Source organism: Trachurus japonicus, chromosome 1, assembly GCF_045865225.1.
Source record: "Trachurus japonicus isolate A0001 chromosome 1, Traja_1.0".
In the NCBI taxonomy this organism is placed as follows: Eukaryota; Metazoa; Chordata; class Actinopteri; order Carangiformes; family Carangidae; genus Trachurus; species Trachurus japonicus.
In genome coordinates this window covers 37,055,069-37,175,996 of record NC_140907.1, presented here as the reverse complement: position 1 = coordinate 37,175,996, position 120,928 = coordinate 37,055,069, and the positions used below count along the sequence as shown (strand labels likewise).

Sequence of the window (120,928 nt, the reverse complement as noted above, 5' to 3'; positions counted from 1 at the left end):
TTCAAAATAAAGGTAATGTTTGTGTTAAACTCGTTCAAAATAAAGGTAGATGTTTGTGTTAAAGCTCCTTCAAAATAAAGGTAAATGTTTGCATTAAAGCTCCTTCAGAATAAAGGTAGATGTTTGTGTTAAACTCCTTCAAAATAAAGGTAGATGTTTATATTAAAGCTTTTTCAAAATAAAGGGAGATGTTTGTATTAAAGCACCTTCAAAATAAAGGTAGATGTTTGTATTAAAGCTCCTTCAAAATAAAGGTAGATGTGTGTGTTAAACTACTTCAAAATAAAGGTAGATGTGTGTGTGTTAAACTCCTTCAAAATAAAGGTAGATGTTTATATTAAAGCTTTTTCAAAATAAAGGGAGATGTTTGTATTAAAGCACCTTCAAAATAAAGGTAGATGTTTGTATTAAAGCTCCTTCAAAATAAAGGTAGATGTGTGTGTTAAACTACTTCAAAATAAAGGTAGATGTGTGTGTGTTAAACTCCTTCAAAATAAAGGTAGATGTTTGTATTAAAGCTTTTTCAAAATAAAGGTAGATTTTTGTATTAAAGCTCCTTCAAAATAAAGGTAAATGTTTGCATTAAAGCTCCTTCAAAATAAAGGTTGATGTTTGTGCTAAAGCTCCTTCAGAATAAAGGTAGATGTTTGCATTAAAGCTCTTTCAAAATAAAGGTAGATGTTTGTATTAAAGGTTTTTCAAAATAAAGGTATAGTAGATGTTTGTGTTTAACTCCTTCAGAATAAAGGTAGATGTTTGTGTTAAAGCTCCTTCAGAATAAAGGTAAATGTTTGTATTAAAGCTCCTTCAAAATAAAGGGAGATGTTTGTATTAAATCACCTTCAAAATAAAGGTAGATGTTTTGTATTAAAGCTTTTTCAAAATAAAGGTAGATGTTTGTGTTAAACTCCTTCAAAATAAAGGTAGATGTTTGCATTAAAGCTCCTTCAGAATAAAGGTAGATGTTTGTGTTTAACTCCTTCAGAATAAAGGTAGATGTTTGTGTTAAAGCTCCTTCAGAATAAAGGTAGATGTTTGTGTTAAAGCTCCTTCAGAATAAAGGTAAATGTTTGTATTAAAGCTCCTTCAAAATAAAGGGAGATGTTTGTATTAAATCACCTTCAAAATAAAGGTAGATGTTTTGTATTAAAGCTTTTTCAAAATAAAGGTAGATGTTTGTGTTAAACTCCTTCAAAATAAAGGTAGATGTTTGCATTAAAGCTCCTTCAGAATAAAGGTAGATGTTTGTGTTTAACTCCTTCAGAATAAAGGTAGATGTTTGTGTTAAAGCTCCTTCAGAATAAAGGTAGATGTTTGTGTTAAAGCTCCTTCAGAATAAAGGTAGATGTTTGTATTAAATCTCCTTCAAAATAAAGGGAGGTGTTTGTATTAAAGCTTTTTCAAAATAAAGGTAGATTTTTGTGTTAAACTCCTTCAAAATAAAGGTAGATGTTTGTGCTAAAGCTCCTTCAAAATAAAGGTAAATGTTTGCATTAAAGCTCCTTCAAAATAAAGGTAGATATTTGTATTAAAGCTCCTTCAAAATAAAGGTAGATGTTTGTGTTAAACTTCTTCAGAATAAAGGTAGATGTTTGTATTAAAGCTCCTTCAGAATAAAGGTAGATGAGGTAAATAACGACCCGGGCAACAACAACAGTTATCAAAGATCTCCTTCATTGTTTTAATAGAGACACTGTGCCACAAAAATGTTACGTCCGCAGCCACAGATCACGTGATCATCATCGTCATCATCATCATCATCATCATCGTCATCATCATCATCATCATCATCGCCGGGGTCGTTCGTTCGTCCGTTCTACACAATCTGCAGGTCACTTCTTCTGACACGTTATGTATAAATATATACAGTTCATAATGATTCTGGAGCCGAGGGGGGCGGGGCTTTCTCCTGAAGGGGGCGGGGCTTTCTCCTGAAGGGGGGCGGGGCTTCGGTCGGGGGGGGGGGGGGGGTAGTTGTGCTGTTGACGAATTATTTAGCAGAGGAACTCACACGTCTCCGATGCAGCACATGCTTCATCGTACGACACCGTCACCGAACGTTAACGCAGCGTGAGGAGAGAACGCCGAGATCTCCTGCCACAAAGGCACTGGGCACATGGTTGCTAGGGGCAACGGCGGCGACGACGGCAACAGCAACGCTGCTTCTAAAGCATGTGCTTCAACATCTGGAGGCCCGAGACCGAGGATGACGAAGCCGCCACTTCCGCCACTTCCTGTTTTACACACTGTGGCAGCGGCCAATCAGCAGCAGCGGCGGCGTCGATCCAGTGTGAGTCTGTCTGTCTGAGTGAAGAAGAGGAGGAGGAAGAGGAGGAGGGGGAGGGGGAAGAGGGGGGGGGCTATTGCTGATTTATAGAGAGAGAGCCGAAGCGGAAGCAGGAAGTAACGTAACGGTCGCCATTATGGGACCTAAACTCGAAAAAAAGTCTCGGTAACTCTTTACTTGAATAGGTATTCATCAGATTGACTTAACACTGTCATAACCATCGATGAATACTTATGACAGCTGTCGTTAAGTGTCATTCGGTAAGTTATGTCAATTTTGATGCAAAGTTGACATTGTTTGAGATGTTTTTGTTCTGACAACTTGACATAAAGACAATTTAAACTGTCATAGCAGACCTAATTGCCAAACTTAATAATAAGACATAATTTTTAAAGTTTGGCCATTAGGTCTGCTATGACAGTTTAAATTGTCTTTATGTCAAGTTGTCAGAACAAAAAACATCTCAAATAATATCAACTTTGCATCAAAAGTGACATAACTTACCGAATGACACTTAACGACAGCTGTCAGAAGTATTCACTGATGGTTATGACAGCTGTTATGTCAATCTGATGAATACCTATTCAAGTAAAGTGTTACCCAGACTTTTTTCAGAGTTGAGGTCCCATGGCGACCATTACTTCCTGCTTCCGCTTCGGCTCTCTATAAAGTGGGGGGTGAGGAGGGGAGGGGGCCTGGTGTAGTAGCTGCACACACACACACAATTACACACTGATCCACTCTAAGCCCCGCCCCCTCCCCTCTGTGGAGCGTGATGTCATCAGACTGGTCGTGGGGGTGGAGTCAGGTCTTCGTGGTCGTCGTGGTGATAGTGTGGGGGGGTCGTGGTGGTGGTGGGGGAAGGGGGGTGGTCTCAGCAGCAGCCTCCAGACGAGGTGTTGACCGGTTTGCTCTGGATCTTGACGTTGGACTTCTCGGCGGCGCCGGCCGTGGCGCCGGGGCCCATCCGCTTCTTGATCTCGGCCGCCATGGTCATGAAGGCCTGCTCCACGTTGGTGGCGCTCTTGGCGCTCGTCTCCAGGAACGGGATGCCCAGGTTGTCGGCAAACTCCTGGAGGAGGAGGAGGAGGAGGAGAGGAGATCAGATTCTAGTTCTAATTACGAATATTATGTTAAAGGGATAGTTCAACATTTTGTCAAATCAGCCCATTGCCATAATCCCTATAGACCGAATCGCCTTGTTGTACAACTACTTCCGGGTAGAAAACCAGCACGTAATTTGAATGAGATCAGTAGTAACGAACGAGAGTTTAGCTATATATCATATTTTTCACGCCCTATCACCGTTTAGACAAATCTGAAATGATTGAAGAAACATTACTATTTCTGTGTGTGTGTTTTGTGTTGCTATGTGTTGTATTTATTCAGTTTGGGGGAATCACAGTGTCTAGAAAGCATCAGTGGCTGCAGCTGACAGGGACAGCTAACGGTAGCTAAGCTCAACAACAGCTAAGGTAACACCAGGACGTCAGCTGTTAAAACCCTCCCGTTGTGGGACACGACATGAAACTACTCCAGTTAGCTCAGTCATGTTGGAACTCAGATATCCGCTGGAGAAAATATTTTTTCATGGACCGTTTATTGAGTCACTGAGTTATTAAAGTTAAACAGGTAGCTAACCGTTAGCCCGGCTAATCTATGATAACCATGACTAATTACAAAAATGTGCACACAGAAATAGTAATGTTTGTCCAATCATTGGTTTTATAGACTTTACAAACATCAGATTAGTCTAAACGGCGATATAGTGACATGAAAAATAGCGAAACTCTCGTCTGTCACTATTGTTCGAATGCTGGTTTTCTACCCGGAAGTAGTTGTAAACAACAAGGAGATTCGTTCTATAGTCATAGCAGTAGGTTCGTTACCTTTAATTGTCGGTGCAAGCTATTTTTAGAACGGCGGAGCAGAGCCGTGAGCTGCTCAGAGCTACGCTACGGAGGCTCATGGGATTTCTTGGTTTCCCTCATCAAACTCATCAAATACACAATCCAACAACTCCACAACGCTCTGGTGGACAAGTTGTGACCTGCACATTCACCACGCTATGAGATAATAACACAACGTTACCAGACAGAGTTGTTTTAGAGGGAAATACAGAGACTGTTGATGAAAAACTGTCCCTGAAGGCAACGCGCATCAGCGGTTTTGCATGAATTTACCTTTGTATATTTGAAGCTGCAGCTCTACATGTTTACTTCCCTGAACGTCACAACGCACAACGTTAGTTTGCATCGTTGTGGAAGGAACACACAAACTAATTTTGAAAACAATTTGAATTCTGTTGGAATAGAGAACAGGTCGGTACCGGTGTCTCATCGGTCTGGCTCATTGTATCTGTGTTTTTTGCTCCTTTGGATGCATTTTAATCTGAGAAAATTAACCAGATTGATCCTGACGCATTGTCTCGAACAATAATCAACTAGTTTTTTTATTTTGTGTATTAAATTCTCATCTGTTATCACCTGTTCAGGTTTAGTTAAAGGGCAACTTCGTTTTTTTTTCAACCTGGGCCCTGTTTTCATATGTTTTCCTGTATATGTGAGTGATGGATAATACTTTTATTGAGGTGGCTGCAGTATTGAGCTGCGGCCTAGCTAACACTCTTCAACCGGGCAAGTGGCTCCCGTCAAAGTTCGCCCTATAAACCTGCATTTTTTTCCACACTGACAGGCTCAGATAGTTACAATGAGTGTCCGACAACATACTAGAAAGGAGAAATGAACGTAATAGTCTCTACCTTTAGCTGGAGGTCGCTGTTTGCTGTGATCTGTGTCTAAAACTCACAACGCCAGAAATCTCGTTCTGAAATCTCGCGATAACTCGCAGCAAAACACTCATTGTAACTATCTGAGCCTGTCAGTTTGAAAAAAATGCAGGTTTATAGGGCGAACTTTGACAGGAGCCACTTGCCCCGTTGAAGAGCGTTAGCTGGGCTGCAGGCTGCCTGCCGGGCTCAATACTGCAGCCACCTCAATAAAAGTATTATCCATCACTCACATCTACAGAAAAACATATGAAAACAGGGCCCAGGTTGAAAAAAAAACGAAGTTGCCCTTTTAACCAGAGTTCAGGTTTTAACTCAGAGTTGATTGAACCTGGATTAACTTTAGAGGTTGACCTCAGAGTGACCTCAGAGTGACCTCGGTGTGACCTCTGACCTTGGCTGTGGTGTAGTCGACCACCTTCTTCGTCGTCAGGTCGCACTTGTTGCCGACGAGCAGCTTGTTGACGTTCTCGCTGGCGTAGCGGTCGATCTCCTGCAGCCACTGTTTGACGTTATTGAAGGACTCCTACACACACACACACACACACACACACACACACACACACACAGACACACACACACACAGAGACACACACACCTTGTCAAACGTCACACTCCATACACCGAGTCGGCAACCAAGGAAACGTCACTTTGGGTCAGAGCTGTAGGGGAAAACAAACCGATTCCCCCATAGACATACGTGTGAAAACGCAGCATTTTAAACCTTTGTCTAACGCTTGTCCGCTCGCTGTCATGTCTTAGTTTGAATCACTTGTATCTGCTGACAAAGAGCTAGATATTAAAAAACTCATCACGATCCGGGTCGATTGTTGTCCGTACATTTTAAAATATTGGCTCTTTCACAGTCAGTCACATCCGTCTGTCTAAAGCGGCGTTCACACCGAACGCGATAGACGCGAATGGAGCGGCAACTCTACATTGAAAATCAATGTAAATGGCGCGATGACACGCGATTCAGGCGGAGGCGGCGCGAATGGAGCGTCTGGAGCGATGAGACGCGGCGCGAATGAAGCGGCGCGTTTGAAGCGTCTAGAGCGGCGCGAATAAAGTTGAAAATATTGAACTTTTCAGGCGGCATCGCGCCGTGACATCCAATCAGCGACGAGTTCAAGCCGACGACGTCACTTCTCTGTACGGTTGTTTACACTCAGAACAACATGAAGGAGAAGCTGATTGTATTTGAGCTGTGTGTGGGCACCGCTGCCTCTTCTACACAGAGTGAACAAAAAAAAAAAAAACACACGCACACACAGTGAACCCAGACACGACGGTGGGTGGTTTTCTGGTGTTTCTGAGACTTGTACAGCAGTAGTACAGTGCAGCAACGGTGGTGATATCAGCCACGATCGACGTGGAAAGAGAGCAGGTTGAGATCACCGGTTTTCAAATGAACGGGCGGAGCGTCTAGCGCGAATGACGCGATGGACGCGAATGATCCACAATGACCAAGCGGTGCGAATGAAGCGTCTGGCGCGATTATATTCGCGTCTATCGCGTTCGGTGTGAACGCCGCTTATGGAGGAAGTGTTTGTCTTCCCCCACGGCTCTGACGTTTAGGTGGGCTGAAAAACCACAACCTGAACTTTTATATCTTACCCAACCGTGTAACGGCTCTGACCGGAAGTGACGTTTCCTTGGTTGCCGACTCGGTGTAGGTTATAGGTATGTGACTGACTGTGAAAGACCAGATCGTGATGAGTTTTTTAATATCTAGCTCTTTGTCAGCAGATACAAGTGATTCAAACTAAGACATGACAGCGGACAAGCGTTAGACAAAGGTTTAAAATGCCGCGTTTTCACACGTATGTCTATGGGGGAATCGGTTTGTTTTCCCCCACAGCTCTGACCCGAAGTGACGTTTCCTTGGTTGCCAACTCGGTGTATGACTCGGTCGTAGCCCCGCCCACTGACCGTCTGTCTGGCCAGGTGATGATGATGTCACGGTGGAGGACTCACCTGGTCTGTGACGTCGTAGACGACGATGATGCCGTGAGCTCCTCTGTAGTAACTGGACGTGATGGTGCGGAACCGCTCCTGACCGGCCGTGTCCCACTGGGGGGGGGGGGCACAGCGTGTTATACACACACACAGTACATACACACTACTGGTACACACTACACACTAGCCATGTTTCCATCCAAAGTGATTTGAATTACTGTGGGAAATGTGCGTTAAAAGAAATCTGAATCCTGTGTGTGTCCATTAAAGGGATAGTTCACCCAAAATTGAAATTTCACTCATTATCTACTCACCCTCATGTGGACTAAGGGCTGGGAGAAGTTTCATGTTTTCATGTCCATATGACGGTTGCAAATGGATACCAACTGTCTTCGTAACAAAAAGACACACCAAAAAACATCCAAATACCTCCATGCTGCTCGTATGTAATGTCCGTCTTGTATTGAAGCCCTGAAATGCGAAATTGTCCCGAAAAAAAAAAAGTCTATATTTCAAGCTTGTTTTGTAGCGGAAGCTTCTCGAAGCTCCTCCGCTACAAACAAGCTTAAATATAGACTTTAAAAAAAAAATTCGGGACAATTTCGCATTTTGGGGCTTCAATACAAGACGGACATTACAGACGAGCAGCATGGAGGTATTTGGATGTTTTTTGGTGTGTCTTTTTGTTACGAAGACAGTTGGTATCCATTTGCAACCGTTATATGGACATGCACTGCTACGCCGAGACCCCCTGTAACTCAGAGAAACCACGGAGGACTCTGAAACTTCTCCCAGCCCTTAGTCCACATGAGGGGGAGTAGATAATGAGTGAAATTTCAATTTTGGGTGAACTATCCCTTTAAAAGTACGGACTTATTACCGTCACAACGCGACCTGTCCGTGTGCCCGTGTGTGTGTGTGAGTGCGTGTGTGTGCGGCCGCCACAGAGTCGTTTATTAATAGGAAACGCTGGATGCGCTGGTTGATAAGTTTGGTTTTTACTGCAGGAGGAACTATGAAGAACTCAGCTGTGATTGAAAAGAAAATCCCCTAAACCGAGTCAAGAGTTGTAACTGTAGTGGAAAGGGGCAAAGTAATGATAACTGGGAGTGGAAACCCTGTTTTACATTGTTTTAACTAGGGATGCAAACAATTAATCGACTATCGATTAATTGTCGATAAGAATTTAATCGATTAAATTAAATTACTTGCAATTAATCGTTCCTTTTCAATGGGAGTTTTACTGTGAAATGTAAACAAGCAAAGCCGACATAATGTAGCGGATCTCTGTGTAAACTTGTGCAGCGCACTGCAGGACACAAGGGAGAGAGGGAGAGGAGGTGAAAAGAGACAACACTGTTACCTGTTGTAGCTATACGGGACTCAGGCTGTACCATCGCTAACACACAGACGACCAGTGAGTAACGAGTCAAAAAGCCGCCGACGCGGAGCTGCCTGAGGAGTTGTAATGCAGCCTGAACGCAGCTCAAACCGACCCAGTGCCTCAGCACGGCGACCAAGCTTTGATAAACACACCGGATCCGCGCTGGTTTACAGTATCCTGCCATAGTTTAGCCGGTCGCTACCGGAGCTTAATTTTTTTTTTTTTAAAAAGAAAAGAAAAAAAAGCGCTCGTTGCGGTGCCGCGGAGAACAGCGCGTGTGTCCACGCTGTGTTGGTTTATGTAACTTAAGGGGACAAATGAACCACATGTTTATTGTCATGCATTGCTGATGGGCATTGTTTCTCAATAAATTAGAAAACCCTTTCCTATCATTCCCCTTTTCCGTGCATGGTTGAAGGAGACTGGCTCGCATCCACGTTCCCACTCCCTCCTGCGCCGAAATGTCACCTTAAGTCACATAAACCAGTACGGGTGTGTGGACACAACCACCTATATTGTTGTCAGCACCTCATCACCGCTGGTGTTTAAAGGCTCCGTTCTTTCTGCAGTCAGGTTAATGCGCACATCCACCGTGTTGGTAAACGTTGGTAAACAAATAATCCCTCTATATCAACGGAGGCAACCGTGCTTGATCAGCTTGGGTTGGAGGTGGTGTGAGTGCGGGCCAGCGGGGGAGAGGGGGGCATTCGGGCTTCAGCGCGGTACGGAACAACTGGCCCTAGTGTGAGTGCGTCCTTATTTGTGGCCGCTGCAGCGCCACACGGGCTTTGCCTTTCAGCAATCAAGCGCTGTTTTTGTCAATGTTAATAACAATAACAGCAACAGCTGTCGGCAGCTGAGATCGCTGTGCCGTCACCATAGAAATGCAAGACGCATTACGGCTCATTCGCAAAATACCTTTCAATGGAAACACTCGCAAATGGCAATTGCACTTTTTCGAAGTTTCAGAAATATCGCTTTTATTTTGCGAAAATCTGTAATGGAAACGCAGCTCTCTCACCTCATCTCATCTCATTATGATACTGTAGGACTTCAACCTCAGAGCTCTCTGTCCCAAATAACGTGCTACTTAAACATTTTCATTGTGCTGTGCTCTTAAAATAAATTAACAAATACTAGTGTAAAGTCCATAAGGAATGTTGATCTTAAATTTTCCCCTTAAATTTAGGTTCTCAGGAAAATCGCCGCTTATCAATTAATCGATCATCGATCGATAAGGTCTATCAACTATCGATTAATGAATTACTCGATAATTTGCATCCCTAGTTTTAACATATAAAAGAAAATACAATTAATAGCGGAAACCCTGATGTTGACTGCAAACACGGGAGCAGTTGGGGTGAAAGTGGCTACGTCACACTTAATTCCAACATAACTGTTTCCATCCCGTTGAATCAACCAAAACCCGGCTCTAGTGAGCGTATTTTAGTTTGTGTGAATCAGGGGGTTTTAGTTCGAATTATGGCGTTTCCATCATAATTTTCTGATCTGAATAGAGAGCCTAAGCGGAAGCAGGAAGTAACGGCGCCATGGGACCTCAACTCTGAAAAACTCGCCATTCAAATGAATGAGACTGAACATTTTATTTCGTGATCCGATTGAATTGCGCCATGAGAAAAAAATATGACCTCTACCTGTTTAAAACATCACGTTTCATGCCGAGAAATCAGCCGTTTATCATAAAACGGCAACAGAAGAATGTATTTTGTGTAAAGACCGCTCTACGGACTACAGATCTGTGTCCCACAAAAAATACGTCACCAACTGACACGGGAAAGAAAGGGCGGCATTTGGTGACGTCACCTACGCGACTTGTAGTCTTTCTGCTTACAGATTCTTCTGAATTGTATTCTACAATAGCTTTACAACAAACGGCTGATTTCTCGGGATGAAACGTGATGTTTTAAACAGGTAGAGGACATATTTTTTTCTCATGGCACAATTCAAACGGATCACGAAATAAAATTTTCAGTCCCGTTCATTTGAATGGCGAGTTTTTCAGAGTTGAGGTCCCATGGTGACCGTTACTTCCTGCTTCCGCTTAGGCTCTCTATACGCTGATGGAAACACGGCTACTGACACGGACAGAGACTTACGATCTGCAGCTTGATGGTTTTCCCGTCCAGCTCGATGGTCCTGATCTTGAAGTCCACTCCGATGGTGCTGATGTAGCTCTCTGTGTACGTGTCGTCCTGCAACAGAACACACAGCGGGTGAGGGAGGGTGAGGGGGGGCGGGTGGGTGGGTGGGCGGGGCAACAGAAGCAGGTGGGGGCACACGGCTCAGGGTGGCGGGGGAGGAACAGATACTCACTGCGAACCGCAGCAGCAGGCAGGACTTTCCGACCCCAGAGTCACCGATCAGGAGCAGCTTGAATAAGTAGTCACTGTGGAGGAGGAGGGAGAGCTGTGACATCACTGTGACGTCACTGTGACATCACTGTGACATCATCACGCAGCATCACACGCCCACAAATAATCAATCAGTAATAATCAATTCAGCTCTAGACACAGGGGTGAGACAACACAGGGTGAGACGTTAGGGGGTGAAACGACACAAGGGTGAGACGTTAAGGATGAGACGTCAGGGGTGAGACGACACAAGAGTGAGACGACACAGGGTGAGACGTTAGGGGTGAGACGATAGAGGTGAGACGACAAGGGTGAGACGTTAGGGGTGAGACGTTAGGGGTGAGACGTTAGGGGTGAGACAATAGAGGTGAGACGATAGAGGTGAGACGTTAGGGGTGAGACAATAGAGGTGAGACGTTAGGGGTGAGACGATAGAGGTGAGACGACAAGGGTGAGACGTTAGGGGTGAGACGTTAGGGGTGAGACAATAGAGGTGAGACGTTAGGGGTGAGACGTTAGGGGTGAGACAATAGAGGTGAGACGTTAGGGGTGAGACGTTAGGGGTGAGACGTTAGGGGTGAGACAATAGAGGTGAGACGTTAGGGGTGAGACGTCAGGGGTGAGACGACAGGGGTGAGACGATAGAGTTGAGACGTTAGGGGGTGAGATGACACGAGGGTGAGACAACATAGGGGTGAGACGTCAGGGGTGAGACGTTAAGGATGAGACGTTAGGGGTGAGCTGTTAGGGGGTGAGACGACACGGGTGAGACGACACGGGGGTGAGACGTTAGGAGTGAGACGTTAGGAGTGAGACGACAAGGGTGAGACATTAGGGGTGAGACGATAGAGGTGAGACGACACAAGGGTGAGACGTTAGGGGTGAGACGATAGAGGTGAGACGTTAGGGGTGAGACGATAGAGGTGAGACGTTAGGGGTGAGACGACACAAGGGTGAGACGATAGAGGTGAGACAATAGAGGTGAGACGAAACCGGGGTGAGACGACAGGGGTGAGAAGTTAAGGGTGAGACATTAGGGGTGAGACAACACGTGTGAGACGTCAGGGGTGAGACGACACGAGGGTGAGACGTTAGGGGTAAGCTGTTAGGGGGTGAGACGACACAGGGGTGAGACGTTAGGAGTGAGACGACAAGGGTGAGACATTAGGGGTGAGATGATAGAGGTGAGACGACACAAGGGTGAGACAATAGAGGTGAGACGTTAGGGGTGAGACGATAGAGGTGAGACGTTAGGGGTGAGACGTCAGGGGTGAGACGACAGGGGTGAGACGATAGAGTTGAGACGTTAGGGGGTGAGATGACACGAGGGTGAGACAACATAGGGGTGAGACGTTAAGGATGAGACGTTAGGGGTGAGCTGTTAGGGGGTGAGACGACACAGGGGTGAGACGTTAGGAGTGAGACGACAAGGGTGAGACATTAGGGGTGAGACGATAGAGGTGAGACGACACAAGGGTGAGACGTTAGGGGTGAGACGTTAGGGGTGAGACGTTAGGGGGTGAGACGTTAGGGGGTGAGACGTTAGGGGTGAGACGACACTGATCATGTTCCTTATCAAACTCTTATTTCTGGCTCCAGTTGTTTGTGTCTGTTTGGTGTTTGTTTTCCGGGGGGGCGGGGCTACGTGGAGGTGATTAAGGGCGGGGTCGGTCGGTTTGTTTTCCCTCCTGACTGACTGATCGGTTAACCGGGACAATCTGGTCGGTGGCCCGGTCGGTCGGTCCCGCCGGTACCGAGCTCCTTTCACTTCACCACAGTCCCTGTTTGTCCCGGTCCCCGAGAGGCCGTGTCCCGCCGGCTGCACCGCTCCGAGCCGGCCGTTACTCTGGAGGTAGCCTGTTAGCTCAGAGTTAGCCTCCTAGAGCTAACGAGGCTACCTGTTAGCTCAGAGTTAGCCTCCTCCTAGAGCTAACGAGGCTAGCTCCGGTGGAGTCGGCGTCAGGGAGCGGACACAACACACACCCCGGCCGGATCAAACACACACAAACGACACTCGGCTGCTTCACTCGGTGACTTCCCGGTCAGAAAACACCGACACACTCTGAGTCTGGAGACAAAGCAGCGGACGTGCAGCTCGTACCGGTCGGTCCGTTAGCCTAGCCTAGCCTAGCTTAGCCTAGCCTAGCTTTAGCTCAGCTGACAGCTCAGCCGGGACCTGTCACAACCAACCGACACGAAAAGTCGCACTTACTATTCGGGATTCATCGTTGTCTCCGGTGCTGACAGGCGTCGTAGCGGAGGAGCAGGAGGAGCGGGAGGAGCAGGAGGAGCAGGAGGACCGGGCTGGAGCTGAATCCGCCTCGTAACTGGACCGAAAACACCGTTGTTGTTTTTTTTCTCTTTTTTGCTGAGAACTGGTTAAACTGGTTGTCGCAGCCACAACAGCATAATCGAATCAAATATGGCTGTCAGCGCTACCTACCCGGAAATACCAGAGCACACAGGAATCATGGGTAGTGTAGTCCTGTTGTGTTGTAGCAATGGGCGTTCACGCAGCATCATAGTGTTTTTGAATGGATGTACTGTATGTGATGTTGTAGAGGTCAGTGTGCATGATGCATTCTGGTTTCACTCCGTCTTACTTTGTTTTGTTTTTCAGGTTCTGATAAGAGAGGGTCACAGATCGGTGGTCTTGGAACACAACTTGAGAATTTCTTTTCTTTGGGTATTTTCACCTTTATTAAACGGGACAGCGAAGAGAAACAGGAAATCAAGGAGAGAGACTGGGGGTCACCTCGGTCGGGAGTTGAACCAGTGATCGACAACTTCAGGGTAGACTCTGTCCAGAGGTGGGTAGAGTAGCCAAAAATTGTACTCAAGTAAGAGTATAGTTACTTTAGAGTAATGTTACTCAAGTGAAAGTAAAAAGTATACCATTCAAACATTTACTTGAGTAAGAGAAGAAAGTAGGGTGGAGCGAGTATAGTTGAGACATGTGTACAGTTGAAACACCCTTAATATCTTGCCTGCGCTGCAAGGCTGAGCCACCATTTTTACTCAGTAAATGCATATTAGCATCTTCTTTGGTTGTGGGAAGTTTGAAGAGTTTTAGCATCTCCAGTCCAAAGATATCAGCAAAAGTCTTTTTACTAGGGTAAGAATTTCACTTTACCATGTCCCTTCCACAACGAATAGCTTATTATCCTTTTGTGACCATCAAACATAACTTACATCATTGCAAACATTATTTTGTGCCCTAAAAACTCACATATTTCATGCTATCCTAGCATGTTAGGTCACTGCACAATCTAGAGAAATACACAAAGTGGTCAGCGGGTACAGTTGAGACACAATGTCTCAACTGTACCCTGATAGAGTTCTATTACATCACATCACTGTTAAGTTGTGCAGTATAGGCTAGAGATAACAAGTTATAAGTCATAATAAAACCAAAAACACAAAGAAAATGCAGAAAAAAAACTAATATTTGTGATACCTGAACAGTGTTATATTAATATATACTATTAATATTATAATGTTATTTTATATAATAATTTTATATTAATAATACAATAACATTCCATTGTTTTTTGTTTGTAATTTTTTTTTAAAGTTTATTGCATTTACAATTTATGTTCAGTCATCAGCAATGGGTTTCAATGGTGTCTCAACTGTACCATGGTACCGTCTCAACTGTACACGTATGGGGTATGGTTGAGACGGGACCATGGTAAAAATGCACCTAATTTTTTGCAATATCTATTCAAAAATGGAAAATCAAGTGTCTCAAACGTACTTGGTCTACCCTACTTGGTGAAAAAGCTACTCAAGTACTGAGTAACTGCTGAGTTCGTTTAATGATCAGCGCGTAAATGTAGGCCTAAATACACAAAAATATAATAGCAATGAAAAAATTCAGATATTGCCAAAGAACAACATTTAACAACTAAGACAATAGCCTAAATTACGTTTTTTTTTTACAAAATAACATAAATTAAGACAAATTCAGCCACTATAATTTACATAGGCCTATCTATGAAAGATCTATGAACTGCCCATAAGCTCTTTGTGTGTGTGTGTGTGTTAAGTTTCGCGTCGGACAGTTCACGTCTCCACGTCGCCCATTAATCCCTGATCAGCGTTCACCTCGTCGGGCATTATCCGCGACATACCAGGTATGGTGTTTGGTCAGAGTGGTGACATCATCGTTAGACTGTGGGAGAGCCAAAAAAATCAAAAATCAACACTCTTTAATTTGCAACCAAACCCACAAATGACACTCCACACTCATGATTTTGGAAACAGTTTGTAGACACACTTGTCCTCCGTCTCAAAATGCCATCAAAAAAGCAGAGACTTAGAGAATACATTTAAATATTTTTTAAATGCAGCCAGGGAGCTCTCTGCTCCCATTTACCCTGGCCTAGTTCATTTTTTCAGAGCCCAGCAGATGGAGCTCCAGCTCACTGTAAATGGCATTATACTGTGTTTAAATTCACCAAAAATAGTCACACCTCTTGCACAGAAGTCCCCAATTTCTACTTATTGTTTATTTTTCTACTATTCTGCTAAACTTTCAGCTATCATTGAATAATCTCACATTTTATGAAAGTCTCAACCTCCCATTACCTCAAGTATTGCTATAGTTAAGGTGGCCGCTTGCCAACCCCAAGGTCACTGGTTTGAAACCTGTCTGAGCAACCTTATTAGCGTATCAACCTCTTCCAACTTTAACTACTACCACTTGGTCTGGCTTATTTTCAGATGTTGCATGAGCAACCTTGATAATGCATATTTGCCCCCCACCTTTTCTCTTTACCTCTTTCTATCTTGGTTTGTGTTAACATGTTTCTTGTTTATACCACTGCACTAGGATTGATTTGCACTGGAACTTTGAAAACGAAGAAAGCAGCAGAGACAAAGCACAGGTCTTGAATGATTTGCATTCATCATTTCTTGTCCTGCGCTGCCCACTAATGGATATCGCAGGCAGAATTCACCTCCCCTCCCCCACCTTCAATTGGCTACAGGTGGTCACAACTCGTTAGGAGACTCATTGATTGGTCCAGAGCCTCAGCCAGCCAGGTTTCAAAGAAGTCAATGGGTTGTCTTCCCTCGATCCCCTCTTTTAATCCAAATATCCGGATGTTATCACGGCGGCTGCGACTCTCAAGGTCATCAGTGTTTAAGACCAAAGCGGAGATTGTTTTTTCTGCCGTGGCGAGGCGAACTTTCAGTTTGGTTACATCATCCTCGGTTGCGGAGATACGCGTTTCAATTGCCTCAACACGTTTATCCACCCCTCCCAGTCGTTTATCAATATTCCCCAGCCTTGCGGAGACAGCATCCAGTGTTTCAAATATTTGGGCAAGTTTTACCTCCAATAGAGCGCCCACTTGGTTTGCTATATCATTGCTTACTAAGCACATTCTCTAGTCAGCAGAGTCGGGGTGGTTGTGAGGTTGGCGTATCCTTCTGTGGCGGCCATAGTTGCTTGACGGCGGAGGCCGCTTCTTGTTAATCGTGGTTCGACCGAAGTATTTGGAGTCTGTGAAACTTTCCTCTTTGGCATAGGGCTACTTAATTTAAGCATTTAATGTGGCCAAATTAGGCCAAGATGCCCTAGAAAGTTACATAAATCACAGATTGTAGCGTGGGGGAGCGGGAGCCAGGTGCGTGTCCTGCTCTCAGCTACGCATGCGCATCAGTAAGATCCGCATGCGCATCAGTAAGATTCTTCAGTCTACTGTGTGCAGTTTACAGGTAGTCCTGTCTGAAGTACAGTAAAGATTCATCAGGTAGGTTCATGCTCAATAGTTAACAACCAACTACCACAGACATGACTGTAAAGAAGACTGTCTGAGCCAATCCAGCCTATGGAGGAATCCCATTTCATTAGCTTCGACCCACAATCTCACTCCTGAAGGCACTATCCAAAGTTCATGACCAATGGTGAAGTTTGGAACATAGATGGACTGGTAAATCAAGAGTTTTGACTTCTTGCTCAACTCCTCTTCACCACACTTGTGAACAAGACCCTGGGATGCTTTAACTCTGTCACTTGGGGCAGCAACTTTCGCTGACCTGGAGGGAGCTGTCCACCACCTTTTGTGTATGATACATTGGCCTCAGACTTGGAGGGTTTGACTGGCAAACTGTTCTGGTGAGTGCTTGAGGTAACTCTGAGGCTTTCAGAACGGAAACACTCCTCACCTTTGTCTTAAGATCCAACCACAAACAGGATCAGGGACAAAGAACAACCTTACTGGCAGTGTGTCTGACTTTGTGCCAAGAATATGGACACAGCTGTCTCTTTGGTTGTAGAGGAACCGAGTGGTCCCTAACAATATGTTCCTAGGAGGGCACGATCATAAGCCTTCAAGTCCACACAGCACATGTAGACTGGCTGTTCAAACTCCCACGTCCCCCTCTGTACTCCTGGTAGGGTAAAGAGGATTGAACCTGCATCGCTCTTCTGCATCTGAGGCTCAATGATTGGTCGGAGCTTTCTTTCCAACTACCTGCGGTCAACTGTTCAATGTTATGAAACCAAAACTAGGGGCAAAAATGACTACAAATTGCCAGAATACTTATTAGTGGATATTTAATCTATATTAGTTTAAAATGAATTGTCAAAGTGAACACAACTCAAGAGACATGCTTTTTCTTTTATTTCCTTTTACACATGTAACACATAGGGCTCATTTCTATCATATATGTGCAGCTACAAAATCTGAAAATTTCTTTCTACAGCAATCCAACAGCCAAAATCATTGTATTTGCAGTTCATATAATTGCATCTCCAACACCTGTAATGGGTTGTTCTTCCTCCTCCATTCATTGATTCATCATTTTATTGTAACTCACGTTATGACACATTAGTGGATCCCATAGATGGGGTTGAGATTACATAGCAATAGCAGTGGATACAAAATCAACTAAATCAGTCAATAAAGAACCAATACAAACTAATAGTATATGTCATTAGCACTTAATAACTGCTCTCATGCACTGTAATACTCTGCATAGTGGTAGTTGCAGTCGATTGGTGTGATGATCAGAGGGGCAGAGTTTTTACCTCCATGATGAAGACAGGGACTGAGGAGTGGGTGTAGTTTGTCAAGGAAGCGGCAGCCAGTGAAGGAGTAGATGAGAGCTGCAGCATCTACGTCATAAAAGGAGACCAGACCCCCCTCATAATCCACAAACACCCCCACCTTCTCAAGACCAGACCTCAGATTGAGACGGACAGAAGGGACATCAGCAGCTATGTAGACATTTCCATTTCTCAAACATATCGTCCAGAGACCATTATGAGGGCACGGTGTGATGTTTCCCTTCTTGCTGATCATCTTTCTCGCCACTCCCACATCCCACTCAGTTTTTCCTTTAACCTGAACCTCAAAGTAAAATCTGCCTGAAAAGAAACTCTGTTTCCCCAAGACACAGGGACATTTAGAAAACCTCTCTGGGTTGTCTGGGAGTTTCTTTTTCGTATCACCACAGTGAACTTGTTTTCCATCAACAGACAGGATGAGTTGAGGATGTGCTGTATCAGGATCCAGAGTCACATCCACTGCAAACTGCTGGATCATCTTCATCTTGATCTCCTTCATCTGTCCACGGAGCGTCTCCTCCATCTGAGACACAGCTCTCACCACAGTCCCCTCATATGATGGTGGACGGACTCTGACCTGTGTCCGGTCCTTGGTGGGTGGAGCAGCTTTCAGGGATGGGAAGCTTTGGAGGAGGTGGAGGTGGTCTTCAGAGAGTGAGAGCTGCTTCATCTCAGTGCTTCTCTTCTCCAGCTCAGAGATTTCATGTTCCAGCTCTGTGATGAAGTCTTTAGCCTGTTTCTCTAAGCTTTTCTGTTTCTCTTCGATCTCCTTGATGAGCTGCTTCAGGCCTCTGTCAACAGACTCCTTCAGAGCAGTGAAGACCTCAACACCTTCTGCTTTCTCTCTGTCTGCAGCAGCTTTACTGATCTTCACTGACTGTTTGATCTCCTCAATCTTCAGTCGTCTCTTCTGGATCATCTGCTGAGTTTCAGCCTCTGTCTTCTGCAGCTCTGCCTTCTTTCCCTCATAATCTTCTCTCAGAGGAACACACTCATGAGTCTTGTGGTCTAAAACAGAGCAGAGCATGCAGACACATGTCTGGTCGGTCTGACAGAACAGCTCCAGAGGTTTATCATGCTTACGACAGATCTTGTCCTCCAGGTTCTTCACAGGCTCCGTCAGCCAATGTCTTTTCAGACGTGACACTGTCAGATGAGGCTCCAGGTGAGTCTCACAGTAGGAGGCCAGACACACCAGGCAGGACTTCAGGGCCTTCAGTTTGGTTCCAGTGCAGACGTCACAGGGAACTTCTCCTGGTTTGGAAACTTGTTGCTCTGAGCTGCTGCTGCTGGTTTTCTGTTGAGCTTCACGTCTGAACTGAGCAACAACCTCAGAGATGAATGTGTTGATCTTCATCTGAGGTCTTGTGTCGAAAACCTTGTTACACATTGGACACTGACACCTGTCACTAACGTCCCAGTGCTGAGTGATGCAGCTCTGACAGAAGTTGTGTCCACATGGTGTAGAGACTGGATCAGTGAAGACATCCAGACAGATGGAGCACAGGAACTGATCTTCAGACCTCAGGTTGCTGGCAGCAGACATGTCTACACACTGCGGACAAAGGGAGAACAAACCATAACTCTTATTTCTTATTTATTCAAATGTTGAAACTTCGGACACAACTGTTATGGTCTACGATCTGAAAGAGGATGAGAAAAATTTGAAAAAAGCACCCCCCCACACACATCCCTCCCCTCTGAGCTCGTATGGCCCTCCCCTCGGAGCCTCCTCGCGACACGCCCCCCAGAGCAGAGCAGAGCGGAGCAACAAGTCTGCTGCCAGCAGAAACCAAACACAGCTTTGAATGTGGAGTAAAATGTCGTATTCACAGTCACAACTTCCAAAATAAAACCAAAGATTACCTGTTCAACATAAACTCCTGTATCAGCACCGCCACTGCAGCCTGACCGGGGTCGCTCTGCACCGCGGCGCCGCAGAGCTACAGGCCCCGCTTCCTGCTCCTCTCTCCCAGACACAGCACCCTGTCCTGGGTCGCTCGGCACGACGAGTCTCCCTGTAGCTCGGCTGTGCTCGGCACTGCTAATGGCAGCGGCGCCGGTCCCGATGCCGCCGCTGTGCACCAGCTGCCGGTAATGAGGCGGTGCCAGTTGCCGTCATCGCCGTACTCGGCAACGGGACCGCGCAGACCGCCGGTACGGGCACCGCCACCATTAGCAGCACCGAGCACAGCCGAGCTACAGGGAGACTCGTCGTGCCGAGCGACCCAGGACAGGGTGCTGTGTTTGGGGGAGAGGAGCAGGAAGACCGGGGCCTGTAGCTCCACAGGGCCGCGGTGCAGAGAGACCCCGCTCAGACTGCAGCTGCGGCTGGAAGGCAAGGCAATTTTATTTGTATAGCCCGTTTTTACAAACAGTTTGTCTCAAGGGGCTTTACATGGCATCATAACAACATCCTCTGTCCTTAGACCCTCACATCCTCTGAGGAAAAACTCCATAGAAAACGCTTTTAACAGGGAAAAGAAGCGGCTGTGTGTCAGGGAGAGGATCAGGGAGACTCGATGCGGCACCGATACTAGTAATAAGGGCAGCAACACATTCTGTGCTTCTATACTGTGCCTCTCTGAATCCTAGTGGGGCTTTCAGCGGCAGACCGGCCGGGGGTTGGGGGCCAGCAGGAGCTGAATTCATGGGTTTATGTGTCTGAGCAGCTCAGAGCGGTTACAAACTACTTGTAGTTTCTAAGCGGAAGGGGGTGGAGACGAGGCGGGTCAAGGCGGGACGACAAGGAGCAGGGGAGACGAGGGGATTGGATGGAGGGTACGAGCCAATGCGAGCTTACCGTGATGGTTGGATAGCATTGGTCAATTTCTATGCAGGCCCACGGCTGATAGACTGAATGGATTTTTTTGGTTCTTTTGCTTGCTACTCATATTGTGTAGATCGGACTACAGGACCATAATCGCCGCATAAACGATGTTAATAATAATTACCAATCCTCTAAATCGTAGACCATAGCTTTAAAGGTGTACAGAAAAGAATATTGAATTTGAGCCCACTCTAGATCATAAAATTAATGTGATAACTCATCTTTCAGACGATGTAGGTCAAACTTTGTGCAAAATTCTATTTTTGAGTAAATCCGGGATGAAAGTGTGTTTTTTTTTTTTCGCATTGGATAATGCAGGCACACGGATTATACGTCAGCCTGTACACGATTCACCAGCCACTGATATTGGATCCGTAATCCGTCATTCAAACGTCTGAGACACGCACACACACACGGAGCTCGGTCTCGCCCCAAGCTTTGAATATCCTGCCCGCTCGGTAACGACCAATCAAATTCGTTTTCCTTACTCGGGTAAACTTGTGTTGCAGCTCGTGACAACTCGGCACGACAAACAGGACAAACGGCCGTTTCTGTACACCTTTAAGAGTCAACTACACTGTGATTTTTAAAAGTAGAAGATACTGAACCAGAGCAGTGAACTACGTGAGTCTAAATGTGCTTTCAGTCTGGACCTCCCTAAAACTTTGTTTTGACAAGCTCTATTTTCTTTTTAACCACATTTAAATGACAGCACAAATTTAGACATCAACAGTGTCACAGTTGCTGATGTTATTTGTTCATCATATTGGCCCAAATGTAAGGCCTGCATGTGTTGTGACAGATTAATAACAGCAGGTGGCGTCTGTGAATCAAGTCTTGTCTGCTTACTGGAGGATGGTGCTCCAGAGTGACTTCAGTGATCATGTTGACTAGACATGAGTCAGTATGAGATTCTGATGGTGTGATAACTCTGAGTGCACAGCTCTGTACTGATACAAAGAATAGTCTCTAATAATATTATAATGTTTACCCTGTCATTTAACACTTTGTTCCAAATTATTATGCATATGCTGTTTTTGTTCTTTTTCCCCCCCTTAAATGTCATTATAACTGACAGTCAATAGGTTTTTTGGTTCTTCAACAATAACAACATTTTTTATCTGGATTTTGTTAAACAAAACTACCAATGATGACGACAGACAACAGATTTTTTTTTTTTAAGTTTGGGACTCCAGAGGCACTGCCAGCTTTAAAGGGGACCTATTATGCTCCTTTTTGCACCAACTAAAATAGTTCCTGGGTGTCTTAAAGACATGTCTGTGACGTGCTTTGGTCAAAATACCCCAAAGATCAAACATCACAGCATTCTCAAAAACAGGGCTCTGCAAAACGGTCTGTTTCAGTGGCCCCTCCCTTTAAATGCAAATGAACCACTCCCTCAGCATTGCGTTACCATGACGATGTCTACTACTAGTACCTATACTGATTTGGCCAAAATGTAGTATGCAAACAAAAGCTAAATCTGCAGTAGGCAAAGTGCCAGATCTCCAGTATGTATCTGACCAGTCTACATTGTGTAATGAAATGTGCCCATGACCTAGTCTCACCCTAACCAAAGATGGTATAGAGTAGTCTTTGCCGTGTAGGCTACTGTAACCATGTAACATGTAATATAAAAATGCAAAAAATAATTATATAAAATAAATTAAAAATATATGCAGACTGGTCAGTTCATTGTAAAACAGTTATTTATTGATGTAAATGAGGTGATTTGTGCACATAGACTACAGAGCTCCGCAGCACTGCTCCTCTCCTCCTCCTTCTCACAGCTTCACTTTTCATTCAAACTGATTCAACTGCCACAAGATTTCATCAATGAGACCAACATTCTGCTAAATAGACTAACCACACGGCGGTAAACGTCTAAAAAACCTGCGGGCATGTTTATTAGCGATGGTTTTCTCTACCGCGATGAGCACGGGCGTCTGCCCGGCCGAGGAGGCCTGCAGACGGGCTCTGCCTGTGTGAGGAGCCGCTGCAGCTCCGGAGCTCCGGTGCTCCGTCGGTCCAGCGTTACGTCGGTCCGGCGAACAACGTCGCCCCGGCGGTACGTCGCTGCTCACACAGGTACAGCTTCACTTACATGAAACGTCGGCGTAAACTTCTAAATAAAACTTAGTAAAGTGACGCTACAGTGCTACAACATGCAGGGAAGAAGCAGGAAGTGCTCTCCTCCGCTCTCCGCTGTGACACCAGGCACAACAGAGCAGCATGGGAGGAGGCGGGGCTGGCTGGAGCAGAGACCTCGGCATGACCATGTAGGGGAGTCCGGCACGCCATGACGTAGACGCGAGCTCATGTCAAAAAAAACTCAGCGCAACCGAGTGTAACAGGTGTGCAGAGAAATCCCAATTATCTAGCAGGGTTTACCTCCAAATGCATTAACCTCAGGATATGACACTTCCACGGCCTCTAGAACCATTATCCAACATTTTAAACACATATAAAAGTCTGAAAAGCTGGAAAAGCATAATAGGTCCCCTTTAAATACCTGTTTGTTGCGCATCAGTGGCTTTTTTTTAACTGTTCTCTTAATGCTGAAACTTTCCTTGATATGTCTTTATTCTGAACAAACCTGTCTGCACTCTGAATCACACACAAATCTTTTTACAATACGACAATCTCTCTTAACTCTTCATGAAATATACAGTAGGTTTGTTTTCTTATTTTTGCAAGACTTTACACTATTTATTGCTTTTCATGTGGAGGAAGATTTTTCTTTTTGCCTATATTGCAAAAAACCTGTGACCGGTTAACCAAACCTGTTAATAATGTGGAACAACCATAGTTTTTTTTTATTAGGTTCACAGGGCAAACTAATGCCCCTACACAGTTATAGCTCTACTCTGCTCGACTAAGTTTAGGCCCTTTTCCATTACATCTGAGTTACACCATCTTTCCTCTTGAACGTGGCCGGGGTCGTCAGCATGCCTGCTATAGTTGCAGTCATGTAACTAACGTGAAACAATAACAACAGTTACAATACAGATCAGTGTTCGCTGTTGCCGGTGAGTTTTTAAAATTAGTGCGTTTGATTCTCGTGTTGGACGTCGCACTCATGACTCTTCCAGTGACGACGCTCTGGCCAATCATTGGAAGGCCATTGGTTGACGTCACGTTTTCATATCGCCTCAGCTAAGGCATAACCAAAAAAATACTGGGTACCGAGTGGAAAAGCAAAATGACTGTAGAGCCGCGGCAAGTCGAGCCAAGTCGCGCTTGTGGAAGAGGGCTGTAACTGCCGTAACTGCTTAACCTGCCTGTGAGAGTGATGTCAGTGATCTAAACAGACAGAAAAAACAGCACAATGAAACATTTTAATGAAAAACAAATGTTTGTTGTTTGTTTCACTAAAATCCTATTTGCATAACAATTTGGAACGCAGTGTAATGTTGATGTACAAAGGAGAGACAATAAGTGTGTATATTCCTGTGTTTACACACATGTGGAGAGGTGTCATAGACATATCAGGACATATAGCTACAAAGACAGGTTTGTTAGCTCCTGACACTGTCACCAAGACAAAGACAAATATCTCCTTGTTTTTCCTGCAGGTTAAACCGGTTGTTGAAAAATTTGGGGATGTTTACCTGCCAAGGTTTTACATGCACTTATTAACATTACTCACAGTAACTATGAACGCAGTTTACATTCACTTAATTTGTGTGTGTGTCTGCGCTCTACACACACACACTGATCAGGAGTTAGGGGCAATGTTTGTTTTTTGTTTTTTTGTCTGAGAGATCCTCTCCACTCAAAATCAAACACACAACAGCAAAAACACAAAATGAATGTCTCACATTAAAAGTCAGTGTTTTTCTGACAGGCTCTGGAGGAGCTGCTGCGGGTAATTTAATGTTTGGCCCGTTGGCACTGAAGGAAAACTCTGGTCTATAATGATGGATGACCTTCAGTGTCTAAAGTATTCCCTTACAACTGACTCCTGTTTTGATGGGGGAAAGTTCTTGGGGATCAATTCCTTCACATCATAAACACAGGTCACTGTACTCTGGGTCATTAAAATAACTTGTCTTTGACAAGAGACAATTTTAACCCGAGGGGAAAACAGCTCATACCATGGGAACAGGATGATGAAATCTATTGGTGGTTTGAAATGTTGACCTTTTCAAACCATGGTATACCTTCAACCTGACTAATGCTGACAAACCTACAGTGCCTTCAGTATGTTTACATGACAGCTGAAAAAAATTAATTGTTGCCTTAATGCGACTAACTGGACAACTCAGCATGTAAACGTGTTAGTCCGACTAATACCGGAATTCTCCAAATCCCACTAGTACAACCAGATAATGTGATTGGAAATCGATTTTCTTCTGCAGCCGATGTCAATCTGGCCCTTTGCGTTGTGTTTCTCAATACGGACTGCCCCAGGTGGGGTTTGAACTCTGGTCTCCTACACGGCAGGCGACGATGCAAACCGTTTTGCCAAGAACTCAATGAGCGCTTGGCAGTTTAACTGGACAATGCATTAATGCATGCTTCACAACAGTAAAAAATTGAAAAAAGGCAGTATCAGCGCCGATTGAATGCATTTCACAGAGTGTGACCAGCGGAAAGATGTGTTTCATATTTAAAAAAAATTTTAAAAAAGGAAGCCCGTGGACCAACCCGAGTCATTTGTAGCCTATATATTCTCAGCCCGAACCAGCGCTTCTGGTCAGAAACTGAAGTTTAGAACTCCAAGTTATTTATTTACATTTTTTTACTCTGTGAGCATAGCTCGAGACTGATAAGTGAAGAACAAGTGTAACAATCATCGCATTCATTTTTTAACTTATTACAGCTAGCCTAATTATTCAGTCGGTGCTAAATTAAAGGAAACACTGCATAAAGACGAAACAGAACTCTTCAAAGTTTCATGCACCTTCTAGTTATTATCAGCTCTACTCACCAGTGTCAGAGATTACGTTTGTTCTGCAGGAAGAAACAGACTTGTCTCAACTTTGCACCGGTTGATCTGACAAACCTTGACTTTGGTTTGAGGTGTTTATATGCACGCTATGTTCTCTATTGTGACGTTATTACCAGTCACTGAGTCCTGGCAGGTCGACTTTCCTGTCAGGCTGCATGCTGATCGCATTTCGTTTGCAATGAGTGACTCTCCGACCTTGAACTGTCAATCTGTGCATCTCGATGTGATTGGACATACAATCAGCGGCCACTTTATTTGGTGCACATGTCCACCAGCCCGTTAATGCATATATTTATTTACATTGCAGTAACTAAATGCATTTAGGTTAAGTGAACATGGTCAACACAAGACAAACTGAGCATTGGAATGTGGAAGAGAGGTGATGTAAGTGACTTTGAATGTGGCGTGGTTGTTGATGCCGAACTGCTGCTCTGCCCAGATTCCATGCACAACCATGTAACAGAGAATGATCTGGAAAAGAATGAATATCCAGTGAGAAAAGTTGGTGCTACTGGTCAAAGGTGGAAGGCCAGACTGGTTTAAGCTGATAGAAAGGCAACAGTAATTCCGGTTGTGGCCCTTTAGCACCATCTGATCTTCATTTGAAGGCCACAGCTGACCTGAGTGTCGTAGCTGACCCTCTTCACATCCTTTATGAGCATGTTGGACCATCTTCTAAAGGCTGCTCCATGTCACAAAGCTCTGATCATCCCAAACTGGTTTCTTGAACATGAGGATAACTTCTCTGGACTCAAACAGCCTCCACAGTCACCAGGTTTCAGTCCAGTAGACCTTTGACCTTTGGGATCTGGTGGAACAGGAGATTCTTATCATGGATGTGCAGCTGAGTGGTGGGAGATTGGCGTTACTAAAGGAGCTACTTTTTTCAGTAACAAGTAATCAAAAGACTTGCTCCATTACTCAGCTACTTGACTCACTGGCACAGCTTTCACCAAAGCAGGCTCTCTCTCAGTGATGAGCAGAGGTGGGTAGTAACGCGCTACATTTACTCCGTTACATTTACTTGAGTAACTTTTTGGATAAATTGTACTTCTAAGAGTAGTTTCAATGGAGCATACTTGTTAGTTTTACTTCAGTGTATTTCTTCAGAAGAAGCGGTACTTTTACTCCGTTACATTGAGCTTCATTCCGGTCGCTACTCGCTACTTTTTCTTATAGATCTAATGTGAAAATTGTTTTGTTTTAATGAGATACTTCCGAGGCTCTGTCACATGACTGCGTTTCACCAATCAGATGTAGCCACTCGCGACGTTTGCCTCCGTTTAACCAATCAGACAGAGCCAGGGAGTCACATGACTGCACACAAAATCTCCGCGGTAAACAGGACGGCCACTCCACCTCAAATTTGAGAAACTGCGGCTAGTAAATGATTAGGATGACGTCAGCCCTGGTATGTCGTCGTGGATAATAGTGGATAATGTCCGTGAAGGTTCTCAGTCATCCAGGTCGTCTTATTCTTCTTCCTCCCTAGGAAGTTTAAACCCCATACACACCTGGAGACATGTGACTCCTAGTCACATGACCGCCCCTCCAGTTTCTGGGGTGTGGTCATGTGACTTTGGTTCAATCATAGGACCCCCCCCCCCCACACACACACACACACACAGTCACAGATAGACACACAGACACACCCACCCACACAAAGAGCTTATGGACAGTTCATAGATCTTTCATAGATAGGCCTATGTATTGTGGCTGAATTTGTCTTCATTTATGTTACTTTGTAAAAAAAAAAGTCATTTAGGCTATTGTCTTAGTTGTTAAATGTTGTTCTTTGGCAGTATTTGGATTTTTTCATTGCTATTATATTTTTGTGTATTTGATTAGGCCTACATTTACGCGCTGATCATTAAAAGAACAAATCAGAGGTTACTCAGCAGTTACTCAGTACTTGAGTAGCTTTTTCACCAAGTACTTTCTACTCTTACTCAAGTAAATGTTTGAATGGCTACTTTTTACTTTTACTTGAGTAACATTATTCTAAAGTAACTATACTCTCACTTGAGTACAATTTTTGGCTACTCTACCCACCTCTGTGTGTGTGTGTGTGTGTGTGTGTGTTACGTTTCGCGTCGGACAGTTCACGTCTCCACGTCGCCCATTAATCCCTGATCAGCGTTCACCTCGTCGGGCATTATCCGCGACATACCAGGTATGGTGTTTGGTCAGAGTGGTGACATCATCCTTAGAGTGTGGGAGAGCCAAAAAAAAAAAAGCGACTGGAACGCTTCCACTCAATTTGCAACCAAACCCACGAATGACACTCTACACTCATGATTTTGAAAACAGTTTGTAGACACACTTGTCCTCCGTCTCAAAATGCCTTTAAAAAAGCAGAGACTTAGAGAATAATTTTAAATATTTTTTAAATGCAGCCAGGGAGCTCTCTGCTCCCATTTACCCTGGCCTAGTTCATTTTTTTCAGAGCCCAGCAGATGGAGCTCCAGTTTGTAGCTCGCTGTAAATGGCATTATACTGTGTTTAAATTCACCAAAAATAGTCACACCCTTTGCACAGAAGTCCACAATTTCTACTTATTGTTTATTTTTCTACTATTCTGCTATACTTTCAGCTATCATTGAATAATCTCACATTTTATGAAAGTCTCAACCTCCCATTACCTCAAGTATTGCTATAGTCCAATGGTAAGGTGGTCGCTTGGTCTGGCTTATTTTCAGATCTTGCATGAGCAACCTTGATAATGCATATTTGCCCCCCACCTTTTCTCTTTACCTCTTTCTATCTTGGTTTGTGTTAACATGTTTCTTGTTTATACCACTGCACTAGGATTGATTTGCACTGGAACTGTGAAAACTAAGAAAGCAGCAGAGACAAAGCACAGGTCTTGAATGATTCATCATTTCTTGTCCTGGGCTGCCCACTAATGGATATCGCAGGCAGAATTCACCTCCCCTCCCCCGCCTTCAATTGGCTACAGGTGGTCACAACTCGTTAGGAGACTCATTGATTGGTCCAGAGCCTCAGCCAGCCAGGTTTCAAAGAAGTCAATGGGTTGTCTTCCCTCGATCCCCTCTTTTAATCCAAATATCCGGATGTTATCACGGCGGCTGCGACTCTCAAGGTCATCAGTGTTTAAGACCAAAGCGGAGATTGTTTTTTCTGCCGTGGCGAGGCGAACTTTCAGTTTGGTTACATCATCCTCGGTTGCGGAGATACGCGTTTCAATTGCCTCAACACGTTTATCCACCCCTCCCAGTCGTTTATCAATATTCCCCAGCCTTGTGGAGACAGCATCCAGTGTTTCAAATATTTGGGCAAGTTTTACCTCCAATAGAGCGCCCACTTGGTTTGCTACATCATTGCTTACTAAGCACATTCTCTAGTCAGCAGAGTCGGGGTGGTTGTGAGGTTGGCGTCTCCTTCTGTGGCGGCCATAGTTGCTTGACGGCAGAGGCCGCTTCTTGTTAATCGTGGTTCGACCGAAGTATTTGGAGTCTGTGAAACTTTCCTCTTTGGCATAGGGCTACTTAATTTAAGCATTTAATGTGGCCAAATTAGGCCAAGATGCCCTAGAAAGTTACATAAATCACAGATTGTAGCGTGGGGGAGCGGGAGCCAGGTGCGTGTCCTGCTCTCAGCTACGCATGCGCATCAGTAAGATCCGCATGCGCATCAGTAAGATTCTTCAGTCTACTGTGTGCAGTTTACAGGTAGTCCTGTCTGAAGTACAGTAAAGATTCATCAGGTAGGTTCATGCTCAATAGTTAACAACCAACTACCACAGAGATGACTGTAAAGAAGACTGTCTGAGCCAATCCAGCCTATGGAGGAAGCCCATTTCATTAGCTTCGACCCACAATCTCACTCCTGAAGGCACTACCCAAAGTTCATGACCAATGGTGAGGTTTGGAACATAGATGGACTGGTAAATCAAGAGTTTTGACTTCTTGCTCAACTCCTCTTCACCACACTTGTGAACAAGACCCTGGGATGCTTTAACTCTGTCACTTGGGGCAGCAACTTTCGCTGACCTGGAGGGAGCTGTCCACCACCTTTTGTGTATGATACATTGGCCTCAGACTAGGAGGGTTTGACTGGCAAACTGTTCTGGTGAGTGCTTGAGGTAACTCTGAGGCTTTCAGAACGGAAACACTCCTCACCTTTGTCTTAAGATCCAACCACAAACAGGATCAGGGACAAAGAACAACCTTACTGGCAATGTGTCTGACTTTGTGCCAAGAATATGGACACAGCTGTCTCTTTGGTTGTAGAGGAGCCGAGTGGTCCCTAACAATATGTTCCTAGGAGGGCACGATCATAAGCCTTCAAGTCCACACAGCACATATAGACTGGCTGTTCAAACTCCCACGTCCCCCTCTGTACTCCTGGTAGGGTAAAGAGAATTGAACCTACATCGCTCTTCTGCATCTGAGGCTCAATGATCGGTCGGAGCTTTCTTTCCAACTACCTGCTGTCAACTGTCCAATGTTATGAAACCAAAACTAGGGGCAAAAATGACTACAAATTGCCAGAATACTTACTAGTGGATATTTAATCTATATTAGTTTAAAATGAATAGTCAAAGTGAACACAACTCAAGAGACATGCTTTTTCTTTTATTTCCTTTTACACATGTAACACATAGGGCTCATTTCTATCATATATGTGCAGCTACAAAATCTGAAAATTTCTTTCTACAGCAATCCAACAGCCAAAATCATTGTATTTGCAGTTTATATAATTGCATCTTCAACACCTGTAATGGGTTGTTCTTCCTCCTCCATTCATTGATTCATCATTTTATTGTAACTCACGTTATGACACATTAGTGGATCCCATAGATGGGGTTGAGATTACATAGCAATAGCAGTGGATACAAAATCAACTAAATCAGTCAATAAAGAACCAATAAAAACTAATAGTATATGTCATTAGCACTTAATAACTGCTCTCATGCACTGTAATACTCTGCATAGTGGTAGTTGCAGTCGATTGGTGTGATGATCAGAGGGGCAGAGTTTTTACCTCCATGATGAAGACAGGGACTGAGGAGTGGGTGTAGTTTGTCAAGGAAGCGGCAGCCAGTGAAGGAGTAGATGAGAGCTGCAGCATCTACGTCATAAAAGGAGACCAGACCCCCCTCATAATCCACAAACACCCCCACCTTCTCAAGACCAGACCTCAGATTGAGACGGACTGAAGGGACATCAGCAGCTATGTAGAGATTTCCATTTCTCAAACATATCGTCCAGAGACCATTATGAGGGCACGGTGTGATGTTTCCCTTCTTGCTGATCATCTTTCTCACCACTCCCACATCCCACTCAGTTTTTCCTTTAACCTGAACCTCAAAGTAAAATCTGCCTGAAAAGAAACTCTGTTTCCCCAAGACACAGGGACATTTAGAAAACCTCTCTGGGTTGTCTGGGAGTTTCTTTTTCGTATCACCACAGTGAACTTGTTTTCCATCAACAGACAGGATGAGTTGAGAATTTGCTGTATCAGGATCCAGAGTCACATCTACTGCAAACTGCTGTATCATCTTCATCTTGATCTCCTTCATCTGTCCACGGAGCGTCTCCTCCAGCTGAGACACAGCTCTCCCCACAGTCCCCTCATATGATGGTGGACAGACTCTGACCTGTGTCCAGTCCTTGGTGGGTAGAGCAGCTTTCAGGGATGGGAAGCTTTGGAGGAGCTGGAGGTGGTCTTCAGAGAGTGAGAGCTGCTTCATCTCAGTCCTTCTCTTCTCCAGCTCAGAGATTTCATGTTCCAGCTCTCTGATGAAGTCTTTAGCCTGTTTCTCTAAGCTTTTCTGTTTCTCTTCAATCTCCTTGATGAGCTGCTTCAGGCCTCTGTCAACAGACTCCTTCAGAGCAGTGAAGACCTCAACACCTTCTGCTTTCTCTCTGTCTGCAGCAGCTTTACTGATCTTCACTGACTGTTTGATCTCCTCAATCTTCAGTCGTCTCTTCTGCATCATCTGCTGAGTTTCAGCCTCTGTCTTCTGCAGCTCTGCCTTCTTTCCTTCATATTCTTCTCTCAGAGGAACAACCTCATGAGTCTTGTGGTCTAAAACAGAGCAGAGCATGCAGACACATGTCTGGTCGGTCTGACAGAACAGCTCCAGAGGTTTATCATGCTTACGACAGATCTTGTCCTCCAGGTTCTCCACAGGCTCCGTCAGCCAATGTCTTTTCAGACCTGACACTGTCAGATGAGGCTCCAGGTGAGTCTCACAGTAGGAGGCCAGACACACCAGGCAGGACTTCAGGGCCTTCAGTTTGGTTCCAGTGCAGACGTCACAGGGAACTTCTCCTGGTTTGGAAACTTGTTGCTCTGAGCTGCTGCTGCTGGTTTTCTGTTGAGCTTCACATCTGAACTGAGCAACAACCTCAGAGAACAGAGTGTTGATCTTCAACTGAGGTTTTGTGTCGAAAACCTTGTTACACATTGGACACTGACATGGTACATTAATGTCCCAGTGCTGAGTGATGCAGCTCTGACAGAAGTTGTGTCCACATGGTGTAGTGACTGGATCAGTGAAGACATCCAGACAGATGGAGCACAGGAACTGATCTTCAGACCTCAGGTTGCTGGCAGCAGACATGTCTACACACTGCGGACAAAGGGAGAACAAACCATAACTCTTATTTCTTATTTATTCAAATGTTGAAACTTCGGACACAACTGTCAACACAAGCGAACAGAATAAGTTGCCTGTAGAAAACAATCACATACTTAAAGCTATGGTCTACGATCTGAAAGAGGATGAGAAAAATTTGAAAAAAGCACCCCCCACACACACACACACCCCTCTCCTCCGAGCTCGTATGGCCCTCCCCTCGGAGCCTCCTCGCGACACGCCCCCCAGAGCAGAGCAGAGCGAAGCAACAAGTCTGCTGCCAGCAGAAACCAAACACAGCTTTGAATGCGGAGTAAAATGTCATATTCACAGTCACAACTTCCACAATAAAACCAAGATTACCTGTTCAACATAAACTCCGCTGTATCAGTACCGCCCTGTCCTGGGTCGCTCGGCACGATGAGTCTCCCTGTAGCTCGGCTGTGCTCGGCACTGCTAATGGCAGCGGCGCCGGTCCCGATGCCGCCGCTGTGCACCAGCTGCCGGTAATGAGGCGGTGCCAGTTGCCGTCATCACCGTACCCGGCAACGGGACCGCGCAGACCGCCATTACGGGCACCGCCGCCATTAGCAGCACCGAGCACATCCAAACTACAGGGAGACTCATCGTGCCGAGCGACCCAGGACAGGGTGCTGTGTCTGGGGGAGAGGAGCAGGAAGACCGGGGCCTGTAGCTCCGCAGGGCCGCGGTGCAGAGAGACCCCGCTCAGACTGCAGCTGCGGCTGGAAGGCAAGGCAATTTTATTTGTATAGCCTGTTTTTACAAACAGTTTGTCTCAAGGGGCTTTACATGGCATCATAACAACATCCTCTGTCCTTAGACCCTCACATCCACTGAGGAAAAACTCCATAGAAAACCCTTTTAACAGGGAAAAGAAGCAGCTGTCTGTCGGGGAGAGGATCAGGGAGACTCGATGCGGCACCGATACTAGTAATAAGGGCAGCAACACATTCTGTGCTTCTGTACTGTGCTTCTCTGAATCCTAGTGGGGCTTTCAGCGGCAGACCAGCCGGGGGTGGGGGGCAGCAGGCGCTGAATTCATGGGTTCATGTGTCTGTGGCTGAGCAGCTCAGAGTGGTTACAAACTACTTGTAGTTTCTAAGCGGAAGGGGGTGGGGACGAGGCGGGTCAAGGCAGGACGACAAGGAGCAGGGGAGACGAGGGGATTGGATGGAGGGTACGAGCCAATGCGAGCTTACCGTGATGGTTGGATAGCATTGGTCAATTTCTATGCAGGCCCACAGCTGATAGACTGAATGGATTTTTTTGGTTCTTTTTTCTATTCATATTGTGTAGATCGGACTACAGGACCATAATCGCCGCATAAATGATGTTAATAATAATTACCAGTCCTCCAAATCGTAGACCATAGCTTTAAGAGTCAACTACTCTGTGATTCTTAAAAGTAGAAGATACTGAACCAGGGCAGTGAACTAAGTGAGTCTGAATGTGCTTTCAGTCTGGACCTCCCTAAAACTTTGTTTTGACAAGCTGTATTTTCTTTTGAACCACATTTAAATGACAGCACAAATTTAGACATCGACAGTGTCACAGTTGCTGATGTTATTTGTTCATCATATTGGCCCAAATGTAAGGCCTGCATGTGTTGTGACAGATTAATAACAGCAGGTGGCGTCTGTGAATCAAGTGTTGTCTGCTTACTGGAGGATGGTGCTCCAGAGTGACTTCAGTGATCATGTTGACTAGACATGAGTCAGTATGAGATTCTGATGGTGTGATAACTCTGAGTGCACAGCTCTGTACTGATACGAAAAATAGTCTCTAATAATATTATAATGTTTACCCTGTCATTTAACACTTTGTTCCAAATTATTATGCATATGCTGTTTTTGCCCCCCCCCCCCCCTTTAAATGTCATTATAACTGACAGTCAATAGGTTTTTTGGTTCTTCAACAATAATAATAATTTTTATCTGGATTTTATTAAACAAAACTACCAATGATGACGACAGACAACAGATTTTTTTTTACATTTTGGCACTCCAGAGGCACTGGCAGCTTTAAATACCTGTTTGTTGCGCAGCATCAGTGGCTTTTTTTTTTTTTTTTTTTTACAACTGTTCTCTTACCGTGCCGCGCTCCTTTCCAAAGTTTTAGTCAAGTGTACCGGCAATTTAGACCATTTTTGACGATTAATGTAGAGCCATAGTGTATTCTATATTATTGCCACTAACACATACTGTAGCTAATTTGAAAGGTGAAACTTTATGCTTCAAATGGCCACAAACCGTTTGTTTCTACGTGCCTCCATTCCCGAGAAAACTCAAGCTAAACATGGCTGGGTTTCACAAAAATCCCTCCTTTTTTTCTAGAAAAGGAGATAGAGCGTCTTTTATGAAAGGTGCTCTGTTTGTGCCTGTCACTCTTATGACACTTGCATTTCTGGATCAAAGGGCTCGTGTAAGATAAATATATACAACAATTGTTGTTCTATTCACAAAACCACCATCGGGGGCGGGGGGGGGGGCGCCACTAAACAACAATAACACAGACGCACCGTGCCGTGTCACAGCCTCTTGCCGCGGAATGTGAGGGTCTCTCGGCCACAGCGGCTCAGGAACACCGGTCCCGCCGGTGGTCGCGAGTTGCTGTGGTACGGGTCGGTGCCGGTGGCCAGCTTTGGCCCAGAGACCATCAGATTTTACCGCGGGAGGACTTTGGGGAGCAAAAAACGTAAAATCTCGTTTTTGGCACTCAACGCATGGGAACGAAAAACGAGAAATGACGTGGTTGGCACTCATTGAGTTAATGCTGAAACGTTCCTTGATATGTCTTTAGTCTGAACAAACCTGTCTGCACTCTGAAGCACACACAAATCTTTTTACAATACAACAATCTCTCTTAACGCTTCATGAAATATACAGTAGGTTTGTTTTCTTATTTTTGCAAGACTTTACACTATTTAATGCTTTTATGCTTACGTGGAGGATGATTTTTCTTTTTGCCTATATTGCAAAAAACCTGTGACCGGTTAACCAAACCTGTTAATAATGTGGAACAACCATAGTTTTTTTTTATTAGGTTCACAGGGCAAACTAATGCCCCTTTTCCACTACACAGTTATAGCTCTACTCTGCTCGACTAAGTTTAGGCCCTTTTCCATTACATCTGAGTTACACCATCTTTCCTCTTGAACGTGGCCGGGGTCGTCAGCATGCCTGCTATGGTTGCAATCATGTAACTAACGTGAAACAATAACAACAGTTACAATACAGATCAGTGTTTGCTGTTGCCGGTGAGTTTTTAAAATTAGTGGGTTTGATTCTCGTGTTGGACGTCACACTCATGACTCTTCCAGTGACGACGCTCTGGCCAATCATTGGAAGGCCATTGGTTGATGTCACGTTTTCATATTGCCTCAGCTAAGGCATAACCAAAAAAATACTGGGTACCGAGTGGAAAAGCAAAATGACTGTAGAGCCGCGGCAAGTCGAGCCAAGTCGCGCTTGTGGAAGAGGGCTGTGACTGCTGTAACTGCTTAACCTGCCTGTGAGAGTGATGTCAGTGATCTAAACAGACAGAAAAAACAGCACAATGAAACATTTTATTGAAAAACAAATGTTTGTTGTTTGTTTCACTAAAATCCTATTTCCATAACAATTTGGAACGCAGTGTAATGTTGATGTACAAAGGAGAGACAATAAGTGTGTATATTCCTGTGTTTACACACATACATGTGGAGAGGTGTCATAGACACATCAGGACATAGCTACAAACAGGGGTGCAAACTTATCACCTTTCGGCGAAATTCGCCGTTTTGGATCCCAAATTGGTCATTTGTGTGATTCGTGTAAATCCGCAAAAAAAAAAAATTGAGAGGGGGGGGTCCGGCGAGGCGAGGCGAGGCGAGGCAAGCCGAGCCGAGCCGAGTCGAGCCAATGCACCTGTCTCTTTAAGGCGCATGCAGCTTATCTGGATGACAACGAGTGGTGGCAGCGCTCCTCTTCTGCCCAGCAATACACACCTGAAGCTTCACTTTTAATACAGATCAACTAACGCGACTTTTTGAGTATGGCGAGTGAAAGAGTCGGAGCTAGAAGATGCGCCAGCAGCGTTGTATAGGTGCTGTATGGGACCGCGTGTGTGTGATGATCGCGATCGCGGCCAATTAGCGTTTAGCGCGTTTAGCATTTATTAGCGCTGCAGCGCGACCTGATCAGCAGCAGCAGCAGCAGGAGGAGGAGGAGGTTGACTGACTGTGGCAGGACTCCTCTGCCTCTGTTTCACTTTATGTTGCTGGTAAATAATGTGGTTGTAAAAGTAGTAGGCTAAAGTTAAATTATTTAGTATGCACTAATTAAAGGGGCAGAGCTTTAAGAGACATTTTAGCTTTTATATTTTATAAGGTATAATTTTTGTAAGAACCACAATTAATAAATATAGGTTATATATTTCAGTGAATATCTAATTGTTCTTAGCATTTGTTAGATAACTTTATTTGCCCAATAAATTAAAACATGTTGGAACTATCGATGTCTCCTCTCTTGCAGCCAGAATCTCAGCTACTTTTAACCTCAGACTGTCACAATGATGGATCAGATGTCAGACTATAAGTTTTAACCTGAATATACAAGACATGATTGATTTTCCCAACGATCAAAGTATACGAAACCGAACCGAAAACCATGACCACAAAACCGTGAACCGAACCGTTTGCTTGAACATCTTTTAAATACATATTGCCGCTTAATATGTTTTACAGTGGGTACTAGTTTCATTTGGACGTTTCCCTCACGTTGCGTGAAATTGTAGGTCACACTGTAGCCACTAGGTGGAAGCATCGTACTGAGATACAGGATACATTCATGTTACCCTCTGTTTAGGTAGATAAAGGTCTCAGTCACATTTGAATAAAAATAATGCAATTAGGCTTAAGGCTTTTTAAAGATAGGCCTATTTTATTTTTAATTCCATAATTCAGAGATGATTTTCACTTAACGAAATGAAACGAAACAATGAAGCCTACAGTTTTGTCCTCAGGCTTATGAAAAGTGTGAGGAGAGGTAGCTACTGTAAGAACCGGTTTTTCTAAGCTGACTGAACAGCTGTGTGAAGTTCTGTGGGGGGCAGGGCTGAAGTATCCACAAGCACACCTATTGATCAGAGATAAATGAAGGTGCTAATGTGTCGCTGATGTGTCTATAAACTGGTCCTACAGACTGCTGCATATAAACCACACTGTAGCGATCTTCACCTAGCCTCGCTTTCAATAAAACACACACTGATAGCCTAATTGCAATCAGTGAAATATATGAAATCAATATAAAACACAATTTAAATATGAGAGTTGCTGTTGCTCTAGTTTAATAGCGCTGCAGTTGCATTTGCCGTGCGCCCCTGTCTGTATGTGAACCTGTGTCTGTCTATGTGCAGGCAGAGATCAGAGATGGTGTTTTTAATAACCATGCTAGCGTTTCACCAGCTCTCGTCTCCGCCAGTCAGCCTCTCAACCTGCCGCCTCTCTCGCGTGCGGGCGCACCGCACGTAAACACACGTGAGACGTGGACACATTTATTTATTTATTTATTTATTTATTCTGTGGGGAAACACTGATCAAGCTGTGCGTAGGCACAACTCTCCGCAATATTCCATTGATAAGTCACACCGGACCCAAGAATGGTGCGGACATGAACACACCTCATATTCCACCCCCAGAATGCCTCAGCACAGCACAACCATATATGGTCAGCACGTGCATAATTAAGTAGCCATGTGCTCTGTGGAGCGGCAACAAAGTGACAACAAAGACAACACCCGGAATGATGCTTCGGCGGACCTGGCCTGCCCTCGCTTTTGAGGTCGGTTGTGAGAAAAATGCCTGCTGTCCAGACAACTGTGTTTTTTTTAAAGCACCCCTGCATTACATAAACACACACATACAGTATATATAGCCGCACATATAGGCTATATCAGTGATCATAATAATGATGATAAGAGAAAATGCATTGTTCACTAAAACTGCACGTTGGCATCCCAGACTGAAATAAAATCTTTGCTTATAGTGAGAGCTGCTCTAATGTTATTGTGTCTCGAGTGTTTCAGAGTGAGTCGGCCGGCTGTAAACCAGCTGACCCGACTGACTTTTTTTTTTTTTGCGGTCACATCAGCAGGGCTGCATCTTCGGTCGCGGCTGCTGTGGCATTTGCCCATATTGCCCTATGGCCAGTCCATCCCTGCCACTGGTTGTTTGTGTTGTCTGTCAAAGCATGGATGAATGAAACCTATATCCACACACCTTGTAGCCTATTTCTATCGAGGGAAAGTTATTTCAGGATCGCCCAGCCCGAAAGTGACATAGGCTATTGCCCGTTCATTCATGAGAAATCATCCAGCTACACTCTCAGTCAAACAAGGTGGGGAATGAACACTACTGTACAGTAGTTGGCTCATTTTAAAAACACACCGGCAGCATCGCCCACTGAGTTAATTAACTGCTGTGTGGAAAACCACGCTGTGGTCCATAATCGCGGTGCAGGTGGGTGTGTTTGGAGCTGACAAGAGGATCGATAAAAGAGAGTGAGACGTATAGCTGCCGTCGTTACATTTTTCTCATTGAAAAACTATACTGTATTATTATTATATTGCATTCCCCATTCGTGTTCACTGCTCCGTGCTGCTGTCTTATAGAGGCGATCTGCTGCTCACAGATGCCACCTGGCGGTTGTTTGGGCACATTGCAGCTTCTGGTGAAAACACAATTACTCCTCCACAAAAAATCCGCGTGAGCCTCCCGTGACTCACGCGTGAATCTCGCGTGAAACCGTCCAAATGAAACTAGTACCCACTGTATGTAACCTATGGCATTTTTAAGCTTCATGTGTGTTATTGGACAGAAAGCAGCGCTGCCTTGGAGCATAGCCTACGTAGCCTACAGAAAACACATTTACATCAATAAATAAATGTTTCACAATGAACCAATCAGTCTGTATTAAATTTTATTTAGTTTGAAGGCAAGGTTTGCAAGGTTCATCTGATGGACATCAAGGGACAGATTCTCTAAGTTTTGCACAGCTTTTGCTCATGCTAAACCTGCACAGGCTGAAGACCCCCTTCACATATTTCAAAACCAAACACAGAGAGACAGATTGTGCAGGTTTAACAGGAGCAAAAGCTGTGCAAACCTGAGTAAATCTGGACCCTAGTCTCATGCTAAAATTGACTGTAAATTCACCTTTAAAGTTGGTTTTTAAAAAAATTTCCCCGGGGGACCATGCCCCTGGACCCCCCTAGGGGGTCGGTATCTTGTCACCTTTTTTACCCCTGATGAGTTTGCACCCCTGTACAAAGACAGGTTTGTTAGCTGCTGACACTGTCACCAAGACAAAGACAAATATCTCCTTGTTTTTCCTGCAGGTTAAACCGGTGGTTGAAAAATTTGGGGATTTTTACCTGCCAAGGTTTTACATGCACTTATTAACATTACTCACAGTAACTATGAACGGAGTTTACATTCACTTAATTTGTGTGTGTGTGTCTGCGCTCTACACACACACACTGATCAGGAGTTAGGGGCAATGTTTGTTTTTTGTTTTTTTGTCTGAGAGATCCTCTCCACTCAAAATCAAACATACAACAGCAAAAACACAAAATGAATGTCTCACATTAAAAGTCAGTGTTTTTCTGACAGGCTCTGGAGGAGCTGCTGCGGGTAATTTAATGTTTGGCCCGTTGGCACTTAAGGAAAACTCTGGTCTATAATGATGGATGACCTTCAGTGTCTAAAGTATTCCCTTACAACTGACTCCTGTTTTGATGGGGGAAAGTTCTTGGGGATCAATTCCTTCACATCATAAACACAGGTCACTGTACTCTGGGTCATTAAAATAACTTGTCTTTGACAAGAGACAATTTTAACCCGAGGGGAAAACAGCTCATACCGTGGGAACAGGATGATGAAATCTATTGGTGGTTTGAAATGTTGACCTTTTCAAACCATGGTATACCTTCAACCTGACTAATGCTGACAAACCTACAGTGCCTTCAGTATGTTTACATGACAGCTGAAAAAAATGAATTGTTGCCTTAATGCGACTATAACTGGACAACTCAGCATGTAAACGTGTTAGTCCGACTAATACCGGAATTCTCCAAATCCCACTAGTACAACCAGATAATGTGATTGGAAATCGATTTTCTTCTGCAGCCGATGTCAATCTGGCCCTCTGCGTTGTGTTTCTCAATACGGACTGCCCCAGGTGGGGTTTGAACTCTGGTCTCCTACACGGCAGGCGACGATGCAAACCGTTTTGCCAAGAACTCAATGAGCGCTTGGCAGTTTAACTGGACAATGCATTAATGCATGCTTCACAACAGTAAAAAAATGAAAAAAGGCAGTATCAGTGCCGATTGAATGCATTTCACAGAGTGTGACCAGCGGAAAGATGTGTTTCATATTAAAACATTTTTTTTAAAAAGGAAGCCCGTGGACCAACCCGAGTCATTTGTAGCCTATATATTCTCAGCCCGAACCAGCGCTTCTGGTCAGAAACTGAAGTTTAGAACTCCAAGTTATTTATTTACATTTTTTTACTCGGTGAGCATAGCTCGAGACTGATAAGTGAAGAACAAGTGTAACAATCATCGCATTCATTTTTTAACTTATTACAGCTAGCCTAATTATTCAGTCGGTGCTAAATTAAAGGAAACACTGTATAAAGACGAAACAGAACTCTTCAAAGTTTCATGCACCTTCTAGTTATTATCAGCTCTACTCACCAGTGTCAGAGATTACGTTTGTTCTGCAGGAAGAAACAGACTTGTCTCAACTTTGCACCGGTTGATCTGACAAACCTTGACTTTGGTTTGAGGTGTTTATATGCAAGTTATGTTCTCTATTGTGACGTTATTACCAGTCACTGAGTCCTGGCAGGTCGACTTTCCTGTCAGGCTGCATGCTGATCGCATTTCGTTTGCAATGAGTGACTCTCCGACCTTGAACTGTCAATCTGTGCATCTCGATGTGATTGGACATACAATCAGCGGCCACTTTATTTGGTGCACATGTCCACCAGCCCGTTAATGCATATATTTATTTACATTGCAGTAACTAAATGCATTTAGGTTAAGTGAACATGGTCAACACAAGACAAACTGAGCATTGGAATGTGGAAGAGAGGTGATGTAAGTGACTTTGAATGTGGCGTGGTTGTTGATGCCAGAATGGCCTCGTTTGAGTGTTTCAGAAACTGCTGCTCTGCCCAGATTCCATGCACAACCATGTAACAGAGAATGATCTGGAAAAGAAAGAATATCCAGAGAAAAGTTGGTGCTACTGGTCAAAGGTGGAAGGCCAGACTGGTTTAAGCTGATAGAAAGGCAACAGTAATTCTGGTTGTGGCCCTTTAGCACCATCTGATCTTCATTTGAAGGCCACAGCTGACCTGAGTGTCGTAGCTGACCCTCTTCACATCCTTTATGAGCATGTTGGACCATCTTCTAAAGGCTGCTCCATGTCACAAAGCTCTGATCATCTCAAACTGGTTTCTTGAACATGAGGATAACTTCTCTGGACTCAAACAGCCTCCACAGTCACCAGGTTTCAGTCCAGTAGACCTTTGACCTTTGGGATCTGGTGGAACAGGAGATTCTTATCATGGATGTGCAGCTGAGTGGTGGGAGATTGGCGTTACTAAAGGAGCTACTTTTTTCAGTAACAAGTAATCAAAAGACTTGCTCCATTACTCAGCTACTTGACTCACTGGCACAGCTTTCACCAAAGCAGGCTCTCTCTCAGTGATGGGAGCTATTAAGGCCTTGTCCACACGGAAACAGAGCTTCTCCCAAAACTATCTTTTTCTTGTCTGTTTTTGTAAAAGATTTCCGTTTACACAGCATCGTTCCAAGAAAGAGATCCACTAAAAACAACTCTAAACGCTGCAGTACATATGCCACAGGTGTGGTGCTGTGACGCTGCCACACACAAACTCTGAGCTACAAGAAACTAACAATCTCATTGTTTGGTCACATGCAATTACAATCAAGTATTCTGATACATTCTGATAAACACCAAAAACAAAGAAGAAGACAGAAAGCTTCAAACTCCTTGTATTCAAACTCCAAACTCCAAACATTATAAGTCAGGGGAGTCAAACTCAAATACAGTGGGGGCCAAAATTTAAAAATTGGTGCACGTCGAGGGCCAGACTGGTTCACTGTTTATTGTGAATTTACTGAAATGACCTTATTGCATCTATTGAACCTGAAACTAACAAAGCCTGCAAGTTATTGCATATAAAATAGCATTAATCATTAAATAAATAAAAAATCAGTTGCATTAATTAATTATGGCTCTTTCTGCAGCTTTCCATAGTCATTGCACTTGATTAACTGTTAATCAATAGCAAGAACTGACCAGACCAATTGGTACTATCATATATTTTTATTTTATTAGTTCCTTAGGTCGTCAGCTTATGGTGGCATGCCCACACGTGCAGACTTCCACATGCCTTCAGTCGTATTTCGCAGCAAGAAGTTGCACAGGAGGCCCCCGATAGACGTGCCAACGCACTGGCAGTGCATTGTGGGATTTGTAGTGCATTAGTGGTGCGTGCAACATACCAACGGGCCAGCTCTAATTGTAATTAGATATTATCATGCGGGCCAAATCCGGCCCGCAGTCCTTGAGTTGACATGTGTTATAAGTGGATTAAATGTTGACTGGGAGTCATGTATGTTTACAGGCAGAATAAACCATATCCAGACTTACTCTGACTGCTACGAAGACCTGGAGCCTCTGAGTTGATGTTCCTTTGTTGATAAAACAAACAGGAGCTTCAGACCTGTAAACATAGTTAGCCCTCAACTTGACTTTCACACGAGACTTTGTATTACAGAGAATGTTGCCAAACCCCCCAGATGTCATCCAGATATCGAAGGTAAATGAGAGGTTGTTTTATACATTTTAAAAGGGCTGCTTGTTCCCAGCTGGCCATATAGATGTCCGCATAAGCAGCGGAAAACCTTTTCCCCATTGCAGTACCCTTGATTTGGAGGTAGGTAGAGCTGTTGAACTCGAAATCATTTGAAGTTAGGTTGATATGAACTTCCAAAAGGATCTTGTCTGGACGGGTGGGGTCTGGGTGTTGGCCAAGAAGTTCCCGAACTGCCGTCATTCCCATGTTTGTGTCAATATTAGTGTAGAGATTTTCTACATCCATGGTGAAAAGGAAGCAATCTGGTGGCAGAGAGAGGGACTTAACTTTAGCCACAAAATGGTTTGTGTCCTTTATATAGCTGGGGTGTGAATGTGACACAGGGTTAAGATAGTGGTCAATTAGTTCAGCTGAACCATATGACTCGCTCCCACAGTTGGAGACGATCGGGCGGCCAGGAGGCATCTTGTTTGGGATGGGCCATGTATTGGGCAGTTTGTTGATTTTGGGGAGAAGATAAAAATACCTTTTTCGAAGGGGATCTAGTCCTTTAAGATAGAGGAGTCAGATGTCCCTCCCTTTTTAATTGATCCAGCAAGTCCCGGATTTTTTGCTGTAGTCTGGGGAACCATTGGTTTGCCGAGGGGAAGATAGTAATTAGTGTTTTGGAGTTGGTTAAGGGCTTCTCGGATGTAGTTGCATTTGTCCATGATGACTACGGACGAGCCCTTGTCTGCCGGTTTAATTACAATGGAGTTTTGTAATTGTAACTGCTCTATTGCCTGTTGCTCACCAACAGTGAGATTGGGCTGGAAACGTCCCTTTCTTATTGTAGGGGATTCAAACATTGCCAGGTTACCTCCTATTCAAAACAGATGGATTCAGGTTGAATGCTATCCAGGTGACACAAGACAAGACACCAACCTCAGATGACGTCCGTGCAGTGATCCTCAACTTCAGGTTGAATGACAGGGAGTAATCCGTCTCTTATGAAGGACTCCGTTTCTCGCATGGTGGGTGGCGGGTGCAGCTAAAACCACCTTCCCTATGGCCAAGGTTCACATACCCCTCATCAACTACTCACCCTCCTGCCACTGGGCGGTGAAAAACAATATAAACATGTCTTTCTACTTTTATCGATACAATACAAACTAAATATTTGAATGACAATTATCCGCACAGGTTTGTACGGTGGCCCTGAGACACCTGACACACACACCATAGTCGTTTCCTTTAGTTTCCAGATGATGTATTTGTGTTGTTCACATCTCATCTTCTCTTTCACGTTCATCATATTAGAAACAATAAAAAAATAGAACTGAAAATGTACATCATACACTTGATACATAGACATATACATATATATATATATAATTATATATAGATTTAGATTTTTTACATCAGTAAAAATGTGAATTATGTATAAAAAAAGACAAATCAATGAATTCAACCTTTGCATTTTTTTTACACAGTTATTTGAAATGTACAGTTGGACATGATGAAGAGGAGGCTTCAGGCACTTTCCTTTAACACGGTCACCAACACTCACCGCTCTGACGTCACCGTCGTTTAAAGCCCCTTCTGTAAAAAGGTAGATGTCCATGTGTAGTGTGATTATAAAGCAGCTCTAGGTTCTATATTAATACTGTGAAAGTATCAAAGCCTCAGTCCACAGAGAAATGCACACAGCCTGTATTCAGAAACTGAGCCTTATTTAAACCAGCCGTCAGGACTTCCTGTCCCTTTGTGATGTCACAACAATGCCCCGCCCCCTCACCACCTGGATTTGGTGTTTTACCTGAAATCTGCCCTATTTTTATTGGATCACACAGAAAACTACATATTCGACCTGTAGATCTGATCTGACAACAGAGACATAAAGACACAGTGAGACTGGATTCAGGTGTAACACCAGACTGGACTCAGGTTTAGAACCAAACTGGACTCAGGTTTAGAACCAGACTGGACTCAGGTTTAGAACCAGACTGGACTCAGGTTTAGAACCAAACTGGACTGAGGTTAAAAACCAAACTAGACTCTGGTTTAAAACCAAACTGGACTCAGGTTCAAAACCAAACTGGACTGAGGTTAAAAACCAAACTAGACTCTGGTTTAAAACCAAACTGGACTCAGGTTCAAAACCAAACTGGACCCATGTTGAAAACCAAACTAGATTTAGGTTTAAACCAAACTGGACTCAGGTTCAAAACCAAACTAGACTTAGGTTGAAACCAAACTGGATTCAGGTTTAGAACCAGACTAGACTTAGGTTTAATCCAAACTGGACTCAGGTTTAAAACCAGACTGGACTCAGATTCAAAACCAAACTGGACCCATGTTGAAAACCAAACTAGACTTAGGTTTAAACCAAACTGGACTCAGGTTCAAAACCAAACTAGACTCAGGTTTAAAATCAAACTAGACAGGTTAAAAACCAAAATAGACTGAGGTTTAAAACCAAACTGGACTCAGGATTAAACCAAACTAGACTCGGGTTAAAAACCAAACTATACTTAGGTTTAAAACCAAACTAGACTTAGGTTCAAACCAAACAAGACTCAGGTTTAAAACCAGACTAGAGTAAGGTTTAAAACCAAACTAGACTTAAGTTTAAACCAAACTAGACTCAGGTTTAAACCAAACTGGACTCAGGTTAAAAACCAAACTATACTTAGGTTTAAACCAAACCAGACCGGACTCACGTTTAAAACCAGCCAGTCGTGGGTTACAAACAGACTGAGGCTCAGTGTCAAAAAAGTTGGTTTTGCAAGTATTTTCTGTATGTTGAGAATTTGTGGATGAAACTCTGTTTGTACCAGAGGCAAGAACAAGCAGGTCCAGGACGCGGACCAAGATCGGGTCCAGGTGCAGCACCAGGACCAGCACCAGCATCAGGACCAGCACCAGGACCAGGACCAGCACCAGCATCAGGACCAGCACTAGGACCAGGACCAGCACCAGCATCAGGACCAGCACTAGGACCAGGACCAGCACCAGCAGCAGCACCAGAACCAGGACCTTTGCTGTGTAATATAAAGGATCAGTTACGGGCTTCCGAGGAGGCATCATTCAAACCACACACTCTCTAGCTTTGCTCCTCGTAGTTTTTGTACTTATCTCCGAACCAGTAAAGACAGAGATGATGTCGTGAGGAGCAGGTCTCAGACCAGTTCAGTGCCTCTGCTGAACATCAGGGAACCAGAACTGAACTGGTTCTGAAACATCCACCTCAACACCAGGAGTGTTTTTTCAAAATAAACCTTTGACCACGTTTCTGAAACGTTCTGCAGCAGCTCGACAACATTCACACATCTCGTCTCCTTCTTCACCTGTAAAACACCAGTGTAAAAATATAAAGGACCTGTTTCATATATGTTTGTTTTCATATATACAGAGAATTCTATATAGAAACAAACACTCTTCGTTCAGTCTGCTTCATCTCCAACGTCACAAATACCAACAGGAACTTGTTTTGTTTTTCCTTCTGGAAATCTGGGACGAGACAAAACAACAACGTACAAATCTCGGCTGCATCCTCCCATGAGTCCTTGCTGTCTGTGCGAGGTGGGCGGAGCCTCCGACTCTTCAGCCCACAGCTTTGTGTTTCCCGCCGCAGCAGTGGCAGGCGACGCCGCAGCGGTAACACGCCCTGAGGGGGGCGTAGCAGCACATGCAGGGCGCCAGCAGTGACAGCCCCACCAGCGCTGTCCAGCGCAGACAGAAGCGCTCATCGCTGGTGTCGCAGGAGCACGGGTCGGAGTAATCCCCCTCCGGGTCCGACATGCAGTGGTACAGGAGGCTGTCGGCGCACCACATGAAGCTGACCCGCCGGATACACGTCTGGATGGGGTCGGGCGCCTCGTGGCAGCGGCCCCGCCCGTTGTCGTCATGGTTGAACATGTCCTGACAGTAAACGCAGCGCGAACGCTCGCCGTCGTCCTTCCGCCGTTTGCCTTTAGGCTGCAGAGCTCGCGGCTGCACCGTCACCACCGCCCTGCAGCCGCCGCCCAGCTCCAGGCAGCCTGGCTTCCCGTTGCAGCCTCCTCGCTGCACGTCGCAGCTCAGCGGGTACGGGTAGGTGTATTCCCGTTTGGGCGGCTCGCTCTTGGTGAAGTGCACGTAGGCGTTGGGGGTGTCGGGCTGAGTGAGTTTGTCCCGGGTGGAGTTGGCGTGGCGGTAATCCTCGTAGCCGGTGAGCCAGGTCCGCTCCCGAGGGTTGATGCGTACAATCCCCTCCTCCTCCACCTGGAAGCTCACGTGACGAGGAAACATGTGCACCGCCTGCAGAGAGAGTGGACAGCGGTCAGGTGTGGTTACATGCTGTCATTCCGACATCCCGCCATTTAGACATCCCGCCATTTAGACATCCCACCATTCTGACATCCCGCCATTTAGACATCCTACCATTCTGACATCCCACCATTCTGACATCCCACCATTCCGACATCCTACCATTCTGACATCCCACCATTCTGACATCCCACCACTCTGACATCCCACCACTCCGACATCCCACCATTTAGACATACCACCATTCCGACATACCACCACTCCGACATCCCACCATTTAGACATACCACCATTCCGACATACCACCACTCCGACATCCCACCATTTAGACATACCACCATTCCGACATACCGCTATTCCAACATGCGAGGGTCCCACCATTCCGACAAGGCTTTCCATATAAGGAAATGTGCGTTACTCAACAGGTGACTCTTCTTTAAGACATGCTGATATAGGAATACCCACATGGACTAGTCTGCCTGTCTAGCCTCTATCTGGTCTTTTTACTAAACTTAACCAACTCCTTTCATCATTGCCTAAGCCCAACCAGTGTAAAATCTTTTGGGGTAAAAATACGCTATTAAAGGAATTGTCAGAAAGGCAGGATGTTTAAAGCAGAAATAAGCGATCCGGTCGTTTTGGCTAACTTCTTGTCAGCCGATGGAGTTAGCAGTCCCCGCCCTCGTCCCTAGAGAGGACCGCCCCTTTATGCCGTTCTCTCTCCTCGTTGAATAAAGGTTGTAGGATACAAGGAAAGTTTTCTCCTCAGCTTACAGCAGAGCAGAGTGACTAACAGACCTGTGTTTCAGACCAAACACTCTATATAAGTGATTGCTGTCGGAAGATATAACTATTTAAGACTTATATTAACACAAACATTCCACTTACTTCTGCTTTAAAAAAAGGAAAAAAATACCGTCATTCTGACCATAGGAGGCAAAAATTGTCGGAATGATGGGACGTTTGATAGAAAATTAAGTGTTGCCATTTAGACAATTAGAGGCCCGGACTGGTGGGATGTTGGAATGGCGGTTGCCCCGGGCCGTCAGGTGTGAGCTCACGGCTGACAGCGCCCTCTGCTGTACGTCCCCTCTCGTTGGACTCACGTGGTCCAGGAAGTAGTGATCCGAGGGCCGGTGCTGCTCGTAGAAATGTCCCAGGATACAGTGGTGCCGCCGGGGCTCGCAGAAGGTGGGCGGGGCCAGCGCGTGCATCGCCGGCTCTCGCCTCTGGGATGAGTTTGACGAGCTGTCGGTGGCGGTCTGCGGGAAGAGGAGAGACAACAAGGTTAAAGGTCAATAACGTCTGTTTAAAACCAGGTAGAGACTTGGACCACCTGCTGCGTTTTGTTCCCAGGTGGAAACCTACAGAAACTACAGATGACGAAACTGAAATCCATTCACTACTCGTTACAATTTAACTCAATGGCACTGACCATGCAATTTGAAATAGCACTATGCACTTTTCATACATATATAATATAGTACATAAATAAACTCTTATGTGCAATAACCCCCCCCACACACATCTAATGTATTTTATGTTGTTAAAGCATAAGTAAGCGGAATATTTGTGTTAATATAAGTCTTAAATAGTTATATCTTCGGACAGCAATCACTTATATAGAGTGTTTGGTCTGCTGTAAGCCGAGGAGAAAACTTTCCTTGTATCCTACAACCTTTATCCAATGAGGAGAGAGAACGGCATAAAGGGGCGGTCCTCTCTGTGTGTGCAGCCAAGGGATGCGCGTGAATGTGGTGACGTAGGGATGAGGGCGGGGACTGCTAACTCCACCAGATCGCTTACTTCTGCTTTAATGTTTCTTATTTTATTGGTGATGTGTATAACTCTTGTTGTATGTTTATTTTTGCTTAGAGCTGACTGTCAACATTTCACTGCATTACATGTATGTGACAAATAAACTCTGAACTGAACTGAACTGAAATGTCAGGGCTCACCGTGAAGACATCGTCGTCGCCGAGCTCGGCTTCGTTCTGCAACGTGGACGAGGACGTGGTTGAACCTGGAGACACACAGACAGACAGACAGAAGTGACTGGACCTATAATCTGTGTGGCGGAGGGATACAGCCACAGGGAGGAGGATCTAGTTTTCTCCTCAGAGCTTCTCTGAACCTCAGGAGGACACAAGAAGTGACAATACTGAACCTGCCACAGGTGTGTTCAGGTGTGTAATAGGGATGCACATTATTAATATTATTTCGACCCATAAATTAACCGTTAACTGACAGGATTAAAATGCTCTGAGTGTCTGTGACGAGGCTTGTGATGGTCGGCAACCCAACGCTCCATCCTGAGAGGAAGACCAATGATGTTTCTTTTGTTCTGTTTTTTTGCCGTTATAAAACACACACGCTGAGCCACATCCACTGAGCTGTGGATCAGCTGATCAGCCTCAGATGGAGGTTAGATCTTAACTTTTTTTTCTGGTATATTTTTTGTCTTTTCATGCCTTTATTAGATAGAACAGTTGAGAAGTGAAAATTAGACAAAACAAACGATTTTATATGTTTTCATTCTCTCTCTGCGGCCCGGTCGTTGAGAACCCCTGATTTTATTTTATTTGATTGATCACATTCCGCATATGTCGACACGCCGCCCTTGGTTGACGACATAAGGAGCTAATAAATAAAAGAATGAACCAATAGTATTAATCAGTCAAAGTTCTTGTTTTCAGTTAACGGGTAGACAGTTAATTGTGTGCATTCCTAGTGTGTACAGGTGTGTCCAGGTGTGTTGTACCTTCCGTCAGGTCTTCCAGAGCCTTCCTCACCCCCCGGTCGAAGGCTCGGGCGTCGGCCGGGCTCTGGAAGGTCAAGCCACACTTCCTGTTGTCCACCTTCCAGTGGTGGAAAGTGGGCGTGGCCTTGGTGTAGACCAGGTCTTTCTTCAGAAAACACTCTAGGATCACCTGGAAAACACACACACAGGAGGAACCAGATGAGGCAAGGCAAGGCAATTTTTTGTTTTTACCAACAGTTTGTCTCAAAGGGCTTTACATGGCATCATAACAACATCCTCTGCCCTTAGACCCTCACATCGACTGAGGGAAAACTCCATAGAAAACCCTTTTAACAGGGAAAAATTGGAGAAACCTCAGGCAACAGGGGAGGGGTCCCTCACCCAGGACGGACAGACGTGCAATAGATGTTGTTACAGACAAAAAAAACAGTTTACAACAGACAGTGGTGGACAGTGTCAAGTTCTCCTCACTCTAGTGAAGTTTCCCTCACTTGAAAGGGGCAGCTTGCTTCGGAAGATTTCAACTGGACTTCACTCAATGACCAGAAATCAATTCTTTCTTTTCTTTCTTTTATTTGAAAAGTTAAGTAGCTAACGGAGTAAATTTACTTGAGTACTGTACTTAAGTACATATCCGGAGTATTTGTACTTTACTTGAGTATTAGATTTCTTTGGTATTTATTACTCTTACTTGAATACATTTCCAAGACAAATATTTTTACTTTTACTCGAGTTAATTTCTAGGAAGGCTGAAAAGTACTCGTTACTTTTTTTCTTTCTAAAATCCTATTGGACACAAGCTGTGTTTGTCAAAGAAGGAAACCCTAACCCCTAAAAGCAGCACATCAGTGCAGCTGGTTTCAAAGAGTTCATTCTCTGAAACAAGAGTTAAAAGGTCCTTAAATTAATTTAGAAGAAATTATAGTAATTCATTGATGTGGAAAAATAAGAAATGTACTCTTACTCTTACTTCTACTTAAAGTAAATTTAAAAGCATGTACTTTTGGATACTTAAGTACCTTTAAAAGCAAGTACTTTTTTACTTTTACTCGAGTAACATGTCGACTGAGCTACTTTTACTTGCAACGGAGTAAATTTTGACCAGTAGTATTTGTACTCTTACTCAAGTACTGGGGTCGAGTACTCTGTCCATCTCTAACAACAGAGAATGTGAGAAACATGGAAATGTTAACAAGAGCTGAAGAGGTGAGCTGACAGACAGATGACCTCTTCCTGGAGGAGGGGCACAGCCGTCGTCACCCACCTGTCTGTCTTTGAGCCGCTCGCCGTGGATCAGGAAGCTGTTGCGTCCCAGCAGCTCGCTGGACAGCAGCCTGGCCACGCCCACTCTGCTCAGGCAGCCGTCCTGTGCCAACCAGCCGCCGCTCGAGTCGTCCCTCGTCATCACCACCGCTTTGACGCGCACTATGTAGCTGTCACTGTGGGAGAGCAGGTGAAAGAGGAGAACATGTTAGCACGCTGGTAAACGCTCCCAAAAGATTTAATACAGGTCAACGTTTCAGATCAGGGCTGAAGAAACAGGAAGTGGCCATGTCACACCATGAATCTGATTGGCTGGCCACACCTAAATCTTAGTTTCCCTCATCAAACTCATCAAATACACAATCCAACAACTCCACAACGCTCTGGTGGACAAGTTGTGAGCTGCACATTCACCACGCTATGAGATAATAACACAACGTTACCAGACAGAGTTGTTTTAGAGGTAAATACAGAGACTGTATGATGAAAAACTGTCCCTGAAGGCAACGTGCATCAGCAGTTTTGCATGAATTTCCCTCTAAAACAACTCTGTCTGGTAACGTTGTGTTATTATCTCATAGCGTGGTGAATGTGCAGGTCACAACTTGTCCACCAGAGCGTTGTGGAGTTGTTGGATTGTGTATTTGATGAGTTTGATGAGGGAAACCAAGAAATCCCATGAGCCTCCGTAGCGTAGCTCTGAGCAGCTTGCGGCTCTGCTCCGCCGTTCTAAAAATAGCTTGCACCGACAATTAAAGGTAAGAAACCTACTGCTATGACTATAGGGATTATGGCAATGGGCCAATTTGACAAAATGTTGAACTATCCTTTTACTGTAAGCCCAAATAAACATCGTACAAAATTGTGTTGTATAATTAATGTGGATACAACAAACTGGACCATAAAAACAGACAGGAAGGTCAAAAAGAACATAGGGAGGAAGGAAATCCTCAATCAAAATGATCTCAAATATAAGGTACAATGTAGAATACAAGTATAAGTATAAGTACACTCAATCAAACCACGGCGACCAGTTTTAATCCCACTGTGCACTGCTAGACTCTGACCTTTGACCCCTGGTCAGCTCAGGTTCATGTTGGTGGTGTCGTCCAGTCAGAATGTGGAGCACTGATGACATCATGACTTCGATGGTATGGACACGTCCTCCCTTTACAGAGACTCAATGTTCCCTTCACCGAGTGTCAGTGAACGCAACATTACTCACCTGTGGTCACACACACACACACACACACACACACACACACACAGACACATGTACACGCACACACACACACTCTGTCTCCATCTGTTCTCCAACATCTCTGCTACATCCTGTTGCCACGGTCACAGTAACATGACGGTCTCCATTGGCGACAGGTTGTTGAGCTGTGCTGCCGTGCAACGCCACATCCTGACGGGCCAACACACACACACACACACACACACACACACACACTGCTTCCCTGCACTGTGTGATTCAGCCTGCCTGTCAAGCAGATGGTGCTTATATATATATATATATATGTGTGTGTGTGTGTCACTGCACGCTGCCGGCAAATGCAGTGATGACTCATGCCACACACACACACACACACACACACACACACACACACACACACACACACACACACACACACACAGGAGGGACTACAGTATATTCCGTAGTTTGGCTCCATTTGCAAACAGTCTCCTTCACTTGATGAAGCTTCAGTGTTTAGTTGGAGCAGGTCAGAGGTCAGAGGTCAGCTGATCCGCTATGAAATAATAACGTATAATCATGTAACATTACGACACATGAAGCAAATACTCTGAACTACTTTCTCTTCTGAAATCCCTCCGCCCAGCAGCCGTGTCTGGAATGTAGTTCCGGCTGCATTTCCCTCTAAAACAACTCTGTGTGGTAACGTTGTGTTATTATCTCATAGCGTGGTGAATGTGCAGGTCACAACTTGTCCACCAGAGCGTTGTGGAGTTGTTGGATTGTGTATTTGATGAGTTTGTTGAGGGACAGGGGACCTGCACCGTTCACCTCCATTGTGTTCACTGAGCAGCTCACGTCTCTGCCCCGCCCATCTCAAAACAACATGCACCGATAATTAAAGGTGATGAACCTACTGCTAGGCAAGGCAAGGCAAGGCATCTTTGTTTATATAGCGCATTTCATACCAAGGCAACTCAATGTGCTTTACATAAAGACAATATAGACAACACTTAAATACAGAGACTGTTGATGAAAAACTGTCCCTGAAGGCAACGCGCATCAGCGGTTTTGCATGAATTTCCCTCTAAAACAACTCTGTGTGGTAACGTTGTGTTATTATCTCATAGCGTGGTGAATGTGCAGGTCACAACTTGTCCACCAGAGCGTTGTGGAGTTGTTGGATTGTGTATTTGATGAGTTTGATGAGGGAAACCAAGAAATCCCATGAGCCTTCGTAGCGTAGCTCTGAGCAGCATCTTTATTTATATAGGCTAGCGCATTTCATACCAAGGCAACTCAATGTGCTTTACATAAAGACAAAACATTTGAAAAAAAGAGAATAAAAACAAACACTAAAAACAGAGTTAAAAGCAAGAGCAAATAAAAGTAAAATAAAAGAAAATACATAAAGTTTAAAGTTCTTAAAAAGAGCTCAGCTATAAGCACGTGAAAAGAGAAATGTTTTTTGCTATGACTATAGGGGTTATAGTGAGAGGAGGAGCTGACTAAATGTTGAACTATCCCTTTATTATTTAGGAAATGTGTCCTTAGATCAGAAGAGAAACTCTCGTCAACACCTGCGTCAGGTGAGTGCAGGTGTGAACGAACAACGAACCGAACCGTAACCCTAACTCGTGTTTTTACTCTGGACTACTGGATAAAACTTGATCTCATAGTGCTGGGATGGAGGTCAGCGCTCATAGAGAATCAATGGAGTCCTGTGTGGGCGGGGCCAGAGCAGCACAGGGACACTGTTGCCAACGGTGACCTTCCTCAATGTCATCATCGGCCCCCGGTGTTATCGACAGATCGATCAATAGAAAACAACCCCCCCCCCCCCTCTATGAAACCACCGACTGACCCGGGGTCAGATCTCCAGCTACAGAGACGTCGACTCTCTGCAGGATGTTGAACCGACCTCACCGCATCGACACTGTTTCTACAGATTGTTCTGTTTTATTTCATATCCGCACACGTCACCATAGACGTTGAATATACTGTATGTTGTGCATACGTTGACATATTATTGGATGCAGAGGTCAGAACAAGCTCCTGAAGGCCTGACGGTGCGTTCACAGTCACAAGCTGTGTCTCGATTCTTCCATACTTACACCACCTGTTGTTGAGTGTGTAAGTGCGTCTCAACCACTACTTAAAGGGACAACGAGGATTTTCTATTTGGTTATAAAAAAGTCTCATATTAATGTGGATGAATCTACGTTACCACTTGTTAATGGCTCCATTTTAGATAAATCTATGGTTTTGTCTCTATGGTTATTTTGTTATTATTAGTGGTGGTGGAAATGCTGGGCGAGCCGACCAGCGTTTCTTTACTTTTGGTTTTCGTGGCGAGTCATGAGAATAACGCCGCCGAATCGCCTTTTATGGTGGGAACTACGACGGTATGTGATCGTCTTCCAACCTCTGACTTTAATTCTTGATGAATGAAAACATGAGTCTGTCTTGCGCCGGTCAAAGAATTTCACGGTGCGGAGGCTCATAAATGTAGTGTGGAAACACTTCGCTTTTCCAAAACTCCTCGTTGTCCCTTTAAAAAAAGTAATTCGTTATTTCTCGTCGCGTTAAAAATCTGTCTCGCAAGATTTTCTTTTTTTTTTAATGTTAAAACAATGTAAAACAGGGTTTCCACTACCAGTTACCATTACTTTGCACCCCTTTCCACTACACAGTTATAACTCTACTCGACTCGGTTTAGGTGCTTTTCTTTTCATTTTTTATTTTTATTTTTTCATTTTATTTTATCCCACATAAGACGCTCATATGACAAACTACAAAAATGGGGGAAATAAGGTAGATAAAACAGCACGCAGACAAAAAAAAAGCAAAAAAAAGCATAAAGCAATTTATAAGATTACCACAGTTTACCTATACATCTTTCATTTACTATGAGTCATTCAATCATTTGTGAAAAATGCCACTACTTAAAAAAATCCTAGAGGAAACATACTGCACATAATATTGTTTGCACTTGAAAAAAATAAAGGAATATTTAATTCTATTTTAACTTTAACTATGAATTTTAGTTTTAGTTTCAATTTGGGGAAGAAGAAGTTTATTAAAAGCTCATGCTTACATCATGCATGTAAAGAGTTTTAATAAAACATTTCAAAATGCATGTGCAACTCAGTTAAATAAAAGTCTGTTGGTCCAATCATATATTTTGTCATTGTAGTTTTCTTAAAATCTTGTCTCGTCTCGTTCTGGTGAACCCAATATCGTGTCTTGTCTCGTCTCGTGAGATGAGTGTATCGTCACACCCCTATTAGTTATAGTTACTAGTTACTTTCCCCAAAAGCTGGAGGAAGAGGACAACAGACTGAAGCTTGATTTTAAACGTACAGTATAAAGGTAGACGTTTGTATTAAAGCTCCATACAGTATAAAGGTAGATGTTTGTGTTAAAGCTCCTTCAAAATAAAGGTAGATGTTTGTATTAAAGGGACAACGAGGAGTTTTGGAAAGCGAAGTGTTTTCATACTATATATATAAGACGATCAGATACCGTCGTAGTTCCGACCATAAACGGCGATTCGACGGCGTTATTCTCATGACTCGCCGGGCAGCGTCCGCGAAACCGAAAGTAAGGAAACACTGGTCAGCTCTCTCAGCATTTCCGCCATTAATTAAAATAACAAAATAACGATAGAGACAAAACGATATATTTATCGAAAATGGAGCCATTGACAAGTGGTAGCGTAGATTCATCCACATTAACGTGAGGCTTTTTTATAACCAAATAGAAACTCCTCGTTGTCCCTTTAAAGCTCCATACAGTATAAAGGTAGATGTTTGTATTAAAACTCCTTCAAAATAAAGGTAGATGTTTGTGTTAAAGCTCCATACAGTATAAAGGTAGATGTCCATGTGTAGTCAGGGGTGTTTCTAGACACTTTGGAGGCCCCAGGCAAAGAGGTAACTTGGAGGGCCCCCAGCCCCAACCGGGACCACAAACATTAACTGTTAATGAATCCAAAAATCCCAAACTATTGATGATTCAATTCTGCATACTATGCCAACGCAGTCTCATATAAAACACACGTGACTCTCAAGTTTCCGGCCGTGAGAACAAAAAACATAGCAAATATTTCTATAATTTTTAGTGGAAAAATCAATATTTTGAGGTAGTTTCTGCATAAAAATGCCTTTTGATTACATTTCGAGCGAGAAATATATATTTTATTTTCATAATATTTGCTCAGTGAATGTACATAATCATTCGCTTGCTTGTTGTTTTTTCAGATCTAGCCAGAATAATTCAAAACGGCAATGTGTTCTGGTTACATTTTTATATATGACACTGGGTTAATGTACACAGCCAGTGACAACATCAGGTTGTCACCGATATGGACCAATGTCATCCATCCCTGGGGGCCCCCTTCCAGCTCAGGGCCTGAGGCAATTTCCTGCCCTGTTGCAACGCCTCTGTGTGTAGTGTGATTATAAAGCAGCTCTAGGTTCTATATTAATACTGTGAAAGTATCAAAGCCTCAGTCCACAGAGAAATGCACACAGCCTGTATTCAGAAACTGAGCCTTAAAACCAGCCGTCAGGACTTCCTGTCACTTTGTGATGTCACAACAAAGCCCCGTATCATTGTTTTAACATTAAAAACAAAAAGAAAATCTTGCGAGACAGATTTTTAACGCATGAGAAATAACTAATTACTTATTTTAAAGGGACAACGAGGAGTTTTGGAAAAGCGAGGAGTTTCTATTTGGTTATAAAAAAGTCTCACGTTAATGTGGATGAATCTACGCTACCCACACTTGTTAATGGGCCCATTTTCGATAAATATATCGTTTTGTCTCTATCATTATTTTGTTATCATTAGTGGTGGCGGAAATGCTGGGTGAGCCGACCAGCGTTTCCTTACTTTCGGTTTCGTGGCGAGCATTCAAAAAATTAAAGATGATGAAACATATAATAATAACAAGTAAACAAACAAGCAAAGTAGCAGACTGACTGATCCAATAGCTAGTAGCTATAATGTGGTACCTACGATGCATCAAATGGTGACATTTATGTTTGAGCTGTACACTGTCCCTTTTAAATAATAAAATAAAATTGAAAATTGAAGAATAAAACACTCAGAGAAACCAAATCCTGCAAAGTTGTTGGATGGATGGTGGGTCCAGGTGGTGAGGGGGCGGGGCTTTGTTGTGACATCACAAAGTGACAGGAAGTCCTGACGGCTGGTTTCAAGGCTCAGTTTCTGAATACAGGCTGTGTGCATTTCTCTGTGGACTGAGGCTTTGATACTTTCACAGTATTAATATAGAACCTAGAGCTGCTTTATAATCACACTGGCGTTGCAACAGGGCAGGAAATTGCCTCGGGCCCTGAGCTGGAAGGGGGGCCCAGGGGTGGCTGACATTGGTCCATATCGGTGACAACAAAAATGTAACCAGAACACATTGCCGTTTTGAATTATTCTGGCTAGATCTGAAAAAACAACAAGCAAGCGAATGATTATGTACATTCACTGAGCGAATATTATGAAAATAAAATATATATTTCTCGCTAGAAATGTAATTAAAAGGCGTTTTTATGCAGAAACTACCTCAAAATTATAGATTTTTCCACTACAAATTCTACAAATATTTGCTATGTTTACTTGACTTGAGTGACTTGAGAGTCACGTGACTTGGACGCAAAACAATAGGAAAAAATGTAACAGTCATACAATTTAAGAGCCGTTACTGTAAAACCTCTATGTTGTTATTATATGAGAATTGAATCATCAATAGTTTGGGATTTTTGGATTCATTATCAGTTAATGTTTGTGGTCTCGGTTGGGGCTGGGGGCCCTCCAAGTTACCTCTTGCCCAGGGCCCCCAGAGTGTCTAGAAACGCCCCTGACTACACATGGACATCTACCTTTATACTGTATGGAGCTTTAATACAAACATCTACCTTTATTTTGAAGGAGCTTTAATACAAACATCTACCTTTATTTTGAAGGAGCTTTAATACAAACATCTACCTTTATTTTGAAGGAGCTTTAACACAAACATTTACCTTTATACTGTATGGAGCTTTAACACAAACATCTACCTTTATTTTGAAGGAGCTTTAATACAAACATCTACCTTTATTTTGAAGGAGCTTTAATACAAACATCTACCTTTATACTGTATGGAGCTTTAAAGGGACAACGAGGAGTTTCTATTTGGTTATAAAAAAGTCTCACGTTAATGTGGATGAATCTACGCTACCCACACTTGTTAATGGCTCCATTTTCGATAAATATATCGTTTTGTCTCTATTGTTATTTTGTTATTTTAATTAATGGTGGAAATGATGGGCGAGCCGACCAGCATTTCCTTACTTTCGGTTTTGCGGACACTGCCCGGCGGGTCATGAGAATAATGAATCGCCATTTATGGTCAGAACTACGACGGTATCTGATCTTATATATACGTATATAGTATGAAAACACTTTGCTTTCCAAAACTCCTCGTTGTCCCTTTAATACAAACATCTACCTTTATTTTGAAGGAGCTTTAAAACAAACATCTACCTTTATTCTGAAGGTGCTTTAATACAAACATCTACCTTTATACTGTATGGAGCTTTAATACAAACGTCTACCTTTATTTTTAAGGAGCTTTAATACAAACATCTAACTTTATTTTGAAGGAGCTTTAACACAGACATCTACCTTTATTTTGAAGGAGCTTTAATACAAACATCTACCTTTATACTGTATGGAGCTTTAATACAAACATCTACCTTTATTTTGAAGGAGCTTTAATACAAACATCTACCTTTATTTTGAAGGAGCTTTAATAGAAACATCTACCTTTATTTTGAAGGAGCTTTAACACAAACATCTACCTTTGTACTGTATGGAGCTTTAACACTAAACGTTATGTTGTGTTGTTGTGTTGTTGTGTTGTTGTGTGTGTGTGTGTGATCGGGGACCAGCAGGAACATGGTGTCTTGCTCCCCCGAGGCTGAACCTGTGTGATGAGTCACCGGCTGCAGTGGCCTCCTGCTGGGGGGTCATGGAGGATGGAGCCGCGGCTTCACCTCTGTTTTATGAATGAAGGACAAACGGGAGGAGGAGGAGAAGGAGCAGGAGGAGAAGAGGAGGCAGCTGCTCCTCCTGCTCCTCCATCAGCTCCGCTCTGTGATGATGACTCCATCACATCTGCAGGAGCTCGCTGCACATGTTTCTCCTCCACCATCATCATCACCCCCCTCCCCCTCCTCCTCCCCCTCCCCCTCCTCCTCCTCCTCCTCTCGACGGCTCCTCAGGAGGAGGAGGAGGAGGATGAAACGACAGATCATTTCTATGAACCGTCTCCATGTCATCGATGCTCAGACCTCAGCACAATAACAACCAACACCATCATCACCATCATCATTATTATTATTATTATGATTATTATTAGGGGAGGGGGAGATAGATGGGGAGATAGATGGGGGGTCCTACTCACTCGTCTGGGCGCGTGTCCTCGCTCATCTTTTCCGTTTCACCTCTGGTAATGAGAATCTCCCGCCACAGCTGCACGGTGCGGTGTCTTCTTCATGTTTCCGCTCCGGTTCCTCCCTCCCGCTCTCCGCTCGCTCCTTTATTTTAATCCCGGCGTGTGTTCAACATTCTCGGATAAAACCGTCTCTCTCCTTCTCCTCCTCCACCACCACCTCCTCCTCCTTCCTCCTCCTCCTCCTGCTGCTGCTGCTGCTTCTTCCTCTCCTCCTTTCACTCCTCAGTTGCTGAAGAAGCGCATCCGATCTTCTCCTCCTCCACCTCCTCCACCTCCTCCTCTTCCTCCTCCTCCTCCTCTTCCTCCTCTACCTCCGACCCCGCCGGACCGGGCTGGACCGCGGTGACCGAAAATGGTGCGTCGGTGTCGGCTCGGATCGCCCCGGACGAGCCGCCGCGTCTCGCTCCATGTTGGATCAGTGAGCGCAGACGGAGCGGACCGAGGGGGAGGGGGGGGGGGGGGGGGGGGGGGGGGGGTGACGTCAGACCCGAAGGACTGCAGAGTCACGTGCTATTAGCATATGATAATAATGATAATAATAATAATAATAATAATAATAATAATGATAATAATGATTAACAACACTGTCATTACCACTCTGTAGCCTACTACTACTGGTAACATTGAAGGAGGCTGTGTTATTGATATATCCTACATGTAGTAGTATAGTATTAGTAGCCTATCTGTCATTAGTGCAAGTATTTTAGTTAAAGCAGAAGTAAGTGATATATTTGTGTTAATATAAGTCTTAAATAGTTCTATCTTCCGACAGCAATCACTTCTATAGAGTGTTTGGTCTGAAACACGGGTCTGTCAGTCCCTCTGCTCTGCTCTGAGCCGAGGAGAAAACATTTATCGTATCCTACAATTTTTATCCAATGAGGAGAGAGAACGGCATGCAGGGCTGTGTGTGCAGCCAAGGGATGCGCCTGAATGTGGTGACGTAGGGACGAGGACTGTTATGGTGCGTTCAGGGCAACCCGTAACTCGTGTTTTTCCGACCTGTGAAGTGGTACCAGTTCGATCTGGTACGAGTTCACGGGTCAGAAGTTACGAGTGGCCGTTATAGTGACTTTCACCGGTAAAACAGGTCGGAGAAACACGAGTGGGTTGCCTGGAACGCTACAAAGTCGTAAGTTGTGACTTGAAGCTGTAATTTACGATTTCAAAAGCCTTGCCTGGAACGCAGCATTAGCCAAAACGACCGGATCGCTTACTTCTGCTTTAATGTTTATTTAACAGGGACGATAGCCTACATACAACATTGCCACAAAGAATGAAAAATGCGATGCATACAAGACGCCTAGCTTCAGCTAATTTGCCGTCTTTGTCCCTGGTGGTCAGGCTAAAGAAGGATAAAAGATACTGAATACCGTTACAATAAGTGCAATAATACAAATACAGTGAATTATACTTACTTCTACTACTACTACTACTACTACTACTAAGCTATTGCTACTACTAATATCAGTATCAGTAGTGTTAGTAGTACTATTAATACTGGTAGTATTAGTACTATCAGTTCTAGTAGTAGGCTAAGCTATCAGTAGTGTTACCTGTACTAGTAGCCTATTAGTAAACATCAGTATCAGTACTATCAATAGTATCTGTAGAAGTAGTAGTGTTAGTATAGTATAGTGTCAGTACTAGTAGTATTAGTATTAGTATCAGTAGTATTAGTAGGCTGGTATTACAGTTTTTCTCGATTGCTTACACACAATTTTTGGTACTTGAGGCACAATGGCCTCAACATCTAACTCATGCACCAACTCCCTTGACCAAATCTGCTAAACTACAAGCACAATTCCTGCTTTACACTCAATTTGCAGTTCTATAACACACTTTTTTCAAAACACTACACACAATTCTCTGCATTTGGCACAATTTTCATGAAGAAAATCTCTTGTTTTCATGAGTAACACACTGTTATTCAAAATTCTAAAGTTACTTTCCCTACTATTCACACTGACTCATCACATGGGTAAACACCTGTCACACAGTTTTACAATTAGCAATCAGAGCTTTAGCAAAAAAGGGCAGCATAACAGGCAGTGATGGACTGACACCAAAAAGAGAGAAACCAAACAGAGAGGCCACACAACACAAACACACACACACACACATATATAGCAGTGATCATAATGATGATGACAAAAGAAAATGCATTGATCACCAAAATTGCATATTGATAGAGGGATTCCAACCTGGACTAGAACAAAGTCTTTGACTACAAAGAGTGCTGCTCTACTAGGTGAGCTACATGTTACTGTAGTCTCATCTTGTCAAAATTATGTATTCAGTCTTTCAAAATTGTTCGGCTGTAAATCAGCTGACCCCGAGCAACTCTTTTTTTTTTTCTTTTGTGGTCAGATCAGCATGGCTGCATCGTCACACGACCACCTCGGTCGCGTCTTCACACATTTCATTTGTTAAGGCGTATTTGAGTGTTCTGAGTATCAAAACAATATTCTAAAATTTTACAACACATTTATGTAGGCCTACTGTCTGTAGTTACAGTAAAAAAAAAAAAAACCTAAGTCATTATGAGGAATGGATTAGAAGTGTTTTCCATTCATCATAGTGTTTTACACTGAGCACATCAGTGTTCAACTGGTTCTTATAAATGTCTAGTCATATGATGGTTTGTGTGTGTCATTTGAGACTAAAATAGCATTTTGAGAATAAATAACATTGTTTTGAATGTAAAGTTTCATTTTGCAGGAGAAGTTAAGGGTTTTGCCCATTGTGTGTGTGTTTTTGGATTTGTGTGTAGAGTTCTGAGAGTATGAGGCATGCATTCAGAAAATGTGTGTGTAAACAATCGAGAAAAACTGTAATACTAGTAATATAGCCTATTACTATATTGATACTACTAATTCTACAACTACTTGTAGCCTATCAGTAGCCTACTAGTATAGTATCAGTGTAGTATCGGTACTAGTATTAGTATTATTATCAGTAGTTAGTTTCCTCCTGATGAGCCTGTATAAGTAGTAGTATCAGTAGTATCAGTACTAGTAGCAGTAGTATAGTTTCCTCCTGATGAGCCTGTATTAGTAGTAGTATCAGTAGTATCAGTACTAGTAGCAGTAGTATAGTTTCCTCCTGATGAACCTGTATTTTTCTGTATTTTTCTTTAATGAGCTTTTATTCTGAAATGAAAACTTTAGTCTGAAATCACAGTCACTTCAAAATAAAAGCCCCAGCTGCCCCGTCTCCTCTGTGATCAGTGTCAGACTGTGATCTGCTGACACCTGGTGGTCAGGTGACGTCACTGCACCTGTGACATCACCACCGTCGTTCTACTGAGTCTCTATTGATCCAGTGACTGTAGAGGATCAGTTGATGCTCAGTGAACGGCTTCAGGGTCAGAACTGGACCTGGATCTGGATCTGGTCTGTGGAGCAAACAGACTCAGGGCTCTGACCTCTGACCTCTGTGGGGTCGTGTTCTTCAGTGATCAATAATCAACATCATAATTATACATTTTATTTGTAAAGCACTTTTGATAAAGTGATCTCAAAGTGCTACAGAAACCCCGAAACAAAACAAACTAAAGACTAAGAGAAAAATCAGACGTGTTAAAATCAGCAGAAGATTTTTAAAAAAAGTACATTAAAGAAAACAGCTAAAGGAGGAGATTAAAGTGCAGAGACAATAGTAAAAACATCTAAAAAAAACAAAAAACAAAAAAAAACCACCTAATCATGTAAACATCAGTGTTTTAATGTGAGTCATTGATTAACAAGCAGGTGAATATTTAATAAATATCCAAAATATTAATATTAAGTAGTTAATGATTACATAGAAAATACTCAGGTTTTATTTGGATATTTATGTTTCATTATTGTGCTTTTACTTAAAATTTTAATGCTTTTTAAAAATTATTTCTCTTAAAGGTGTGCAGAAATGGCCGTTTGTCCTGTTTGTCGCGCCGAGTTGTCACGAGCTGCAACACGAGTTTACCCGAGTAAGGAAAACGAATTTGATTGGTCGTTATCGAGCGGGCGGGATATTCAAAGCTTGGGGCGAGACCGAGCTCCGTGTGTGTGTGTGTGTGTCAGACGTTTGAATGACGGATAACGGATCCAATATCAGTGGCTCGTGAATCGTGTACAGGCTGACGTATAATCCGTGCGCCTGCGTTATCCAATGCGGAAAAAATAAAACACACTTTCATCCCAGATTTACTCAAAAATAGAATTTTGCACAAAGTTTGGCCTACATCGTCTGATAGATGAGTTATTACACTAATTTTATGACCCAGAGTGGGCTTAAATTCAATTTTCTTTTCTGTACACCTTTAAACACAACAATCTCAACGTGTCATAATGTTCTACACATGTAAATCTGTCTGGATGAATATACAACTTTTGTCAACAGTTCCTGTGTCTCTGATAAAGATGTGTTCATATTCACAAGAGTCATAGTGATCAACAGTTACATTAATAAACACTTGCATCATTTCAGTGGTAAAACATTTCAGCTGTTTTCACTGGTCGAATCTATTTGACTAAAGTAACAAGTGATTAAACGGCAGTTATCACACACATTAACTTTCCTGTGTGATGATGATCTGATGAAGGTTAACTCAGTAGAAAACCAAAAGATTTACATTGTTTAGTATTGACAAAAAATATTTACATTTGTTCCATGAATTAAAAATCAACTAAGTTCTTCAAAGAACTAGATGTTTTCAGATGCCCAGTTTGATTGACAGGACAGATGATCAGAGGGGCAGAGTTTTTACCTCCATCATTAAGATAAGGACTGAAGTATGGGTGTAGTTTGTCAGTGAAGCAGCAGCCAGTGAAGGAGTAGATGAGAGCTGCAGCATCTACGTCATAAAAGGAGACCAGACCCTCCTCATAATCCACAAACACCCCCACCTTCTCAAGACCAGACCTCAACCTCAGGTTGAGTCGGGGGCCAGCACCAGCTTTGTACTCATTTCCATTTCTCAAACATATCGTCCAGTAACCTCTCTGAGGATTCACTGTGATTGTTCCCTTCCTGTCAATCGACTCTCTGGCCACTCCCACTGTCCACTCAGTTTTTCCTTTAACCTGAACCTCAAAGTAAAATCTGCCTGAAGAGAAACTCTGTTTTCCTAAGATGTTGGCATAACGTGTAAATCTCTCTGGGTTGTCTGGGAGTTTCTTCCTCACATCACCATGATGAACTTGTTTTCCATCATCAGACAGGATGAGTTCAGGATGTGCTGTATCAGGATCCAGAGTCACATCCACTGCAAACTGCTGGACCCTCTTCATCTCAGCCTCCATCTTCAACTTCATCTGTCCATGGATCGTCTCCTCCAGCTGAGACACAGCTCTCACCACAGTCCCCTCATATGATGGTGGACGGACTCTGACCTGTGTCCAGTCCTTGGTGGGTGGAGCAGCTTTCAGGGATGGGAAGCTTTGGAGGAGGTGGAGGTGGTCTTCAGAGAGTGAGAGCTGCTCCACCTCAGTGCTTCTCTTCTCCAGCTCAGAGATTTCCTGTTCCAGCTCTGTGATGAAGTCTTCAGCCTGTTTCTCTGAGCTTTTCTGTTTCTCTTCGATCTCCTTGATGAGCTGCTTCAGGCCTCTGTCAACAGACTCCTTCAGAGCAGTGAAGACCTCAACACCTTCTGCTTTCTCTCTGTCTGCAGCAGCTTTACTGATCTTCACTGACTGTTTCATCTCCTCAATCTTCAGTCGTCTCTTCTGGATCATCTGCTGAGTTTCAGCCTCTGTCTTCTGCAGCTCTGCCTTCTTCTCTTCATATCCTTCTCTCAGAGGAACAAACTCATGAGTCTTGTGGTCTAAAACAGGGCAGAGCATGCAGACACATGTCTGGTCGGTCTGACAGAACAGCTCCAGAGGTTTATCGTGCTTCCTACACATCCTGTCCTCCAGGTTCTCCACAGGCTCCATCAGCTGATGTCTCCTCAGACCTGACAGTGTCAGATGAGGCTCCAGGTGAGTCTCACAGTAGGAGGTCAGACACACCAGGCAGGACTTCAGGGCCTTCAGTTTGGTTCCAGTGCAGACATCACAGGGAACTTCTCCTGGTTTGGAAACTTGTTGCTCTGAGCTGCTGCTGCTGGTTTTCTGTTGAGCTTCACGTCTGAACTGAGCAACCATCTCAGAGATGAACGTGTTGATCTTCAACTCAGGTCTTGTGTAGAAAACCTCTTTACACATTGGACACTGACACCTGTGACTAACGTCCCAGTGCTGAGTGATGCAGCTCTGACAGAAGTTGTGTCCACATGGTGTACTGACTGGATCAGTGAAGACATCCAGACAGATGGAGCACAGGAACGGATCTTCAGACCTCAGGTTGCTGGCAGCAGACATGTCTACACACTGAGGGAGAGAAAACAAACATTCATTTAAAATGATCAGTCCCTCCAGGAATTTGCGATGTCGCGATCGCAACAATTAACGCAAATTTAACCAATCCCTGTGAATTTTGTGTGACCTTGCAATTTTGTACAATCACTGCAACTTTTCCACAAATCATCTGTGCTTTCTGCGAGTTCCACAGCGGAGAGGGCGCAGTCGGCACGGAGCGGTGGTCCAAAGAAAGTGAGTCCACGGAGGAATGCAGTGGCTGGGCTGAAGGCAAGAAACTTGATACAACGTGCAAAAAGTGATAAGTAAAGGAACACGAGCTGAGTCGAACGTGTTGATTGTGTGAGCTCTGTCCTGGTTGAACGCCCGAGCCTGTGTGTCCCCCACAGCACAGAATCCAGTAGTACGCCACCGCAGGGCCGGAGCAGAGGAGCTGGCAGCCAGTATCCCCTTCCCCCATCCTAAGGCCCTGGCCCTGGACTTGAATAGCCACTCTCCCTTTTTTATTCAAAGACTGGACTGTTTTATTGGCATTTTAAAACAGTTTTTTTCCCACCATTTTTAAAGAGACATTTTAATTACCCACACGGAAAGAACCTATAGGTTTTAATATATATGGTGCATATATGCACAGATAAACTGCATAGGCCTATAGGTTTCATATATGCGCATTTATCCTCATGAGGATATATAGGGTATATATATATATATATATATGTATGCGCATATATGAAACCTATATGCAGTTTATCTGTGCATATATACGTATGAAAACGGCCATTTTTATGTATGCCACATATATTCAAACCTACAGTAAAACCTATGGGTTCTTTCCGTGTGGGTATAAGTAAAATAACTTTCAACGCTATGTAATTTTCCTATGCCTTTCTTAACAAGTGGAAAATTGCTGGTATATAACAGGACCTCACATTTTTGACATTTCAAAATTTTAAAATTTCCGTTGATTTTTAATGATTCAGAACAAAACTGCAACTTTTTTTTGCAACTTTCTCCCTCTTTCACTTTTCTCCTCCATTTCCAGCACATAGACTCCACCGGCTCTCTCCCTCTTTCACTTTTCTCTTCCATTTCCTTCAGCTTGTCTTCAGTATACTCAGTCTCAAACTGATAGGGGCGCCCAGCGAAATGAAACCAGTCGTCGTCGTTGTCAAACTGCATAACTCAGCTGTGTTGTCCCTTCTGTGATGTCTGCGTTACAGACAGTCTCTTCCGGCAACGAACGTCGTCCTGATCTCGCGTGTGCCGCCGCGGCTAATCTCGTGCTTGTTTACGTGATTCTCTCCTGCAAATAGGCCTATATAAAGTTAGAAATGCCCAATTCCGTTCATGTCCCTGTGAACACTCGCTAATAACTAATAATAACGAACTGAAGAAAATGGAGGAGAAAAATGAAAGAGGGAGAGAGCCGCTGGAGTCTATGTGCTGGACCTGGTGAAATCAAGGGGTCAGTGTGTTCACTGCCTGTCGGTGGCCGCTGAAACCAGATGTTTGTGCTGCCAGTCGGACTCGGACGTGTGTTGTCAGCGCCTGGACTCTATGCTGGACGCGGAAAGTTGCTGCATAACGTATAACTGGAGCAGAGTGGGTGAGTTGTTTTTGTCTCTTTTCAATAGAAACCAGGCTAAGCTAACAGATGTTTGATGCCTCGTATTATGGGATGGGACCCTGTTTGTACTGTTGAGGCAGTTTGGTGCTGTTCTGAGCATTATTTGTGGCTATAAGTGGCTTTTTGATCGCAGTTTGCATGTGGAGAAATAGACTGCGCTGTTTGTTATGGTGCGGTCTTTGCTAAAGTTGCTACAACTAGAGAAGCTAGCGGTCAGCAGACTTCATCTCTCGAGGGGGAGTCTAACTCGGTGTCATGGTGCGTTGGACCATGGGTTAAACTTACACTGGAATATCCCTTTAAACAGTTTAAACAAATGCACATTGCCATGGTGGTGAAAATAAACACTTCAAAACTGTAGGAGGAACTCCGTAGAGAAAAAAAAGCTACCAAAACAGTAAAAAGGCAACAGATTTTAAAGGTGCAATACGTAAGAATGTGGCCAAAAATGGTTACTGCAGTCAAATTCAAAACACAGCGATCTTGTTTTTCTTCCCAGCCGTAGCGGCAGCTCAGTGGAAGCAGACCGAGGCTGAAATGCCACTGACGCTGCCGTGACTGGGAGAGAGGGCTAGGTGGCGCAACATGTAAACACGTAAATTCAAAACATAAACATGATTTGCAGTCTGCAAAAAAAGATTTTTAATGCGAATACTCTGGCTGTACTATTGTTGTTGGTGAGTTCATCATGTTATATGAACATTATTCCTGAGTCTCTGTGACATATTAGGAGGATTTTACGGCCAGTTGCTTTAGATTTCTTACATACTGTACCTTTAATAGTTCCCTTTTAAGCAAATATGACGACTGTTCTAGCATGATATTAGTTACAGTCACTTTGAATCATATGTTTAATGTTTTCATGACGTCACTGAAAGAGAAAACCTCTGACAGAGCTGAGCTGAGTGACAAGGACACTGTGTTTCCTCTGGCTGCTTCACAATAAAAGTGTGAGGCTTTTATTGTGAAAGAGTTGCAGGAAGTGTGAAGTAAGGCAGCAGTAGGAAGTGATACCTTTACAGCATGAAAGCAGGAAATGAGGTGAAGTAGAGAGTGAAGCTCAGAGACTGAGTGAGGAGTTGTAAAAGTCCTGAGCAGAGACACAGAGACAGTTTAAAGTGGACTATAGTGTCTCTGTGGACAAACAGCCTCAGGTCTGTTGTGAGCCAGTTCACTAGAGTCAGTGTGACATGAAGAGAGTGAGTAGAGATGAAGCTCAGTGTTAAAGCTGCTGCTCACACAGTGAATATGATGAGCTGTACTCACCAGTGTTTGGTAGAGACTCTGCTGTGTTGCTGACAAACACCTGATGGACTCACTTTGACTTTCTGTCTCGTCTCTGCTGCAGCTCCGTCGTCCTCCTCTCACACTTTACTTTCACTTCTGGACGCTGACGCTCAACGTTCCTCTGGTTCCAGTGTTTCCAGTTTTCTGCTCCTCCCACTGCAGCTAGGTGTGTCTGTGCTGATTCTAACAGCAGATTTTACCTGCACTTGACTGGTGAGAGGAGTCAAGTGTCTGGCGCTGATTTATTTTATTTTTTTATCTCAGGGTTTGGTTCTATGTTGCTGGGTTAGTTTTTTTCTGTTATAACACTTTATTGCAACTTGAATAGAACTAACAGAGAAACCTCAGGAACATGCACACACAAAAACAGTTAAAGAGATGCTTTTCTACATTGTGTGTGTTATATTAAAAAACATACAAGGGCAGACCAATGGTTCGAACTGTCAGAGTCTGGTCGTCAGAGACAATTCCTTACTGCTTTGAGTCCACACAGTGGGACGTCTTGAGGGAGGCTGCCACACATGGTGGGGGAACTGACCTGCACAAGTTCAGTCATCAGACACATACATAGATCATTGGTTCTCAAAGTGGTGTCCGGGGACCCCCAGGGGTCCTTGAGAGGGTTCAAGGGGGTCCTGAACTTTTTCTTGAAATTTCACCACTTTTTTCTAGAATTTTTTTTTTTTCTTTTGAGATTTTTTTTTTTTATTGTTGTTATGTTGTTGTTGTTGTTGTTATTGTTCTGTTTGTTTGTTTTTTAGTTATTTATGTTGTGCATTTTATGTACACCAAAAAAGGAAATTATGTTTATTGTGTCTAATTGTTAAATGGTCCATACACAAATAAATAATTGATCACAAAAAAAGAAATTATTTTTACCACTTTCTTTTATTGTATTTTTTGTTATTTTTAGAAATGTTACTACTTTTTCTAGAATTAAAAAAACAAACAAAAAAAAACAACTTTTTTTGGATAAATTTTCAAGGTTCAAGGTTCAAGAGTCTTTATTATCCCCTAGGGGCAATTTGTTTCACTGCAAGTAGCAAACATTCATCCCAAAACAACAAACACATCCAAAAAACATTCAACATAGGTCATTTAAAAGCCTAGTCACTGCAGGGACAAATGAATCTCTCAATCTATTGGTCCTACACATCGGAAGTAGGTACCTGTGTCTAGAAGGAATTGCAACCTGAACTCTCTGTGTAAGGGGTGATCTGGGTCTGCCAAGATCAGTCTGGCTTTGGTCACTGACCTCTCCTTGTGCCGCTCGGAGAGGTCATTTAGGGCTGTGGTCTGCAATTTTACTGCACACTGTGACAATTCCCAAAATTGTATTCTTGTTTTTACATGTTAAAAGACGAAACCAACAGATGAAGTTAAAAGTTAATGAAGACTTGATAAAACAAGCATAAAACATTCTCATGAAAGTCGTATCCACATTAAAACCACAGAGCTTTCGGTAAAAGTACATTCGCTGGTGAGCCTTCTTACAGAGTGAGTCAACATGGGCGTCAAGGGTCAGCCTATCATCAAGTATGGTTCCCAAATATTTGTTGTAGCGGACCCTTGGTTCCAAAGAATGAGGCGGAGAGTTTCGTACAGGTGCTTAAGTTTTATTATCTTTGGTGTAGCACAGTGAAAACTATGCAGAGGAAATAGAAAGAAAAAACAAAGAAGAAAAGGTTAAACACATTAAACATTTAACTCACAATTCCCCCAATACAAAGCTTATCACCATTCAATAAAAATAACAAATACATTTTATTAGACCATTACAATATTACTAAAGCCTGATTAAGACATTAAGATATAATGTGAGTGGCATCACTCAAAATAAAAATAAATCAAGACATCAAGAATAAAAGCGATAATTGATGAGGAGGTAAGGAAGATGGTGGACTTGGGAATTACTGAAGAATTGAAAAGTGCCTGGTCCAGCCCCATTGTTCTGATCGTAAGCCGGATAACACAGTGCGCTTTTGCAATGATTTCAGAAAACTAAATGACGTTTCTGAATTTGATGCATACCCCATGCCACAAGTTGACGAGTTGATTGAAAGCCTGGGGAATGCTTGCTTTATCACCACGTTAGACCTCACTAAGGGATATTGGAAGTTACCCTTGGGAGAAACGTCAAAAGAGAAAACTGCGTTTGTAGCATCTGGTGAGCTGTGGCAGTATAAAATGATGCCATTTGGGTTATGTGGAGCTCTTGCGTCTTTCCAACGACTTATGGATCAAGTCTTAAAACCCCACAAAGCCTATGCGGCTGCAAATTTAGATGATGTTGTGATTCAAAGCCAGGATTGGGAAAGCCATTTGCCAAGAGTACAACAGGTGTTGGATTCTTTCAGGCAGGCCGGCCTGACAGCCAACTCCAGGAAGTGCAAAGTGGCTTTTTGTGCAACCAACTATCTGGGTTATACCATTGGACAAGGCCTGGTTAAGCTCCAAGATGCCAAACTTCTCGCCACACACAGCCAACCACCAAAAAGCAGGTGAGGTCCCTTCTTGGCCTGGCCAAATTATTACAGAATGTTTGTCCCTAACTTCGCTTCAATCGCAGCCCCATTAACAGAGCTCACCTCAGGTCGGCACTCCCGAGTGGTGAAGTGGAATACAGCAGCGGAGGAGGCCTTTGGCCAGCTGAAAATGGCTTTGTGTTCCCCACCGGTTCTCACAGCCCCAGATTTCAGCAAAGAACTTGTGGTGCAGATGGATGCGGAGGTGGGTCTGGGAACTGTTCTTTCACAAATGCAGGCAGGTGAGGAACATCCTGTTCTCTATTTGAGTAGAAAGCTACTGCCCAGGGAGAGGAACTATCCTATGGTGGAGAAGGAGTGTTTGGCCATAAAGTGGGCTTTGGAAACACTCGGCTATAGTAAGAAAGTTCAGCCTGATAATGGATCATTCCCCTCTACAGTGGATGGCAAAGAATAAGGAGACTAATAGCCGGGTCAATAGGTGGTTCTTGTGTCTGCAACCTTACAACTTTTCTGTTCTTCACAGATCAGGACGAAAGCATTAAAATGTGGATGCTCTGTCCCGTTGGGATGCCCTGTGGTCATCATCCCCCCTGCCGAGGGCGTCAGGATCAAGGGGAGGGATATGTGGGGTCCTGCGGGGGGGTGTCCTGGAGGGCAGGTACAATCCCTTTATAGCAGGCCCAGGAGGACTCCAGAGGGGCAAAACTACCTTTCCCATGATGCCCAGGAAAGCTGGGAATTGTTCACTCAGAAGGAATCGAACCCAGACTGGTATACTTCAATATTGTGTCTTGTGTCTTTCAGAGTTGGCCGGCCGTAAACCAGCTTGCCCTGACCAACTTTTTTTTACTTTTTATGTGGCCACATCAGCACAGTTGCATCTTCACGCGGCCACCTCGGTCCGACCGTTGTGGTATTTGACCTATGGTCAGTCTGTCACTACTCCTGTTTTATAGGGCAAATGCAATTAGCGATTGTTCTCATTTTACAGTGTGATCTGTCAGATTTTCGGCCGAGCTTGTCTCTCACCGTGGTGGGGACACATCAGGGCACATCAGAGCACATCTTGGTGGATCATGTGACCAAGGGGAGCCAGGTCATTTCATTTAGGCTATCTAAATTAGTATTACTATTTGTTCAATGTTATTCTTGAAGGGCCACATGCAGGGGCCATCACTAAAATGCAAAAAAAAAGGACTGACAAAAGGACGCTTTGGGCATCAAGGGGTACTCCAGCACCCGCCACCCCCCTCTGCAAGTGCCTGCTATTAATATTAAGTAATTACTGATTACATAGAGAAATATTAATTTCACCTTGGGGCACCAGATTCCCTGAATCCATTCATATCAGTTTTATACCCACTGTTCATTTGGAACCTTGATTAATAATTAACAACGGCAACCAGAATGACCTCCTCCATTTTCAATGGGCTGCGGCCCAACACTGGTTAACTTTGCTGCCTGATTGTAAAGATTAAGATTCTGTTCAAACCACAGCCACAGGTCACCATTCACACTGAAGCTGCTTCACTGGTGTTTTACAGACACTCACATTCTGAACCTGAAAGACTTATTTCAGGCCAACAAGCAGGTTTTATTTGGGTATTTCTGTTTCCCTGTTGTGCTTTTACATTTTTTATGCCTTGTTTATTTCTATTATGCACAACAATCTCGATGTGTTATACTGTGCTGCACAAGTAAATTTGTCTGGATGAATATACAACATTTGTCAACAATTACAGCATTTCTGATAAACGTGTGTTCATATTCATAAGAGTCATAGTGATCAACAGTTACATTAAAAAAAACACCTGTAACTGCTTCTAACTCCCCAAACCACACTCAGTTAATTTACAGATTAATTTCAGTGGTGAACTTTTTTACCTGTTTCCACTGATCAAATCAAATCAACTAAAGTAACAAGTGATTAAACAGCAGTTATCACACAGTTAACTTTCCTGTGTGATGATGATCTGATGAAAGTTAACTCAGTAGAAAACACAAAGATTTACATTCTTATTGACACTAAATATTTACATTTGTTCACTGAATTAAAAATAACCCAATTCCTCTAAAGAACTAGATGTTTTCAGCTGCTCAGTTTGATTGATAGGACAGATGATCAGAGGGGCAGAGTTTGTACCTTCATCATTAAAACAGGGACTGAAGTATGGGTGTAGTTTGTCAGTGAAGCAGCAGCCAGTGAAGGAGTAGATGAGAGCTGCAGCATCTAGATCATAAAAGGAGACCAGACCCTCCTCATAATCCACAAACACCCCCACCTTCTCAAGACCAGACCTCAGATTGAGAGGGATCGAGGGGCCAGCAAGAGCTTTGTACTCATTTCCATTTCTCAACCATATTGTCCAGTAACCTCTCTGAGGACTCAGTTTGATGTATCCTTTCCTGTCAATCGACTCGCTGGCCACTCCCACTGTCCAGTAAGTTTTTCCTTTACTCTGAACCTCGAAGTAAAATCTGCCTGAAGAGAAACTCTGTTTTCCTAATACACTGACACATCGACCAAATCTCTCTGGGTTGTCGGGGAGATTCTTCCTCACATCACCATCAAGAACTTGTTTTCCATCATCAGACAGGATGAGTGTAGGATGTGCTGTATCAGGATCCAGAGTCACATCCACTGCAAACTGCTTAACCCTCTTCATCTCAGGATCCAGAGTCACATCCACTGCAAATTGCTGGACCATCTTCACCTCAGCCTCCATCTTCATCTCCTCCATCTGTCCACGGAGCGTCTCCTCCATCTGAGACACAGCTTTCACCACAGTCTCCTCATATGATGGTGGACGGACTCTGACCTGTGTCCAGTCCTTGGTGGGTGGAGCAGCTTTCAGGGATGGGAAGCTTTGGAGGAGGTGGAGGTGGTCTTCAGAGAGTGAGAGCTGCTCCACCTCAGTGCTTCTCTTCTCCAGCTCAGAGATTTCCTGTTCCAGCTCTGTGATGAAGTCTTCTGCCTGTTTCTCTGAGCTTTTCTGCTCCTCTTCCATCTCCTTGATGAGCTGCTTCAGGCCTCTGTCAACAGACTCCTTCAGAGCAGTGAAGGCCTCAACACCTTCTTCTTTCTCTCTGTCTGCAGCAGCTTTACTGATCTTCACTGACTGTTTGATCTCCTCAATCTTCAGTCGTCTCTTATGCATCATCTGCTGAGTTTCAGCCTCTGTCTTCTGCAGCTCTGCCTTCTTTCCTTCATATTCTTCTCTCAGAGGAACAAACTCGTGATTCTTGTGCTCTAAAACTGGGCAGAGCATGCAGACACATGTCTGGTCGGTCCGACAGAACAACGTCAGAGGTTTATCGTGCTTCCTACACATCCTGTCCTCCAGTTTCTCCACAGGCTCCATCACCTGACAGTGTCAGATGAGGCTCCAGGTGAGTCTCACAGTAGGAGGTCAGACACACCAGGCAGGACTTCAGGGCCTTCAGTTTGGTTCCAGAGTAGACGTCACAGAGAACTCCTCCTTTCCACCTGTAGGGGGCGTGGTGGAGGAAGTTTGAGAAGCTCTGGTTTACACAGTTTAAACAAATATGCCAACTGTTCTGACACAATATTAGTTACAGTCACTTTGAATCATATACTTAATGTTTTCATGATATCACTGAAAGAGAAAACCTCTGACAAAGCTGAGCTGAGTGACAAGGACACTGTGTTTCCTCTGGCTGCTTCACAATAAAAGTGTGAGGCTTTTATTGTGAAAGAGCTGCAGGAAGTGTGCACTATAGTGTCTCTGTGGACAAACAGCCTCAGGTCTGTTGTGAGTGAGTGTGATATGAAGAGAGTGAGTAGAGATGAAGCTCAGGGTTAAAGCTGCTGCTCACACAGTGAATATGATGAGCTGTACTCACCAGTGTTTGGTAGAGACTCTGCTGTGTTGCTGACAAACATCTGATGGACTCACTTTGACTTTCTGTCTAGTCTCTGCTGCAGCTCAGTCGTCCTTCTCTCACACTTACTTTCACCTCTGGACTCTGCAGCTAGGTGTGTCTGTAACTTTAATGCTAAACAGCAGATTTACCTGATGAACAGGGAGCAAAGGTGGAGGTGCACCTGACAGGTGGGAGGAGTCAAGTGTCAATAACTGTTTATTGTCTCAGGTTCTGTGTCTCAGGTTCACTTTGACTTTCTGTCTCGTCTCTGCTGCAGCTCAGTCATCCTTCTCTCACACTTACTTTCACCTCTGGACTCTGCAGCTAGGTGTGTCTGTAACTTTAATGCTAAACAGCAGATTTACCTGATGAACAGGGAGCAAAGGTGGAGGTGCACCTGACAGGTGGGAGGAGTCAAGTGTCAATAACTGTTTAATGTCTCAGGTTCTGTGTTGCTTGGTTGTTTTTTCATTAAAGGTGTACAGAAATGGCCGTTTGTCCTGTTTGTCGCGCCGAGTTGTCCCGAGCTGCAACACGAGTTTACCCGAGTAAGGAAAACGAATTTGATTGGTCGTTATCGAGCGGGCGGGATATTCAAAGCTTGGGGCGAGACCGAGCTCCGTGTGTGTGTGCGTGTCTCAGACGTTTGAATGACGGATTACGGATCCAATATCAGTGGCTGATGAATCGTGTATAGGCTGATGTATAATCCGTGCGCCTGCATTATCCAATGCGAAAAAAAAAAAACACACTTTCATCCCGGATTTACTCAAAAATACAAAGTTTGGCCTACATCGTCTGAAAGATGAGTTATCACATTAATTTTATGATCCAGAGTGGGCTCAAATTCAGTTTTCTTTTCTGTACACCTTTAAAGACCCACTCCCATGAAAATCGTGTTTTTCGTGCTTTTCACATGTTCCTGTGGCATTTTTCTTGTGTTAGAGCACATATCAGCAGAAAAGGAAGTGCAAAATTGCATTTCTGAGTTTTTCTGCCTTCAAACTGCTGTGAACCAATGGCAGACGCAAACTGGCAGTTTCAGGGAGACTGGAGCTGACATGTCACAGCTCCAGGGGAGGGCACTAGTGCTACAAGCTCCTGCCCCGCTCTGCATCTGGCTCAGAGGTGAAAGGCTTGACAGCTCGGTGTAGCTGTAAAGGTAGAACAGGTGTAGCTCACCTGGTAGAGCAGCTTGCACCGTGAGCAAGGACTATGTTCCAGTCTGGGATCGAATCCCAGTGTGCAGTTTTACGCTAAACGCGCTGAATCTGTAATTGTACCATGTCCAGCTGTCAGCGAGCGGGGGGTGGGGTGCGAGGAGGTGGCTGGGCGGGTGCAGAGCAGCGCAGTCAACGCCCACCCTCCAGAGGCGCATTGCTAATGTGCATTGCTAAAGAGCTGGTTTTAAAATGACCGAAAAGGGTCGCGGGAGTGGGACTTTAAAGAGCTTTATTAAAACTTGTGAATGTGTGGTATTGCAGCTAATCACTTGTTATTTACATATCTAGTTATTGACTCCTTTTTCTGTAGTACTTATGGTACGTATGGTCCCCAAAGTGAGTGATGGTCACCCTAGTGAGTGGTGGTCACCCTAGTGAGTGATGGTCCCCTGGTGAGTGATGGTCCCCTGGTGAGTGATGGTCCCCCTAGTGAGTGACTGTCACCCTTGTGAGTGACAGTCCCCTAGTGAGTGATGGTCCCCTAGTGAGTGATGGTCCCCCTAGTGAGTGATGGTCCCCTGGTGAGTGATGGTCCCCCTGGTGTGTGATGGTCCCCTAGTGAGTGATGGTCCCCTAGTGAGTGACGGTCCCCTAGTGAGTGACGGTCCCCACAGTGAGTGATGGTCCCCTAGTGAGTGATGGTCCCCTAGTGAGTGATGGTCACCCTAGTGAGTGACGGTCCCCTTCTAGTGAGTGGCGGTCCCCCTGGTGAGTGACGGTCCCCACAGTGAGTGATGGTCCCCTAGTGAGTGATGGTCCCCTAGTGAGTGACGGTCACCCTAGTGAGTGATGGTCCCACTAGTTGAGTGCCGGTCACCCTAGTGAGTGACTGTCACTCTAGTGTGTGACTGTCACCCTAGTGAGTGACGGTCCCCTTCTGATGAGTGACGGTCACCCTAGTGAGTGATGGTCCCACTAGTTGAGTGACGGTCACCCTAGTGAGTGATGGTCCCCTTCTACTGAGTGGCGGTCCCCCTGGTGAGTGACGGTCCCCCTAGTGAGTGATGCTCCCCTAGTGAGTGATGGTCACCCTAGTGAGTGATGGTCCCCTCGTGAGTGTTGGTCCTCTAGTGAGTGATGGTCACCCTCGTGAGTGACGGTCCCCTTCTGATGAGTGACGGTCACCCTAGTGAGTGATGGTCCCCCTAGTGTGTGATGGTCCCCAAGGTGAGTGATGGTCCCGTAGTGAGTGATGGTCCCCCTGGTGAGTGATGGTCCCCCTAGTGAGTGATGGTCCCCAAGGTGAGTGATGGTCCCCTAGTGAGTGACGGTCCCCTAGTGAGTGATGGTCCCCCTAGTGAGTGATGGTCCCCACTGTGAGTGATAGTCCCCAAGGTGAGTGATGGTCCCCACTGTGAGTGACCGTCCCCACTGTGAGTGATGGTCCCCAAGGTGAGTGACCGTCCCCACTGTGAGTGATGGTCCCCAAGGTGAATGACGGTCCCCACGGTAAGTGATGGTCCCCACTGTGAGTGACAGTCCCCACTGTGAGTGACAGTCCCCATGGTAAGTGATGGTCCCCACGGTGAGTGACGGTCCCCACGGTGAGTGATGGACCCCTAGTGTGTGACGGTCCCCTAGTGAGTGATGGTCACTCTGGTGAGTGACGGTCCCCCTGGTGAGTGACGGCCCCCTATTGAGTGATGGCCCCCTTCTGGTGAGTGACGGTCCCCCTAGTGAGTGGCGGTCCCCATGGTGAGTGATGGTCCCCCTAGTGAGTGACGGTCCCCTAGTGAGTGGGGGTCCCTCTCGTGAGTGACGGTCCCCTAGTGAGTGACGGTCCCCTAAGTGAGTGATGGTCCCCCTAGTGAGTGACGGTCCCCCTAGTGAGTGATGGTCCCCTAGTGAGTCACGGTCACCCTAGTGAGTGAAGGTCCCCCAGTGAGTGAAGGTCCCTTAGTGAGTGAAGGTCCCCCCAGTGAGTACGCAAGTAACAAGCTTGGAAAACTGTAATATGATTACTATTTTCAGAGGTGTAATGTCTTACACTACTCCTAACTGAAAAAAGTAATCTGATTACAGTAACGCGTTACTTTGTAGCGCGTTACACCCAACACTGCCGGTGAGTGACGGTCCCCTTCCAGTGAGTGACAGTCTCCACGGTGAGTGACGGTCTCCATGTTTCCACAGTAAAGGAGCCCGGTAACTGAAGGCTCTACCTCCCAGTCTGTTTTTAGAGATACTGGGAGTCACTAACAGACCTGCGTTCTGGGAGCGGAGTGCTCTGGTAGGACAGTAAGGAATGATTAGTTCTTTCAGATAGGAAACCACTTTATCATTAAGAGCCTTATAAGTCAGCAGAAGGATTTTGAAGTCTATTCTAAATCCTACAGGAAGCCAGTGGAGAGAAGCTAAAGTGGGAGAGATGTGCTCCTGTCAAAACCCTCGCTGCGGCGTTCTGGACCAGCTGGAGACTCTTTAGAGAGTTTTTCGGACATCCTGACAGGGGAGAGTTGCAGTAGTCCAGCCTAGAAGTGATAAATGCATGTACCAGTTTCTCAGCATCACTCTGGGAAAGGACATTCCTAATCTTAGTGATACTGCGCAGGTGGAAGAAGACAGTCCTAGTCACCAAGCCTGTATTTTTCTATATTATTTTTTCTTTAATTAGCTACTGAAATGAAAACTTTACTCTGAAATCACAGTCACTTCAAAATAAAAGTCCCAGTTGCCCCCTCTCCTCTGTGATCAGTTTCAGACTGTGATCTTCTGACACCTGGTGGCCAGGTGACGTCACTGCACCTGCAACATCACCACTGTCATTCTACTGAGTCTCTATTGATCCAATGATTGTAGAGGATCAGTTAATGCTCAGTGAACGGCTTCAGGGTCAGAACTGTATCTGGTCTGTGGAGCAAACAGACTCAGAGCTCTGACCTCTGTAGGGTCGTGTTCTTCAAGCATCAATAATCAGCATCAGTGTTTTTAATGTGAAGGTAAATCATTGAATAATGAGCGGGTGAATATTTAATGAATAATTAAACAATGTGCAGTTGTGCAGTGGATGATAATATACAAAATATTAATATTAATTATAATTGATATTTTAATTAATGATTACATAGAGAAATGGGATTTAGAAGAATAATCAGGTTTTATTTGGATATTTCTGTTTGTTGTGCATTTATGTACTTACATTTTTTATGCTTTTTTGATTTCTCACACAACAACCTCAATGAATGAATGAATTAATTCATTTTTATTTTCGTGTCATGGCACCACTGTGGTCCATCCCATATGGGATTACAACACAAATTTAATGACAAATACAAGAAAAAAAGACTAGATAGTCCTTCCTGTTGGTGTTACCTGCCACACAGGTGTGACACATAATATTACTTTAAGTACTCATCTGTATATCGCTCTTCATCTCATTACCCAGGCCTTTTCAGGAAATAAAGAAAATGCAAATATATTTAACTGAAAAAGATATTTTAGCTTCTCAGCATCGTCCAACCACACAAACTTGTTATTTGGATTTACCTTACTAAACAGTTTTTGTCTTACAGAGTCATAGAAAGGACAGTAGAACCCAAATGAATTTCATTCTCCACCTCTTGGATGTCACATAAATTACAAATTCTATCGTCTTCTGCTGTGCCAACATATCTGCCCATCTCAATATGAAAACTAAGAATACCAGCTCTCAATTGAGCACACAGCATTCTTTTCTTTTTAGACAAATTATACATACACACAAACATGATTTTCTGGGCCAAATACCTGTTTTATTTCACAGTAAGTACGCAGTTTTGGTTTACCCCAAATATCTAATGCCCATCTATCTTTACTTTGTTGGAAAATAATTTATTTTAATACGTTAATCTCCACTTTCTCTTTGTCATAATAACGGTCTTCATATCCAGCTCTCAGCAAGATGTCATATATGTCCCTATCCCATGCCCCATTAGTCAGAGTGTCCCACTCAAAGATTTTTCTTGCAATCCTGTTCAGATTTAATCCTAGTATCCTATTCCATAAACGCACCATGTGTACACTCCACCCTACCTCATTGGGTTCCCAGCCCTTATCTCCCATCACAGCTGGAGTCGGTGTGAATTTATGTAGGCCTACGGCAAGAAAATACCGCATGGCTCTATTTTGCACAGCCTCACATTTAGGGTATTGTTTGAATCCCCATACTCTTTCATAATAATGTGTTATAAACCATTTTAGCTGTTTCCAATGATCTAATCAAATTGACTAAAGTAACAAGTGATTAAACAGCAGTTATCACACAGTTAACTTCCCTGTGTGATGATGATCTGATGAAGGTTAACTCAGTAGAAAACAAAAACATTTACATTGTTCAGTATTGACACTAAATATTTACATTTGTTCCCTGAATTAAAAATTAATCAAGTCCCGCAAAGAAGCAGATGTTTTGATCTGAACAGTTTGATTGACAGGACAGATGATCAGAGGGGCAGAGTTTTTACCTCCATCATTAAAACAGGGACAGAAGAATGGGTGTAGTTTGTCAGTGAAGCAGCAGCCAGTGAAGGAGTAGATGAGAGCTGCAGCATCTACGTCATAAAAGGAGACCAGACCCTCCTCATAATCCACAAACACCCCCACCTTCTGAGGACCAGACCTCAGATTGAGATGGACTGAGGGGTCATCATTAGCATCGTACTCATTTCCATTTCTCAAACCTATCGTCCAGTAACCATCCTCAGGACTCTCTGTGATGTCTCCCTTCCTGTCAATCGAGTCTCTGGCCACTCCCACATCCCAGTCAGTTTTTCCTTTAACCTGAACCTCAAAGTAAAATCTGCCTGAAGAAAAACTCTGTTTTCCTAAGACACAGACACATTTATCAAATCTCTCTGGGTTGTCTGGGAGTTCCTTCTCTTCATCACCATGATGAACTTGTTTTCCATCATCAGACAGGATGAGTGCAGGATGTGCTGTATCAGGATCCAGAGTCACATCCGCTGCAAACTGCTGGACCCTCTTCATCTCAGCCTCCATCATCTTCTCCACCTGTCCACGGAGCGTCTCCTCCAGCTGAGACACAGCTCTCACCACAGTCCCCTCATATGGTGGTGGACCGACTCTGACCTGTGTCCAGTCCTTGGTGGGTGGACCAGCTTTCAGAGATGGGAAGCTTTGGAGGAGGTGGAGGTGGTCTTCAGAGAGTGAGAGCTGCTCCACCTCAGTGCTTCTCTTCTCCAGCTCAGAGATTTCCTGTTCCAGCTCTGTGATGAAGTCTTTAGCCTGTTTCTCTAAGCTTTTCTGTTTCTCTTCGATCTCCTTGATGAGCTGCTTCAGGCCTCTGTCAACAGACTCCTTCAGAGCAGTGAAGACCTCAACACCTTCTGCTTTCTCTCTGTCCGCAGCAGCTTTACTGATCTGCACTGACTGTTTCATCTCCTCAATCTTCAGTCGTCTCTTCTGGATCATCTGCTGAGTTTCAGCCTCTGTCTTCTGCAGCTCTGCCTTCTTTCCTTCATATTCTTCTCTCAGAGGAACAACTTCATGAGTCTTGTGGTCTAAAACAGAGCAGAGCGTGCAGACACATGTCTGGTCGGTCTGACAGAACAGCTCCAGAGGTTTATCGTGCTTCCTACACATCCAGTCCTCCAGGTTCTCCACAGGCTCCATCAGCTGATGTCTCCTCAGACGTGACACTGTCAGATGAGGCTCCAGGTGAGTCTCACAGTAGGAGGCCAGACACACCAGGCAGGACTTCAGGGCCTTCAGTTTGGTTCCAGTGCAGACGTCACAGGGAACTTCTCCTGGTTTGGAAACTTGTTTCTCTGAGCTGCTGCTGCTGGTTTTCTGTTGAGCTTCACGTCTGAACTGAGCAACAACCTCAGAGAACAGAGTGTTGATGTTAAGTTGAGGCCTTGTTTCAAAACCCCTCTTACACATTGGACACTGACACCTGTGACTAACGTCCCAGTGCTGAGTGATGCAGCTCTGACAGAAGTTGTGTCCACATGGTGTACTGACTGGATCAGTGAAGACATCCAGACAGATGGAGCACAGGAACTGATCTTCAGACCTCAGGTTGCTGGCAGCAGACATGTCTACACACTGAGGGAGAGAAAACAAACATTCATTTAAAATAGTGTTCTGTGTCTTTAAGACTGTGGTTCTCGACCAGGGGGGCGGGGCCGTCCTGTTGACCTGTTTATTTCCCTAAAATTCAACATGGATCCTTCTTCATCAATTCTTCTGGTCTCATTGTTAATAACTGATAGAAATATTGGCTGAAGGGCTGTGAAGGTTTTCCATCTTTAGAAGGTTTAAAGTTATACACCAGCGTAAATTTAACCCATGGTCTAACCAAGGGGGCAGTTGTCGGTCTGAGAAGTGAAGATCACTTCCGCGTTCAAAAAACTGCAATCCCCTCGGCTTCCTCTGGGGGTTTTAACTCTATCGTTTTACTATTATTAGGTTTAAAATTCTCGCCAAATAGGGTGTGGAAACATTGAGTGACAGGTCGGACCGCTGCTTCGAGGCCAGTGGGCGGGTTCTCGCCCAGTAAATCCAACATGGCACTGTTCAGGCCCGCCATATTTGAGTCACAAAAACGACTCCCCAAAACCAATGGGTGACGTCAAGGATGCTACAGTCTATGAGTCTAACGCACCATGACACCGAGTTAGACCCCCCCCCCCTCGCAAGATGAAGTCTGCTAACCGCTAGCTTCTCTAGTTGTAGTAACTTTAGCAATGACCACACCATAACAGTACAAACAGGGTCCCAGCACATAATACGAGGCATCAGACATCTGTTAGCTTAGCCTGGTTTCTATTGAAAAGAGACGAAAACAACTCACCACTCTCCTCCAGTCATACGTTATGGGGCAACTTTCCGCGTCCAGAATAGCGTCCAAGCACTGACAATACACGTCCGAGCCTCACTGGCAGCACAAACATTCAGTTTCAGTGGCCACTGGCAGGCAGTGAACACGGCAATCCCCCCAGCACATAGACTCCACCAGCAGATCTCCCTCTTTCACTTTTCTCCTCCATTTCCTTCAGCTTCTCTTCAGTAAACTCGGTCTCAAACTGATAGTGGCGCCCATCGAAATGAAACCAGTCTTTGTTGTTCTCAAACTGCATAAACTCAGCCATGTTGTCCCTTCTGTTATGTCTGCTTCAATATGTCACAGACAGTCTCTTCCGGCAACGAACGTCGTCCTGATCTCGCGTGTGGCATCGCGTCTAATCTCGCGTCAGTGCCTGGACGCGGAAAGTTGCTGCATAACGTATAACTGGAGGAGAGTGGGTGAGTTGTTTTTGTCTCTTTTCAATAGAAACCAGGCAAAGCTAACAGATGTTTGATGCCTCGTATTATGGGATGGGACCCTGTTTGTACTGTTGAGGCAGTTTGGTGCTGTTCTGAGCATTATTTGTGGCTATGAGTGGCTTTTTGATCGCGGTTTGCGTGTGAAGAAATAGACTGCGCTGTTTGTTTGTCTTTGCTAAAGTTGCTACAACTAGAGAAGCTAGCGGTCAGCAGACTTCATCTCTCGAGGGGGAGTCTAACTCGGTGTCACGGTGCGTTGGACCATGGGTTAAACTTACGCTGGAATATCCCTTTAAACACAAAACTGTAGGAGGAACTCCGTAGAGAAAAAAAAGCTACCAAAACAGTAAAAAAGCAACAGATTTTTATAGTTCCCTTTTAATCAAATATAACGACTATTCTACAATGATATTAGTTACAGTCACTTTTAATCATATGTTTAATGTTTCATGACGTCACTGAAAGAGAAAACCTCTGACAGAGCTGAGCTGAGTGACAAGGACACTGTGATACCTCTGGCTGCTTCACAATAAAAGTGTGAGGCTTTTATTGTGAAAAAGCTGCAGGAAGTGTAAAGTAAGGCAGCAAGGAAGTGATACCTTGACAGCATGAAAGCAGGAAATGAGGTGAAGCAACATTTATGTTTGAACTGTACACTGTCCCTTTTAAATAAATTAAATTGAAAATTGAAAGTAGAGAGTGAAGCTCAGAGACTGAGTGAGGAGTTGTAAAAGTCCTGAGCAGAGACACAGAGACAGTTTAAAGTGGACTATAGTGTCTCTGTGGACAAACAGCCTCAGGTCTGTTGTGAGCCAGTTCACTAGAGTCAGTGTGACATGAAGAGAGTGAGTAGAGATGAAGCTCAGTGTTAAAGCTGCTGCTCACACAGTGAATATGATGAGCTGTACTCACCAGTGTTTGGTAGAGACTCTGCTGTTTTGCTGACAAACACCTGATGGACTCACTTTGACTTTCTGTCTTGTCTCTGCTGCAGCTCAGTCGTCCTCTTCTCACACTTTACTTTCACTTCTGGAGGCTGACACTGAGCCTCTTCCTGTTTCCTGTGTCTGTTTGTCTGTGTCTGTTTTCTCAGGTTCTGTGTTGCTTGGTTAGTTTTTTTTATTCTAGAACTTTATTGCAACTTGTGAATGTGTGGTATCACAGCTAATCTCTTGTTGCTTTTTACATATTTACAGTCATTGACTCATTTTTATGTCTTACGTTGAGATTTGCATTATCAATCAAATTCATCATTATTACAACAACAACTTTGGTTCAAAACATTGTGTTTATATTTCTTTTGTTATTGATGATGCTATTTTACTTTGTGATGAAGAGAATGTGGAAATATATAATTTAAATTTCATCAGGGAGAGAAGAAAATTCATTTTTTGTGTGAATATAACATTGAAGCTAAAATATAGAATGATTACAAAAAATGAATTTATTAATGAGTGTTTTTCTACAGTCTGTATAACACACATTAAATTTATAGGACTAAACAAAATTAAGAACCATATTCAGGGATACAGTGGGCCATTTAAAAAATGTTTCAGTGATCTTTAATAAACTGATTTTATTTTATTCGTTATAGGGAACATCAGTTATAATCACCAAATTAATAATTAATAGAAGTTGCTGTTGTTCACTGAATAACCAGTGAAAGTAGAATGAAAGTAGAATCCACGTTGGACTGACACACTGTTCAGTTCATGAGTGTTTGACATATGTATTATAGGCTTTTTAATAGATCATTGATAAATTCAGACAGGCTATGTACCTAAGTGCCTAAAAGCCCACTATCGTCACCCATTTTTAAGTCTGGAAACGCTAATGATGTTTCCAACTACAGGCCTATCAGCATCCTCCCAGAGGTGTCATAAATCGCTGAGAGATTTGTAACTGATCAACTAATTGCCCATCTTAACAGTTCTCCATATAAACTACACCCTATGCAGTTTGGATTTAGAGCCAATCACTCCACAGAAGCCGCCATCGAAACTGTTAAATCAAAAATGGATAAAGAGGGGGTAGTTGGAGCCATGTTCTTAGATCTTAAGAAGCCATTTATGCCATCAGTCATGATGTACTTATCACAAAATGATCGGTTTCATTTTTCTTCTGATGTCATAAATTGGATCCATTTGTATCTTAAAGGTAGGACACAATCAGTCAGAGTGCTCAGTGAGCTATCACCTGACCTCAAATATGATGTGGGGGTGCCCCAGGGATCAGAATTGGGCCTCTATTGTTCAGCCTATTAATGACCTGCCCAAGTCCGAAATACAAATGTATCTAGACAATACTGTAATCTATGTTCATGGTAAGAACATCAGCAACCGTGGTACAGGTATCCAAATGGCTCAACTCTTGCCTACATTTAAATGTAAATCAAACAGTAGGCATGTTGTTTACAAAAAGACCATAAAACACACAGGAACCAGATATGTATGTGGTAGGGGAGAGACTACAAGTTGTGACAGAATATAAGTATCTTGGAATCATCTTAGACTCAAACCTTACATTTAAAAAACAAGTAAAAAATGTCACGCAAACAATCAAATACAATCTTGCAAATTTTAGATATATGACCATGCCTAACCACAGAAGCTGCAAAGTTGTATTTTAATGCAACGATAATGACCCATTTCACATACTGTCTCACCAGCTGATCTCAGGCCTGTAAGACAACATTAACACAGATTCTCTCTGGGTGTAAGCAAGCTATGAAGGTGGTGGATAAGAAACCCCTCCGACATCATCACTGCAGTATCCTGGACAAACATTCCTTCTTAAGTTGGGATAATGTGGTAAAATTTCACTTCGTAAATCTGGTATAAAAAATTGGCTTGTAGTAGATTTACCAGATCTGTCTCAACAGGTGCCTTGCTTGAATTATTATTCTCTCTCTCTCTCTCTCTCTCTCTCTCTCTCTCTCTCTCTCTCTCTCTCTCTCTCTCTCTCTCTCTCTCTCTCTCTCTCTCACTCTCTCTCTCTCTCTCTCTCTCTCTCTCTTTCTCTCCCTTCCTGTCGGTTTGTTACCTGTTTTATATACATACTTTTAGAAATAGGCCTATGTGTTCTAGATACACTACTGTGTTGTTTTTATAGGCTGGCAGTTAACATCGTGCACAGTTGAAAATTAGCCACTTGGCTAACACTGGCGCATTTACAGAAATGCCAATTAATGTGCACTGTCCCTGGATAAATTAGAATAAAATAAACAATACATTTGTGTGTGACCGTCCCCTTCTGGTGAGTGATAGTCCCCATGGTAAGTAACGGTCCCATGGTAAGTGACGTCCCCGCGGTGAGTGATGGTCCCCATGGTGAGTGACGGTCCCTTTTCGATGAGTGACGGTCCCCTCAGTTAATACCAATTAAAGGTTGACTATGTAGAAATACAAGAACAACAACAGAAAAAGAATTCCAGCAGTCGATTGCCAGACCGTTGCTAGGTAAAACGGGCCGTTGCTAGGGACTCCGCTCTGATCAGAGGACAGCAGAGGAGGAGGACTAAGCAGGATATTTACCTTATGTTTCATTTTTACCGTCATTAACAGCATAATAAATGACTTGTAGCTTGTTACAGGGAGAGTGGAGGCTCTCTGTCTTCCACACCGCTGCTGCTCAGAGCCTCAGAGCCTCCGCTGTCACTGCTCTCCTCAAGTTGGAAAAAAAAAAAAAAAAAAGGAGCTCCGTGGCACCGAAAGTCCGCGACGATAAACGTGTTTATGACAGATAAGACTACACAAATACACCCATCCTAACAAGTATATGATAATCCACTGATCCACCAATTGATTATTAAAAAGTCTTGGTTGGAAACAAACGCATACGACTGGGAGGAGGCAGGAAAACAGCGGAGAACTGAGCCACATGTCGGCTACAGGCAGGTACGAATGTGAACAGAACGTTGACAGAAAGTCAGTTGTCGAGCCCGTCAAAAAAATTAAAAATAATAATTCAGACTAAAAAAATTTTTTTTGTGGAAAAGCAATACTTTCATTCTGTACCCCTCTAAAGGCCCCATGGATGTATTATTTTTGAAAAAATATAGCTTTTAATAAATATTCTACATATTCAACCTTTAATGTGCACTGTCCCTGGATGAAATAAAATACAATACACAATACCTTTGTGTGTGACCGTCCCCTTCTGGTGAGTTACGGTCCCCATGGTAAGTGACAGTCCCCGCGGTGAGTGACAGTCACTTTCCGGTAAGTGACAGTCCCCTTCCCGCCCTTTCCCCTGCTGTTAGACCGGCCTGCCCTCCCTTTCCATGGACCAGTCTGCCCAGTCCTCCCATTGAGCTGGCCAGCCCCCCCCCCTCACCAGAGGCTGCCCTCATCAACTCTTGCTAACATTTCCATATTTCGCACATTCTGTGTCATAAACTTGTCTTGTCTGTAACAACATCTATTGCACGTCTGTCCGCCCTGGGTGAGGGATCCCTCCTCTGTTGCTCACCCTGAGGTTTCTCAGAATTTTCCCTGTTAAAAGGGTTTTCCATGGAGTTTTTCCTCAGTCGATGTGAGGGTCTAAGGACAGAGGATGTTGTTACGATGCCAGAGACAAACTGTTTGTAAAAAACAGGATATACAAATAAAATTGCCTTGCCTTGCCTTGACTTCTGGTGAGTGACAGTCCCCATGGTGATTGATGGTCCCCACGGTGATTGATGGTCCCCATGGTGATTGGTGGTCCCCATGGTGAGTGATGGTCCCCATGGTGATTGATGGTCCCCATGGTGATTGATGGTCCCCATGGTGATTGATGGTCCCCATGGTGATTGATGGTCCCCATGGTGAGTGATGGTCTCCACAGTGATGGATGGTCCCCATGGTGATCGATGGTCCCCATGGTGATTGGTGGTCCCCACTGTGAGTGATGGTTCCCACGGTGATTTGTGGTCCCCATGGTGATTGATGGCCCCCACTGTGAGTGATGGTCCCCACGGTGATTGATGGCCCCCACGGTGAGCGATGGCCCCCACGGTGATCGATGGTCTCAACGGTGAGTGATGGTCCCCTCGGGTCCGGATCTCAGACCAGAAACCTTATCCATCCTCTGTTCGGTTTACAAAGAACCCACGGTTCTGTGGATCTGTGTGTTTTGATTATTATCAACAAAAGGCAAGGCAATTTTATTTGTATAGCCCGTTTTTACAAACAGTTTGTCTCAACGGGCTTTGTATGGCATCATAACAACATCCTCTGTCCTTTGACCCTCACATCCACTGAGGAAAAACTCCATAGTAAACCTTTTCAACTGGGAAAAATTGGAGAAACCTCAGGGTGAGCAACAGAGGAGGGATCCCTCACCACGTCTGGTGGGAGGAAAGGCAGGGGGGGCAGGACAGCTTAATGGGAGGACTGGATGGCAGACTGGTTCATGGGAAGGGAGGGCAGGCCGGTTCAACAGCAGGGGTAAGGGTGGTAAGGGGGCCAACCAGGATCAGCTCTGACCTCTGACCTCTGTGGGGTTGTGTTCTTCAGTGATCAATAATCCACATCAGTGTTTTTAATGTGAAGGTGAATCATTGATTAACGAGCAGGTGAATATCGATCACTGATCTATTGAATCATGTTTCACTCTGATCTGATGTGAGAATGTGATGTAATTTCTGTGCCTTCTTCTGATTGGATAACTGACACTCCTGGTGGATATAAACCTCTGTCACTGCTTCCTTCCTTGCTTCATTCATTCATTCCTCATTTCCTTTCTCCCGTCCTTCATTCTTTCCTTCCTCTCTCCCTCCCTCCCTTCCTTCATCCTTTCCTTCCTTCCTTCATTCTTTCCTTCCTCTCTCCCTCCCTTCCCTCCTTCCTTCATTCCTCCCTCCCTTCCTTCATTGCTCCTTTCCTCCCTCCCTCCCTCCCTTTCCTTCCTCCCTTCATTCATTCCTTCCTCCTTTCCTTCCTTCATTTTTTCCTTCCTCTCTCCCTCCCCCTTCCTTCCTTCCTCCCTCCCTTTCTTCATTCTTTTCTTTCTCTCTCCCTTCCTTCCTTCCTTCCTTCCTTCCTTCCTTCCTCCCTCATTCCTCATTCCTCTTTTCCTTCCTCCCTTTCCTCCTTCCTTTGATCAATTTATTGAAATTGTTAACAGAGATTATTAATGATTTAAATCAGGATGAGTGTGTGTGAGTCTGTTAATATATCTGACACTACAGTGCCTCACACTGGGCACCAATTAAATAATGTGCACTTGTGCAGTGGGTGTTAATATCCAAAATATTACTTTTAAGTAATTATTGATTACATAGAGAAATAGTATTTAGGGGAATAATCAGGTTTTATTTGGATATCTCTGTTTCTTTATTGTGCTTTTACTTACATTTCACATGATTTTTTTTTCTCTTAAACACAACAATCTCAATGTGTCATAATCTTCTACACAGGTAAATCTGTCTGGATGAATATACAACTTTTGTCAACAGTTACAGCGTCTCTGATAAAGATGTGTTCATATTCACAAGAGTCATAGTGATCAACAGTTACATTAATAAACACCTGCATCTGCTTCTAACTCCCTAAACCAGACTCAGTAAATTTACAGATTCATTTCAGTGGTAAACCATTTTACGTGTTTCCACTGATCTAATCAAATTGACTAAAGTAACAAGTGATTAAACAGCAGTTATCACACAGTTAACTTCCCTGTGTGATGATGATCTGATGAAGGTTAACTCAGTAAAAAAACATCAAGATTTACATTGTTCAGTATTGACACTAAATATTTACATTTGTCTCCTAAATTAAAAATGAACCCGTTTATGTAAAGAACCAGATATTTTGATCTGAACAGTTTGATTGACAGGACAGATGATCAGAGGGGCAGAGTTTTTACCTCCATCATTATTACAAGGACTGAAGAATGGGTGTAGTTTGTCAGTGAAGCAGCAGCCAGTGAAGGAGTAGATGAGAGCTGCAGCATCTACGTCATAAAAGGAGACCAGACCCTCCTCATAATCCACAAACACCCCCACCTTCTCAGGACCAGACCTCAGAGTGAGATCAACTCGGGGGTCATCAAGAGCTGTGTACTTATTTACATTTCTCAACCGTATCATCCAGTAACCATTCTGAGGACTGCCTGTGATGTCTCCCTTCCTGTCAATCGACTCTCTGGCCACTCCCACATCCCAGTCAGTTTTTCCTTCAACCTGAACCTCAAAGTAAAATCTGCCTGAAAAGAAACTCTGTTTTCCTAAGACACTGACACATTTATCAAATCTCTCTGGGTTGTTTGGGAGTTTCTTCCTCACATCACCACAGTGAACTTGTTTTCCATCATCAGACAGGATGAGCCAGGGATTTGCTGTATCAGGATCCAGAGTCACATCCACTGCAAACTGCTGGACCCTCTTCATCTCAGCCTCCATCTTCATCTCCTCCATCTGTCCACGGATCGTCTCCTGCAGCTGAGACACAGCTCTCACCACAGTCCCCTCATATGATGGTGGACGGACTCTGACCTGTGTCCAGTCCTTGGTGGGTGGAGCAGCTTTCAGGGATGGGAAGCTTTGGAGGAGGTGGAGGTGGTCTTCAGAGAGTGAGAGCTGCTTCATCTCAGTGCTTCTCTTCTCCAGCTCAGAGATTTCCTGTTCCAGCTCTGTGATGAAGTCTTCAGCCTGTTTCTCTGAGCTTTTCTGTTTCTCTTCGATCTCCTTGATGAGCTGCTTCAGGCCTCTGTCAACAGACTCCTTCAGAGCAGTGAAGACCTCAACACCTTCTGCTTTCTCTCTGTCTGCAGCAGCTTTACTGATCTTCACTGACTGTTTCATCTCCTCAATCTTCAGTCGTCTCTTCTGGATCATCTGCTGAGTTTCAGCCTCTGTCCTCTGCAGCTCTGCCTTCTTTCCTTCATATTCTTCTCTCAGAGGAACAAACTCATGAGTCTTGTGGTCTAAAACAGGGCAGAGCATGCAGACACATGTCTGGTCGGTCTGACAGAACAGCTCCAGAGGTTTATCGTGCTTCCTACACATCCTGTCCTCCAGGTTCTCCACAGGCTCCATCAGCTGATGTCTCCTCAGACCTGACAGTGTCAGATGAGGCTCCAGGTGAGTCTCACAGTAGGAGGTCAGACACACCAGGCAGGACTTCAGGGCCTTCAGTTTGGTTCCAGTGCAGACGTCACAGGGAACTTCTCCTGGTTTGGAAACTTGTTGCTCTGAGCTGCTGCTGCTGCTTTTCTGTTGAGCTTCACGTCTGAACTGAGCAAACATCTCGGAGAACAGAGTGTTGACATGCAACTCAGGTCTTATTTTGAAAACCTTATTACACATCGGACACTGACACCTGTCACTAACGTCCCAGTGCTGAGTGATGCAGCTCTGACAGAAGTTGTGTCCACATGGTGTAGTGACTGGATCAGTGAAGACATCCAGACAGATGGAGCACAGGAACTGATCTTCAGACCTCAGGTTGCTGGCAGCAGACATGTCTACACACTGAGAGAGAGAAAACAAACGTTTATTTAAAATAATGTTCTGTGTCTTTAAGACTGTGGTTCTCTACCTGGGGGGCGGGGCCGTCCTGTTGACCTGTTTATTTCCCTAAAGTTCAACATGGAGAAAACAACATTTGTTTTCCTTACTCGGGTAAACTCGTGCAGCAACTCGTGGAAGGAGGCACGACAAACAGGACAAATGGCCTTTTCTGTACACCTAAACAAATATTTAATTGATTGGTTATTTATCTAACCAGATAAAAGACCCAACTGAGCTCAAGACCTCCTTAAAGGTATAATGTGTAGTAATGACCCAATCTAGCCGTGCGGTTGCATATCTGAACGTATTCTTGATGTTGCATTCACGTGAAATCGGGCAGACGTCAGACAGACAACATGTGCATGTAACAGGATAAACAACAAGTGGTCCGCCAGCATGAGGCAAAACAATACAGGCGTGACAAAATGTTGTCATGGTGATGTGGTATTGTTTTACCGTCTTTCTCTGGTGGAGTAAAATGACATCCGGTTGGTTTGCCGACGGCCGTCTGCCTGACTGCACCTGAATGCAACATCACTGCCTCCGTCCTTCCTCACACTACACAGTGGTGAAAGTTTTAACAGACCGACAGCTCCGCTCAGTTTCTATGGTTACCTACGGTCACGCTGCCACTCAACCTAAAAAATGGCGATGCAACATGGCCGCCTCGGTTCGGTGCGTCGCCCACTTGTGTATTTGTAACGACTTGTAACAACTCATTCTAAGGTACGAGAAAGCTTTCATTTGTATGCGGCTGTGATTCGACTATAGTGAAATATGTATTTATGAAATCAATATTTGATTTTTGATAATAAAAAGCCAAATAAATTACACACTGGGGCTTTAACAAGGGTGACCTGGCCAGGAAAGGCAGCAACACACGTCATAGTGAATATAGTCTAACAAACCAAACACTGAAATGTAAAAGTGCAAGAAATTAGACAAACAAAGTGCAGGAGTTATGGTTATGATAAGTGTTTAAGAACACAGGCACTGTTCAATGGATTCTTTAGAGCGGAAGGCTGGAAGTGAAATACATTCTGATAATTAATAGATAATAAATAAATCAGATAATAAAATAAATAGATCATTAAATAAATAAATATGAAGACTGTTCTAACATGATATTAGTTACAGTCACTTTGAATCATATGTCTAATCTTTTCATGACGTCACTGAAAGAGAGAACCTCCAACAGAGCTGAGCTGAGTGACAAGGACACTGTGTTTCCTCTGGCTGCTTCACAATAAAAGTGTGAAAGAGCTGCAGGAAGTGTGGAGTAAGGCAGCAGTAGGAAGTGATACCTTGACAGCATGAAAGCAGGAAATGAGGTGAAGTAGAGAGTGAAGCTCAGAGACTGAGTGAGGAGTTGTAAAAGTCCTGAGCAGAGACACAGAGACAGTTTAAAGTGGACTATAGTGTCTCTGTGGACAAACAGCCTCAGGTCTGTTGTGAGCCAGTTCACTAGAGTCAGTGTGACATGAAGAGAGTGAGTAGAGATGAAGCTCAGTGTTAAAGCTGCTGCTCACACAGTGAATATGATGAGCTGTACTCACCAGTGTTTGGTAGAGACTCTGCTGTGTTGCTGACAAACACCTGATGGACTCACTTTGACTTTCTCGTCTCTGCTGCAGCTCAGTCGTCCTCCTCTCACACTTTACTTTCACTTCTGGACGCTGACGCTCAACGTTCCTCTGGTTCCAGTGTTTCCAGTTTTCTGCTCCTCCCACTGCAGCTAGGTGTGTCTGTGCTTTTATTGTGTAATAGCAGCCTTTATCAGGTGAACAGGGGGCAAAGGTGGAGGTGCACCTGACAGGTGGGAGGAGTCAAGTTCCTGTCACTGTTTATTACCTCAGGTTCTGTGTTGCTTGGTTTGTTGTTTTTCTTCTAGAACTTTATTGCAACTTGTGAATGTGTGGTATCACAGCTAATTTCTTGTTGCTTTTTACATATTTACAGTTATTGACTCATTTTTATGTAGTATTTTGAGATTTGCTTTTGAATGTAAAGTGCATTATTAAAGCAGAAGTAAGCGGAATGTTTGTGTTAATATAAGTCTTAAATAGTTAGATCTTCCGACAGCAATCACTTACATAGAGTGTTTGGTCTCACACACGAGTCTGTCAGTCACTCTGCTTTGCTGTAAGCCGAGGAGAAAACTTCTTGTATACTTCCTTGTATCCTACAAGCTTTATCCAATGAGGAGAGAGAATGGCATGAAGGGCTGTGTGTGCAGCCAAGGGATGCGCGTGAATGTGGTGACGTAGGGACGAGGACCAATAGATCCATGACGAGGGCGGGGGCTGCTAACTCCATCGGCTGACAAGAAGTTAGCCAAAACGACCGGATCGCTTACTTCTGCTTTAATAAAATTCATCATTATTACAACAACTTTGGTTAAAAACATTGTGTTGTTTATATTTATTGTGTTATTGATGATGTTATTTGACTTTGTGATGAAGAGAGTGTTGAAATGTATAATGTCATTTTCATCAAGAAAAGAAAAAAAAAAGTTTTTTCTGTGAATATAACGTTGAAGCTAAAACATAAAATGATTACGAAAAATACATTTATTTTATGAGTGTTTTTCTACAGTCTGTAAGGCAAGGCAAGGCAAGGCAAGGCAATTTTATTTGTATAGCCCGTTTTTACAAACAGTTTGTCTCAAAGGGCTTTACATGGCATCATAACAACATCCTCTGTCCTTAGACCCTCACATCGACTGAGGAAATACTCCATGGAAAACCCTTTTAACAGGGAAAAATCGGAGAAACCTCAGGGTGAGCAACAGAGGAGGGATCCCTCACCCAGGACGGACAGACGTGCAATAGATGTTGTTACAGACAAGAAAACAGTTTACAGTTTGTCACAGAATGTGCGAAATATGGAAATGTTAGCAAGAGTTGATGAGGGCAGTCTCTGGTGAGGGGAGGGAGCGGGGGGGGGGGGGGCGCAGGGAGAGCCGGTCAGTTCGATGGGAGGACTGGGTGGCAGACTGGTCCATGGGAATATGGACATTATATGGACACATTAAATGTATAGGACTAAACAAAATTAAGAACCACATTCAGGGATACATTGGGCCATTTACAAATGTTTCAGTGACCTTTAATAAAGTGTTTTTATTTGATTTGTTATAGGGAACATCAGTGATAATCACCAGATTAATAATTAATAGAAGTTGCTGTTGTTCACTGAATAACCAGTGAAAGTAGAATCCACGTTGGACTCACACACTGCTCAGTTCATGAGTGTTTGACACATGGATGTATTGTAGGCTTATTAATAGATCATTAATAGATTCAGACAGGCTATGTACCTAAGCGCCTGGAAGCCTACTATCGTCACACCCATTTTTAAGTCTGGAAATGCTAATGATGTTTCCAACTACAGGCCTATCAGCATCCTCCCAGTGGTGTCATAAATCGCTGAGAGATTTGTAGCTGATCAACTAATTGCCCATCTTAACAATTCTCCATATAAACTACACCCTATGCAGTTTGGATTTAGAGCCAATCACTCCACAAAAGCCGCCACCAGTTTTTATTATCAAAACTGTTAAATCAAAAATGGATAAAGAGGGGGTAGTTGGAGCCATGTTCTTAGATCTTAAGAAGCCATAATACCATCAGTCATTACATACTTATCGCAAAATGATCGGATTCATTTTTCTTCTGATGCCTTGGATCCATTCGTATCTTAAAGGTAGAACACAGTCAGAGTGCTCAGTGAGTTATCACCTGACCTCAAATATGATGTGGGGGTGCCCCAGGGATCAGAATTGGGCCTCTACTGTTCAGCCGATTAATGACCTGCCCAAGTCCGAAATACAAATGTATGCAGACAATACTGTACTCAACTCTTGCCTACATTTAAATGTAAATCAAACAGTAGGCATGTTCTTTACAAAAAGAGCATCAAACACACAGGAACCAGATATGTATGTGGTAGGTGAAAGGCTACAAGTTGTGACAGAATATAAGTATCTTGGAACCATCTTAGACTCAAAAAAAAGTAAAAAATGTCACGCAAACAATGAAATACAACCTTGCAAATTTTAGATATACGACCCTGTCTAACCACAGAAGCTGCAAAGTTGTATTTTAATGTAACGATAATGCCCCATTCCACATACTGTCTCACCAGCTGTTCTCAGGCCTGTAAGACAACATTAAAACAGATTCTCTCTGGGTATTTATGAAGGTGGTGGATAAGAAACCCCTCCGACATCATCACTGCAGTATCCTGGGCAAACATTCCTTCTTAAATTGGGATAATGTGGTAACATTTCACTACGTAAATCTGGTATAAAAAATTGTTCATGGCTTAGCCCCACCACCACTCACTGGCTTTCTTAATCTAAGAAGTAGATTTACCAGATCTATCTCAACAGGTGCCTTGCTTGTATTATTATTTTCTCTCTCTCTCTCTCTCTTGCTTTCTCTCTCTCTCTCCTTTCCTGTCCGTTTGTTACCTGTTTTATATGTATATACTTCACCATTTTAGAAATAGGCCTATGTGTTCTAGATACACTACTGTGTTGTGAGTGACGGTCCCCACGGTGAGTGATGGTCCCCACGGTGATTGATGTTCCCCACGGTGAGTGACGGTCCCCATGGTGATTGATGGTCCCCACGGTGAGTGACGGTCCCCACGGTGATTGATGGTCCCCACTGTGAGTGATGGTCCCCACAGTTAATGATGGTCCCCACGGTTAGTGATGGTCCCCACGGTGAGTGATGGTCCCCACGGTGATTGATGGTCCCCACGGTGATTGATGGTCCCCACGGTGAGTGGCGGTCCTCATGGTGAGTGATGGTCCCCATGGTGATTGATGGTCCCCACGGTGAGTGATGGTCCCCATGGTGAGTGACGGTCCCCACAGTTAGTGACGGTTCCCACAGTGATTGATGGTTCCCACAGTGATTGATTGTTCCCACAGTGAGTGATGGTTCCCACAGTGAGTGATGGTCCCCACGGTGAGTGGCGGTCCCCACGGTGAGTGATGGTCCCCACAGTTAATGATGGTCCCCACGGTTAGTGATGGTCCCCACGGTGAGTGATGGTCCCCACGGTGAGTGGCGGTCCCCACGGTGAGTGATGGTCCCCACAGTTAATGATGGTCCCCACGGTGATTGATGGTCCCCACGGTTAGTGAAGGTCCCCACAGTTAGTGTTCGTCCCCACGGTTAGTAATGGTCCCCACGGTGATTGATGGTCCCCACGGTTAGTGATGGTCCCCACGGTGAGTGGCGGTCCCCACGGTGAGTGATGGTCCCCACGGTGAGTGGCGGTCCCCACGGTGAGTGATGGTCCCCACAGTTAATGATGGTCCCCACGGTTAGTGATGGTCCCCATGGTGAGTGATGGTCCCCACGGTGAGTGATGGTCCCCACGGTGAGTGATGGTCCCCACGGTGAGTGACGGTCCCCACAGTTAGTGATGGTTCCCACAGTGATTGATTGTTCCCACAGTGAGTGATGGTCCCCACAGTGAGTGATGGTCCCCATGGTGAGTGATAGTCCCCACGTTGAGTGATGGTCCCCACGGTGATTGATGGTCCCCACGGTGATTGATGGTCACTCTGGTGATTGATAGTCCCCACGGTGAGTGATGGTCCCCATAGTGATTGATGGTCCCCACGGTTAGTAATGGTCCCCACGGTGATTGATGGTCCCCATGGTTAGTAATGGTCCCCACGGTGATTGATGGTCACTCTGGTGATTGATGGTCCCCACGGTGATTGATGGTCCCCACGGTGATTGATGGTCACTCTGGTGATTGATGGTCCCCACGGTGATTGATGGTCCCCACGGTGATTGATGGTCACTCTGGTGATTGATGATCCCCACAGTTAGTGATGGTCCCCACGGTGAGTGATGGTCCCCATAGTGATTGATGGTCCCCACGGTTAGTAATGGTCCCCACGGTGATTGATGGTCCCCACGGTTAGTGATGGTCCCCACAGTTAGTGATGGTCCCCACGGTGAGTGATGGTCCCCATGGTGAGTGATGGTCCCCACGGTGAGTGATGGTCCCCACGGTGATTGATGGTCACCATGGTGAGTGACGGTCCTCATGGTGAGTGATGGTCCCCATGGTGAGTGATGGTCCCCACAGCTAGTGGCGGTCCCCACAGTTAGTGACGGTCCCCACAGTGAGTGATGGTCCCCACAGTGATTGATGGTCCCCACAGTGAGTGATGGTCCCCACGGTGATTGATGGTCCCCACGGTGAGTGATGGTCCCCACGGTGATTGATGGTCACCATGGTGAGTGACGGTCCTCATGGTGATTGATGGTCCCCACGGTGAGTGATGGTCCCCGCGGTGAGTGATGGTCCCCACGGTGATTGATGGTCCCCATGGTTAGTGATGGTCCCCACGGTGAGTGGCGGTCCCCACGGTGAGTGATGGTCCCCACGGTGAGTGATGGTCCCCACAGTTAGTGATGGTCCCCACGGTGATTGATGGTCCCCACGGTTAGTGATGGTCCCCACGGTGAGTGGCGGTCCCCACGGTGAGTGATGGTCCCCACGGTTAGTGATGGTCCCCACAGTTAGTGATGGTCCCCACGGTGATTGATGGTCCCCACAGTGAATGATGGTCCCCATGTTGATTGATGGCCCCCACGGTGAGTGATGGTCCCCACAGTGAATGATGGTCCCCATGTTGATTGATGGTCCCCACGGTTAGTGATGGTCCCCACGGTGAGTGGCGGTCCCCACGGTGAGTGATGGTCCCCACGGTGAGTGATGGTCCCCACAGTTAATGATGGTCCCCACGGTGATTGATGGTCCCCACGGTTAGTGAAGGTCCCCACAGTTAGTGTTCGTCCCCACGGTTAGTAATGGTCCCCACGGTGATTGATGGTCCCCACGGTTAGTGATGGTCCCCACGGTGAGTGGCGGTCCCCACGGTGAGTGATGGTCCCCACGGTGAGTGGCGGTCCCCACGGTGAGTGATGGTCCCCACAGTTAATGATGGTCCCCACGGTTAGTGATGGTCCCCATGGTGAGTGATGGTCCCCACGGTGAGTGATGGTCCCCACGGTGAGTGATGGTCCCCACGGTGAGTGACGGTCCCCACAGTTAGTGATGGTTCCCACAGTGATTGATTGTTCCCACAGTGAGTGATGGTCCCCACAGTGAGTGATGGTCCCCATGGTGAGTGATAGTCCCCACGTTGAGTGATGGTCCCCACGGTGATTGATGGTCCCCACGGTGATTGATGGTCACTCTGGTGATTGATAGTCCCCACGGTGAGTGATGGTCCCCATAGTGATTGATGGTCCCCACGGTTAGTAATGGTCCCCACGGTGATTGATGGTCCCCATGGTTAGTAATGGTCCCCACGGTGATTGATGGTCACTCTGGTGATTGATGGTCCCCACGGTGATTGATGGTCCCCACGGTGATTGATGGTCACTCTGGTGATTGATGGTCCCCACGGTGATTGATGGTCCCCACGGTGATTGATGGTCACTCTTGTGATTGATGATCCCCACAGTTAGTGATGGTCCCCACGGTGAGTGATGGTCCCCATAGTGATTGATGGTCCCCACGGTTAGTAATGGTCCCCACGGTGATTGATGGTCCCCACGGTTAGTGATGGTCCCCACAGTTAGTGATGGTCCCCACGGTGAGTGATGGTCCCCATGGTGAGTGATGGTCCCCACGGTGAGTGATGGTCCCCACGGTGATTGATGGTCACCATGGTGAGTGACGGTCCTCATGGTGAGTGATGGTCCCCACAGCTAGTGGCGGTCCCCACAGTTAGTGACGGTCCCCACAGTGAGTGATGGTCCCCACAGTGATTGATGGTCCCCACAGTGAGTGATGGTCCCCACGGTGATTGATGGTCCCCACGGTGAGTGATGGTCCCCACGGTGATTGATGGTCACCATGGTGAGTGACGGTCCTCATGGTGATTGATGGTCCCCACGGTGAGTGATGGTCCCCGCGGTGAGTGATGGTCCCCACGGTGATTGATGGTCCCCATGGTTAGTGATGGTCCCCACGGTGAGTGGCGGTCCCCACGGTGAGTGATGGTCCCCACGGTGAGTGATGGTCCCCACAGTTAGTGATGGTCCCCACGGTGATTGATGGTCCCCACGGTGAGTGATGGTCCCCACGGTGAGTGGCGGTCCCCACGGTGAGTGATGGTCCCCACGGTTAGTGATGGTCCCCACAGTTAGTGATGGTCCCCACGGTGATTGATGGTCCCCACAGTGAATGATGGTCCCCATGTTGATTGATGGCCCCCACGGTGAGTGATGGTCCCCACAGTGAATGATGGTCCCCATGTTGATTGATGGTCCCCACGGTTAGTGATGGTCCCCACGGTGAGTGGCGGTCCCCACGGTGAGTGATGGTCCCCACGGTGAGTGATGGTCCCCACAGTTAATGATGGTCCCCACGGTGATTGATGGTCCCCACGGTTAGTGAAGGTCCCCACAGTTAGTGTTCGTCCCCACGGTTAGTAATGGTCCCCACGGTGATTGATGGTCCCCACGGTTAGTGATGGTCCCCACGGTGAGTGGCGGTCCCCACGGTGAGTGATGGTCCCCACGGTGAGTGGCGGTCCCCACGGTGAGTGATGGTCCCCACAGTTAATGATGGTCCCCACGGTTAGTGATGGTCCCCATGGTGAGTGATGGTCCCCACGGTGAGTGATGGTCCCCACGGTGAGTGATGGTCCCCACGGTGAGTGACGGTCCCCACAGTTAGTGATGGTTCCCACAGTGATTGATTGTTCCCACAGTGAGTGATGGTCCCCACAGTGAGTGATGGTCCCCATGGTGAGTGATAGTCCCCACGTTGAGTGATGGTCCCCACGGTGATTGATGGTCCCCACGGTGATTGATGGTCACTCTGGTGATTGATAGTCCCCAAGGTGAGTGATGGTCCCCATAGTGATTGATGGTCCCCACGGTTAGTAATGGTCCCCACGGTGATTGATGGTCCCCATGGTTAGTAATGGTCCCCACGGTGATTGATGGTCACTCTGGTGATTGATGGTCCCCACGGTGATTGATGGTCCCCACGGTGATTGATGGTCACTCTGGTGATTGATGGTCCCCACGGTGATTGATGGTCACTCTGGTGATTGATGATCCCCACAGTTAGTGATGGTCCCCACGGTGAGTGATGGTCCCCATAGTGATTGATGGTCCCCACGGTTAGTAATGGTCCCCACGGTGATTGATGGTCCCCACGGTTAGTGATGGTCCCCACAGTTAGTGATGGTCCCCACGGTGAGTGATGGTCCCCATGGTGAGTGATGGTCCCCACGGTGAGTGATGGTCCCCACGGTGATTGATGGTCACCATGGTGAGTGACGGTCCTCATGGTGAGTGATGGTCCCCATGGTGAGTGATGGTCCCCACAGCTAGTGGCGGTCCCCACAGTTAGTGACGGTCCCCACAGTGAGTGATGGTCCCCACAGTGATTGATGGTCCCCACAGTGAGTGATGGTCCCCACGGTGATTGATGGTCCCCACGGTGAGTGATGGTCCCCACGGTGATTGATGGTCACCATGGTGAGTGACGGTCCTCATGGTGATTGATGGTCCCCACGGTTAGTGATGGTCCCCACGGTGAGTGGCGGTCCCCACGGTGAGTGATGGTCCCCACGGTGAGTGATGGTCCCCACAGTTAATGATGGTCCCCACGGTGATTGATGGTCCCCACGGTTAGTGAAGGTCCCCACAGTTAGTGTTCGTCCCCACGGTTAGTAATGGTCCCCACGGTGATTGATGGTCCCCACGGTTAGTGATGGTCCCCACGGTGAGTGGCGGTCCCCACGGTGAGTGATGGTCCCCACGGTGAGTGGCGGTCCCCACGGTGAGTGATGGTCCCCACAGTTAATGATGGTCCCCACGGTTAGTGATGGTCCCCATGGTGAGTGATGGTCCCCACGGTGAGTGATGGTCCCCACGGTGAGTGACGGTCCCCACAGTTAGTGATGGTTCCCACAGTGATTGATTGTTCCCACAGTGAGTGATGGTCCCCACAGTGAGTGATGGTCCCCATGGTGAGTGATAGTCCCCACGTTGAGTGATGGTCCCCACGGTGATTGATGGTCCCCACGGTGATTGATGGTCACTCTGGTGATTGATAGTCCCCACGGTGAGTGATGGTCCCCATAGTGATTGATGGTCCCCACGGTTAGTAATGGTCCCCACGGTGATTGATGGTCCCCATGGTTAGTAATGGTCCCCACGGTGATTGATGGTCACTCTGGTGATTGATGGTCCCCACGGTGATTGATGGTCCCCACGGTGATTGATGGTCACTCTGGTGATTGATGGTCCCCACGGTGATTGATGGTCCCCACGGTGATTGATGGTCACTCTGGTGATTGATGATCCCCACAGTTAGTGATGGTCCCCACGGTGAGTGATGGTCCCCATAGTGATTGATGGTCCCCACGGTTAGTAATGGTCCCCACGGTGATTGATGGTCCCCACGGTTAGTGATGGTCCCCACAGTTAGTGATGGTCCCCACGGTGAGTGATGGTCCCCATGGTGAGTGATGGTCCCCACGGTGAGTGATGGTCCCCACGGTGATTGATGGTCACCATGGTGAGTGACGGTCCTCATGGTGAGTGATGGTCCCCATGGTGAGTGATGGTCCCCACAGCTAGTGGCGGTCCCCACAGTTAGTGACGGTCCCCACAGTGAGTGATGGTCCCCACAGTGATTGATGGTCCCCACAGTGAGTGATGGTCCCCACGGTGATTGATGGTCCCCACGGTGAGTGATGGTCCCCACGGTGATTGATGGTCACCATGGTGAGTGACGGTCCTCATGGTGATTGATGGTCCCCACGGTGAGTGATGGTCCCCGCGGTGAGTGATGGTCCCCACGGTGATTGATGGTCCCCATGGTTAGTGATGGTCCCCACGGTGAGTGGCGGTCCCCACGGTGAGTGATGGTCCCCACGGTGAGTGATGGTCCCCACAGTTAGTGATGGTCCCCACGGTGATTGATGGTCCCCACGGTTAGTGATGGTCCCCACGGTGAGTGGCGGTCCCCACGGTGAGTGATGGTCCCCACGGTTAGTGATGGTCCCCACAGTTAGTGATGGTCCCCACGGTGATTGATGGTCCCCACAGTGAATGATGGTCCCCATGTTGATTGATGGCCCCCACGGTGAGTGATGGTCCCCACAGTGAATGATGGTCCCCATGTTGATTGATGGTCCCCACGGTTAGTGATGGTCCCCACGGTGAGTGGCGGTCCCCACGGTGAGTGATGGTCCCCACGGTTAGTGATGGTCCCCACAGTTAGTGATGGTCCCCACGGTGATTGATGGTCCCCACAGTGAATGATGGTCCCCATGTTGATTGATGGTCCCCACAGTGATTGATGGCCCCCACGGTGAGTGATGGTCCCCACAGTGAATGATGGTCCCCATGTTGATTGATGGTCCCCACGGTGATTGATGGTCCCCTCAGGTCCAGATCTCAGACCAGAAACCTTGTCCATCCTCTGCTCGGTTTACAAAGAACCCACGGTTAGTAAGGGATAATGCCCGACGAGGTGTCCATTATCAGAAATTAATGGACGACGCGGAGGCGTGAACCGTCCTCCGCTTCGCGTCAGACGGTTGCTTCCGCGAAGTCCATTAATCTCTGATAATGGAAACCTTGTCGGGCATTATCCCGTGGCAATGGTCACTTACGAGATAAATACATATTAAATCAATTACTTATCCTTTAATGTTGTTTTTACCGTTAAAATCATACGTCTTTCACAATAAGCGCCTGAGTGGACTATTTAATAACTCTCGTCGGCGATAAAAGAAAAAAAAAAGAGGGACCCGCTGTGACCGCAGCGTGTTGCCATAGTGACTCTGCCACAGCCTGGTAGTTGATCAGTGAAGGGAGGTGAGGTGACGGCTTAAATGTTACGTGACACAAAGTTTTTCAGAGGGCCAGTGCACTTCTTACTGCTTGTGTGTTTACAGACTCCAGTGCCGTGATGCACTGAAAAAAAGTTGTTATGGTTTAGAACGTAATCAGGCAATATGACCGGAACATCTTTATGGGTGTCCATTATCACTTTTTATTGGACACCCCGCAGCCAATCAGAATCGAGGATTCACCCAGACCATGGTATAAATGAATGTATTTTGGCTGTATATGTCCAAATGATTAAATCAAGATTCTGTATGTTTGTGATTACAGTAAGTATGTTCATATAAACAGGAAAAGTTGTTTATAGTGAGGCCAAACTTTACTTTCAAAGAAAAATATCTGGGATTCTTCCCAAGATGCCACGTAATTGCAAAACTCCCCAAATCTCAGTGAGTTGGTGGCTCAGCAGGAAGTCCCTGCAGTTTGTGTTCACCTGTAACCTGGACGGGTGAAATATTAAGTAAAGGGGGAGGGAGGAGATGGATGGAAGGAAAGAAGGGGGGGTTGATCAATTTACCCCACTCCTATGGTCAACTTACCCCATTCACGGGGTAAGTTGAGTCACAAGACCACTTTTTTTGAACATGCTATATTTTAAAAACAGTTATATTTACACTTATTCTGTTAATTTGTAGGGATGCAAAACATCCTGAAATATATGCAGATGTGTTAGTTAGCAACAAAACTATAATTGTCTTGATGTAGTGATCCTGAATACAAAAAGTGGCTCAACTTACCCCACTCTCCCCTACTTACTGAATATTTAATTTATTTTATTTATTTAAAGGTTTATTTGAAATGGGACCTCACATATTCATGAACATACAAGAAAACACAACATTTACTTGCAGTAAATATGTCGGATTTAGCTGGGAGCTAATTTCCATCCGTAGTCCCATGACACTTAATTAAATAAATTTACAATCAGACAATAAAAACGATAAACATTTAAGACGATAGACAATAACCTCCATAGGGTGTTTAGCAGCAGTTTCAATTACAGTGTTGCAAATTACTCAGCAGGTGACAATGCTAGGCGACGCATTGCCACCTGCAGAGAGAGAGAGAGAGAAAAAAAAAAAAACGGATAATAATAAATGAAATAAAATAAAATAAAATAAAAATAGATAGATAATAATGCAGGTGATAATGCTAGGTAACGCATTGCCACTTGCAGGAAAAAAACAATAAATGAATAAATAAAGAACAAGATTCAATAATAATAATAAAGAAAAAATAAAAAATAAAGATAATAATAATAACAATAATAATAACGGTGCAGGGGACAATGCTAGGCGGCGCATTGCCACCTGCAGAAAAAGAAAAGAAAAAAAGAAAAGAAGAAATATATAAATAATAATAGTGATAACCATCGTGGTAACAGAGGTAGTGTACAAAGTTAGCAGCCGTTATAACAATAAGAAGTGAAAGGCCAGATAATGATATCTGCCTAGATTTAAAAGAGGTAGCTACACAATAATTTACAAAAATGGATATGCTATAAAAGGAGATAAGAGCTACAGTGGTACTGTATGAAAGTGCTAATTAGTCAGTATTTCAGACGTGGATGCAAGTTTGGTGGGACAGCAGCCATGCCTTGAGCTGTTTTTTGAATGCATTAAACGTGGGGCTGTCTCTAATTGGGGTTGGTAGACTGTTCCAACAAGTACCGCCCTTCACAGTTAAAGAATTTTGGCCTATTTGGCTTCGTCTAAATGGCACCTCGCAGTCCCCTCTGGAGGCAGATCTGGTGCTGAGTGTGTTAGCTCTCCGTCTGAAATATTCCCTCAACGGGGGGGGGGCAGTCCGTTGAGGGTTTTGTAGATGAAACAGCTATTCTTAAAGCTCCTAAAGCTCCTAAGGAGGAGGAGGATATCCAAAATATTAATATTAAGTAGTTAATGATTACATAGATAGAGAAATAGGATTTAGGAGAATAATCAGGTTTTATTTGGATATTTATGTTTCATTATTGTGCTTTTACTTACATTTTTTATGCTTTTTTTTTTCTTTTCTCTTAAACACAACAATCTCAACGTGTCATAATGTTCTACACAGGTAAATCTGTCTGGATGAATATACAACTTTTGTCAACAGTTCCTGTGTCTCTGATAAAGATGTGTTCATATTCACAAGAGTCATAGTGATCAACAGTTACATTAATAAACACTTGCATCATTTCAGTGGTAAAACATTTCAGCTGTTTCCACTGGTCTAATCTAATTGACTAAAGTAACAAGTGATTAAACGGCAGTTATCACACACATTAACTTTCCTGTGTGATGATGATCTGATGAAGGTTAACTCAGTAGAAAACAAAAAGATTTACATTGTTTAGTATTGACAATAAATATTTACATTAGTTCTTCAAAGAACTAGATGTTTTCAGATGCCCAGTTTGATTGACAGGCCAGATGATCAGAGGGGCAGAGTTTTTACCTCCATGATTAAGACCAGGACAGAGGAATGGGTGTAGTTTGTCAGTGAAGCAGCAGCCAGTGAAGGAGTAGATGAGAGCTGCAGCATCTACATCATAAAAGGAGACCAGACCCTCCTCACAATCCACAAACACCCCCACCTTCTCAAGACCACACCTCAACCTCAGGTTGAGTCGGGGGTCATCAAGAGCTTCATACTCATTTCCATTTCTCAACCATATCGTCCAGTAACCATCCTGAGGACTCAGTGGGATTTCTCCCTTCCTGTTGATCGACTCTCTGGCCACTCCCACTGTCCAGTCAGTTTTTCCTTTAACCTGAACTTCAAAGTAAAATCTGCCTGAAGAGAAACTCTGTTTTCCTAAGATGTTGGCATAACGTGTAAATCTCTCTGGGTTGTTTGGGAGTTTCTTCCACACATCACCATGATGAACTTGTTTTCCATCACCAGACAGGATGAGTTTAGGATGTGCTGTATCAGGATCCAAAGTCACATCCACTGCAAACTGCTGGACCCTCTTCATCTCAGCCTCCTTCATCTTCTCCATCTGTCCACGGAGCGTCTCCTCCAGCTGAGACACAGCTCTCACCACAGTCCCCTCATATGGTGGACGGACTCTGACCTGTGTCCAGTCCTTGGTGGGTGGAGCAGCTTTCAGGGATGGGAAGCTTTGGAGGAGGTGGAGGTGGTCTTCAGAGAGTGAGAGTTGCTCCACCTCAGTGCTTCTCTTCTCCAGCTCAGAGATTTCCTGTTCCAGCTCTGTGATGAAGTCTTCAGCCTGTTTCTCTGAGCTTTTCTGTTTCTCTTCGATCTCCTTGATGAGCTGCTTCAGGCCTCTGTCAACAGACTCCTTCAGAGCAGTGAAGACCTCAACACCTTCTCCTTTCTCTCTGTCTGCAGCAGCTTTACTGATCTTCACTGACTGTTTCATCTCCTCAATCTTCAGTCGTCTCTTCTGGATCATCTGCTGAGTTTCAGTCTCTGTCTTCTGCAGCTCTGCCTTCTTTCCTTCATATTCTTCTCTCAGAGGAACACACTCATGAGTCTTGTGGTCTAAAACAGAGCAGAGCATGCAGACACATGTCTGGTCGGTCTGACAGAACAGCTCCAGAGGTTTATCGTGCTTCCTACACATCCTGTCCTCCAGGTTCTCCACAGGCTCCATCAGCTGATGTCTCTTCAGACGTGACAGTGTCAGATGAGGCTCCAGGTGAGTCTCACAGTAGGAGGTCAGACACACCAGGCAGGACTTCAGGGCCTTCAGTTTGGTTCCAGTGCAGACGTCACAGGGAACTTCTCCTGGTTTGGAAACTTGTTGCTCTGAGCTGCTGCTGCTGGTTTTCTGTTGAGTTTCACGTCTGAACTGAGCAAACATCTCGGAGAACAGAGTGTTCACATGCAACTCAGGTCTTATTTTGAAAACTTTATTACACATTGGACACTGACACCTGTTATTAACGTCCCAGTGGTGAGTGATGCAGCGCTGACAGTAGTTGTGTCCACATGGTGTACTGACTGGATCAGTGAAGACATCCAGACAGATGGAGCACAGGAACTGATCTTCAGACCTCAGGTTGCTGGCAGCAGACATGTCTACACACTGAGGGAGAGAAAACAAACATTTATTTAAAATAATGTTCTGTGTCTTTAAGACTGTGGTTCTCTACCTGGGGGGCGGGGCCGTCCTGTTGACCTGTTTATTTCCCTAAAGTTCAACATGGAGAAAACAACATTTGTTTTCCTTACTTGGGTAAACTCGTGCAGCAACTCGTGGAAGGAGGCACAACAAACAGGACAAATGGCCTTTTCTGTACACCTAAACAAATATTTAATTGATTGGTTATTTATTTAACCAGCTAAAAGACCCAACTGAGCTCAAGACCTCTTTAAAGTTATAATGTGTAGGAATGACCCCATTTAGCGGTGCGGTTGCATATCTGAACGTATTCTTGATGTTGCATTCACGTGAAATCGGGCAGACGTCAGACGGACAACAGACGCTGCATGTAACAGGATAAACAAGCGTCTATGTAAACAAGTCCGCCAGCAGGAAGCAAAACAATACAGGCGTGACAATATGTTGTCATGGTGATGTGGTATTGTTTTACCGTCTTTCTCTGGTGGAGTAAAATGACATCCGGTTGGTTTGCCGACGGCCGTCTCCCTGACTGCACCTGAATGCAACATCACTGCCTCCGTCCTTCCTCACACTACACAGTGGTGAAAGTTTTAACAGGCGCTACCTGGAGAACTTTCTCTCTGAGCCGACAGCTCCGCTGAGTTTCCGTGGTTACCTACGGTCACGCTGCCACTGAGCGTAAAAAATGGCGATGCAACATGGCCGCCTCGGTTTGGTGCGTCGCCCACTTATGTATTTGTAACGACTTGTTACAACTCATTCTAAGGTACCAGAAAGCTTTCATTTGTATGCGGGTGTGATTCCACTTCAGTGAAATACGGATTTATGAAAGCGGCACAAAACAGACTCCCCCAAACCAATGGGTGACTTCACGGGTCCATTCTTTTTACAGTCTATGATATACTGTAGACTGATAGAGAACAATAACAAACCAAACACTGAAATATAAAAGTGTAAACAATTAGACAAATAAAGTGCAGGAGTTATGGTTATAATAAGAGATTAAGTGCACGGGCACTGTTCAATGGATTCTTTAGAGTGGAAGGCTTAAAGTGAAATACATTCTGATAATTAATAGATAATAGAATTAATAGATCATTAAATAAATAAATATGACAACTGTTCTAACATGATACCAGTTAAAGTCACTTTGAATCATATGTCTAAGGTTTTCATGATATCACTGAAAGAGAAAACCTCTGACAGAGTGACAAGGACACTGTGTTTCCTCTGGCTGCTTCACAATAACAGTGTGATGCTTTTATTGTGAAAGAGCTGCAGGAAGTAAAACAGCAGTAGGAAGTAATAACTTGACAGCATGAAAGCAGGAAATGAGGTGAAGTAGAGAGTGAAGCTCCGAGACTGAGTGAGGAGTTGTAAAAGTCCTGAGCAGAGACACAGAGACAGTTTAAAGTGGACTATAGTGTCTCTGTGGACAAACAGCCTCAGGTCTGTTGTGAGCCAGTTCACTAGAGTCAGTGTGACATGAAGGGAGTGAGTAGAGATGAAGCTCAGTGTTAAAGCTGCTGCTCACACAGTGACTATGATGAGCTGTACTCACCAGTGTTTGGTAGAGACTCTGCTGTGTTGCTGACAAACACCTGATGGACTCACTTTGACTTTCTGTCTCGTCTCTGCTGCAGCTCAGTCGTCCTCCTCTCACTCTTTACTTTCACTTCTGGACGCTGACGCTCAGCATTCCTCTGGTTCCAGTGTTTCCAGTTTCCGGCTCCTCCCACTGCAGCTAGCAGTGTCTGTGCTTTTATTGTGAAACAACAGCCTTTATCTGGTGAATATGGAGTCAAGTTTCTGTCACTGTTTAATCCCTCAGGTTCTGTGTTGCTTGGTTTGTTGTTTTTCTTCTAGAACTTTATTGCAACTTGTGAATGTGTGGTATCACAGCTAATCTCAGTTTTTTCTGTGAATATAACGTTGAAGCTAAAACATAAAATGATTACGAAAAATACATTTATTTTATGAGTGTTTTCTACAGTCTGTATAACACATTAAATTAATAGGGCTAAACGAAATTAAGAACCACATTCAGGGATACATTGGGCCACTTACAAATGTTTCAGTGACCTTTAATAAACTGATTTTACTTGATTTGTTAAAGGGAACATCAGTGATAATCACCAGATTAATAATTAATAGAAGTCGCTGTTCACATGTAGAATCCACGTTGGACTCACACACTGCTCAGAGTGTTTGACATATGGATGTATTATAGGCTTTTTAATAGATCATCAATAGATTCAGACAGGCTATGTACCCAAGTGCCTCAAAGCCCACTATCGTCACACCCATTTTTAAGTCTGGAAACTACAGGCCTATCAGCATCCTCCCAGAGGTGTCATAAATCGCTGAGAGATTTGTAGCTGATCAACTAATTGCCCATCTATTAACTAATTTTTTCAATGTTTTTATCCTATCTTATGTTTTTAGTTTTTAGCTTTAACTCCAGTGTTTCCTCAGGGGGGTCTTCCACGCTGGGAGCTGTGTCTGGGCTGCTGCTGGGGGCGCTGTCCCTGGGTCCCTTCAGCTCCGCTGGCTGTGGTCTGTCGGGGTCGGGGGGCCTGGGCGCTGGTGCCCCCTGTGGCACGGCCTGCCACTCCTCCCAGTGTGGACGGCCCCAAAGATAGCGCTTCCTCAATCCTCAGTGTCATGCCATGTCTCCCTAGTGTCAGTAGTGAGAGAGAGTGTGTATGTGTGTGTGTGTGTGTGTGTGTGTGTGTGTGTGTGTGTGTGTGTGCAGTATGGGGTGTGGGAGGGAGGGGTTTTTACTTGTAATTGTTTTTCTGTTTCTATTTTTCTGTGTGTAAAGCACTTTGTGTTGCATTCCCATGTATGAAAGGTGCTCTATAAATAAAGATTGATTGATTGATTGATTGATCTTAACAGTTTTCCATATAAACTACACCCTATGCAGTTTGGATTTAGAGCCAATCACGCTACAGAAGCCGCCACCAGTTTCTTTATCGAAACTGTTAAATCAAAAATGGATAAAGAGGGGGGGAGTTGGAGCCATGTTCTTAGATCTTAAGAAGCCGTTTATGCGATCAGTCATGATGTACTTATCACAAAATGATCGGTTTCATTTTTCTTCTGATGTCATAAATTGGATCCATTCGTATCTTAAAGGTAGGACACAATCAGTCAGAGTGCTCAGTGAGTTATCACCTGACCTCAAATATGATGTGGGGGTGCCCCAGGGATCAGAATTGGGCCTCTACTGTTCAGCCTATTAATGACCTGCCCAAGTCCGAAATACAAATGTATGCAGACAATACTGTAATCTATGTTCATGGTAAGAACATCAGCAACCGTGGTACAGGTATCCAAATGGCTCAACTCTTGCCTACATTTAAATGTAAATCAAACAGTAGACATGTTCTTTACAAAAAGAGCATCAAACACGCAGGAACCAGATATGTATGTGGTAGGTGAGAGGCTACAAGTAGTGACAGAATATAAGTATCTTGGAACCATCTTAGACTCAAACCTTACATTAAAAAAACAAGTAAAAAATGTCACGCAATCAATCAAATACAACCTAGCAAATTTTAGATATATGACCCTGTCTAACCACAGAAGCTGCAAAGTTGTATTTTAATGCAACGATAATGCCCCATTCCACATACTGTCTCACCAGCTGATCTCAGGCCTGTAAGACAACATTAACACAGATTCTCTCTGCGTATAAGCAAGCTATGAAGGTGGTGGATAAGAAACCCCTCCGACATAATCACTGCAGTATCCTGGGCAAACATTCCTTCTTAAATTGGGATAATTTGGTAAAATTTCACTGCGTAAATCTGGTATAAAAAATTGGCTTGTAGTAGATTTACCAGATCTGTCTCAACAGGTGCCTTGCTTGAATTATTATTCTCTCTCTCTCTCTCTCTTGGCTAACACTGGTGCATTTACAGAAATGCCAATTAATGTGCACTGTCCCTGGATAAATTAGAATAAAATAAACAATACATTTGTGTGTGACCGTCCCCTTCTGGTGAGTGATGGTCCCCAAGGTAAGTAACGGTCCCATGGTAAGTGACGTCCCCGCGGTGAGTGACAGTCCCCATGGTGAGTGACGGTCCCTTTTCGATGAGTGACGGTCCCCTCAGTTAATACCAATTAATGTGCACTGTCCCTGGATGACATAAAATACAATCAACAATACCTTTGTGTGTGACCATCCTCTTCTGGTGAGTAACGGTCCACATGGTAAAAGTGACGGTCCCCGCGGTGAGTGACAGTCACTTTGGGCGCATGGCGTCTGTCCGACTACCCATTTCTCCGACCGTACATTTCTTTATTTTTGCGTCCATTAGTCCGACCTCCCACTTCTCCGACTTAAGTAGCCCTAACCCTTAACCTTACCCTAAACCTAACCTTAACACTGTAGGATGAGTAGTCGGAGAAATGAGCCGTCGGACTTTTGGGCAGTCGGACTGATGTATGCTCCCCAGTCACTTTCTGGTAAGTGACAGTCCCCTTCCCGCCCTTTCCCCTGCTGTTAGACCGGCCTGCCCTCCCTTTCCATGGACCAGTCTGCCACCCAGTCCTCCCATTGAGCTGGCAAGCTCTCCCAGCCCCCCCCCCCCCCCCCCCCCCCCCCCCCCCCCGCTCCCCCCTCACCAGAGGCTGCCCTCATCAACTCTTGCTAACATTTCCATATTTCGCACATTCTGTGTCATAAACTGTAAACTGTCTTGTCTGTAACATCATCTATTGCACGTCTGTCCATCCTGGGTGAGGGATCCCTCCTCTGTTGCTCACCCTGAGGTTTCTCCGATTTTTCCCTGTTAAAAGGGTTTTCCATGGAGTTTTTCCTCAGTGGATGTGAGGGTCTAAGGACAGAGGATGTTGTTATGATGCCATGTAAAGCCCTTTGAGACAAACTGTTTGTAAAAAACGGGCTATACAAATAAAATTGCCTTGCCTTGCCTTGCCTTCTGGTGAGTGATGGTCCCCATGGTGAGTGACGGTCCCCATGGTGAGTGATGGTCCCCACAGTGATTGATGGTCTCCACAGTGATTGATGGTCCCCACGGTGAGTGACGGTCCCCATGGTGATTGATGGTCCCCATGGTGATTGAGGGTCTCCACAGTGATTGATGGTCTCCACGGTGATTGATGGTCCCCACGGTGAGTGATGGTCTCCACAGTGATTGATGGTCTCCACGGTGATTGATGGTCCCCACGGTGAGTGATGGTCCCCATGGTGATTGATGGTCCCCACGGTGAGTGGTGGTCCCCACGGTTAGTGATGGTCCCCACAGTGATTGATGGTCCCCTCGGTGATTGATGGTCCCCACAGTTAGTGATGGTCCCCACGGTGATTGATGGTCCCCACAGTTAGTGATGGTCCCCACGGTGAGTGATGGTCCCCATGGTGAGTGATGGTCCCCACAGTGATTGATGGTCCCCTCGGTGATTGATGGTCCCCACAGTTAGTGATGGTCCCCACAGTTAGTGATGGTCCCCACGGTGAGTGATGGTCCCCACGGTGAGTGATGGTCCCCACGGTGAGTGATGGTCCCCACAGTGAGTGATGGTCCCCACGGTGAGTGATGGTCCCCACGGTGATTGATGGTCCCCACAGTTAGTGATGGTCCCCACGGTGAGTGATGGTCCCCATGGTGAGTGATGGTCCCCACAGTGATTGATGGTCTCCACAGTGATTGATGGTCCCCACGGTGAGTGACGGTCCCCATGGTGATTGATGGTCCCCATGGTGATTGAGGGTCTCCACAGTGATTGATGGTCTCCACGGTGATTGATGGTCCCCACGGTGAGTGATGGTCTCCACAGTGATTGATGGTCTCCACGGTGATTGATGGTCCCCACGGTGAGTGATGGTCTCCACGGTGATTGATGGTCCCCACGGTGAGTGATGGTCTCCACAGTGATTGATGGTCTCCACGGTGATTGATGGTCCCCACGGTGAGTGATGGTCCCCATGGTGATTGATGGTCCCCACGGTGAGTGGTGGTCCCCACGGTTAGTGATGGTCCCCACAGTGATTGATGGTCCCCTCGGTGATTGATGGTCCCCACAGTTAGTGATGGTCCCCACGGTGATTGATGGTCCCCACAGTTAGTGATGGTCCCCACAGTGAGTGATGGTCCCCACGGTGAGTGATGGTCCCCACGGTGATTGATGGTCCCCACAGTTAGTGATGGTCCCCACGGTGAGTGATGGTCCCCACGGTGATTGATGGTCCCCACAGTGATTGATGGTCTCCACAGTGATTGATGGTCCCCACGGTGAGTGACGGTCCCCATGGTGATTGATGGTCCCCATGGTGATTGAGGGTCTCCACAGTGATTGATGGTCTCCACGGTGATTGATGGTCCCCACGGTGAGTGATGGTCTCCACAGTGATTGATGGTCTCCACAGTGATTGATGGTCCCCACGGTGAGTGATGGTCCCCATGGTGATTGATGGTCCCCACGGTGAGTGGTGGTCCCCACGGTTAGTGATGGTCCCCACAGTGATTGATGGTCCCCTCGGTGATTGATGGTCCCCACAGTGAGTGATGGTCCCCACGGTGATTGATGGTCCCCACAGTTAGTGATGGTCCCCACGGTGAGTGATGGTCCCCACGGTTAGTGATGGTCCCCACGGTGAGTGATGGTCCCCACGGTTAGTGATGGTCCCCACGGTGATTGATGGTCCCCACAGTTAGTGATGGTCCCCACAGTTAGTGATGGTCCCCACGGTGAGTGATGGTCCCCACGGTTAGTGATGGTCCCCATGGTGAGTGACGGTCCCCACAGTGAGTGATGGTCCCCACGGTGAGTGATGGTCCCCATGGTGAGTGATGGTCCCCACGGTGAGTGATGGTCCCCACGGTGATTGATTGGCCCCACGGTGATTGATGGTCTCCATGGTGATTGATGGTCCCCACAGTGAGTGATGGTCCCCACGGTGAGTGATGGTCCTTTGTATGGCATCATAACAACATCCTCTGTCCTTTGACCCTCACATCCACTGAGGAAAAACTCCATAGTAAACCTTTTCAACTGGGAAAAATTGGAGAAACCTCAGGGTGAGCAACAGAGGAGGGATCCCTCACCACGTCTGGTGGGAGGAAAGGCAGGGAGAGCAGGCCATCTTAATGGGAGGACTGGATGGCAGACTGGTTCATGGGAAGGGAGGGCAGGCCGGTTCAACAGCAGGGGAAAGGGTGGTAAGGGGGCCAACCAGGATCAGCTCTGACCTCTGACCTCTGTGGGGTCGTGTTCTTCAGTGATCAATAATCAGCATCAGTGTTTTTAATGTGAAGGTGAGTCATTGATTAACAAACAAGTGAATATTGATCACTGATCTATCGAATCGTGTCTCACTCTGATCTGATGTGAGAACATGATGTCATTTCTGTTCCTTCTTCTGATTGGATAACTGACACTCCTGGTGGATATTAACCTCTGTCACTGCTTCCTTCCTTGCTTCATTCATTCATTCCTCATTTCCTTTCTCCCGTCCTTCATTCTTTCCTTCCTCTCTCCTGGCAAGCTCTCCCAGCCCCCCCCCCCCCCCCCCCCCCCCCCCCCCCCGCTCCCCCCTCACCAGAGGCTGCCCTCATCAACTCTTGCTAACATTTCCATATTTCGCACATTCTGTGTCATAAACTGTAAACTGTCTTGTCTGTAACATCATCTATTGCACGTCTGTCCATCCTGGGTGAGGGATCCCTCCTCTGTTGCTCACCCTGAGGTTTCTCCGATTTTTCCCTGTTAAAAGGGTTTTCCATGGAGTTTTTCCTCAGTGGATGTGAGGGTCTAAGGACAGAGGATGTTGTTATGATGCCATGTAAAGCCCTTTGAGACAAACTGTTTGTAAAAACGGGCTATACAAATAAAATTGCCTTGCCTTGCCTTGCCTTCTGGTGAGTGATGGTCCCCATGGTGAGTGACGGTCCCCATGGTGAGTGATGGTCCCCACAGTGATTGATGGTCTCCACAGTGATTGATGGTCCCCACGGTGAGTGACGGTCCCCATGGTGATTGATGGTCCCCATGGTGATTGAGGGTCTCCACAGTGATTGATGGTCTCCACGGTGATTGATGGTCCCCACGGTGAGTGATGGTCTCCACAGTGATTGATGGTCTCCACGGTGATTGATGGTCCCCACGGTGAGTGATGGTCCCCATGGTGATTGATGGTCCCCACGGTGAGTGGTGGTCCCCACGGTTAGTGATGGTCCCCACAGTGATTGATGGTCCCCTCGGTGATTGATGGTCCCCACAGTGAGTGATGGTCCCCACGGTGATTGATGGTCCCCACAGTTAGTGATGGTCCCCACGGTGAGTGATGGTCCCCACGGTTAGTGATGGTCCCCACGGTGAGTGATGGTCCCCACGGTTAGTGATGGTCCCCACGGTGAGTGATGGTCCCCACAGTTAGTGATGGTCCCCACAGTTAGTGATGGTCCCCACGGTGAGTGATGGTCCCCACGGTTAGTGACGGTCCCCATGGTGAGTGACGGTCCCCACAGTGAGTGATGGTCCCCACGGTGAGTGATGGTCCCCATGGTGAGTGATGGTCCCCATGGTGAGTGACGGTCCCCACAGTGAGTGATGGTCCCCACGGTGAGTGATGGTCCCCATGGTGAGTGATGGTCCCCACGGTGAGTGATGGTCCCCACGGTGATTGATTGGCCCCACGGTGATTGATGGTCTCCATGGTGATTGATGGTCCCCACAGTGAGTGATGGTCCCCACGGTGAGTGATGGTCCTTTGTATGGCATCATAACAACATCCTCTGTCCTTTGACCCTCACATCCACTGAGGAAAAACTCCATAGTAAACCTTTTCAACTGGGAAAAATTGGAGAAACCTCAGGGTGAGCAACAGAGGAGGGATCCCTCACCACGTCTGGTGGGAGGAAAGGCAGGGAGAGCAGGCCATCTTAATGGGAGGACTGGATGGCAGACTGGTTCATGGGAAGGGAGGGCAGGCCGGTTCAACAGCAGGGGAAAGGGTGGTAAGGGGGCCAACCAGGATCAGCTCTGACCTCTGACCTCTGTGGGGTCGTGTTCTTCAGTGATCAATAATCCACATCAGTGTTTTTAATGTGAAGGTGAATCATTGATTAACGAGCAGGTGAATATCGATCACTGATCTATTGAATCATGTTTCACTCTGATCTGATGTGAGAATATGATGTAATTTCTGTTCCTTCTTCTGATTGGATAACTGACACTCCTGGTGGATATTAACCTCTGTCACTGCTTCCTTCCTTGCTTCATTCATTCATTCCTCATTTCCTTTCTCCCGTCCTTCATTCTTTCCTTCCTCTCTCCCTCCCTCCCTTCCTTCATCCTTCCCTCCTTCCTTCATTCCTCCCTCCCTCCTTTTCCTTCCTCCCTTCATTCATTCCTTCCTCCTTTCCTTCCTTCATTTTTTCCTTCCTCTCTCCCTCCCCCTTCCTTCCTTCCTCCCTCCCTTCCTTCATTCTTTTCTTTCTCTCTCCCTTCCTTCCTTCCTTCCTTCCTTCCTTCCTTCCTTCCTTCCTTCCTTCCTTCCTTCCTTCCTTCCTTCCTTCCTTCCTTCCTTCCTTCCTTCCTTCCTTCCTTCCTCCCTCATTCCTTCATTCCTCTTTTCCTTCCTCCCTTTGATCAATTTATTGAAATTGTTAACAGAGATTATTAATGATTTAAATCAGGATGAGTGTGTGTGAGTCTGTTACTGTAATATATCTGACACTTCACTGCCTCACACTGGGCACCAATTAAATAATGTGCAGTTGTGCAGTGGGTGTTAATATCCAAAATATTACTTTTAAGTAATTATTGATTACATAGAGAAATAGTATTTAGGGGAATAATCAGGTTTTATTTGGATATTTCTGTTTCTTTATTGTGCTTTTACTTACATTTCACATGATTTTATTTATTTCTCTTAAACACAACAACCTCAATGTGTCATAATGTTCTACACAGATAAATCTGTCTGGATGAATATACAACTTTTGTCAAAAGTTACAGCGTCTCTGATAAAGATGTGTTATTATTCACAAGAATCAACAGTTAAATTAATAAACACCTGCATCTGCTTCTAACTCCCCAAATTGCATTATTAATCAAATTCATCATTATTACAACAACAACTTTGGTTAAAAACGTTGTGTTGTTTATATTTCTTGTGTTATTGATGATTCTATTTTACTTTGTGATGAAGAGAATGTGGAAATATATAATTGAATTGTCATCAGGAAGAGAAGAAAATTCATTTTTTGTGTGAATATAACATTGAAGCTAAAAGATAGAATGATTACAAAAAATACATTTATTAATGAGTGTTTTTCTACAGTCTGTATAACACACATTAAATTTATAGGACTAAACAAAATTAAGAACCATATTCAGGGATACAGTGGGCCGTTTAAAAAATGTTTCAGTGACCTTTAATAAACTGATTTTACTTGATTTGTTATAGGGAACATCAGTGATAATCACCAGATTAATAATTAATAGAAGTCGCTGTTCACATGTAGAATCCACGTTGGACTCACACACTGCTCAGTTCATGAGTGTTTGACACATGGATGTATTATAGGCTTATTAATAGATCATTAATAGATTCAGACAGGCTATGTACCTAAGCGCCTGGAAGCCTACTATCGTCACACCCATTTTTAAGTCTGGAAATGCTAATGATGTTTCCAACTACAGGCCTATCAGCATCCTCCTAGTGGTGTCATAAATCGCTGAGAGATTTGTAGCTGATCAACTAATTGCCCATCTTAACAATTCTCCATATAAACTACACCCTATGCAGTTTGGATTTAGAGCCATCACTCCACAAAAGCCGCCACCAGTTTTTTATTTCGAAACTGTTAAATCAAGAATGGATAAAGAGGGGGTAGTTGGAGCCATGTTCTTAGATCTTAAGAAGCCATAATACCATCAGTCATTACATACTTATCGCAAAATGATCGGGTTCATTTTTCTTCTGATGCCTTGGATCCATTCGTGTGTTAAAGGTAGGACACAGTCAGAGTGCTCAGTGAGTTATCACCTCAAGGATCTTAGTGATGTAAGGAAGGTTGGATATAGGCCGATAGTTGGCTAGGACATCTGGGTCAAGAGAAGGTTTTTTAAGTAAAGGGTTAATGACAGCCACCTTGAAGGCCCAACACTGGTGCATTTACAGAAATGCCAATTAATGTGCACTGTCCCTGGATAAATTAGAATAAAATAAACAATACATTTGTGTGTGACCGTCCCCATGGTGAGTGATGGTCCCCACGGTGATTGATGGTACCCACGGTGATTGACGGTCCCCACGGTGATTGATGGTCCCCACGGTGATTGACGGTCCCCACGGTGATTGATGGTCCCCACGGTGAGTGACGGTCCCCATGGTGATTGATGGTCCCCATGGTGATTGATGGAGCCCATGGTGATTGATAGTCCCCATGGTGATTGATGGTCCCCATGGTGAGTGACGGTCCCCACGGTGATTGATGGTCCCCGCGGTGAGTGACGGTCCCCACGGTGATTGATGGTCCCCACGGTGAGTGACGGCCCCCATGGTGAGTGATGGCCCCCTAGTGAGTGACGGTCCCCACGGTGATTGATGGTCCCCATGGTGAGTGACGGTCCCCACGGTGAGTGACGGTCCCCACGGTGATTGATGGTCCCCATGGTGAGTGACGGCCCCCATGGTGATTGATGGTCCCCATGGTGAGTGACGGTCCCCACGGTGATTGATGGTCCCCATGGTGAGTGACGGTCCCCACGGTGATTGATGGCCCCCTAGTGAGTGACGGTCCCCACGGTGATTGATGGTCCCCATGGTGAGTGACGGTCCCCACGGTGATTGATGGTCCCCATGGTGAGTGACGGTCCCCACGGTGATTGATGGTCCCCATGGTGAGTGACGGTCCCCACGGTGAGTGACGGTCCCCACGGTGAGTGACGGTCGCCGTGGTGAGTGACGCTCCCCTTCTGGTGAGTGACAGTCTTCATGGTGATTGATGGTTACCATGGTGAATGATGGTCCCCACGGTGAGTGACGGCCCCCATGGCGAGTGACAGTCCCCACGGTGATTGATGGCCCCCACGGTGAGTGACGGCCCCCACGGTGAGTGATGATCGTGTTGAGTT

General features: G+C 44.9%; 9 protein-coding genes across 9 annotated transcripts; all 9 read right to left on the bottom strand.

Moving 5' to 3' along the window:
- Positions 1–3,029: 3,029 nt before the first annotated feature.
- On the bottom strand, positions 3,030–13,150 carry LOC146992502 (ras-related protein Rab-1A). The gene is made up of 6 exons (XM_085787160.1): positions 13,003–13,150; positions 10,753–10,825; positions 10,536–10,631; positions 7,053–7,148; positions 5,470–5,601; positions 3,030–3,359 (listed from the first exon to the last, which is right to left on the bottom strand). The coding sequence occupies exons 1-6, from the start codon at positions 13,014–13,016 to the stop codon at positions 3,162–3,164; spliced, it is 609 nt and encodes a 202-aa protein (XP_085643286.1). The 5' UTR covers positions 13,017–13,150; the 3' UTR covers positions 3,030–3,161.
- Positions 13,151–17,755: 4,605 nt separating this feature from the next.
- LOC146992501 (E3 ubiquitin-protein ligase TRIM39-like) lies at positions 17,756–19,416 on the bottom strand. The gene has a single exon (XM_085790824.1). It carries the CDS (start codon positions 19,412–19,414, stop codon positions 17,756–17,758), a length of 1,659 nt encoding a protein of 552 aa, XP_085646950.1. The 5' UTR covers positions 19,415–19,416.
- Positions 19,417–30,585: 11,169 nt separating this feature from the next.
- On the bottom strand, positions 30,586–32,248 carry LOC146992500 (E3 ubiquitin-protein ligase TRIM39-like). Its single transcript, XM_085790812.1, has one exon. It carries the CDS (start codon positions 32,242–32,244, stop codon positions 30,586–30,588), a length of 1,659 nt encoding a protein of 552 aa, XP_085646938.1. The 5' UTR covers positions 32,245–32,248.
- Positions 32,249–46,139: 13,891 nt separating this feature from the next.
- On the bottom strand, positions 46,140–60,329 carry LOC146992499 (sprouty-related, EVH1 domain-containing protein 2-like). The gene is made up of 6 exons (XM_085786372.1): positions 60,150–60,329; positions 51,488–51,662; positions 50,224–50,392; positions 49,421–49,485; positions 48,569–48,724; positions 46,140–47,453 (listed from the first exon to the last, which is right to left on the bottom strand). Exons 1-6 carry the CDS (start codon positions 60,173–60,175, stop codon positions 46,758–46,760), a joined length of 1,287 nt encoding a protein of 428 aa, XP_085642498.1. The 5' UTR covers positions 60,176–60,329; the 3' UTR covers positions 46,140–46,757.
- Positions 60,330–64,858: 4,529 nt separating this feature from the next.
- LOC146992498 (E3 ubiquitin-protein ligase TRIM39-like) lies at positions 64,859–66,547 on the bottom strand. Its single transcript, XM_085790804.1, has one exon. The coding sequence runs from the start codon at positions 66,542–66,544 to the stop codon at positions 64,859–64,861; it is 1,686 nt and encodes a 561-aa protein (XP_085646930.1). The 5' UTR covers positions 66,545–66,547.
- Positions 66,548–72,415: 5,868 nt separating this feature from the next.
- On the bottom strand, positions 72,416–75,306 carry LOC146992497 (zinc-binding protein A33-like). The gene is made up of 3 exons (XM_085790793.1): positions 74,934–75,306; positions 74,199–74,792; positions 72,416–72,534 (listed from the first exon to the last, which is right to left on the bottom strand). The coding sequence occupies exons 1-3, from the start codon at positions 75,304–75,306 to the stop codon at positions 72,416–72,418; spliced, it is 1,086 nt and encodes a 361-aa protein (XP_085646919.1).
- A 5,990-nt stretch (positions 75,307–81,296) lies between these two features.
- Positions 81,297–83,089, bottom strand: LOC146992496 (E3 ubiquitin-protein ligase TRIM21-like). Its single transcript, XM_085787123.1, has one exon. The coding sequence runs from the start codon at positions 83,083–83,085 to the stop codon at positions 81,400–81,402; it is 1,686 nt and encodes a 561-aa protein (XP_085643249.1). The 5' UTR covers positions 83,086–83,089; the 3' UTR covers positions 81,297–81,399.
- Positions 83,090–91,072: 7,983 nt separating this feature from the next.
- LOC146992495 (E3 ubiquitin-protein ligase TRIM21-like) lies at positions 91,073–92,788 on the bottom strand. Its single transcript, XM_085790781.1, has one exon. It carries the CDS (start codon positions 92,759–92,761, stop codon positions 91,073–91,075), a length of 1,689 nt encoding a protein of 562 aa, XP_085646907.1. The 5' UTR covers positions 92,762–92,788.
- Positions 92,789–106,778: 13,990 nt separating this feature from the next.
- Positions 106,779–108,764, bottom strand: LOC146992494 (E3 ubiquitin-protein ligase TRIM39-like). The gene has a single exon (XM_085787148.1). The coding sequence runs from the start codon at positions 108,758–108,760 to the stop codon at positions 107,090–107,092; it is 1,671 nt and encodes a 556-aa protein (XP_085643274.1). The 5' UTR covers positions 108,761–108,764; the 3' UTR covers positions 106,779–107,089.
- Between the last annotated feature and the right edge of the window lie 12,164 nt (positions 108,765–120,928).

Bases quoted from the DNA above. Each gene is read 5' to 3' on its own strand.
- LOC146992502 (XM_085787160.1), bottom strand. The intron at 10,632-10,752 runs GTGAGTATCTGT...GTTCTGTTGCAG, and splicing joins GCCTGCTGCTGCGGTTCGCA to GACGACACGTACACAGAGAG. The intron at 7,149-10,535 runs GTAAGTCTCTGT...CCCCCCCCCCAG, and splicing joins AAACCATCAAGCTGCAGATC to TGGGACACGGCCGGTCAGGA.
- LOC146992501 (XM_085790824.1), bottom strand. From the start codon at position 19,414: ATGTCTGCTGCCAGCAACCTGAGGTCTGAAGATCAGTTCCTGTGCTCC.
- LOC146992500 (XM_085790812.1), bottom strand. From the start codon at position 32,244: ATGTCTGCTGCCAGCAACCTGAGGTCTGAAGATCAGTTCCTGTGCTCC.
- LOC146992499 (XM_085786372.1), bottom strand. From the start codon at position 60,175: ATGAGCGAGGACACGCGCCCAGACGA. The intron at 50,393-51,487 runs GTGGGTGACGAC...TGTGTTTTCCAG, and splicing joins AGCGGCTCAAAGACAGACAG to GTGATCCTAGAGTGTTTTCT. The intron at 48,725-49,420 runs GTGAGCCCTGAC...CTCTTCCCGCAG, and splicing joins GCGACGACGATGTCTTCACG to ACCGCCACCGACAGCTCGTC.
- LOC146992498 (XM_085790804.1), bottom strand. From the start codon at position 66,544: ATGTCTGCTGCCAGCAACCTGAGGTCTGAAGATCCGTTCCTGTGCTCC.
- LOC146992497 (XM_085790793.1), bottom strand. From the start codon at position 75,306: ATGGAGCCTGTGGAGAAACTGGAGGACAGGATGTGTAGGAAGCACGAT. The intron at 74,793-74,933 runs GCTCAGAGAAAC...CATCCCTGAAAG, and splicing joins GATGGAAGAGGAGCAGAAAA to CTGCTCCACCCACCAAGGAC. The intron at 72,535-74,198 runs GTCTGGTCTCCT...CGCCCTCGGCAG, and splicing joins GTTTGTGGATTATGAGGAGG to GGGGGATGATGACCACAGGG.
- LOC146992496 (XM_085787123.1), bottom strand. From the start codon at position 83,085: ATGTCTGCTGCCAGCAACCTGAGGTCTGAAGATCAGTTCCTGTGCTCC.
- LOC146992495 (XM_085790781.1), bottom strand. From the start codon at position 92,761: ATGTCTGCTGCCAGCAACCTGAGGTCTGAAGATCAGTTCCTGTGCTCC.
- LOC146992494 (XM_085787148.1), bottom strand. From the start codon at position 108,760: ATGTCTGCTGCCAGCAACCTGAGGTCTGAAGATCAGTTCCTGTGCTCC.